This window comes from Furipterus horrens, unplaced genomic scaffold (genome assembly GCF_987537825.1).
Source record: "Furipterus horrens unplaced genomic scaffold, mFurHor1.1.pri manual_scaffold_5, whole genome shotgun sequence".
Classification (NCBI taxonomy): Eukaryota; Metazoa; Chordata; class Mammalia; order Chiroptera; family Furipteridae; genus Furipterus; species Furipterus horrens.
Genome location: NW_028327175.1, coordinates 34409749 through 34520386, shown reverse-complemented (window position 1 = coordinate 34520386; position 110638 = coordinate 34409749). Strand labels below are relative to the sequence as shown.

The window sequence follows — 110638 nt, the reverse complement described above, 5'->3', positions numbered from 1 at the left end:
GCCCTCCTGTGTTATTCATTCTGAAGTTCAAAGGGGTGGTTTTGGGGAGCAACTGTTCCTCAGCGTGCTTGCCGCGTGTGTGATGGTGAGTTCTGCTTCACCATGCTGAGTACAGCTCCTAACGGAAGGGTGGCCACAAGGGAGGTGCCAAGTGCTCCTCAGTGGCCCATAAATGAGGGAAGTGAGGCCACAAGAGCAAAGGGAAGGCACAGGCGGGTTGGTATTGGCACCAGCATCTTAAGTGGACACAGACGTGGACAGCAGGGCCCGGGGAGGTGGCAGTTTCCATCTGAAACGCATGCACAGGCCGCTGCCGAGGAGGTAGGATGTGTGTTCTCTGGGCTTACACAGAAACCATCATAGTGCTCATGACACAGTTGCCGTGGCATCCACCTACAGAAGTGGCTTGATCCCTTTAGGAGGGCCAGGAAAAGGGGCAGTGATGGTGCCTGCAGGTCGTGGGACCTTGGCTGGCAGCATTCCCCATGGCAGGACACTGCTGCTCCTTCCTGCATCCCAGATGAGCAAGTGGACTTTCTGGCAGCTTGGGAGCTTGTGCAGGTGATTTTGCATTCACCTTCATGGAACTATTTTTAAGAATCAAGCAAATTGGTGGTTGCCTTGTAATTGAGTCCCCCCACCCTCACCCCAGGCATAATAAAAATATGTGCATTTTGTAGTATGTCATACTGTTTTAAAATGATTTTTTAAAGTTTTTTAAAATATTTATTTTTAGAGAGGGGAGGAAGGGAGAGAAACATCAATGTGATCTATTACCTCCGCATGCCCCCAGTTGGGGACCTGGCCCGCAACCTAGGCATGTGCCCTACCCAGGAATTGAACCAGCAACCTTCTGGTTCACAGGCTGGCGCTCAAGACTCTGGGCCACAGCAGCCAGGGCTAAAATTAGCTTTTTATTTATTTATTTTAAGTATATTTTATTGATTATGTTGTTACAGTAGTTCCAATTTTTTCCCCCTTTGCTCCTCTCTGCCCAGTACCCCCTACCGTCCAGCAATCCCACCCCTCTTAGTTCATGTCTGTGGGTCATGTATATACATTCTTTGGCTTCACCCTTTTCTATATTATTTTTTTAATGTATTTTATTGATCATATTGTTACAATAATTCCAACCTTCTTTCCCTTTACTCCCCTCCACCCAGTATCTCCCTCCCTAAAATTAGCTTTTTAAATAGCTATGGTTGATTCACCTGTACCAACCTGTGGACGCTCGTGCTGTATGGAAAATGTGTCTGTTTATACAGACGAATGAAAATTAATCCATAACTCCAGACTTGTGGGTAATGTTTTTCCCCCACTTGACGGCTGCAAGAAACAAAAACAGAAAAACCCCAAACCGAAGCCCCAAATTGGGTTTATAATAATGGGACACTTCAGGCTGCTGTCTGGGGCTACACGCACCAAGGTTTTCATGGAGACACTGGGTCTCCATGATGAGACTGGAGGAGCCCATGTGTCATTTGCAATGGTGTCTCCTCTCTTGCCATCATGTCCCTGTCTGTGGCTGTTGTAAATCCCCTCCAGACTTCTGAGAAACTGGTGTCTGTGAGCGGAGGCCACAGGTAAGGGAGAACGAGGGGTTCTCAGGGCCTTCTGAGGCAGGAGCACTTGCATGTCAGTGTCCCAGATATTTCATATCCTCACACCCCGGCTGGTGCCTTGCTACCCCACACACTTGCATCCTGCACAGTGACACCCACGCGGCTGGCATTGGGGTTTTTACAGACACACCTGTCATCCCGACCTCAGTGCACAGAGCTCTTGCACCTGGTCCCACATTTGGGAACCTTATTTAATTAATCCCAGCAGACCCCTGCTGCCCTGCCATAGCCCTCAGGTAGGTGCTCTGCAGACTGGTGGCAGGGAGGTGGGATGGGGCCTCTGACCCCAAACACTGGTTTTAAAAACAATTTGTAAGTGCAGTGAAACACCAGCAAACACACCGGAAACTGAATGTGTCTGCCGCTTGTGAGTCCATGAAGCAGAGAAACTTCTCATTGTCCAGATGGAAATGACTACCACCTGGCCCCGCCTGTGCATCTCACCAGCTCCCACGGGCAGTGGCGACCTCTGGTGGGCAGGGTCCCACGCCTCGCCTCCTCACAATTGTGGGTGCTCTTTGTGACCTCCACAATGAGCACATGAAAACAGCACCTGGCACTTGAGTAAAACTCATGCAGATGTTCCCACACAGTAACCGTTGATCCCTGCCTGGACAGATAACAGAGATGAGACTTCCAAGCAGAGTTCACAGATAACTGTGCCGGAATCCAGTGAGTGGTGTCTGGTTGGCCCACTTCTCCGCAGCAGTCATGCTTATGGGGGCAGGTGTGAGCACTGTCCCAAGACCTCCAGGTTCCCCATCTCCTACACCTTCATCTGCCTCTCACTAGGGGGACGAGGCCACTGCAGAAGCCACGAAACAGACAAGCCAGAGCTGCTCTCTTGACTCCTGAGCGCTTGACAAAGTCCCAGTGAAAACAAGATTTTGGAAAGTTGTACCCAAGAGGCCCCAGCAATGCCAGACCGGGGAGACCCGGAGACAGAGTGGACATGCTGTGCTAGCCGGACCCCAGGGGTCTGCATGTGGGAGCAGAGGGGGGTGGGTGGCACTGAGTAGGGCTGAGCGGGGCCCAGGGACCAACCACACCCAGGGTCCACAGCCCCGGCAGGGCTGCCTTGGGGAAAGCAGCCCCCAGGGTGGAGGGGCCCCCTCGGAAGGTGACCGACATAGGTGGCAACACCCAGTTGGGCAGCCCACCCAGCAAGGAGGAGGTGCTTGCCTGCTGGGGGTGAGTGCAGTGGGAGCCTCAGGGGGTGCTGAGTGCCCCTTCCAGGGCACTCAAGGGTGCTGTGAGCTGTGGCTGACACACATCAGCAATTCTGTCATATCTCGGCAGTCGGGGTTTGCCTTTCACACCTACTTGGGGCTCTGCTGTCTCATGCATCTGCACCCCTTTCCAGGGCTGTCCAGTGGCAAAGGTGCCACATTGAGTCAGGCCCAGAGGGCTCTGTGCTGCACTGAACCTGCTGTGTTCAGTGTTCTGTGCCCATGGGTGTATGTGTGTGGTCAAGACCCTGGGACCCTACCAAATCTTCCCTCAAGTCTGCCAACCCCCCTGTGGAGCCTGGTCCTTCCACACCCCTGTGACACCCTCACTGCTGGGCCCCTGTACTCCAGGCCATGGGTGTGAACACTCCTAGTGGGGACTGAAGGACAGCTCCACTCCCCAGGTTACTCTCCCACAGTCCCATGTCCAACTGCACCAAGGTCTCCAGGAGGCATGGCGGACAGCTTCACACACCTCAGTGCATCCAGTGTTCCTGCACATTCAGACTGCCAGCTTCACCACAGAACTTCAGAATATCTTCACCCCAAAAGGAACGCTGTGCCCACTCACTCTCCCCATTAACACAATCCACTTGGCCTGGATTCCATCATTTGGCTCAGTTCATGTTAAGTAGACTCATACGTGACCTTTGGCTGGTTTCTTTCATGCAGCTCACCCATGTGGTCGCAGGTTAGAACGTCATTCCTTTTAACAACTGAGTTATATTCCAGTGAATGTTTACATTTTTAGTCACTTATTAATGGGTGCGTATTTGGGCTGTTCCCACATTTTGGATGGTGTAACTAGTGCTGCTATGAACAGATGCGTACAAGTTTATGTAGACATACATTTCTCTAGGCTCAACAACCAGGAGTGGCATTGCTGGGTCCATAGTGAGTGTGCCTAAGAATTTTAGGAGCTTTCTGAGGCGCTTCAGGTTTCCACAGCAAGCACACCTTCACACCTTCGCACATCATAGGAGTCATCCCGTCCGCTTGGTCCACCTCCATCCTACTGGGTGTGATCTCACTGTAAACCTGTGTGTAATAAGGCGTCTCTTCCAATCACAGGGTTTATTTTACTGATTTCATCCTGATAGAAATTAAACACTGAGTCATTTCAGTACACTCCTCCAAAAGGGAGGCCGGGGGACATTTTCTGCAATTGTCTTAATTTTTATGCTGAATGAGACACATGAGATTCTTTAACACAGATTTCATTCAATTTTATTCTACTAACAAAAATCATACAAAGACAAGAAACCTGTAAAAGGAAAACAAAATCCACTTGAACTGACTGCTGTTACAATTGTTATACAAAGCTCTGTGGAGAGGCTACGTGGTGCTCAGAGACTGCAGATAGGCAGGTGGGGCAGACACACGGACCCTGCCACGCATCCGTGAGTGAGGTGGGTTTCGCTTAACTCAGTGCTGAATCAGGATGGGCAAAAGTCTGGACCCCCCCTCTCCCAGCCCAGCTGCGGCTATTTGGCACATGCTCTGGCCAGTGATCACTCTGATGGCAATGCAGACCCTCTAGGCTGCCCAATGGCTCCTCAGAAACGTCTGGAAATGCATGCTTAGCCTTTGCCCTGACATGGAAATTTCCGGCCCAGGCCAATTCCCCTGGGAACTCATGCAGGCGTGAGAAAGCCAAGGGCCTGTTCCTTTGGGCCTCCTTCATAGACACAATCTCTGTGGACAACGTAATTAGCATTAAAACACCCAGGTGTTTAAACAAATAAATAAAGCCACACAGAAAGTGAAGCACAAATTACTGCAGCATCTACAGTAAACGTGATCATGACCATGAGCAGAAAGACCACAAGGTAAAGTGCAAAGTCTACATACAGATGGCTGAAAGGTACTGCATCAGTGCCCTAAGCACAGCTGTCACCATCCCCTCCATGTGGTGGAGGGACATGGGCTTCAGCTGGACAGCTCAGTGCATGTGTCCGTCCCACCCCAGAACTCCCATGGCTGCAGCCTGGTTCCGCTCCCCGGAGCGTGAAGTGTGAACATGGCGGTTAAAGAAGTGTGCATGAGAAGCTGAACTGTGGTGTGCTTGCAGTTCTGAACGTGTAAACTCTTGGCATTTACCATTTCCACGTCTCAGAGATGAGGTGCCTCCGGGCTGGGCCCACCAGTGCTTGTGAAAGTCTGGAGTTCCCAGACACACCTGGGCTCAGAGGGCCCCTCGACTGGGGGTCCTTTCCCTCTGGACCTTCCTGCAGCATAAACCCAGCTGAGGGACCCACTCCGTGTTCCCCAGCAAATAGATTCCCTTACCAGACGTCCCCAACAAGGCGGGTCCCTGACCAAGGCCAACCAGCTGAGCCCAGGGATGTGGCCATAGGCGGCTGGCTCCCTTGAGTTTATGGAAACACAAACAAGGATATTCAAAGGAACAGAGAGATCAGGGGGCTGATGAGGAACCTGAACTTAGCTCTTAGTCATAGGCTGACCTTTCATTGCCATAAACGGACCCTACTGGCTCAAGGGCCAAGTTCAGTCCAAGTGTGGCTTCTGGTGAAGGTCCTGAATGGGAAAGAACTGAAATATGACTGCCAGGTGGGTGCAGCCAAGGAGAATTAATTCCAGAATCCAGAGGCTGAGTACGTGGCCCTGTGAGAGGGACAGCTGTGTCCCAGGCACTCTGAGCCTCCCACAGGAGCACACGGAGCACCAAGGGCATCTCATCTCCCAGACTCGAGGAAACCTTTTAGTCGTGCGCTGGCTCTTAGCCTGGACAGGAGAGCCCAGTGGTATACTAGAAACTTCTGTAGGAAGCGCTGGCAGGTCAGGCCACTGGTCTGTGCGTGCGGCACCATCCCTGTGCCTGCCCAGTGCGCTCCTGGAGTGGCCAAGTGTTAGGAGTAGATGGTGATCACCTCCCGACCACCACCCCTGACCAGGAGGACCCTGTTTAGCCCCTCGGTCAGGACCTCGAGGAACTCCATATCTGGGGGTGGGCGAGTTAAGGACACAGCTGATCCCATGGTAAATGTAGCCTAAAACCTGAGGAGAGTGATTTACTCAGGGTCCTGTGCCATTAGGACTCGGTTTGAGAAAGAAGGTAACGGCTCAGTCAGGGAAAGACAGATCCCAGATCCCTGGTGTAGGGGTGAGAAAAAGGCCCAGGGCAGGGCAGGAGTCCCAGGAGTACAACCAGAGGCGCTGACCCCACCCAACTAGAGGCCTCATTCAACTCAGGTGTCCTGACTGAGAACCTAGAGGAGACCCCTGCCCTCACCCAGGGCTCTGGGTGCAGACCTACCAGGAGGAATGTGACTAACAGACATGTCCACTGTCTACCAAGACACCCAAACAGGCCGGGATGTCCCAGTACCAAGACATGAATTCCTAACCAGTGGTCAGCTGGAGGCTTAAATAGAAGAGCCAAGCTGCTGACCTCCTCCTGCTTATCTGCCCCACTCCTCCAGGGGACTGGAGGGGCTGAACCCCAGTGGATAGTCCCTGTGCCACACACCTCTAGGCAGCCTGTAGCCTGTGTGAGGACCTGTCCCCTCCATCACGTGGCATCTGTTACACATTTAGGGGCTGACAGCCCAGTCTGAGATAGGGCTGATCTGTGACCTTTGAGGTCACAGCCTCCTACTCTTTGGCTGGCACACCCCAAGCAACCAAGGGGTGCTGGAGGGCCCACGTGGGGACATGGGGCTCGATGGGCAGAAAGGTGTTTAAGGGTCAGCGAGGTGCCAAGAGGGCTTAGAATTGAGCCTTGGCAGAGGCCTGTGGACCCGTCCCCCAGGCTTGGTCCATCCTAGAGATGGAGCCACACACAGGTACCCCATCAAACAGCCAGGGGGCGCTCAGAGTCTAGCGCCCACATCACCTGCCCCCTGCCCCAAGGGCTTTGTGCCCAGGAAAGGATACAGTTCTCATCCCCCTGCCGGCTTTTGGGGGGCCCTGGCATGTTCAGCAGGACCAGCTGAGCATCCTGGGACTTATTCAGGACGACACCGTTGAGCTTTACAGCCGTGTGCATCCTCCTGACGTTGGACTGGTTCCTGCAAAAGGGAGACAGTTACTCTGAACCCCGACCTGCCCTACTTCACTCTGGTTAGAAAGGGCCGAGTAGAAATAAACCGATTCAAATGGAATCAGTCCCGAAGGCTCCACGGGAGGTGTTTCCACAGGAGAATCGTGCTGGGAATTAGAGGGCATGGGAGGGGGTATTCAACAACCAGAGTGCTCTGGCCTCCAAATGCTTTGGACTGAGAATCACTACAGCTGCTGAGCTTCTAGTTTACAAGCGGTTGTCCACACAGGCAGAAACGAATGCTTTGGGGGCGAGCTTGCTGTCTGGGCACAAAAAGGCACTCGCACATCCAGGGGCTCTGAATGGTTTCCCATCGGAATCCTTGCAGTTGTGGCCAAACCTTGCTTTAATGCTTTAAACACTGCCCTGTGGTGAGTCTGCTAAACCAGTGCACACAGCAACCTCTCACTTATCTGACACAGGCTGGGGTCCATGAAGCCCAGAGGTGGCAGGGAAGGAACAGGCCCCTGCACCGGGCTTCCATCCCCACTGCAGTCTTAAGTCCCATAACAGAGCCTTAAGTCCTGGCCGAGGATGTGGCTACCGTGAAGGTCCAACCAGCTCTCGGCTCTCCTGGGTGCTGTTGCTCTTGGCTACCATTGACGGACAAGAGTTTCCAATGCTCAGTGACCCAGACCCTGTGCCTAAAGTCCTCACTAACTACCCAGTTCTCTATACTCCAAGTAGACAGAGGGTACACGTGCTTTGACATTTCCCATGTCTAGCAGTGGCCCCCAAGGGAGGGTCCCCAGCCAAGTAAGCCTAGGGAGACTTCAGACCCACACCCACCGCATGCCCAGGCACTCAGGCAACCCTATGGGACCCCTCTGGTTCCCTCTCTAGGGAACTGCACTTCAGGAAGCACTCAGGAGCTGTCCTAGGAGCTCTGCCCGCCTCAAAGCATTTGCATCTTCCTATGCTGGATGATTCTGGGGTCACACACAGGGAATCCATGGCCAGCCTCAGAAATGCAGCCTGCGCAGGCCGACTGCAGCCCTTCTACAGGGTCACAGTGCCTCAGACACGAGAGGGATGGGTGACAGACAGCGGCCACACACGTGGGGTCAGGAAAAGGCCTCCAGGACGAATGCCCAGCCCACACCCTTTGATCAACTCAACCCTTAAACCAAATAAATGTGATTATAACCACCAATTATTACCAGGAGGAAAACAGGGACACAGACCCTTTATTTTCTCCTCCAATTCCAATTGATAAAATTAGAGATTGGGTTCTCTGTCCATGGCACAACCGGGATCTCTCGTCACAACAACCATGAATTAGGTGCCCGGAGACCAAAATTACCAGTGTGTTTGGGGATGGCAACAATTCTAGAAATGCATGTGTGAGATATTAAAGGGTCTCTTAGAGTCTGATAACACACATTAATTGTACAGTCAGAGGTTTGGGTCTGCAAGGGCCCGTGGCTCCAGGACAACGTGCAGGGGGGTCAATCAGAGGCATGTTCAGGGACAGCGTGGCCCTCACGTCCTCGTCCCAATAGCCTGCCCTGGAGTCCACAAAGCAGGGAATGCGTCAGAAATACACTGACTCTGCCAGAGGGACAGGAGCTTTTGAAACAAGGTTTCTGAGGCTGGGAATCAAAAGCATCTGGGGAGGGGGTACAGGATCAGGGGCAGTGAACCAAATGGAGATTCTGGTTCCTGGTGGCGACATGGTGAGGAGGACTGAGGAAACACAGAAAAAAAGACATGCACAACACCCCCCACACCCCCGGGCCAGGAAACCACCCCAAAGCGCATGTGCCCTAGCGATACCAGAGTAAAGCATGCACATGTCAGGTATGGGCTGATCTCCCACTTCCAGAAGCTCCTCCAGCCTAATGCTGAGGAGGGCCCAGAGGAACGTCCACCTCTCCCTGGTTCACTTTCTTCTGAGTCCCCAGGCCTGCGAGGGTCTACTCTGACCCTGCTCATTGCAAGGGGTGGGGGTTTGGGCGCCCCAAGTGTGCCACGTAGGCACAGGAACCTCCATAGGCCCGTGGTTCAACTGTGGTTTAGGGAGAAACCCTATCCTGTGTGTACATGCTTTTGTTTTTTTAATATATAGACTTTTTTGGGAGGAATTTTAAATTTACAGAAAAACAGAGCACAAAGTACAGTCCTATGTAGCCCACTGAGCACAGTCTCCCTGCTACATCTACATGTTTGCTCCCTCAGTGGACCAACACTGTCATGTAATTAACTCAGGTTTAGGGGCCAAAAAAGGAAGTACAACCACCTAGTCTCCAGTGTTCCGCTGTAGACACTGCCTCAGGCTCTGCCACCGCAGAAGAAAATAGCCCAAAGTTCTTGGGGCAGCAGAGGGGTTGGGGGTGGGGGTGGGGGGAATGACCAACAGAGAAAGAGGGACGGACAGATGGACCAACAGCAGCCACATGGGGGGCACCCTCCCACCCAGCCAGCCTGGCCTTGGACCCCTGGTCATGGAACTAAGCCCTGGTCTGACCATGCAGGAAATTCATCCACATCCACATCACACGGATGTTAAAGGTTAGCAGCTTCCTATGGGGTGCAGAGGCATCTGATGTGGGGAACACAGCAAATTCGGTCCCCACAGAACTGAGGTTTTATATCTGATATACCTTGATCCAGGGATGTGGATGAATCAACTATCAGCTACTGAGACACACACTTCTGCTTGCTCAAAGCTGGCTCAGGACAGACCTGCCCAGATGGCAGTTCTTCCATGGTATTTAGAGAATGAATCTCAGGAATGTGCCATGAGCCACTCTGAACAGACAGAAGCGAATCCGACAGGAAATTACTGAAAGCTATAGCAGCGTTGAGTAAGCTCTGCCTGCACATAGACACGCACGCACACACGGGCACACGCGGCCAAACACACACAGTTTACGAGGGGCGCATGGGCCAGGCATGCGAGGCACGCAGGCTAACAGGTGTCCTAAACCAAGCGAGTGACTTACAGGTTTCCCCATTCTCTACATGGAAGAGAAAACACAGAGAACATGTTACTTCAGCAGTGATCACGATGCACACTTTTAAACAACTGGGGGTTCACCCCAGGCTGCCTTTTCCTGGCCTATCTTGGTCTTTCTCTGCAAAGGGTTCTCAAGCCCATGAGCACCAGAAAGCCTCCAGGCCCTTCCTGAGAACCCAGGCTTTAGGGTCTAGCCCACCACTAAAGAACCCAAGGAGATGCTGCCTTGATCTCCCATTCTGGAACCCAGGGGCTGTGTATCTATGACTCAACCCAGACCCCTCCCTGGGACCCCGCCACACGTGCCCTCCATGGGCACCCCTGACAGCCCTGGGGGTTCCCAGCATAATGCCATGGGTGGGAGCCAAGGCAAGGAGACAGGTCCCTGGCCCTGATAGGCAGCCTGCATCATCAGCAGGATCCAAGCTAGGAGTCCTAATCCACCTAGAAGCCCAAATTTCTAGCTGCTATAAGACCCACCAAGAACGCAGACAAGCCCACTGCCTGTGGTTCCCTGCCCTCCAGGCCTGCCAGCGTGCAGCTGTGTACTTGCTGCCCTGTCACAGGCAGCGAAGGGAGTTGGGACCTGCCATGCCGGCCACCAGCTTGACACTCACGGCTTCAGGCTAAAGAGGTCTTTGAACCCGGACATGCTGTTATCTTTGTTCTTGTACTTCTCGGCGATCAGCTTCTCCTTTGTCCAGGTCATCTGCACCTTGTCCGGTGTGGAAGGGGCTTGGGACCTGGCGGTCACTGCAGAATGGGATGCAGTGTTCCTGTCGTGAATTAGCTGAGCCTGGCGGAGGGCAGGGGCAGCATTATGACTGGCTGCAGCAGGTCTCCAAACCTCCCCGGGAAGAGGCAAGCACGGGAGGGAGAAGCTGCTGGACCATGGAACCAAGAGTAGTTTGTGATCAACAGAACCCAGGGACCCCCGGACAGCCTCCTTCTTGGGGTACCAGCATTGCCCCAACTCCCACCAGAGGCTCCTCTTCCTGGGCTTCCAGACCAAATTCATCACTTCCTTCTCCAGCTCCTCTGGCCCTATCTCTGAAAGCCACCGAGAAAGAACCCAGGAATCCATATTGACACAAGGGGATGTCCACATCCGAAAGTCTCTGCTCCACATACTGCCTCCATTTCCCAATCACTCATCCATTCATTCGCTCACTAATTAATCTTATCACCTCATTTATCTATTGATTCATCCCCTCATCCATCCATTCCTCCTTCTTCATTCATCCCCTCCCCTCATTCACCCACTCACCCATTTATCTGTCCATCCATCCATCAACAGCATAGGGGCTTTGGAGTGGGTAATAAGTGACATGGAGTTTGGGGTTGGGCGGGGTGTGGGAGGTGGCAGCTAAGGGTATTACACAAAGTACCCCAGGAAGCCTGCATGCTAATGGTGCTAATGGATGGCCAGAAGGAAACGGGGGAGGCCTGTGGGAATGAAGTGGGCTCAGGGCATGGGCTAGCATCACTGAACCACTGGAGGGGCCATGTGAGGCCAGGCATGGAGCCTGGAGGAGGGGTTAAGGCAGCTCTTAAGGATGCTCTTTGGTTGCTGATTTGAGGATGAAAGGGCCTGAAGGGTGACCAACTATGGTGGTTCGAGCAAGAGATGATAGAAGAGAGGAAGGGGCTGTACATGGCTGTTTAGTTCTGGGTAGACTGTGTGCGGGAGACCAGGGGCGACGCAGCCCCTAACCCAGCCTGGGCGTGGCCCACAGAGGCCAGTGAGGCTCTGAGGCCTTGATCCGTGTGGGGAGAGGAGGTGGAGGTAGAAGTCAGGCCACCTGACCATTCACAAAACCAAGGACGGAGAAGACCGGCTCAAAATGACCACAAAAGACCTTGTCCTAACAGCTCTGTGGGGCCTGCAGGGGCACAGGGTCCTGCACCATCACCCACGTGAGGACACCTCTCACTGAGGGGTGTCCGGCGCCTGCACACACCTCCCTCTCCCGCTCCGTCTTGGACAGCTGCATCTGCTTCAGCATCTGGCTCCTCTGCTCCATGACCAGCGTCTTCTCGTAGGTGAATGCGGAGATGTCGTTCTCAACCTAGAACGTCCCAGGACACAGAAGTAACTCAACGGGTATAGAACATGATGTTTCACCACAGATCACCTGCTCCACTCAGTTTCTGAGCAGGTGCTGAAACACACTGCCTAGCCCTTCACTCGTGGTCTCACCCTCTGCAGGTTAAATGTGTAACTTGCCCACTGACCACAGAGCTTGGTCCTTTCCTGGGGATGATACTGGGTCATCCCTGTTCCTGGGGGTACACCGCCCCCTCAGCCCTCTTGGCTCTGGGGAGAGCTGCCCATGGGACCTCTGTGGAGCTTTGTGCTCCCATCCACAGCGCTCTCTGAGCTGGCTGTCATTCCCTGACACTTTCTCGTGAGTTACTGTGTTGAGAAATTAATTTTTATGCATTATTTCTGTATCAATCCATTCTACTAAATTCTTACTGAATAAAATGTTTATTTTCTTAGTTTTTCCAGGTATTTAAATCATATCCTCTACAGAATAAAAAGTGCCACATATCTGGTACTTAAGGCTGCCCGCATCAGCATCCAGGAAGCAAGATCCCTGTGGACAGATGGCTAGCTGACCTGACTGCCGGATGCACTAACCCTTGGCACTCACAGCAAGCTGGTTTTGGCTTGGGTGCTCTTTGAGTCCATTAGCTAAATGTCCATGATGCTCTTCCCTGATGCTCTTAATAAAATCTACTCACTTTAAGAAAAGTCTTAACAAAACCCCTAACCTCTTTTGTGCTGACACTTCACGGTTCACAGTCCTGACTCTGGCCTTTCTGAACCTCTCTGGCTGGAAAAACCTCCTTCCTGGTTAGTGGCCCTGATTCCTAATTGTTAAATTTTAGCCTCTGACCACTGGCCTCCCCTCCTCATTCACTCTCACACTCCCCTCAAGTCCACGGCCCTCAGACACCCCATGGGCCCACTGCCTCCTGAGGACCCTAGAGCCGCAGGCATGGCCCACCCAGGCCCTCAGCCTCTGTGAACAAGGCTCCCAAGGCACGTAACTCCATGTGAGAGAAACATCTTGGACCACCTCTGTCCTGCAATGCCCTGGAGGGAGAGGCTGACCTGAAGAAGATGCCAGAAGCAGAAGGGAAAGGAGAGACTGAGCGAACTGGACACCAGCCACGGCCTCTTCCTCCCACAGGAGTGCTCTCCGCGGCTGTCAACCCGCAGGACCCACCCCTCCAACAGGCAGGTAGCAGGATGGTCCCGGGCAGGAGCAAAGGAAATGCAATTCTGTCCCTAAACAATAGACACTGTCTACTTAAACCTAATTAGCAGTCATGGCTAAAATCAAGCAGGACTGTAGATTTTAACAATATTATTATTAAGTGAATGGCACCAACCAACCCACTTGGAAAGCTGAATAGGACCAGCAGCTTTGAAATATGGTAATAACCATGGTTACTCAAAATTGTGACCCTGACAACATGCCTCAGTCCCCTCCTCAAATGGGAGTTGGGTCACTTGCATCTTCATTCTGTTTGGCTTCAGGTGATTTAAAATGTGTGAGGTTGCTGATGGATGGTTACAAAAGAATGGGGGACAGTGGCAAAGGGACGCAGGAGCCACACAGAAGATGTCCCAGCAGCCCAAGCTGGACAACGTGACCAACAGAATGAACAGTGTGGTGAGCAACCCAAAGTGCCGAGTAGTGTGAGATCTAGACACAGAAGCACTTGACACATGCAGAAGGTCCTGACAGCTGAGCCCCCCTCCTGTACCCCAAGGACCTGGGGACACACTCCAGAGCAAAGTCTGGACTTCTCAAAGAGGGCCCCTGCGGATGCACCTGGACCCCAGGTCCTCACTATTTGTGATGGGTTGAATGTCACATTCCCCTTACAGGCCACACTGGGGAGGCCACACCACCTCTGGGGTATTTCTCCCATAAACAAAAGCCAGTCCGGTCATGAGAAAAACATCAGGCAATTCTAACCTGGGAGACATTCTACAAAATACCTGAGCCCCTCTAAACTTCTAAGGTTATAAATAAAAAACAGACACTGTCACAGCCCAGAGGAGGGGGTGTGGCACGGGGTCCTGAAATAGAGGAGGACACCGAGGAATAATGGCAGACCTTGACAGCCTGGAGCACAGAGGCAGCAGGCACAGGGCGCACCCTCAGCTGTGACCACCACAGTGAGTGCAGAGCCAGCAGCAGGTCCACAGGAACTCTGTTTCACCCCCACATGCCCACAAAGCCAGAGCTATGCCAAACTTGAACAGAAGAGCTCAGAGAACAGCCCGGTCCACCTGCCCTTACCATCTCCACCACCTCCACCTCCGCACTGATCCTGAGGTGGTACAGAAACGTCTGCAGGTCCTTCTTCATCTGGATGCTGTTGTCGTCCACCTGGGCCACTGTGAAGATGCGCATCCGGCACTTCTTCCACACCTGGGGGTGGGGGAGAGGAGACATCTGTGCTTGGGGTAGTTTCTGACACCGCTGGACCCCACTGCCCACCTCAGGGGACACAGGCCCCCCAGAGCCTCCCAACTCGGGTGATAACCCCAGCATCATCCCATGGTGTGATGAACTCCAATGGCCCATGACTTCCCACCCGTGATGCATGACTCCCCATTTGTGACCCCCCCATGTGACCACTCCCCCCACCTTGTGCTGCCGCAGCAGGAAAGGCAGCAGCATCAGCAGGCCCCCATCATGCACAATCCACCACACGTCGATATTGCCGTCACTGAAGCGTTCCTGGTTTTGTGGAAACAGGTCCACATTTTTGGCCACCAGCAGGGCCTGCTGTGCTGCTGTGGTGTCGCGGACAGTGTCTGTGGAGAGGCAGCACGTGCGTCAGCAGGACCTCGACAGAACTACACACCCCACAAACTCACTGGGCACCAGCCAGCGGAGGAAGTGGCCGGAGGTTCCCCACAAAACCCCCACCCAGGGCAGGCTCCGAAGGCAGTCCTCACTCAACCAGCAACTCCACAGCCAGCACAGGGACATGCGTGACCAAGCCCGGTGCCTCCCCAGGGAAGGCCAAACTGGGGGGCATCGTCAGGTGAAAGGGGGAGGGCAGCGCAAGGCTTTCAGATGGCCGTTTACTTTCCAAGTGTTTTCAAGTGAAACAGCACAGCTTGGAGTCCCAACAGACTTCCAGGGAGCACCTTTCAAGCCAGTGACCCTGACACCCACAGCCTACGGGAGCCGTTACCCACCAACAAAGTTCTTCCAGGAGAAGGGGTTGTCATCTTCCTTCCAGGACTCAGGCCAGGCCATGAGCACTGTGTTGTGCTTCATGCCCCCCAGGCCAGCTGACTGGATCAGGTGGGACATGCCATCCCGCAGGTTGGAGGACACCACCAGCTGACAGAAGCCTTTGGTCTTTTCGGCAGTCATCAGGGACCGGATGTTCTGGGGTGAGGTCAGAGGTGAGTGCTGGAGCACACCAGAAGCAGCATGCGCCAGCCCCAGCACGTGCCAGCCCCACCAATTCACCACAAGGGACCAGGGCAGCGCTGGGCAGACCCCACACCAACATCACTGCCACAAGGTAAAGCCAGAGGCTCCACGTGGGTGGTGCCTGTCATTCCTGAATTCATGGCTCGGCGGATGCTTCAGGGGACCACCCGTGTGTGTAGGCGTGGCCACATGTATGATGGAGTGGGGTGACGGTCAGTGCTGTGCACACAACTGGGGTGGTTTTTTCAACATGATCTATGTTGTCGTGAAACTGCCCACTAATTCACCAGTTTGTTGAAAACTTCACTAGAATGTATCAAATCTGACAACTCTTCTAAGAAAAACCGTGGTGCTTCATGGGTTCAGGGATGAAATACCAGGTGCATGCTATGTGCCCCACTGTGTGCAGATTCTGCCCGCTTGGTCACATGCCAGGCATCTGACCAGGCAGCTCAATTTCAGAAGACCCAACACGTAGTGATCAACATGTCTTCCATTAAAGCAATGCTACATGTGGATGCTGGTCTTCTTCTCAGCCATGCTGACCAGCCCAAAGAGGCCAGGATTGGGGCATCCTTTTAGCAGAGACAAGAGCCAGAGAGTACCATTCCTGGGTTCTGAGATGAAATGGGACCACCGAATGGATTTCAAGTTCCTTGGATGTTTGCCTCCTAGAATGGGAATGTCTCCCAGGCCTGCCCCAAGTCGCACCTGGAATACAGATCACCTATTTTCTTAAGTCCTACGGGTCTGTGGACGGAGGAATTTTGCCCTAGAATTGACTATTCCCAGAGTCTCACCAATAACGAATTTAAATGCTACAGAAGGTGAGATCTGGGCTATTTGAGCTGCTGAGAGCTAGATGGGATTCTGGATTGAGAACTGATAATGAACTTAGACTGGGAAGGATGTTGGGGTGAAAAATATATTCTGCACATAAAGCAGATGAGCATTGTGGGGGTCAGAGGACAGAAAATAGCAGGTTGATGGTAGCCCCCAGAAGATATGCTCACATCCTAATCCTGATAACCTGTGAATGTGGCTTTATTTGGAAAAAGGGTCTTTGCAGATGTGATTAAGAATCCTAAAATGAAGAGATCATCGGAATCATCCAGGTGGCCTTGAATCCAGTGACAAGTGTCCTTAGACAGAAGAGGAAACACAGAGACATGGAGAAGAAGTCATATAAAGGTAGGGGCAGAAATAGGACAGATGCGGCCATAAGCCCAGGGACACCTGGGGCCCCCAGTGGCTGAAGAAGGCAGGAAAGGTCCTCCCCGCAGAGGCTAGGGCGGGGGTGTGACCCTCCAACACCTTGAGTTTGGACATCTGCCCCCCAAAGAGGAGAAACCTGTGTTGTTGTCAGCCCCCCCCGCCCCCCCCCCGGTGTGTGGTCATTAGTTACATCCACTGCAGGACACTCCTACAGTCACTCCCCTCTGCCCTTGCCCCAGCCGCAGAGCCTCTGAGCAGGCAAACCCAGCAGCACAGGAAGGAACTGGAATGGAGCTGGGCCGTCACAAGGACTCCAGGGGAGCCTGTCCGTCAGGAAAACTTCCCCAAGGTTTGAGCTAAACCGCCCTCAGCACGGAGTTTGCAACATTCCTGAGTGAGACCAGCACTGATCTCGGGAGTATGGCATGTTGGGGGGCATTTCTTAAGCAGGTTTCAGTCCTACATGTTTCAAACTCAAAGACCACTATCTTTTTTGATGAGTGACAGCACAACACACAACACTATGCCTGGGGCATCGGAGATGGAAGACCTTCATGTGCAGCCCAGGCAGACCTGCTGGCCCCCACCCAATCCACTCCTTCACAGGCCACCCTGGTCCCATCTCCATTTTCCAGTCCCAGCCTGCACCAACCCACCTCCTCAGCCTGCTGGGCCTCCGTGTGCTTGTCCAGATAGGTCCCCTCCAGCACAGAGCCCACGATGGTCAGGCCCTTGCCAGCCTTGAGCTGTGTGGTGAAGGACAGCAGGCGGGGGTGCTTCACACACTGCTCAGAGTCCAGGTTCAACATCACCAGCACTTGGGGCCTATGCAGGGACAGCAGTTACCATGGCAACTCATCACACACTCACAGGTGGCCAGGTGAGACAGTGGGTCAAATGAAACCGGTGAACAGGTGGGACAGGTGAGACAAATGAAATAGGTGAACAGGTGGGACAGGTAAGACAAGTAAACAAGTGGGAAAGGTGAACCAGTGAGACAAGTGAATAGGCAGACACCTCCTGGGATCCCCACCCCCATCCCCACCCCGAACCTGAGGCTCCCTGCTTTAAAAAACCCCAGCGGGCACCTCCTGTCCCTGCCTGTTAACACCTTCAGGTAAGTGCAGGACAGAGAGACCAAGTGCTTGCAGTGCAGATTATATTCTGTTCTGTAGGGGCAACCCTTGCCTCACTCCCCTTCCGGAAGCAAGAACAGGGAGCAGCCCAGCTGTTAAGATCCTGAAGTGCTTGATCTGCAGGAGCCCCACTAGGAAAGCTCACCCGTTCCCCACCCACCACACAGCCAGGCCCAGATTAGAGACCAGCTAGCACTGTCCTCGGATGTCCGGTCACACACAAGCTGATCACACCTGGGCTAACCTACCCTGCTGAGGGAAGGCACTAGAAGAAGCTTCTGAGACACTGTTTCCTAACAAAAGGAGGAACGGTTTCTCTTTGAAAGTCTGACTTTAGAGACAAGCGTTCTGTGGGATCAAAGGGCGGGGACAGGGTTTGGGGTGGGCTGCAGGCACTCACCTCCAGTTCTTGGTGTGGGGAGGGCCATGTTCTACACGCAGCAGGGCGTAGCGGGCAGCATTCAGCGACAGCCCCCTGATGCCATCCCCCCATTCCTTCTCAGCCCTGCAGAGGAAGGGGCAGCAGTGAGGCCCAGCCCGCAGCACACTCAGCAAGGGGCCCGCAGGGCAGCAGCCCCAGTAGGCTGACTTAGGATCTCTTGGCACTTCCGTGATGATGGCGGCAGATTCAAGGCCAGCTAAGAGTGGGGAGGGACAGGACATGGGGCGGGGACATCCTGGCTGGAATTGATAGGGAAGAGGTGGCTCTGACACCCTGTATGGGACCTCAGAGTTGGGGCCAACTGGGGGAAATGAAGGAGAAGCTGTGGCGGGGACACTCTAATGAGCAGGCAGAGAGGGGTCCAAGACTGGGCTTCACCAGCACAAGCAGTCACAGCGCCCATCTCACTCCACACCACCCCGAGGGCTGGGATGGAACTTTAGGCAGCCCACCCACCCCACCACCTGGCCAGAGAGGCCCCACCTCCCTTCCCTCCCTGCTACCAGGGACTGGGGGGGCTGGGGAAATGCCCCAGTGAGGAACTACAGGCCCTGAGATGCAGTTAGCCTGAGGTACTACTACTGCCCATGGCTGTATTTTTTTGACAATGTGGTTTCTAGAAATTTTGAAATCCATCATGTATCAGTGCTGCCATTGGGTGGATTTTAGTTTAAAAATAAAAACACACTAAAAAGTTATGGCTTTCATATATAGACATAGCTTAACCTAATGCTGTGTCGTAACATGAAATCAATTAAGAAAAGCATATGCGCCCTGACTGGTGTGGCTCAGTGGACTGGGAATCGTCCTGTCAACCAAAAGGTCGCAGGTACGATTTCTGGTCAAGGCACATGCCTGGGTTGCAGGCTAGGCCCCTGGTTGGGGGGGTGTAACAGGCAACCATCAATATTTCTCTCCTCTCCCCTGCTTTTTAAAAATAGATAAATAAAACCTAAAAAAAAAAAAAAAAGAGAGAGAGAGAACAGTAGATGTGGTGGCTCTCCACCTGTTAACAACGATGGCTGCAGCAAAGATCCCATCCAACTCCCTGTAAACCTGTCCCCAGGAGAGCGGCCCTAGCCCCACTGGTCCAAGGGGGGGCCGGCACAGGACTTGGCTACAAACCCCACCCCGAGAGCACGCCCAGATTGGCAGGGACCCCATGCCCACAGTGGCCGGGTGGCCCCCAGAGCTCACCCGCGATACTCGATGTACTTGTAGATGCAGCCAGCGATGAGCATGGCGAACAGGGCGTAGTACCAGGAGCAGATGAACATCAGGGCCAGGCACAGGCTCATGCCCAGGAAGGACAGCGTCCTGGGGAAGCATGTGGTCATCCAGTGTCCACACCCCAGCCCACACCCTGACCCCAACACCTCATATGCCCCCAGCTCCGTGCCCCAACCTAGCACCTGAGCAGCTGCCTCAAAAATATTCCTGGTCCCTTAGCGAAAATCTTTCTTTTAGTTACTCCCAGAAAATGGTGGAATGCCTAGCAAACAGGCTTCTCTATCCTGAGCTGGTTCCAAGGGCTGAAACAATTCCCGGACACCTGCTGGAGCTTAGGATCTTTGACTACGCTGAATGCCCACTGTTCCCCATGGCACTCAGCAATGCCCTAGGCACAAAACTCAGTACCTAATGCCCGGGGAACATGAGATGGAGCAGCCCAGGGGCCCATGCTGATAACAAGGGCTACCACATTGTGGGTATCCCAGGTAACAAAGGAAGGCACACCACCCTCACCAGCCTGGCTGGGCTCTTCTACAAAGGGCCCCCATGGTCTTTGGGCCCCCGCAGCAACTGGCCTTATAGATGGACGGTGCCTCCTCTCCAAGTAGTAGACTTACCAGTGGTAGTATCTGAAGCGTGGGCGCCAGTTGGGGGTGCGCAGCAGGGTCTGCACAGCACAAGCCAGGTTCACAAACATGTAGCACATGAGGAAGAACCTAGGGACCCGAGGAGCAGTGTGAGAGGGGCCTGGCCAGGTCCCATGGTGGTCTGCTCCATCCTGTGGAAGGCCCCCTTGTCCACGTCACTGTTCTTCCTGTGGGGCTCTCCCTGTCCCCCTGTCCACATCGCTGTCCCTCCTGTGGGGTCTCCTTGCCCCACCGTCCCTATCAATGTCCTCCTAGGGGTCTCCATGCCCCCTCTCATCCAAATACTGTCCACCACCGTAACCACCTGGGCCCCTGGGACCATCTCTGTCCGCTATCCCCTGAGCAGAAGGCCTGCCCTGAGAACAGGACCTCATGTCCCCCTGGCAGTCACAGCAGTAACCATGTCCCCATGCCTCGTCCCCACATGTCCTTGCCGTGCCCATGCTCACATGGAGAGAATGGGGGCCACACTGTCCAGGGAAGCGATGAGGATGCCAGTCTCACAGATGAGGGTTGTCAGCAGTAGGGCCCACGTGGGCTCCCCATTGGCCTTCCCATGGCCGAATACCTGCAGGGAGAAGGGCACGTGGGCTAGAGGCCAGGGCCAGGAGACCACCGGAACAATGCCCTGAGCTGGTTGGTACAACCCACAGGATCTCAGCAATTCAACATATGCAGAAGTGGACTTTCACAACGCGTCCTACACCCTACCCAGACATGACACCCAGAACTTGTGGGGCAGACGACAGGTACCATCAGACCCAGGGTCCTGGCAGAGCGGCGACCAGGGTGAGGGTAACACCCAGTGTGTTGGACTGGGGTCTCCTGGGTCTTAAACCCAGCCTCCAGGGGCAAGAATTCTGCCACGAGCTCACCGCAAGGCCCCTTGGCCTTCACCCACAGCCATGTGGGATGGCAGAACCTTCCGGAAGATCTGTCCCATGCTCAGAAACACAGGCTTGAAAAGCCCTTCCCACCCACTCCCTGCTGCCCAGAGGTTCTGTTAAAGAGACACACAGAAAAGAAACACAAAATGCAGACCCGGTGAAGGGGCCACACCAGCCAAGCCTCAGGGGAAGTCAAGGGGGCTCCAGGATACTAGCACCACCCCCGCATGCCAGCTTCCCAAATAGATGGCCTAGCCTCCTGCCCACCACACACGGTCTAGCATGGTCCCTGTGCCGTCAGTGCACCCTCCATGACCTCGTGTCCCGAGCGAAATCGTGAAAGGTGAAGAAACCAGAGTCTGCTGGGATTGGTTTCAGGAAACTACAGTGAGAACAGCAGATGCTGGGGCCACAGTGACACTGAGGTCCCTGGGGTGAACCCTGATCCAATCTGACTGGGGCCCTTATAAGAAGAGAGAACAGACACACACAGGGATGGCCACGTGAGGACCGGGGGAGAAGAGGGCTGTCCACGTCCCGAGGAGTGGCCTCAGGAGGACCCAGCCCTGCGACACCCTGACCTCAGACCTGCAGCCTCCAGAACCGAGGATCAGCTCATGTGGTTTAAGCCAATCTGTCTGTGGCCTTTGTCATAGTGGCGCCAGGACACTCACACAACGGCCTCAAGTTCCTTTTGAAAGCTTCAGCCCCAAGTGGAGGTAGCAGGGGCCCCAGATACCATGACCCTCGTCGTCATCACAGTGGGACAGTCCTGGGGCACAGCATCCCACAGGGCACTGACAGGACAGATGCCAACCCCACAGGAGGTGGGGGCTCCCGCAGTCGCTCCCGTGAACGGCTCTGCCAGCCCAGGTTGTAAGGGGCGGCCTCTGTTGTACCCTGTGCCCTCAGCCTAGTGACCACCCGGGGTGGGGGGCTGCCAGGATGGAGGTGGGGACACAGGTCCTACCATATTTAAGACTGTGCTCCTGGGACAGAATCTCGGGGACCCTCCAAACATGTTCCTTCCCAAGGGAGCCATCGATGCAGCCCCGAGGCTGTGGGCAGCCGCCACTCACCTGGAGGAAGGGGATGATGCCGTCTCGGGCGATGGCCTGCAGCAGGCGCGGGGCCCCTGTCAGGCTCTGCAGGCCGGCGCCGCAGGTGGAGAAGAAGGAGCCAATGACAATAACCCAGGGGGACGGCCAGGCCAGCATGCCGATGACCAGGTTCCCCTGCAGGGCCTCCCCGAACCTGCAGGAGGGGCAGGTGGGGTGGACTTTTAAAACAGGAGCTAAAGACTAAACATTTTCCCAGAATCTGAGTGGGCACATGGCTCCTACCCCAAGTAAACACGTGGGTCCTGCTCCCCAAGGGTCCTCTTAGGAGCAACGAAGCCACGGCCCAGCCCAGGGTCTGTGAGGCCACCGGCACTCCCACAAAAGCGATGGGCAGTGGCAGTGGCCTCACTGTCAGGGACCTGCAGGAGCCCTCACGCCCCGAGAAGCTGATAAACGCGTAACCACTAGAAAGCAGGGCTGGCAGTGACAGCCTGGGGCCAGGCCACTCCTCCACTGAGTGGTGGGGCCAGTGGGGCACCCCATGGCCTCGCCCAGGAATCCCTGCACCCCCAGCTCTGTCAGGCCTGAGGTGACTCTAGGGTCCCCCAGCTCCACGCTGGAGCAGGGGAGGATGGATGCATCAGACCAAACAGAACCTCAACTAAGGGGACCATGGGAGCTCACTGCTCCACACAGTGTGACACCCTCAGTGACCTCAATTGCAAAGTTAAAGTTATTCAAGAAAACGGACTCTGGCCCCAGAAATTTCTAGAGGTTGCAGATAAAAACCAACATACTTATCTCGTAAGATCACACCTTCAATGCAGGCCCCAAAAAGCACGATGCAGGAGAGGTCTGTGGCTTGTGTCAAGGATGCAGTGGGCACCATGTGCTGGCAGCAGTGCCCTGGCTGCAGACAGGCCTGGAGCCACCCTGTGCCCCCCACCATGTCCCAGTGACCTCGGGGCCTTCCTCAGTGCTCCTCAGTAAGGACATGCTGGGCCTGCAGTGTGACCACCGCAGGAGACACTTGCTCGCTTAGAAGGCACAAACCTCAGTGAGAGAAGACTCCACGGGCACCTCAAGGCCAGTGATGCAGCGAGGTAAAACTGACTAGTGCACATGTGTGACTATTACATGATACACCAGCAGTCACGTGTTACTAATGTATGAGGTGCATGTGGTAACATGGTTACTGCATGTAGTTTATGCACGATCTCACATTCTATAACCGACTGTGGAGGTGGTGCCCAGGTGCTGTGTTTTATTTTCTCACCTCAGGGTGGCACCAACCCAGGTCCCTCTCTAAGGGACAGATGTGGTCAGAACTCACCTGAACCCGAGCTCACCCAAAGCTGCTGATGGCACAGTGGGGAGTCATGTAAGGCTTCAGGGCAGGAGCCCTCACGCCCTGACGGGCTGATGGACAGTCCCTGTACCTGAGCTTCCCATGCCTTGACCCCTTTCAAGGATACAAATAAAAGATGTGGTCACAATAGCCAGGATAGTCCCCGTGGGGATCGACTTCTGTGCATCCTTGAGGTCCCCAGACCGGTTCGAGCCTGCCATGATGCCTACAGAAACAAGACAGGCAAAGCTGACCTGTTACTGAGAGAACCTAGAAAACTCCATCCCCACTGGCTAAGGCCTATCTGAGGCTGAGTTAGGACCAACACAGCCCGGGACCTCAACTACACCCTGCTGGAAAGATGCGAGCTAAGGAAGACCACATCTGTGTGAGCCAATGTCCCCAATCCAGGCCTCAAAGAGCACAGGCCAGATGTGCAGCTGTGTGACAGCCACTGCAGGGCACATAGGAAAAGGCCCCAAATGTCCCCTATCCTCTCCACAGGGACAGCTAACCCCACCATGAACTAAGTCACACTCAAGACCAGAGTAAGGCTCAGTTGAGACCCTTGCCATTGATACCAAAACCAGCGTCAGCCTCCAGGTGCACCCGGTTCTGACCTCACTTCCCTCTAAGATTTGTTATTCCATGTGGCTGGGGGCCATGAAGCCAGGTCTGGACCAAGCATTGTAAGAACATGACCCTAAAGTAACTCGAGGCCTCTACACATGAACTCTGCACTGGGTTTGATCTTCCTCCTCCTGCACATGGATGCGTCACTGCCCACACCCTCAAGACTCACTTGATTTGGTACCTAAACTAAAAGGAGGCCCTGGCCAAGCAGCTCAGTTGGTTAGAGCATCATCCAGATATACCAACGTTGTGGGCTCTATCCCCGATCAGGACACATACAAGAATCAATCAAGAAATGCATAAATAAGTGGAACAAATCGATATGTCTCTTCTTTCTCTTACTCTCTCTCTAAAATCAATAAATAAAAGAAAATAAAGTAAAATGATTTCAGCTGGGCTCAAAGAAACGGCAACTGATGGCAGGTGTGTTCAGCGCCTCATGCATGTATGTAATATGTATGTGTGACCTAATGTGCCAACGTGCTCCGAAACGCAGCGGTGCTCGGTGGGTGGGTGCACTGGCACAGAGTGGGCGCCACCGGGCGCTGGGACCACCTGCATCCACGAAGGATGTTTCCACACTCTCCACCCACCAGGCCCACTCTCACCCAGAACATGTTCCACACTGAGAGATGGGGGATACAGGACAGAGACCCCCAGGGGCCAGATCCACACCCCCACGCTTGTCAAAGTGAGTCCGTGACCCCACCTCCCAGTCTTCCAGGGGAAACTCAAAACAGCACTTGCCAGCACCTCCCCCACCCCCACCTCTGAACGCCACAGCTTTAGGAAGAGCTGAGATGAATTAAGTACAGAGAGGTGGGTGGGTGGCCCCCCGCAGGCCAGCCTCCCAGAGTGCAGACAGGCTTGAAGTGGGGGCCAGGAGCTGACCTGGACAGGGACCAGAAGGACAGATACACTGACATCTACAAGCTGCTCACTCAGCCAGGTCAGGAGGGGCTGGGGGCTCTTGCTTTGCAGTGGGGAGGCTGAAGGGTGTCCCAGTGGGAGGTGGTCTCCAAGAGCAGTGCGTGTGTGCATGTGAAGCTATGTGTGTGCACACATGTGCACGTGTACATGTCTATGTTGGGAGGATGGGGGACTTGCTTGCACTAAGGGCCCTCCTATGTGTGCCCACATGTGTGTGTGTATGTGGTAGGCAGGGGGTTGGGGGAGACAGGAGACAGGACTTCTGTACACTAAGGGCCATCCCAGAAGGTCAGCTGACTCTTGTAAGGACAAGGACAGCTGCAGTGCCTGGCTACTGACAGTCGTCCCCGTCCACTCCTGGTGCCATCCAGTAGTGCACCAGGCGTCCTCAGCGGACTGTGGTGCAGACCACAGTCACAGTTCCTTCTAACAACATGGGCCTCTCAGGAGAGCATGGAACCAAGCTCCCTTAAATCACACGACTTCCTGTGCTCCCCATGCAGAACAGACGGGGAGCAGACCGTGCCCATTTCTTGAGTAAAGAAAATTGAGGGACGGGGAGGTGGAGGGGACGGAGACAGGGTTGACTATGTCAGAGCTGAGGAAGCGAGGAGATGGCTGCGGCCCGCCTGGAATGCCCGAGGCCTCACCGGTCACAGAGGGAAAGTAGATGCCAACCAGCATGGTGAAGTAGGTCATGATGTCGGTGAGGACGTAGGGCAGCTTGCTGGACCTGCTGTCCTCCAACACAGGCACCGAGGGCATGCCCTTCTTCTCCACAAACACCCCTTTGTCTGCGTACGCACTCCACAGGTTATCTGTGGGGGAAAAGGGAAGGTAACAGGACTCCAGAACCTACCATCGGGGCTCCTGCCATCAGGGAGGCCCAGCAGATGCACCTGGCATGCTCCGATGTCACACAAGGTCAAGGACATCAAACTCAAAAACTGACCTCTGAGGAACCTGTTCACCTCATCACTGAGTGAAAGATTTTAGTCCTAAAGTCAAATTTGAAGGAAAGACTTCACTTGAAAAAGCGTGTTCCTGACAAGCTGCCTTAGGGCTCTGAGGAAAGGTCTCCATGGCGGGATGCAGTCAGCGAGCGCTTCACACAGGCCCCTTCCTTGACAGAGGACCCCCACACACCTGGGCCTGCCTCCTACCTATGCAAATGCACCCCTGGGCAGATCCCAGCCTGGCCAGGCTACAGCCTGTAGGCCCCCTCCCCATAAAGACCCTCCTTTCCCCTAAGACTCCCCCCAGGGTCCCTGCTGCAGAGCCCAACTCCTCAGGGCCCTCCCCACGACACGGACTCTTTCCTCTCATTGGAGCTCCCATAGGGATCCCCAGGCCCTGCATGTCATCTCCATGCCTCACTCCTGCCCACCTATTCCTGTTCCCTCAAAGCAGGACACCCTGTCTCCACCTCACCTGTCCTGTGTGACCTGTAAACAGCTGCCCCCTCCAGGTCTTGCTCTGCCAAAACCCAGAAGTAGGGGCTGGGCTCACTAGCCAGAGGCCTCTGGACATCAGGATCCCCAAGCTGAGGGATGTGTGGACATGTGCAGTCCTGACCCATCTCAACTAAGCACAGCCCCACCTTCCCCCAACACCCACTGTCCTCACAGCCTCAGAGGGACACGTGACACCCACATCCGCCATGGGGCAGGCAGCTAGGGACCCAGTGATCACAGCCTCAGGATTATTCCACTTCCTTTTCCATAACAGGTGAGGTCTCTCTCCTGGTGTAGTGGGAAGCCAGCCCAATTTCTCCAGAAGAACTGAGAGACAGGAAAAGCCAGTTCCCACCAGCTAATCACTTCCCTTATTAACAGAGATGCTATGAAGTCCTAAAGAAAAAGGATCAACGTGAAGCCCCTGATCCGCCGACCTCCACAGCACAGCTGCATCTACCACCCTGGGGAAAACCGGCCAGAGCAGGGACGATGGCAGGTCAGCATTGAGGGAGGGGTGGCACAACCAGGGACGGGGCAGCAGGACGGGTTCCCAGGGACTGGGCTCTGGACCACTCAGTCCCACCGAGACCCACCAGGCACTCACCCAGGAAGACGCCACTGGCCACGCCGGGGATGCCCTGAATCTCTGTGAGGTTGTTCTGGGCAAAGTACTCGTCGCAGGTGGCGCTGGGTGAGGAGTTGTTGCAGAAGAGGCCCCAGAGCGCGGTGGTCGTCGTACCATTGTGGGTGGTGTGGAATTTGGCACAGATGTCAAAGCTGCGTCTTGATAACGTGCGGTTCCCGAGCAAACAGACCCTGGAGCAGGAGCGGGGCATGAGGAGGTGCATGACTCCCATATGAAATTGCTTCCACCCCTTTCTTCAGTACTAGGTGGAGGTTTGAGGGGCCCCCCTGTCTGTAGCTTCTGACACTCTCTGTTTAGCATGATGACATTTGCATGAGCTGCTGGAAACCAGTATATAAGCAAGAGTCCAGCTCTCATGCAGCGTGGGGCTAAGGGAGAGTCTGGAGTATAGGACACAGGAATAAATGGGACTATTCCCACCCAAGTGGCTCACTCCACATGGAGGCAGCAAAGCACAGGAGCCAGCAGGGGGCTGGGTGCCAGCTGCCTCCCAGCCTGCTCCACCCCACCCAGGCCACTGGGCAATCTGATGCCTGAATGTCAGCCATATCATTGGCCCGCTCACTTGCTCTGTGACCTAGGGCCACTTCCTTGTGACTCAGTGTCCTCATTCAAAAGAAGGACAAGAGAAGAACCCACTTGGGGGTTTTTGTGAGGACTAGGGGAACAGGCAACCCCCAGGATAGCTCAGTGCTGCCTGATTGTCCTCAGGTCCGCCGGCCAACCTATACACCCCCGGACCGTCACCAAACCTCCTGTCCTGTCCTTGCAGATGGCTGGCTGCAAGAGCATCCTGACTGCTCATCCAGATGCCAGTGAGAGAAGGTTAAGACTGCCAGACACCCGGCGCCACCACCCAGGCCCCACCGTCATGGCCACAGAGGAAACCTGAATTACAAACTAGGAAACAATGTATCCTTACAGACCTGACCCAAGCAGCGGGCCCGGGGACAAGAGGGCCCTGACAGAGGGCTGGAACTCACGGGATGTCTGGCGGGTCGAAGGCAGACTTGATGACGCCAGCGTAGATGGCAAGGATGGACAGCACCACGCAGGCCAGAAACACCAAGGCCAACTTGTTGACATACTTGACACCCACGAAGACCACCATGGCCATGAGGACCAGGGTGCACGTCCCATACACGCGCATGTTGTGCAGCATGGCCACGGCCTCACCGCCCGCCGAGGTGGCATGGATGATGGCTGCGCCAGGGGAGATGTAGGTCTGTGGGGACAAAGCAGGTCAAGAAAGGCAGCCTATCCATCCCTGCCTGCAAGATGACCACATAGGGAAAGAGAGGGGGCCAGACGCAACCTTCTGAAGGAGCCATTCTCCTGGGGGGTGCTTAGCACTGGATTCCCTTCTTCCCCAAGAGCCCCTGAACCACCAGAATGCATCTACAGGGGACCCCTGGGTACACAAAGCAGGGGCAGCAAAAAGTGATGGCCAGGACACAATTTTGAGTTGAAGCTCAGGATCCTTCACAGTGAGGCAGCATCAGAACATGAGGATACCCCAATTCTTTAATTTGAAAGAAAAGCAATGTTTTTCCGCTAACAGGGATCTAATGCCAGGTTGGAGATGAGTGCCAGCCCAGTACAGTCCTCCCAGAACCATGCTGGGCTGGCACTGAGTGTGCGCTTGGTGCATACTGCTGGAATAATGGACCAAGGGACTGAGGGACCAGTGACTAAGCTCTAAGAAGTGGGTGGGATCAGGTACAGGACATGACAAATAAGGGCTCAGGGAGCAGGTCACCCCATGGCCCACCATCAGGAATCCCAGTGCTTCTGGCAGCCATGCCCTCGGCACTGGAGCAGGAAGAAGGGACAAAAGGGTGGGGGACCCCAAAGAGCTCAACCTCTAAGGGATCTAACAGACCAGGAGAGCTTAAAAGACTGAGTGTAAGTACTTCAATGTCAAGTTTTAGGGGGAAAACCTTCAGTAGAGGGACCCAGAATGTTTGCCAGATGACAAGGAACAACAGCTGAGCAGAAAGGCCTGATGGGAAACATTGACCTTGGGGTTGGTGTCCAGGCAAGGGAAACCAGTCCAAAACAAAGCACTTACCAGAAAAATCTCAATGGTCCCCAAAATATACATGGCCCCTGCGAAGGTCGTGCCCAGATAGAAGCAGAGGCCCACGGCCCCTCCAAACTCCGGCCCCAGAGACCGTGATATCATGTAATATGAGCCGCCAGCTGCAAAACACGCCAAACAGGAAAGAGTAGGTTAGGGACCCACCGTGTACTATGAATGCAGATGTCACAGAACAGACAACCAGCTTTGGAAGCTAAGACCAGACATGGTCATGGTGAACAACAGCCACAAGCAGCAGGCAGAGCCCATTAGTCTGCGCATTTTGACGTATGACCAACACTTCTACCCCCAAAGGCCTGAGAACCCAGGGCTGCTTAAGTATCGCTTCTGTATCACTCCCACAGTGCAGTTGAAAACTACACCCCCACGGGTCTGTCCCTGGCTGTTCTTCTGGACAGCTGAGTCCATGCTCAAACACTGACCGGGGGACTACGGCGTGACTCTGGAATCCTGAAGAGCTTCTCAGAGAGTGCCCCTCTTTCTGAAAAGCAAACCTAAAGGCCAATCCCCCACTAGAATCTTATATCCATGTGAGCGTTTTGCACCCCCCTTCTTGAGCACTGAGCCTCCTGGCTGGGCATCCTCATCGTCGGCAGCCGTCCGTCTCGAGAGACGATGGTGTAGCTTCTTAAGAGTCTATCTGCACCGCCGAGAATGGTTGTGCAGTCCGACTCGGGAGTGACACGGTATCTGTCTCCTCCCGTGTTGAATCGACATCTTGCGATGACGTTGGAGTGTCCTCTCCAGTGAAGCTGAAGCTACAGAGCCTCGAGAGACGATGGTGTAGCTTCTTAAGAGTCTATCTGCACCGCCGAGAATGGCTGTGCAGTCCAAGTCGGGAGTGACACGGTATCTGTCTCCTCCCGTGTTGAATCGACATCTTGCGATGACGCTGGAGTGTCCTCTCCAGTGAAGCTGAAGCTACAGAGCCTGGGCAGGGTGATATGGAGGGTCTGCTGTTGCCCATGCAGCAGACCCCCCCTCTCTTCGCAGCTGAAGGGTCCAAGGGAAAGACGGAGTCAATACAGCTTGGCTTCAGGTGCGCCGCAGGAGTTGCCGGTATTGACTACAACGTCAAACCGCCTTAGGGACTCCGGCTCCGGATTTTCTGTCGGGGTTTACTCCCTTAGTCTTTCCCCTGAAGAGGTATGCCGCAAGGCAGCGGAGGTTTCTTGGAGTCAGATAGCCAGCGAGAGGACAGTCTCTATACCATTGCTGCTCCTTGTGAGGCTTGGGAAGTTCTGGGGAAGGGGCAACTATTCAAGGACTTGGGGTGCAAACAAGCTGGTCCTCACATACACACACAGGCTGCACAAGCCACAAGGTGGCGTCACTTCAGTTCCTTGAATCCAGGTGGCAAATAAACTACAGGGGCATTTTGCCTGCACATTTGCTCAAGAGAGATAACACAGCCTAAGGAACAAACTGAGTGCAGTCGGCCTGCCCGCCTGCCCGCCTTCCCTCTTCTGCTGAGCTCACCACCCAGCAGGCATTGCCCTCTCAGCACCAGGAAGCAACACTGCAAAACGGGGGAAAACAAACAGTGGTAATTTCAGGACTCTAAGGTCAAAGTGACCCTGCAGGGAAGAGACCAGGGCCCCACCCCCACCACCCAGGCAGCCCCTCTGCATTCCTACCCTTATGTCAGACAGTACCAGGGGCAATGAATTAAATTAGGCCTGTGATGCTCCAGTTTTGTCACTTTAAAAAGAGAATAATGGTTTGTGGGAAATTAAACTTCCGAACCAAAGGGACACATCTGGTCATAAAATGCCAGCCTCTTGTCTAGAAACCAAAGGCTTAAGTTTGACAAGAAAAAACTTTGGGGGTGTTCATGCGGGTGCCCCTTCCGAGGAGAATCCCAACAACACAGCAACCTCGGAACACTTGGGTAGGCACGGGGAGACAGGCTGCAAAACAGGTCCCATGCCCTTGGGGGAGACATGGGAAGAAGCCCCAGAACACCAGGGGCACTAGCCCTCGAGAGTCAAAGTGCAGCTGAGAGCCAAGAGCTGCATGAACATCACTGCCCAAAGGCAGGGTCACTACTGACAGAGCTTCCGGAAGGGCCTGGCCAGGCTGAGGACGTCCCTCAGCCCAACGCCTCTAGAGAACCCTGGAGATCTCTGTACTCAGACATGAATGACAGCAGCAACCTCCAGGTGGGTAAAGGCAGGTCCACACTGGGCCTTTTGGGGCAGGGCCCCACTGCTGCCTCACCTGTGGCCACCTTGGGTCAAGGGCTAATAATGTCAAGGTCATCGTCAAAATGAAAGTGGAGTATGCACTGACTCCATGGCAGGGCTCAGCTCAGTTACTACGCACAAAGTGAAGGCTTCATTTCAGGAGACCCCGTCTCTAGCAGCCCCTTACCTGGGACCACGCCATTGGTGGCAATTGCACTCATCGAGATGGCAGTCAGCATAGTCTGCAAAAAGACAGGTTGAAGAGCACTTCTGAGGGCTGCCCCGGTGATGAGAGCACGGCACCAGGCCTGGGGCAGAGCCCACTACCTGCTCCTTGGCTCCTGATCACAAAAGGGCTGCTGAGTAACCAGCAGGCAACACTTCAACACTCAGGACTGCAGCTCCCCACCCCACATTCTCTCCCACTTAATTCCCAAAGTCAAGATCCTACACGTTGCCCAGACAACAACCGACTCAGGATCCCGACCAGCACTAAAGGGCTGGCTTCTGCCTGGGTGCCCAGTCCCCATGGAGTATAAAGGGGATTCTGCCTGGGTTCCCAGCCCCCATGGGGTATAAAATGCCCACCTGCTCAGGAAGCAGCCACACCCATGGGTTGGGGAGTAACTATTTTACAACCCAAGGACCAGAAGGAACAGCCTAGGAAGCAAAGGTCCCAGTGACCGCTGTGACCTTGTTCCTGCTGGGCCATGTCTGCTGCCTGAAGAAGGCCCCACCACATTATCCTGGTTTCTATGCATTTTTGTGTGTGTCTGGCACTACTCCAAGGCTGTTTTGGTGACCACACCACAGTTCCGGGAAGGCTGGGGCACCGGGAAGCCTAGGGCTGTAGGGGAAGTGGCCTGACAGGGAACCAGTGGAGTCCCACTCATCTGCATTGTTTGAATTCTTTAGACAGCCGTCTCCAGGTGACTCATGGTGACAGAATAGCTCAATCACCTTCTTAACAATAAAGGAAGAAGGAAAAATCATGGCCACAGAGAGGTACTGAGGAGCATCCAGAGGGTAAACAAAACGCACCAAAACAGTGGAAAGAAGAGATTATGTGTTGTTGATGGACAGGGATGCAGGCAGAGTCCAAGTGGCAGGTCTGGCGTGTGGGGATCTGGGGCTCGACAAGTCACCGACATGTGTGTCTTACTATAAATGGGGCCCCTAAAAGTGTCCAGATGGGTCCAATTGGAAGGGGACCTAAGCAGAGTGCAGGACCTCTGCGAGTGGTGCCAATGACCAGTGAAAACCCTCGGCTGCTGGGCTGCCCCTGTACTTCCTCGTATGTAGCTAAAGAAGACTCTCTGCAGCCACCACACAGCTTGGTCATAGCCCCAGGCCACAACTATTTTCCCCACGGTCACACAAGCACTGGTGAGGGAGGCCGCTATGGGACAGGGTCCACGTGGGCAACCTCAGATCAAAGGGCAGCAGATTCTGGAGAGCCCACAGTTGTCCACATGGTCGGGGCCCTGAAGTCCAGCTGCCACTGCCCCAAAGGCAAAAACACCACAGCCCAGGATAGCCCTGGTCACTCACGCAGGTGCAGCACATGAACACAATGAGGAAGGACTCCAGGACGCCAGCTGCACCCACAATCCACGTCAGGCGTAGGAAGAGGATCACGCCGAGAATGTTCTGCAGGCAGGGCAGGTAGACGCCGATGAAGGTGCCCATACCCGGGCTCTGAGAGACAGAACATAGACAGGTCATGCCTGCACCTGGCAGGGCCCAGACCTCAGCCCCTCGCCTCAGGGACCCCTGGTTATACCCTCAGGCCCCAGGAAGAGGTCCCATGGACAGGAGGACAAGGAAAGGAACAGGCAAGGGTGGAAAGTTTCCGCTGCCTGGACCCAGAAAAATGGTTAAAGGGGGACTAACCCCAGAATGAAAGGAGGCTCCAAGAGATTCCAGAGCAGGATTCTGGCTATGTAGGAGCCCAGTGGCCTTCTGAGAAGGACCCAAACCACAGGGAGCAGAGAGGGGAGCACTTGGGCGGGCCTTGCTTTTCTTCAAGGGGAACAGCAGGAAGGAGGGAAAGTTTGGGGAAAGATGGGAGCAAGAGGCTCTGGGCTCTGTGTCACGCAATGGCAGGTGTGGTGTTAGACCTTCAGAGATCGCAATCTGAGAAGAAGTGAGGGTCATGGAGGATGAGACCGTTGTGCTCCCTAAAAGCACAGAAGGCACAGCGACACCAACTCCAGGCAGGAGTTAGCAGCGCTCAACCCATACCATTGAGAGCTCAGAGCTGGTCACTTGGGTGCATAGAGCACTCCTTCAAGTCCACAACTGCAGACACAGAAACATGGCGGGGTGCCGCCAGACATGGGATCACTGCAGGACGGGACAGTGCCAGGATGGCGCCGGATGGAACTATCCGCTGTGATCCTGGAAAGACTATGGAAGGAGCAGACTGGCTCGGAGGAAAGGGTGGCAACATGGCCAAAAGCCTACTGGGCAGCCCCACCCACCACAGGGACCCAGCCCTCCCTGTCTGTGACCTGGAATGGCAGCTAGTGTGACCACATTCAGGCAGCGCACCTGGAATTTAGGGACATCTGGCTGCAAAGACAAGTTGATGTTTCATGGGGAAAATGTCTTAAATTTAGGTGAACTGAAAAAAAAAAAAAAAAAGCCCTGGAGGGGTAGCTCACCATACACCAAGGTTGTGGGTTCGATCCCCGGTCAGGGTACATGCAAGAACCAACCAATGACTTCATGAATGGGTAGAACAACAAATTGGTGTTTCTCTCTCTCACTTTCTCCCTCTAAAATCAATCAATTTATTTAAAAGAAACCTGGGAAGCTTCCTGAATGACAAGGCTGACTGAAAACAAGGACCTGGTGTGGCGGCTCAGAGAGCAGCTACAGCCCTGGGGTTCAAGAGGACACAAGCCAGCACCAGGGGGGTGGCCAGAAGGTAAATGACCAAAGGAGAACAGGCTGAATCCGCATTAAAAAAAGTAGATAGACTTCTCAGGTGAAAACAGAGCAGTAAACAGGGAGGAGGAACACCTGCCACTGAGGCAGAGAAGGCCATGGAACTCCCATAAATTCTAGGACCCTGGGGAGAATGACCTAAGAGAGATGCCTGGGGAGTGGGGAGCAGAGTCAGAGAGCCTACACAGACTCAGATCCTGAGTCCTGAACTCCTGGCAGCTCCTTTAATGCCTGGCCCTCGCCCCAGCTCCAGCTCCTGGCCAGGGCACCCCTCCCGCCAAGCCCCACCCACCCATGGGATACCTATGCTTTTGTGTAAGTAAAAGTGGTTATGGGTCTTACACACAGGGTGGGCATATTTCAATTATATAAAAATGAGAAGAAATATGCAAAGCAACAGCAATGCTGGGCAACCTGCTGACTTCAATTTTATAATCTTCGTCAACATATGAAGAGATCAATAAACTGCCATTGGAGGCCAATGCAAATCCTCCAGTCAGAACAGCCGGGACTCCAGGCCTCACGTGGGCCCCACCCACCCAACCGGAGCCAGTTCTGTGCCCAACGGCTGACATGGTCCTGAGTCACCCTGGAAGGGCACAGCGGCCTTCAGTTCTCTCATAAAAAGCAGCTTTGAAGACCCCAACTGGCTCTGAAGTGCTGGAGGCTCCAGGCCCTAGAGCCTGGAGGGGAACGAACACCCTATCTCTGGGGGCAAGCTCCTATGTCTGGTTGGTCAGAGAGACAATAACGGGCAGCCCCCACCACCTGTCTCATGGGATCTACACTCAGTCCTAAGGGGGTGACCAGATTCATCCCAACTGAAATCTGCCCATCTGGCTACATACAATCCTGCCTAGGGTCACAGGGTAGCCATCCTTCCTATGACTAAAACCCAGTCCTATTCTAGGTCCTGATCTGGCAGGGAGTCCACACCACATGCCTTGTTCAGGTTCACCAGGCTGAACACCTAGGTTACATGTCAGCAGGAACTTCGACGAGGGGTCTTGGCAGGAACTTCGACGAGGGGTCTTGGCTGCTTTTTTGTCTGTGCTGAAGGACCTCTGTGACCCACTGGGCTGTACCACATGGGCTGCAAGGAGCCAGAGCCCGTGAAACCACAGGGAGTGCCCAGGGCACACATCCGAAGCTGTAACCTCCCACATGGCATCACCTGGGGTCAACATCTCCTGTCCCTTGCCTGGCGGGGGAAGGGGCAGTAGATCCATGAACAGCCAGGGTGGCCACAGGCTCTGGAGGAGCCACGAAAATCATGGCAGGGGGACCAGGAAAGGTGCAGTCCAGATACACTGCTGCAGCAGAGGCCACTGCCCTCTGCCTAGGACGGAGGCCACGTCCCATGTGCCCTGTCTCTACTACTTCCATCGCAAATAAGCGGCTCTTCTTGAACACAAGGAGCCAACACCCTCAAGGGTCAGGAAACAAGTGTTAATTCTTCTGGGTTTACAGTCACAGGAAGGAAAGAAGTAAGAATCCCTTGGCTTGGAGCCCAAAGGGGCCAAGGTCAAGCCAGACACAGGCACAAAGGAAGCATGCAGAGGAAGAGCAAGCAAGGCTGTCTCGACGCAGGGATCCCGGCACCTCGGCCCAGCACTGAAAATAGTTCTACTCTTCTGTTCACCTTTTCTGCAAATGGCTTGCTCAAGGATTGCAGAAGGAGGCAGGAAGAGAGACTGCCCCATCAGGACCTCTGGAAGCTGCATCCTGCACTGGAGGGATTCCTTTGGTGGTTAAATTTTGTTCTTTAATTTTTAGTTTATATCTTTTTAAGATTATATTTATTTTTTTAGGGACATGGGAAGAGAGAGAGAAAGAGAGGGAAGGAAACATTGATGCGAGAGAGAAACATTGACGGGCTGTGCCCCAACCAGGGACCAAACCGGCAACCCAAGCATGTGCCCTGACCAGGAATAGAACTTGCAACCTTTTGCTTACAGTACAACGCCCAACCCACTGAACCACAATGGTCAGGGAAGTTTGTATCTTTCATTGTAAAGTAATACATACTTATTGTGAGAAAATTTTAAAAGGGAAGTAAGGAGAAATAACCACCCATCATTCTCCCATAGAAAAGACACTCAACACAACCGTGTTCATAGCAGCTTCATCTGCATCCGTATGAACATTGTCATGAACACTGTCCTAAATCGTGAAAACTGCTCAGCTGGTCTGTCCTGGAGCCGGACACAACCCTCCAGCCCCCTCAGGGGCATCTGGGTGGTTTCCAAGTTTTGGCTCCTCCAATTCTCCCAAAGAACTTTCTAATACATGAATCCTCAAAGCAGCTCTGCTTATTTTTTAGGATAGATTCCAAGACACATCCCTAAGAAATAAAAATTCCTAGGAAAATGGTCCTATCATTGAAAAACAAAGGGAAGAAGAGGAGACCCTGTGGGGGCCCCAGAGGTCTGCCATGGCGGGGAAGGGGAGCGGTGGGGCTGGTGGCGTACCTTGACCTCCCGCCTCCGGCTGTCTTCAGCCTCCTCATGCTCCACCACGCCCTGGCTCAGGTTGGTGTAGTTGGCCAGCTTGTTGAGGAGTGAGGACACCATGGGGTTACTGTCCATTTCCTCCTGTTTGGGACCAAGACATGGAATAAGTCACCCAGATCCCAAACAGAAACACCCCAAATCCAACCAGGTCAACCGCCCAGCAGAGCCCCTGCCATGTGGATGCTTCAGACAGCCCATTCCCAGGGCCATCTGGAACCTAGTTCTGCCCCTGGTCCTGATGCCCTAAGATCTGAAATGGGCCGGCCAGCCCCAGTCACAGCAAGTCTGAAGTCAGGGATCTGGGGCTAGAGGTCAGGCTCCAGGCTGGCCACCCACCCAAAGAGCAGGACCATGGTCTCCGAGATGGCTCAGGATTCAACCTCTTTAAGCCCCTCACGGATGGGTGTAAGCCATGAGGGCATACGATATAAGGGCCATGGAACACAGACAGCTGCCAGCTCCCTGCCCGCGTGGTATCTCAGGCCACCCAGCCCCTCGATCCATCCTTAGACTGGGGATCTTAAGACCACAGCCTCTTCACTTGTCCAAATTACACCTACTACACTGACCTCTGCTTTTTGCAGGAGGAAGTATAACTCACCTCAAAAAGTGCCATGTTCTTTCCTTCAAAGAAACTTTCTCTCTCCATGTCACCATTGTTAATGATGGGGCTGTTCTCTCTTGACTGTCCATCTCCTGCTGGGAAATGAATTCGAGTCCATTTTAGGAGCTAAAAGGAAGTGGAGGCTACAAGGAACCAGGGGAACAGCAGGCCCGGCCCGGGGCGGGGCAGGGGTGGGATCCCAGTGACAGATGGGAGTCCATAGCTGAGTCAAGTGCAAGGCACTGGGGACAGAGTGGCATTGATGAGGGTGTGGGGCTCTGAGAGCCTCATGTGGCCAGTCTTCCTTCTCTAGGAACACAGACATGCAGGTGACCTGCCCACATCACAATCTGCCCGAGACCCCAAACCAGCAAGGCCCACAAGGGTTCCATCTTCCCATCCTGGATGCTGAGAAGTGGGAAATCAAGATGGGCAGTGGCCACTGTACTCAGAATGCTGCCACGCCAGGCATCCTGTGTCTCCCACCCCAGTGCAGGTCCCAACGTGGACAGTTTAGAGCCCGGGTAACCTTTTGCCAATACAATATGACGAGCCATAGAGCCACTCGGCAGCCGCAAATTGCCCTCAGTAAGCAAAGAGAGGAGCAAAACCTACCCAAAACCTAGGCAGGAAAGGCAGTACTGGTGAACTGGACCCATGACCCCCTCACATTGGTCTCCATGTGGAGAAATCACATCACCCTGGGCAGCTCGGGAAGCCAGGCCAGGTCTGGGCTGGGTGGAGCCCCTACAGTGCCCCCACCCATTAGGCAGGAATCCTACCACCGGATAACATTTCCTCAGCCACCAAGCTGAGCACTACCCCTGCTCCCAGATACTTAGTAAAACATGAGCTGGGTGCCTTGCGGGATGCAGACATGGCTACAGGACCCCCTGCAGAACAGCTCCCCCCATCAGTCTGACCGCAAGGGGACAGACAGTCCATGTGTCCAGGAGGAGCGGCAGTTCGGGGCCCCAGGCACTGGGCCAGGACGCCTCAGTCCAGTCTGCCGAGAGGACAGAGCAGTCGGAAACCTAGACATGCAGGCTGGCGGGAGGGCGTCCCAGGGCAAGATGAACCCAGAGTGTCTGCAGAGGGAGCAGTGCTGACGCGAAGGTGACCCCATACCCTCCATACAGGGTGGCCTCCTTGCCCTGAAGCCAAAAACAACTCAAGAGATAAGAAACACTGCTTGTTGCTTCAGAAGAAAAGAAAAAAGGGCCAGGACACAGAAAACCTCACCCACAGTGAGGGGCAAACAGGCTGAATCACAACGTAGAAGAAGCCAACGTCATGGCTGCACTGCCTGTGCCCTGCCTGCAGGCGTAGTGCCAACTCTGGACCCCGCATCCCCCACATTCCCCACAAAGACCAGAACCCCCCGCCAAGAGCCTGGACACAGTAGAGGTCCCAGGCCCTCAGGCCCATGGCTACTACTTCTCACCTACTTTTCTGAGGACAACAGGCGGCTTTAGGAGAACCCAACACATGGAAGCTGTCAGCCTCAGAGGAAAGAGTCCAGAGCAAAGAAACACCAACCCAGCCTCCCTCTACCGTGCACGCCAGGGAACAGGATGGGCGGCAGGAGGCAGACGCCTGTCCTGGGGTGCAGCTGCCAGGAAGGGAGGGGACCCACAGTAGGCACAGGCTTCTGGCAGACACCCCGTCTGCGGCCCCTCCCCAAAATTAAGCAGACACTTTCAGACCAAACATACAGCTCTTTTTAGAAGGATAAACCTGCTCAACAACCAAATGGGCCATTAGTGGGAATTTGGTTTTAAATATGGTTCACTACATAATAAAATTCTGCACTTATTTTAAAAGGCACAGGGCTGTATTTACCAGGAATAACGCCCATGGTGTGTCAGATGAAAAGCAGGTAACAGCCATCACACACAATAGGGTTGCAGCCTCTGAAAGCACAGCTCAAGGTCAGGTGGTGCTCGCTGCTGGGGTTGGGATTATAGACAAGAACTTCTTTGTGTTGTTTGGACGTTTTAAAGCTCCCTACTGGGGCAGGGGGGCTCAGGTAGAAAGAACTCCAAGTACAGCCTTCTGTTCAGGAACTTCAAGTTCCAATCCATCCCTTTCAGGTACCACAAACCCTATGCTTCACCGGAACTGCTGGGGACAAACATCTTAAAAGTAACCCCACTGACCACTGGCCTGTAACTTCCAGGAATGTGAAAAGGCCCGCGTAGACACTCCGAATCCTGACAGGTCATGGCGGCCGCACCTGCAGTGCCCCAGCCGTTCAGAGCGGATCCCACCATGCGCGTCACGGAACCAAAATGTAAGACACAGCCCACAGGGGACCAGCTCGGACCCCCACCTCCATAGTTATTCTGCCAGGACAGCCTGTACCACGTCCCCAGGTCACCACAGCCAGGCCACAGATGAGCCCACAAGGCTCAGCCTGGATTCAACGTGTGTTCACTCCCAGATTCCAAAACAGGTGGCCTGAATATCTGCCCTGAATTCAAAACAGAGAGAAAACCCACAGCGGTATCACTGATAGAAATCGTCAAGTGATATGGAGCCCTGACCACTCCAGCATCCTCAATACATTCCACCAGGGACACCGATGCCACCCCAGAAGCCACTGGCCGGGACACCGAAGGCAAGGAAAGGGGCCTAAAGGCTGGGACTACCGGCCCCTCTTGTACCTCCCAATCTGTATCCCATGCAAGTCTCCCAACAGGGCACCCATCTGAGTCACCACCACCAGTGGGTCGCCACCAGCACACTTTTTCTGGGAATACTGATTGGACTTATCTAGTGATGATGATCGATGGCCGACACAGAGCCCAGTTCCTGACAGTGTTTCTGTGTGAATACATGATGCAGAGGGCTCTGTCTAGACCAGCCTCTGCCTAAAGGACACTCGGGCCAGGCCCTGACATGGTCACCCAGCACCCCATGAGGCTGACTGCCCCGGAAGAGAGGGAGGGAGGGAGGAGTGATGCACGGGGTTTTAGGTTCTCCTTCTAATGAGCCAGCCTGGCCACTTGTCCTTGGACAAAGTCAGGCTCCTGGGTCTCATGTTTCTTGTCGCTGGGGAAAGACAGCCGACATGGGAAGGGCCTTGCTGCATAGTTCATAGCTCAGGCTGGCAGCTCCCCAAGTGACCCTGGGCATCCGCAAGGTCCACTCTCAGCTCACTGCCAGCCACAACCCATGCTGTGTGTTGGGAAAGCACAGGCTAGAAGCCATGGCTCTCCTGACTTGTTTGCAGGTGAACGCTAACCACCTGAACCCTCTGCCAGCCGTGCAGCCAGCGCCTGAGGGCCCTGATATGTCTTTCTCAGGTATCCGACACTCATAGGGACCAGGTGGCTCATAGACATGCCATCAAACAGGTGCTAAACATACCCCACCTGTCTGCTGTGATAAGGAACACCTAAGACAAGGCATCCTGACAGAGGACTTGAAGGGACTAGACAGGTAAGAAGTAGTGCCAGTGCTCCCCATTGGAGCAGAAAAGAACACCAGGGACGACTTATCCAGCTAAGTGGCCATTTAGTGACTTCTGGACATTGTAGATGAGCCTGATGACAGACGGAAACCTAGTGAAGTAAATGCCCGTACCCTCCTCCCCACAACTGAAGAAAGACCAGGATAGTGGGAATCTAATGGAATGAAGGATGTGTGAGCCACCAGGGTGCTGTGCGCCACTGGCCGGGGAAAAGCTGCAGACCCCAGTATCTGGTTTCCCCTTCTGTGGGTCACCAAAGTGACACGTGCAATAAGAGCCAAAAAAGAAGAAACACACCCAACAAAAGCAGCAGCAGACGCACCCTCAGCATTTGGGTGAATCCCTCCAATCTGGAGACGGCTCCCCCTTTCATGATCAATCATGCTTTCTCTTGTTATTCAAGTCATTTTAGTCATTAGTCCTTCAAAGAGAATGTTTCCCTTGATTTCTGAGAAGTCTCCACTTAGTCAACCTCCAGGGGTGCACCAAAAATCCTTATGTGTCTCACAGAACAGATGACCCATTGGGAGATGAGGTGTGTCTCTGCATGGTGAATACCGAGGCTGGAGTGCAACCCACACCAGCAGGCCAGGAGACTCGGACAGGGCCTGTGTTCAGAGGCACCTGACAGCATCCGGGGACACGTGGCCTCCACTGCCTGCAGCTACCCCGGGCGCAGGGCAGCAGCTCCTCCCAGCAGAGAGTGCCTGCGTGACTACTTCTCAACTCTGCTGCAGTCAAGACACACCCATAAAAATCAAATGCTTTGATGCAAGGGACTCATACTGTATCTCCACAATATGGAAACACGCTTAACCCACAGCCTGGATGGTTCTTATGATTCCCCTGACAACTGGCACCTCTAAGTACATTCAAACTTCATTTTATATTTTTTAAGGAAGAATAAGCTACAATTAAAGTTTGAACAAAGGAAACTGGGTCCTAAAGACCCCCAGGTGGGAAGCAGAATAGGCTCCAAACCCCCTCTTACTCCCCAGACACAACCCTGCCAAGCCCGCTGAAGCTCTGGAGGGCAGGGGTCTTCCTCTGACTGAGACGCACCTGAGTTTTGGGAGGCCACTCACCTTGGCTGGTGCCCTCTTCATCACTGCATTCATTCAGGATGACAAGAACTAAGGACAAGCTTGAGCAGAGGAAACCCTGAAGTGCAGGTGCTTGGAGGGATAGGCCAGACTCACCAGGCCCCACAGCATCCTCCTGGGCAGGCCCCTGGGTGGTGCCCCCTGAGGCATGCAGCCCCCAGGCTCCAGGTGCCCATGCTGCCTGGCGGTGGCCTCTGGTGGGCCAGGAGGAAGTGGAAGGCCGTTTGATGAGGGAGGGCCCCAAGGCAGGACCAGGTGTCCTCGGCCAAGTTTCAGGCCCCAAGCAGGAGAGCTAAGGGGAGATGACCCAGCCATAGTTAATCTGCTCTAATGGAAGAGCCAGTGTCTGCCTGTCAGATGTTTAATCACAGTTATGGCCCGGAGGTCATGAGATTCACCCGAAGCCCTACCCCAACAACACTCCCTCTTCCTGACTCACCTCCACTTCTGAGGACTGAAAATAATTTTAAAATATGTTGATTTTACAATCTAGATGTAACTATCTGTTGTTTACTGAACAGAAAAATAACACACTAACGTGGAAGGTCACAGCTCACGCGAACCCGTGACATATCCCCCCAAAGCCAAGATACAAGGAGATGTTATAGATGTTCCCTGACTTGGCACCGAGAGCAGGCAGGATTCCATTTCCTTAAGGTGACACGGTGGGGTGGCAGGGTGAGGCGGGGAGGTTATGGACACAAAGCCCATCCAAGGAAGACTCCCCAAAACCACCTCCCCTCCCTCCATGGCTTGGTACTGATTCCTCTCGTTACTGAGAAAACAGACAAGTTAGGTTTTAAAATACTGTAGACCCTTCAGCCAATCGAGCCTGCAGCAGAGCCACTGAGTGTGAATTTTACCTCACTTCCCCCCCATTGGCCTCACCCAGAAACACCACGAGCAGGGCTGGGGTGGCACTGGGGGTGTCTGGGTGGCCTTCCATTTGCCGGAGCTGCCCCCAAGGGATGGCTGAGCTGTGGATATTCACATGGGAAAGAAAGAAGGCACCAGTGACTCTTGAACAGAAGGGTATTTTCCTAAAAATGAAGTGAAATGCGAAGACTTTGTGGAAACATCATGAAAACACGGCAGCAGCGGGGGCGGTGGCGCTGTGTGCTCGGCATGATACCGTGACAGTGGCCCTGCAGCAACTGGTACAGGCGGTAGATCCCGCGGAGACCACCATCAGAGTTCAAAACCCACCAGGACTCTGGTGAGCACTACATGGCCATGAGCCACTAGCATCTGGTTCACAATGGCCTGGACTTCTGCCACTCAGTTAGCTCTGAACTCTCAATGTGCTCGGGCCAGACATTTGATTTTCTGTGACACAGCAGCCACTTCCTGCAATTAGTCTTTTTATGGACTTTGAAATGTGTGGTCCCACAGCAGAGGGCAGCGTCTGCCCAGGTCCCCAGGAGCATTTGGAGGTTGTGGGCCAAGGACACCAACATCAATCACCTAATTAAAAGTAGGGGTGCCGCATACGCAGCCCACCACCAATTCCACAACAGAGTGGCTGTTCCAAATACGGGGAGATCCGGGCATCGAGATAGTGACAACTGGCTATAAGACGGAATAAAACAAAATCATAAAGCCATCTTGGCACTCATTTAAAAAAAATTAAAAGGCTGGGAGGTGGGCTTAATGACACATTTATAATTAGTGAAGTACAGAAAGAGGAAAAGAGCGATGTTATGGCAAAACATGACAAACACACCTCAAGGTTCCCTCAGCCACATGAGCCACGGGTGATGGTGGGCTTCCTCCCAAAACCCACAACCCTGGTCTGGTCACAAGGACAACATGAGAAATACTCCAGCTGAGTGTATCCTCCAGCCCACACGCCCACCTCAGACCTGTGCAGCCAGTGAAAACAAGAACAGTCTGCGAACCCGTTGCAGCCAACAGGACACAAGGCTTTTTATGCTGAGTGCAGTGTGGGACCTGGCGACAGAGAAGGACACTGGGGATGAGGTGAGACGCTAAGGGTCTGGCGTGCAGTGGGCAATGGGGCACAGGACCAGCTCTCAGCTGTGACCACAACGAGTATGGAGTGGACAACAGGGCTTGCGGGAACCCTCTCCACCTCCATGTGCCCCCCAAATCCAGAATTATGCCAAATGTCAAGTTCACTAAATAAAGAAATAATTCTCATCTCGGTGGGACCAAAAAGACAGAATATAAAAATAAAGGCCTGGAAAACACAGACCGGTGCAGCTCATGAACATCAGTGCTTGAGAGAGATCATCATTTGTAGCCACTATGTTATGTGATTGGGCAAGAATCTGAGAGACACCCTGAAACTGGGTGAAAGGCAGTGTGGGCAGGTCCTCATATTTTGATTACAAAGGTCAAGGGTCCAGTACTGGGGACATCCGAGCTCACATAGGTGGTGGGAGTTAACCCCAATATTTAAGTACCTCAGGACATCCCATGGCATTCTGGCTTCAAAGTGTTTCTCCTGAAACAGCTCCAACGTAACAGGCATACAGAAGTTCTGTGGCATTCTACAAGTATCTGACCCAGATATCTTTGACGAGTCGATGTCAGGAAAGACAGCAAGGTGGGGAACATTCTAGACCATACACTAACAAGCTGTGTCTGTAAAGGGCCACACTGTCCCCTCACAACCACTCATGGCCACTGAAGACAATGTCTAAAAAAAATAGTAGGGCCATGTTCCGACAGAACTTTATTGACAAAAGCAAGCAGCTTGCTGGGTCATAAGTTGCAGAGCCTGGCAGCCAGCTCTCAATACACAGCTCACGTGACTCTCTCACCAGCCCAGGAGGTTGACCAGAAGGTTCTTCCTCCAGCCTAGCCTAAGGTCTTCTGGATTCAGGACCTGGCCCCACCTATGCCCCATCTTGCAGCAGGCAGAAAAAGCCCACTTCCTGGAGAAGCTCCCTCCTCATGCCCCTGGCTCTGTAGCTCAGGGAAGTCCAAGAAAGCCAGCATTTCATGGGTCACACCTCAACATGGCACAACCAGGCCTCAGTGACCACATAAACCTGCTGGTCCCCTCAGGATTTTGGGGAAGTTCCAGTAACATATCCTCTCACAGAACCTTCAGCATCTTTTCAACACAACGGATTATCCATCCCCAGAGGTTCTGACTCTGGACAGATGACCAATGGTGACTGGTCAGCCGGTCTGGTCCAGGACCCAGAGCCACAGCCCACCAAGACCACAGGAACGGACTGGATGGCTAACACCTGTCAGTGGAGAACCCAGGGATTTGGGAAGCAGGGCAAGCAGTCCTGACCTGCGCCCTCTTCCTTTTCCCCATGAAGGCAGTGAGTGTCAGGTGTGTCCCAGATGAAGCCACTCATCTTATGTCTTCACCTTGTCATTTCAGCCCCAAAATATCTCAACACCTGGCAAAGCTGACAAAGGTTTTGTGGAACCCCGCAGCCCTCACCAGCGCTGGCCACACCCTAAGCATGAACCCTACCCATCCAGCTGAGGCCAGGGGCATCCCCAAGCACACAGCAGCCGCCAACACCCTATGAAAAAGACCCTGTAAGACACAGAACACCCACTAGCCCAGAAAGCTCCCCCTCACCCCCACAGGCAATCTCTGGTCTCTCTCTCTTTTTTTTTGTCCTCGATATTTTTGCTGCATCAGTTTTGATAACCATGTTTCTGACTACCTGAAATGCAAACTTAATCCCAACATCAGTCAACATTAGATGGAGACCAGGGATGGGGCCAGCCTGGCAGAGAGCAGATTTCTTCCTCAGATGCCGCCTGAACTCAGTCACTCTGGAGACTGCACAGAAGCTATGGGGCACCTAGGCTTCGTGTCCCTGAGAGAAGTGTATACGTCCTTGTTGTTACTGAGCAAACATCATTGAGCTGTCTACAGGATTGGAGGAGACAGCCAACAGCCCAGAGAAGCAGGTAGGGCAATGGAACTCAGCCAAGGCTGCCCAGACTTGAGGACAAAGAGGAGTCTGGCAGACCCACTTTCCTGCTGTGTCCTGGGAGCCCAGACCCAAGTGATGTGCTGTGGATACTCAGTCACAGCCCGTGTCCAGCCGTGGCTTGGGAGCCCAGACCATGGTGGTCTGTGTGGACACTGGATCAGAGGCCAAGTTCTGCCAAGGGCAGCATTCCCAAGCGGGCCCCAAGTGCACTGTGTCCTTCTCCACTCTCCAATTACAGCCTCCACCAGCCCCCCCATCCCCAGACACAGCCTCCCCTCCCCGAGTGAGCCAGCACATTCCTCCCCTACGTCTTCTACTTCAGCTTGAATGTGGGATTTCACCACCACCTCTCCCAGAACGGCTCCCCATAGAGGAGCAGAATGGCCTCTGAGGCTCAGAGCCAGACACGTTCCTGGGGGTCAGCTGGCTAGGCTGGACCAACATCGGCAGCCATTACACACACCTTCCCACCACCAAACACGGGGCAGTCTGCCCAGCACTGGACACTGTGCAGGCCACATGGGGGCCTGCACCAAGGTGCAAGTGATGGGAGAACACAGGGGCTTTTCACAGTGACCTCACAGTCCGTCCAACTGGATGGACCCCAGAGCATCCCACAACCACTACCCCAGTGGCCAGGTCCTCTCTGAAGTAGTTAAGTACTGACATAAAAAGGTTTTAGTTTCCAAAATCCTACTGGCTAACTAATAACTGCTGGCCCTTGCCCTTTACCCTCCACACTTTGCAGCTAGGATCAATGCCAAGACCTGAAATCTAGCAGCCTGGCAATCAAGGCCAGCAGGGTGCCCATGGGGCTCTGCATTCAGGCCAAGAAAACATGAAAACTTGAGGCTGAGTCTTCACATTTTTATCTGTAAGTTTCTGGTTGAAACAGAAACACTTGCGTTGAAAACAAAGGAAATGTTGTAAAGGTAAGAACCACCACCCACAATCCACCAGCCACTACCGCCACTGTGTCCTGAGGGGTTTTCCCTCTGGCACTGTCTTCTAGAAGGACTGATGAGCCTTCTCCTTTCCCATCAAAGCTTCCAGGAAAAGTAAAAGCACCCTCAGAACAAACCTACCTGAGCCTGAGAAGAAGGGATATGGGGCATGCTCCCCATACACAGACCTGCGGGACCACCACTGCCTCTCACGCGGAGGACCTGCTGCTTCAAGTGAGCAAATTAAACCTCTCTCCTTTGAGCTCAACACCTGTGCTCTCCCCACCTGGCTTCTTCTCACAGAGAGGCAGGTGGTCCTGCTTACACCCCTAGAGGCTTTTCCACTGGGACACAGCCTTCACTTCTTGAAGCCTCGAAAGCATCCTGTCCCCAGTGGCCCTGTGACACCAGGTGTGAGCAGCCTTGTGGGTCGCAGGGACTGGAGGCCCCCAGCTTGCAGTGCAGCCTCAGGTTAAAGCCCACCTGGGCGCAGGTGTGTTCTCCCTTCCCCATCAACCAGACATATCCCACAGGGCTCATGCCATTGTCACCCCAAGGGCTGGCAGGAGGTTCTCAGGGGAAACACCAAGGAGATCTGGGGAATCCTGTGGGAGCCAGGAGGGCTTCAGACACTGAAGGGAAGGAAGCACCACCTTTAATCCAGGGCCAGGCCCCTGCTCCAGCCTCCACTCACTCATCACTCCATTCAGAGCCCTCAGTCCCCACTGTCTGGACAAGACCCCACCTCTGGCATGTTCTTAAATATGACCCTTGCACAGTCTAGAAAGTAAAGACAGTATCAGGTGCTCAGCTACCAAGAGAGACAGACACAGAGAAACAGCAGACCAGGAGCGGCTATAACGTTCCAGCAAAGTAGTCAGCCACACGCACGCATGCACACACAAAACACAGCCACACAGATGCATGTGAGTACACACACACACACACACAGGACACACATATAGCACGCATGTGCAGGCACACCTACATACAAAACACATGTGCTTGCAACACACTCAAATTAACATACTTATACAGGCATACACACTCACACTTGTGCATGTACAGATACACACCCATGCACACATGTTCACACATACACGCTCACACACATGCACACACATAAGCACACAGGCATCGCTGGGGACCACAGCTCTGAGAGCCTCTCAAGAGACGAGTCTGTTCCAGGACTATCATCTTAAGGATGCACCAGCCCCCTCGTGGGAAATAACGGGCCCCTGGGGAACCCCACTCCCTGACACTCAGTCACATGGCTGCTTGCTGCTCTTGGACCAACCTCTCCCACCTTGGGGATTGGCGTTGGCAATCTGAGGGGGCATTGGCAAGAGCCTCAACCAGGCCCCTGGGGCAGCTCCCATTACCGACTCCGGCTCCTGTCTGGCTGTGGTCAAGACCCTTGGTCGGAGGGAAGAGGAAACCTAAGAACAACCTGGCGCTTCTCTCCTCTGATTTCAGCTCCACTCGATCCCTCCCCAGTGACCATAGTCTAAGCTTCTGAGAACCCAGGCCCAACCCGCAGGCACCATGAACAGACGGAGCCCAGGAGGAGAGGTCATGGCCATCTCTGGGACAGGCTGGTCCCTGGAGAGGGAAACAGGCATAAGGAAAACTCAGGGATAGCCCTGGAGTCCCCTAGGGCCTCACACCACCCTGAGGTGGATGTGCTGCTTGAGCAGAGGGTGACACAGACGTGGACGCATGGTGCACCCCCATCTCTCAGACGAAGCCAGGCCACAGCCACTGTGCTGGCCAGAGGCACGCATGTGTGTGAACACCCAGACAGGCTCGGCGTCAGGGCAGCATCACATCACACAGCCGAATCGAAAGCGGTTCTGACACTCAGTGGTGAACACAGGCCCCAGGCGCCACTGGCTCTCCTCCCAACAGCCAGAAACCCCAGGCCTGTGAGTCACACAGGACCCAGCAAGTGGAGACTGTGCTGCAGAATGACCCAGAATGCAGGAAACTAAACTGCCGCCTGGAACGGAGCTCCCACCCCCAGCCACACAAAACAAAAATGCACTTCAACTCCTCCCCCAGCTGTTTTCTCAGAAAGAAACCGCCCAGGGAATGAGAGAGGAAGTGAGCCAGGAACCCTCGAGGAGGTACGAGGGCCTTGCTCAGGGCCCTGCTGGAGACACAGGCAGTTGGGGCCCATGCAGACACCCCCCCAACCCAGACAAGAGCCCAACACCAACAGTTCACAGCCTTCCTGGCCAGGGACCCAGGAACACAGCCCCACCAGCCACAGAGACCACCTGGATGGCACCTGCTCACAGGGGCTCCTGGCAGGAAGTTCAAAGACCCACACAGCGCACCAGCAGCCACAGATGCAGTAGCCGGGGGCACCGCATTCTCGGCTGGTCCTGCTGAAGCTCCGGGGGCTTATCTGCACAGAGCAGATCTCTACTCTTAAAAAGGGAGCTGCCGTCTTTTTCACAAAAGAAAGGTATTAACCCTTTGTGCTCTGCTCTCTCTGCTGGACACCACTGCCCCAGCGTCCTCCAGAATGGAGCCCAGGCCCCCCTTGAGCCAGTCCTCACTGGGTGCCCACGGCCAGCCACCTGCCAGGGTCTGGATGGCCCTTTCACCCATCTACAGTATTCCAGACCCACCTGCAAAGTAGGAACCTTACATTTATTCTACACTCATAAACCTATATAACTTTAACAATATACGTATAGAGTACCGCAAAACCCTGCGATATATGAAAAATCCGCGATAAATAATTAAATGTAATATTTTTAAAAATCCCACAATACAGTGAGGCCGCGATAAGTGAACCGTGATATAGCAAGGGACTACTGTATTTTTCATGCCGTCCATGCCACTGTTACCTGGCCTCAGCTAACACGGGGCCCCTCATGATGGCAGGCATGCCCAGAGAGGTGGGTCTTCCCTCCTGAGGCCTGAGGCCCCCAGTGGACCTCCCATAGCCAGAGCTGCTTACAAACGTCTGCACACACTCCCTGGTACAGCTGTTGATACACAATGACTACAGGACAGCTCCACAAACATGCTGAAATGGAAAGCACCTGGCCATGTGAACAGCAGTTAAAAGCTAACACTAAAATCACACTTTGCCCTCCAGTCTCATATCTGCAGAGGGCGACACTTATAAAATTCATACCCACAGAGGTGACAACCTGGGTGGTTGGCAACACAAAGCCATCAACCAGACACCAGCAGACACAGCCCCAAACCTGAGCACCATCTCATCTGCTACACCCTCAGCTGTAATGGCGCAGAAATTCCATTCTTTAACATGACCTTTTCTCCTTTCTGTCTGTCAACTTTCTTCCTTAATCATTAAGCCCTTAGGACAACAGATTCTGATCAGCATCAAACTGTCATAAGAAGAAAGCCTCCTCCTGTCTGCTGACCTCTGAATTTCCTTTGGGTCAAGCGAAAGAAGCTAAAGAAGCTGAAGATAACATCTTGACTTCAGTTGCGTTTCAGCCCCAGGCCCAAGAAAGCAGGCAAGTGGAACACCCTAGGGACCACACCTGGATGTAAATAGGATGTAAATAGAACAATGCCACAACTGACATCAGGAACCGACACAGTGATCAACTATGTCGGACCCTGGCTCTAGCCAATCAGTAAAGCCCATGGCCCTAACTCCCTTAGCCACCAGGATTAATGATTTTTTTCCCCCTATATAATCAGGGAGCCAGGTCTTTGAGCTCTAGCTTACCTGTGACTCCAAACTTGGCACCATTTACTTAAAATAAATCTTTACTTTCTTGGCTGCAAACGCCTGTTTCCATATTATTGGGCTTTGATGTGAGTAGGCAAATGGACCTTTTCAGACTGGCAGCACAGCTGTTCAGCAGTGAGAGGCCACATACAGCAGCCTCCAGAGGATGGCCACCCTGGAAGGTGTCCTCATCCAAGGTCACCCATCCCCCAAAGCAAGAGCCCAGGCCTGGGGGTATCTGATCAGGTCTCTGGACCGTGGCCATAGGTCCACTGGGCAGAGCCCCAGGCAGTGGCTCCCCATCATAGCCGGGTCCTTCAGCAGGCAGGGAGGCAAAGACAGCCCACCACTCACCCACTGGTCTGACCTGGACAGATACCTCTGGCCCACTCCTGCTGCCCCAGTATGGTCTGTGAGCCTGAGCTGCAGCACATGACCATGAGCCAGCCACCTCCCAAGCTCCAGTGTGGCCTTGGCTCTGAGCAGCTCCAAGACCACTAGGTACCTCACCCTTGCAGCACACTCTTTCCAGTGGCCCCATGAGAACGTCATCCCAAACCCCAGTGGTAGAGTAAGTTTGCCACACACCTCTAAGTAGAGGACATTTGGGGTAAATTACTTGAAAAATGAGAAAAAGGGTCCCCACTCTCCAACAGCACATGACACACCACCAATGCACAGGCCATATCCAGGGGCTGGGCACACTCGGCCCTACAGAGCTGCCTGGCACAGAGAGGTAGGTGGCATGTATAGCACAGCGGTGCCTCCACATTCAAGCCCTGCTGGACTGCACAGTGCGCTTCTTCCCTGCTAGTAATGATGAGGCCCTGCTGAGCACACAGGCCCTCTCTGCCAGGGGCCCCAAGAACCCACACACCAGGAGCTCCTCCAGCCACTGATCCTGTTCCCTGTATCTCGGCAGTAGCCTCACCAGCTCTAAGCTGTCCCTTGTGGAATTCCCCTGAGCCAGTCCACTGCCCCTGGCTTCATACTCTGACTCAGTGCCCAGGGGCTTCTGTCCAGGGCCAGGGTCACCCACAGGCCACAGCATTTCATTCAACCTGGAGGCTATATCCAGCGACTGCATTTCTGGAGGACGGCATTTCAGGGAACTGGCTACTCATCCCTTGTCACTAGACAGTCTGACTCCAGCTGGTCAGTTGGGCCCAGCACACAGTACAGTGACAGTCACAGGCCCAAGGGCCCATGTCACCAAAGGGGGCAGCAAAAACAGAGAGCCTGTCTGCACAGTCAGCTGCTCCCTGCTCACAGCCACAGCCCACCTCATGAACAGTGACAGGTAGGTGGTGGGTTCACGTGGATGGAGTAATTCCAGCCTTTATGACTCCAGGTGGCAGGGACACTCTGGATGGTCACACAGCCAGGGTATCAGAAGCAGGACAGGCCTCAAAGCTTGTAATATTCAGGTGGGCAGGGCCAGTGTTCACATCTGAAGGGCCACTCTGCCTTCTCACCACTCTCCCTGCCACTGCCACTGTCCCCAACCCCTAAGTCCTGCACAAATGTCCCCTCCTGAGAGGCCACACTGACACCCACCTCATGATGCTCTATTTTCCCCATTGCACCACAAATCACTGCTAGATCCTACACCCACCATCCCCCAAGAGGAGGGCTGAAACCCTTCTGTTCACTGATGCACCGAGGACCATGATGGCCAGAGTGGTGGACACTCCACAACCTTCACAGGACAGACGACAGCTGCCACAACTAGCACTCAGGGGTCCCGGAGCTGCCTGGCCCTTTGGGGCTGCCGTTAGAGGCATCCCTCAAGCCTAGTTCCACAGCAGCCACCCCCCTGAGCAGCAGCAGCCACCATCACTGCTGTCCACAGGTCAGATGCCCACTCCATCAAAGCATCAAGATTAGGTCTGGGGAACTTTCCAGAAGAAAAGACCATAGAACTGGACCTAAGAGGCAATGGGCTCCTGCACTGTTTACAGGGCATGAAGCTGGGAACATAATTCGGACCAGAGCACAGATGTGCCACCACTGCCTGCACAGCCTGAGATGGGGATGGCACCCCCAGCCACACGACTGGACGGGGTTCACTGCAGGGCTGGAGGAAAGAACAGATGCCCTCACACCATGTGACCCAATGCCAGTCTCCAAACTCCTCTCTGCCAACTTGTTTGTTCAGTTACACACACACACATGCCCACATGCATGTGCATGCCCACACATTCATACATGTGCACATGCAGGCAGATACATGCCCACAACACACATCCCACACACACATACACGCATGGGCGTGGCAGGACTTAACCATGTCCTCACTTGATTTTTAAGAAAAGGGCCTGTCACTTAAAGATGTCTGGGAACCCCCATGAGCACACAGAAAATGCATGGACACAGGCCACGTTCCCAGCACTTGGAGCCACGCTCCATTCAGTAAGTATCCAACTACTTTCTGTTCCTTTGCCTTTACAAATGGAAATTGGTGCCAAATACATGTTTGGTAACTTCTACTGTCCATCTAATATGAAAGCCCCCTAAAGAACATCCATGAGCCAAGCCACCTACAGCAAATCCCAATGAGACAGGCCGACTGTGGGGTCTGCCCCATGGAACAACTGTGCCTGTCCTTCCTGTGTCAGTGTGTCGTATCCTTTCCTTCCTGAAACCCAGTGACGGATATTGCTCCATGTCCTTGCCCAGCAGGACAGAACCTGAAAGCTTTGTCCCATCCTGCTTTTCAACTACACTGCTCCCTGAACCCCTACATATGCCCCCCAGAGAGTTGTGCTCTCAGCATCCTGGTGGTGGTAGCAGCCCCACACTTGGCAGGAAACTTGCTCAAAACCTGGGGTCATGGCCTCAGAGGGTCCACGACCCCTGAACTGGCCCAGCTGATGGCCTCACAGAATGCTACCAGCTACCCACTGTCCACTTCTAATGGCCAGCCTGCCATGTGCCACGACAGGACAAAGGACTGCACTGGGGTGCTCAGATCCCCTTTACAGAGGGCAAAGGAGGGACCCCTAGGTCACCAACAGGAGCTCAGCAGCAGAGTGAAATCACAGAAAGGAATCCAAAAAGCAGAACAACAACCTAAAGAAGAGGAAACAGAGTCAGAGCCACGGGATTTGCCACATGAGGAACAGCCTCAGTCGGAGGCAGGAGACATGGGGGTTGCAGGCTCTATGCACCCTCCAAGGGCGGGATCATCCCCCTTAGCCACAGAAACTGGGGGGTGGGACTTTCTTTGGGGGCCAGAGCCAGTGGCCATGCTTCACTAGAGGCCTGCATGCCCGTCCATGCCATGGTCCCACACAGGCTACCTATGGCCTCCAGGGGGTGTCACCAAGAGAGGGGATCAGGCTGGGCTCCCCCGTGGCAGTTAAAAATCTACCGTATCAAAAGTCAGGAAAAAAACACTCTCCTCCTCCTCCACCTTCCCTGGGTAAGATATTTCTACCAAAAAACAAAGTATCAAGGACACAGGGATACATAAAAACCCGTCCTTTCCACTTCCAGACCAGTCTCTCATCACAATAAAATGCAAAATAAATGTTCCACCACACAGGGGGATGAGGATATGGCGCCCATCCTTGGGGAGGGGACCAACACCCAGGAAAAATGAACCCCAGTCATACCAGAACACCAGGTCCCACCTGGAAGGGAACGGGGAGGGCCCTCAAAATGTTCCTCAGCAGAAGCTAACACTGACCTTGGCCTCTGCTTCCCATGCCAGCCTCCCCTCCTCCCAGTGAATTTTTTCTCTTGGAGGAGTGTCTCCTCCGAGAGGGCCCAGGCTTCCATGAAGCAACACTGGGGTGCAGGGCCACTGTCCTTCTGGCTCTAGAGAACCAGGCACAGGCCTGCCAACCAAAAGAGCTGAGGTCAAGGCAACAGGACTAATTCAAGGTCAACACTCAACAACTACCACCCACCACACTGCCACTAGCCTGAGTGCCCCAGGGACTCCTAATGGCCAGAAAATGGGCTACTCAGAGACATAGCTCCCTGGGAGGCCCCAACCTGGAGCACAGAGCAGGCCCAGGTATCTGTGGGATCCTTCCTGCTAGGTGTCACAGGTTTAAGAGGCCCTGGTGCCTCCAGGCCAGACCAGAGTCTGGTCTCATGAACCCCTGGGATGTGGTGAAAATAAGAGGCATGGGACCCCAAGGCGAGGGGTGAGAATGGTGCATCCTATTTCCACAACAGCCCAAGGATTTCCAAGGACAGGGTCTCCCCAAGCTTGCTCCACCACCACCAAGAAGCCCACCCAGAAAGCCAGGTGCTTTCCTGAGGGGTTTGAGGGTCACCCAGAGTCAGGAGGGAACTTCAATAGCACCAGCAATCCTGTGATGGGGCAGGCCTGGCTGTTCCTGGCTCCTACAGGACCTTCCCCAACAAGAAGGCCATGGGGTGGTTTCCCCAGGCTCCCTCTTCACCATGCTGGTGACATGGGGCCCTTCCCTCAGCATCTCTGAGCAATGACTGTGGTCTGATAGCTCACATTAAAACTCAGAGCCAAGCCAGAGACCCCGAAAGATACTGTAGGGAAAACCTCCTCTGCCATCTCTTTCGGAGGAAACATGAAGTGCACAGAACACAAATGTCGCAGTCCCATTCAGCTCTGTGCCCAGCTTAGCCAAGTGTCACAAGTTCAGCTCGAATCATAAAGGGTCTGTTCACAAGTGAGCACAAATCCCACATTTGGCACTCCTGTGTCTGAGATCACCCAGGCAGATTCAATTTCTGTCCAGCCCCCGCAGAAACTGGGGGGATCAAGGTTAAGAAAGCAAAAGCACTCCGGGAGGCGGGACTGGGGGCCCAAGACCAGCTGGGCGATTCGCTTGCCCATCGGCTTGAAGACCCAGGGCACCACAGGAGAGCTCCTGAGAGCAGAAGGGATAAGCAGGAAGAAAATTATCCCCAGCTTCCAAACAAGCCACAAAGTCTGCAGAGAAAGTGAATGTGGTCCCAAGACAGGGCCAGCAGGCAAGGAGCCGGACACCCAGTAGGGTGGCTGAGGGTTCCTCTAGGAACACAATGGCTCCTGGTGGCCTGACGAGCTCATCCTTGGTGCTCAGAACCAGACCCACTGGGCAGTGGTCAGAGAAAAGTTGAGCTTACAGACTCTGCCTGGTCTCAAGCCCCTGTGCCAGGAAGCAGCCCTGACCAGTCCCACACCCAGCAGAGCAAAGGTGGGCAGCTGCCTCACCCTGAGGGAAGGGACACCTGAGGGAGGGGCAGGACCCTAATGAAGGATGATGCAACAGCCCATCTGGGCAAGCCTTCCAGCAGGCTCCTAATGGTGCCCCCAGGAGAGCCTGGCCTTTCATGCCAAGGTTCTGGGCACTCAGGACCTGTGGCCTCTGCTGACCTGTTTGTTCTCTAAAGTGCCTGGAGCTGGGAGCCTCCTCCCAAGACTGCAATGGGGGGTGGGGCACAGGCAGGGGGAGCCTCAGCTGTGGGTACTAGACTGGTCCTCTCACTTGCCCCAATTTCTAGAGGGGAGCTGAGAGCAAAGATGAAGCCGATCACTGGGGGGAACTCCTCCAGCAGCTGCAAGAACCTGGGCCTGGGGCCTGGAAACGGGATGAGGAGGCACAGGCCTGAGGGAGCCCCCACAAGAGAAAGTGAAAGTGCTGGGACTCCGGAACAAAGAGGGCCGGGGGTACCCTCAGCCTGAGCACAGTTGGGGGACCTCCCCCAGCCCGGCCAGGGGCCTGCTGTCCCTCCTGCTGATGACCCACAAAGTGGGCGCACACAAATGGGACCTAAGCAGGGACTAATCTTACCGGTGGCCCTCAGCCCGGCTGCGTGGGCAGCAAAGGCCTGAGAAGCAGGAAGGCGCTCCTGAGAGCCAACCACCCCCTATGGCTTCCGCACCCCACCGGGCACAGCCAGGCAGGGGTTCTCACGAGAGGCCCCTCCCCTTTCCCATAGTTACCCTGGGGCGTCTCCCACCTCCCACACCTCCCCACTGCCCCACCCCGAGTTCTAGAAAGAAGGTGCTTCCTGGGCCGCGGGGGGTGGGTCACTGGGGGAGCAGCAGGGGAGGCCCACAACCCTAGGAGCGCTGGGCACGGCATGGATCCTTCGCCCTGAGTCCCGAGACTAAGCTTAGTGGGGGGCGGTGGGGGTCTCTGCAGGCAGAGGCTGGACGGGGATAGGGGTGAGAGAACCTCACTCAGGAGGAGGCAGAGTGAGAGGAACTGCGAGGGAGTCTGGGAACGGGGATACAAGGGAGGAAAGCAGCCCCGCACCCTTTCCTCCGGTCCCCCATCCCACCCCGAACCGCCCCCAGGCCGGCGAAGCCCGGCTCCGCCTTTGTCCGGCGGACAGGTGCGGCCGCGCTCACCCGGGCTCGAGCTGTCGGGCTCGTGGCCCTCGGGAGCGCCTGGCGCCTCGGTTAGCTCTGCCGCCTCGTCCTGGTCGCCGTCCGCCCGCGCCTCCACGGGCACCACGGTGAAGTTGGTGGGCATGGTACTCCGGCCACTGCGCGCTTAAGGCCACACCACGCGTTCCAGCCACGCTCCGCTCCGCCCGCTCTAGCCGACGCGCCGCGGGACTTGGGCGCAGGGGCGGTGTCCATGCGGCCCGCCCCCGACCCGCCTCCCAGCCCTGTCCTCGCCCCGCCCAGTCAGCCACGTGACTTCACCTGCGGTCCCCGAGGTCCCTGGAAAAGTTTACTCTAGACGGGGCGGAGCGCCTTCCGCAGATGTCCCTCCCCTGCACGCACCCCCCGTTCTCCCCGTATCACCCTCCTCCAGCGGGCGACTCGGCCTCCTGGCTGCAGGCGCTGACACTGCCCCAACCCTGGCCAGCAGACCTCTGCGAGTAGTCCCCACCACCCCATGGAGTAGTTAGTTCTCCGACAAAGTCTGGCTCCATCGCGAGACAGAAATGCCCCCCCCCAACCCCCGCCCACTAGACTGATTTGGAATCTGGTCCCTCCTCCCCCTCCTTGCCTGGCTGGAGCTCACCCAGCACGTGGGAAGGGGTTTCTTTCAGAGAGAAGCTGATTGGTGAGCAGGGCTGCTCTAGGGGCTCGGTCCACAAGGAACTTCGACAAGACCCCCAAGCCCATCCCTAACTGCTCAAAGCAGCCCGCCCTTCCCCTACCCCACTGGTCTGGTCTGGGGAAGCCACGAAGAAGGGAAAGGAAGCTTGCAGCAGAGTACAGGGAAGGCGAGGCCAGATGACGCTGCAGGCACAGCCCAGATGGCCTTGTTCTTACAGCCTCGGATCACTTTCTTAACCCACGAGGACACATGGAAAGGCACCAACAAAGGGAAATTAGTTGGAAAAGTTATGGCATCTAGGTTCAGTGAGTCATCCCAAACAATTTTACACCCATAAGAAATACAGGTGGTACTGGCAAAGGCAGTCACAACACATTGAAACAGAATAGTCAGAATGGTCTGATCGTGTTTGAAGAGTGTGTGTGTTTCTGCAGGGCTGAAAGGCAATGGAGACTAGGTTCTCTCTGGGCTGTGGAAGCTATCCTTTTCCCCGACATTGTATTCCTGTAACTACTAAATGTAAAGACAAATTCAGAAAAGCCATTTCAAGTGAAAGACAAAGGAGAGAAGGTGGGATGGCCCAGGTTTCCACCCTCTGTCCCAGGCTTCTGGCCGAAGCTGGAGGCCTGATGTCTTGGGGAAGTGCCCAGGGTCCAGGAGGCCCAAGAACACTCTTGATAGGAATTCCACCTGCCTGCACTTAGCGTGGAAGGGCCCTGCCCAACCAGGTGTGAGCTCTGGGGGCCTAGCGCCATCCCTGGGGCATGAACCTAACCACCAGGAAGAAGGGAAGATCCCACCAGCTACTATTCCCTCTACCAGGAGAGCAGTGGAGGGGAGGGGCAGAAATGAGGGGGAGGAGGAAAGAAAGGAAAGGGCAAGAGGCAGGAGGCCCATTACCTCAAGCTAAAATTATATTTTTAATTTTTAAAATATTTTTATTTAATTTCAGAGAGAGGGGAAGGGGGAGAGTAAGAGAGGGAGAGAAACATTGATGTGTGAGAGATACATCGATCATTTGCTTCTTGCACAGCTCCAACTGGGGACCTGGCCAGCAACCCAGGCATGTGCCCAGACTGGGAATCAAACAGGCGACCTTTCGGTTTGCAGGCCAATGCTCAATCCGCTGAGCCACACCAGCCAGGGCTAAAATTATGTTTTTTAGAACAAAAAGTATGGTGAGCCCTTCCTGGCAGGGTGAAGGTATAAGGACCACAGGGACAAAAGCCCGGAGTGGAGGGGACATGTCTGGAGCCTTTGGCTGCCCTGTGGAACCAGGAATCTCCTGGTTGTCACAGTAGGAAGAATTCTCTGAGAGGACTCTCCAGGGCCAGGGTGGTTCCCAAAGACCCCAGGTCTGTCGCACCTGCACTGGCTCAGAAAGGGGTTGTTACAGTCAGGGACAGCAGATGTCCCCTGCTCCACCCTAAAGGACAGAGGGGGCTCCAAGAGTGGGCCTCTCCACCTTGAGCTCCACCACTGTGATCTGGCTTCCGTGCCCCTCCTCCAGCTCGGAAGAAGCCCTATGTTGTCCTTGGGGACAGACACATCTCCCTCACTAGGGGTGGAGGGGTGGGGGAAGGGAGTGGCAGGCCACCCGCCCTGAGGACCTAACTGGTTCTGGGATTCAGTAAAACAGTGTCCTGGATCCTGAAACACGTCATCGTTACCTGAGAATACACAAACAAAAAACACAGACTCACCAGATGAAAGGGACTAAGACGACCCACGAGATAGGGAAGGGAGGGGCAGCTGGGAACGGCTGTGTGGAGCTGCCAGCTTGTGAGTGCCCGCACACTATTCTTGGACTTTTCTGGTGATTTGAAATTCTTGAAAATAAAATCATTTCATAAGTCTCCGTGAAAGCTCCTTGTTTCAAAGTTGACAGACCACTATATTGAAAACACTAGTGGCCACAACCTTTGATGCCCATAGTGAGTTATCCTGATGTCTTGCTGCCAGCTGCCCTTGCTCTGCTCCTCTGTGCCCAGCTCAGGACATCCCAGGCTGGATGTCTCAAGCTGCCTGCACTACCCTTTGCATGAAGGACTGAGGTACAAGGAGGTGCAGGGAGCAGTCCCTTCAAGATGGAAAGTGGGGTCCCCACCAATAGAGCTCTTGGAGACCTTGCTGGGGCTTTATTTTGTATCTGAGGAGAGTAAGGAGTGTTAAAAGAACACAACACTCTGGGCAGGTGCCTCAGTTGATTGGAGTGTAGTCCCATGCACCAAAAGGTTGCGGGTTCAATCCCCAGTCAGGGTGCATATCTAGGTTGTGAGTTCGATCCCTGGTAGGTCAGGGCACGTATGGGGGCGCAAACTGATGGATGTTTCTGTCTCTCATCGATGTCTCTCTCTCTCCCCCTTCCTCTCTCTCCAAGATCAATAAATATATCCTCAGGTAAGGGTTAAAAAAAAAGAAAGAAGAACACATAACTTAGGACTTGAGTGCTTCAAGGGGTTTTAGATCTTTTAATGGGCAGAGTTCTAGCCTAAGGTCACACCTCTCCAGGAGGCCCCCAGTGGATGGATCTCCAGGTTTGGGGACTTTGGTAAGATATGCACAGATTTCCATCCCTCTCCGGTTACTCTTCTGATGCTTTGGAAATCCTGCACACACTTGGTGGCTTCGCTGTGAGCACTTACAAATTACAGGACAAATTGCAGGCTTGCAGTGGGGCTGGTGCAGAGATGGCAGCCTGCCATCTTGAGCACATTGTAAAGTGTGAAACAGCCCCAGCACCCTTTTGCCCTCCAGCCCTTGTTCTGGTTTTACTAGTGACTCCAAGTAAATCTTGGGCAAATGTTTGCTGTCAGCTCCAGGAAAAGCCCTTCCCAGAGTCCAGGCTTCAGAGTCAGAGGGTGAACCTAGGACTGATGCAGGGTCCCTGGGGCTGGCACAGTCCCCACTGAGGTACAGGTAGCCTTGGCCAGAGTAGGAAGAGAGAGCAGATGAGATCTAGCCAAATTCTTGAATCCTCCGTGGCAGCAATGCATCCTGAACCAACTGCAGTTAACTTCCTGGATATATTCAAAGACAGTCACTGTGAGCCCAAACAGCTGGCCCTGATAAATTCAAACATGAAGCCAAATCTAGCTATTCTTGGGCATGAAAGATCTCGGGGGTCATCCCACCAGAATATTGCACTGAGTCCACAAGGGAGGAAGACCCTGGTCTGGATTCTGGCCAGAAAGGACTTGGTCAGGTCACCTGTGTGGTCTTGAAAATGGGGAAAACCCAAGATCTGCCCTCATAATAAACTGAGCTAAACCCTGAGGACATGGCAGTTTGGGGGGATTTCGTCCAAGAAGGGGAGGCAGTGGGATGAGTCTTTGGCCTGGCTGAGTAGAAAGGCTGAGTTAGTGGATCTGGCTCAGCTCCCATTGGGGCCCTCACGATCCGCAGGGCAGAGAGAGGGGGACCCAGCACCATGCCCACAGACTGAGAGCCTCACCTCTCTGTGGCCCACAGCGCCTGGGGATCACAAGCACGGATTGTTTTAATTTAAAAGAAAGTGAGTTGCCTGCACAGCTGTCAGTTATAAACACACCAGGCATTCTCCTCTGTTGGAATGTCCCGAGGACTGCAGGGAGGGAGTGGGGGTTAGCAGCATTTTATAACTGGTCTTGAAAGGAGGGTCTGTCTCATTTCTGTGAAAGGAAAGCCTGATCTGTGAAAATGCAGTCTGTACATACAGTAAAATACAAATTGCTCTCCCCAACATGAGACAATACGTAGAGCAGGTTAAGGGCATTTCCGGGAAACTCTAAGAATGTGAGTACGTTCTCTAATCAGCATGTCATTTTACCTTTCTCTAGTAAAAGTGAGAGAAACACCATTGGAACACCCCGGCAATGTTTTTAAAGCCTACACTGGGAATCTGGGGCAGAGGCCAGACACATGAGTGATCTGCCTTTTCCCCAAACCCCCTTCTGGGGTCACAGCCAGAGAGAGCATGGACTCCCAAGAGCCCTTGCCCATCAGCCAGCATTGGGCACAAGTGGGGAACCCTGCTGTCTCCTCCCACCCTCACTGTATGCCCCAGATCCCCAGAGGGCCATCAGCTCCAAGGAAAGTCTGGGAGGAAGCACACATCTCTGCCCTAGCTGTCGTATGACCCTCTGTCCATTCCCATCCAGGTATACAGGTATCACACTGTCATCTCACCCACGGCAAGAGCCCAGGGCCAGGTGGGCCAGTGACCTCTGGCCTCATCCCTCCTGAAGCTGCATGGTCTCAGGGCAGGTGGTAAGGACCAGCAATAACTGTCAAGGTGACAGGGCTTTGTGGCACTAATCTGGCCCACATGACCATCCGTCTGCCATCTCTGTGCCAGCCCTCTCCCCCAGGCTCCCACCTACACACCTTAACCCAGGACAGAGATGGCATGGGCAGGGCAGGCCCCACCCTTTTCCAGAAGGCTGTGTTTCAGGGTGCAGGCCAGGAACACACCCTATTTCTCTGGACTTTTCCCTAGAGTTCCAGGAAATGAGCCAGTCCCAGGCTGTCCTGTGCCAGTGGTGGGGACAGGAACATCCAGCTTTGGGCTCTGGTACCTCTGACTTCCCTTCAGGCCCAATTGCTCCTCTTTGCAGCTCCATCTCTCTCCAAAACCCAATCCACACCAGCCCAATAGACACATTGTTGCCAGCCATTCAGTCCCTCTGAGGATATCAGACATGACTTTCTCTGACTCCATTGCACGTTACTGGTGTCAATTCGGATCTTTCAGCTGACAGGGTGCTGGCCAGGTCTCCTGTTTCACCCCTCAGAGTGTCATGGATCCCTCCTGGGGCTGAGGTAAGTCTGGCCCACCCAGTAGGCTCAGAGAACACCATGAGGCCAAGCCCCTGGTCGGGGCCTGGGTGTAAGGCAAAGCCATTGGGGGGCCTCCAACCTTGCAGGAGCACAGCCTGTAGTAGGGGCTGCAGAACATAGATTTACACTACAAGTGATGGCTGTGGAATTCCTTTGTGGTCTCCAAGGCATTCTTCATGAATGAAACACTGAACCAAGTAGTTGCCCTTAACATCAGCTACTTCTATTCCTCAAAAGACACCATTTGGAGTGGAAAAGCAGTTCCCAGTGTGCCAAGATAGCTGCCGTCCGTGCATCCAACCCAGGCCTGTACCTGGATTCTACAGACAGCTTACAGAGAGCAAACAAAAACCTAGAACGAAAGGTGAAGACGTGAACAGATGCTCCACAGAGGAGGAGGAGCCAGCAGTCACGTGTGAGGGACGTGGAAACCCACAACCAGGAATAGCACCGAGAGCAGGCATCCATGGGCCCCCCACACCCTGGGGCGCCCTGGGCACACCTGGCTGTGTAAAATGTGCAGCCACCTTGGAAACTGTTTGGCAACAACCTGGGAAACTACACATACAACTCTTTCGTGACCCAGCAGTTCCACTCCCAACAGAAATGTCCAGGCACAGGAGACACACACAAGGATGGTCACAGCAGCAACTTCATGTCAGCCAGGCTGGGAACAGCTCACATGCCCCTCAGTATTGCTGGGCAGAAAGACGGCAATGTGTGTCCAGTGGAATTGCACACGGCAGTGTGAGGGACAAGCCACGGCCACACTCCATCACACAGCCCTGTGGCGGGAGGTTGTGTGAGCCTATCTACCTCAAGCTCAAAGGCAGGCAGACAGCAGGATGGCGGCTCCCTGGAGGTGAGGTGGTGGGGGGTGTGGTGGGGGGCAAATCTGGGGCACCTCAGGCTCTGCTTTGACCTGGTTGGGGCCTGCATGGCACAGCACTGGTGTGCTCCACAGGTAGCTGGCCACTCCTCACAGAGAAAGGGATGGTTACGAGCCTCTGAGATGTGGGATGTGTGCAGAGTGATCTCACAGCACGTTATGCCTGAGCCTAAGCCCTCACATGTGTGCACCTCCACTGGTCCCTGAATTGCCTCCTAGGTCCCAAAACTCTCATTTTCCTGACAGCAAGAGACCTGGTCCTGCTTCTATCACATCCTGTGTCAACAAGGAAAGGACAAGCCAGCAAATATTTCTTAAATTACAAAGCTGTCTACACAGAAAAGAACTCTGTCAAGCCTACAGACCCCAGTAAAGGCACCTGGGGCAGAGGCCTGGAGTGCGCACATGGAATTCCACTGTCGTCCCCAGACAACGGTCTGTTCAACACAAGGTATGTGGCTATGTCAGGGGCCTGTACCGGGGCTGCAGAGGAGCCAGAGCACCTCCACGTGTCCTCGCCAGCAGCTCACAGTCTCAATGAGCTGCGTGGAGCCGTCGTCCAGAGCCATGTGCTGATGTCCCCATTCCAGACTCCAAGCCCTCTCAGGAGAGCTGTCACTAATAGTCACCATGGCAGGCACTACTCTGTATCGTTATGTGCAGGACCTCAACTGTCTTGGCATAATAATGATGCCCATCTGTGGGTCCAGACAGGCTAAATAATTTGCCAGACATCACACAGCCAGTGAGTGGTGAGGCTGGGACCAGGGAAGGAGATCCAGGCCCTGGGTGTTCCCAGGCCCTTGGGTAGTGAGTGGAGAGGCCAGAATGGAGCTGTGCCTTTCCTAGAAGGTGAACCCACTGCCTATCCAAACCTTACCCAGGGCCCGTGGGGTTAGCACTGGACAAACATCCACAGGTCGTCCTCAGGAGTTGATGCAGGCTCTCCTAGGAAAGGGTAGCCGTGTGCACATGCAGCCTGGGAAGGGACATTAGTCCTGTCATCCATTCTGTGGCCAGGCAGGGGTGGTGTTCCCGCCAAGCATCATAATCTCAGCCCACGTGGTCAGTGGAGATGAAAGCACCTTCTTGGGGGCGGTGGATGGGCAGACTGTGTCTCAGCCATCCAGGGCCACGCACTGCTGTCACCATGTGTGAGACATGGCCCTGGGGTCTCTGCTGCTGCAGGTCCTCATGCCATGTGGTCCCCCTGTTTTCCTTAACACCAACCTCAGGACCTTGTCAAAAACTGTTCATTAGTTTTGACTTTTCATTCCCTCTTAAAAAAAAAAATTTTGTTTGTGATAAAATTACATAAAATATGACATAAAATTAGCTGTGTAACCACATTTCACTGCACAGCCTGGTACAGGAAGTACACTCAACCTGTGTTACAGTAATTAAACAAAGAGATTGCCAGGTGTGGGCAAAGTAAGAACATCAGCCAAAGTCAGAACCCTGGATCTGAGAAAACAGAACATCAGAGTGATGGGGGACTCAAATGTTGGAAAATTTTAGTTTCAGGTAACAGCTAATAAGCTTAGTAACCAATGTATGTAAAAAGCTATTGTTTCAGGGATTGGAGGTATTAGCCACTTGGACTCCAGGAGACCATAAGCAGTTCCACCTTTGTGCTTCAGGAGGACTGCAAGCAATCAAGACAGTACCTGAGCCATTGTACTCCACTGTGAGTTGGCCACTGCCCAGGACACAAGGACCACCTCCCAGGACAAAGATGAAAGAATGCTGCAGCTTTTATCCGATTAACATTTTCCCTGAATTCCAAACCCCTTACCTACACTTTTCTTCTTATAAAAAGGGTCTGCTTATAATGGAATTTAAGACAGTCTGTTAGGGTACAAACTCTCTGTCTTCTCAGATCACTGACCATCTGAATAAAGTGCCCATAAAGGTTCACTCCCTGTCTCTGCTTATTGGGTCTGGTGGGGACAGGCAGCACGAACACCAGCTTTTCCGGTTTTCAAGAGCAGCCACCATGGACACCAAGGCTGTCCCAAAGAAGCCAACCTCTTCAGCTGAGTCCAACCAACCAGTTTCCTTGCTTTGTCTCTGTACCTTCTGTAGAAAACCCTCTCCTTGCTCCTGCGGGGGGAGAACTCCCAATCACTTCCACCCCAGTGGGATGGGTATTTACTCAGGTAGACTCATAAAAACTTTAATGTGGCCCTGGCTGGGTAGCTCAGCTGGTTAGTGCATTGTCCCAATTTGCGGGTTTGATCCCCAATCAGGGCATATACAGGAATCAACCACTGAATGCACAGATAAATGCAACAACAAATTGATAGTTCTCTCTCTCTCAAATCAATAAATAAAATTAAAAACAAAGACATTAATGTACCTTTTACATGTCATTGTGCAATCACTACCACCTCCGCCTCCAGAATCCCTGCAAAACTGGAACCGTGTCCCCATTAAACAGTAGCTCCCTGTCCCATGGCCATTGACAAACACTCTTCTATTTTTTGTTTTTATGAATGTGACTCCTATAGGGACCTCATGTAAGCGGAATCCTATATTGTCCTTTGTGACCGGCTGATGTCACTGAGCATAATATCTTCAAGGTTCATGTGTGCTGTAGTGATGGAGGACTCAAATGTTGGACAACTTCAGTTTCAGGTGACAGCTAATAAGCTTAGTAACCAATGTATGTAAAAAAGCTATTGTTTCAGGAACTGGAGGTATGACCCACCTTGACTTCAGGAAACCATAAGCAGTTCCACCTTTGTGCTCCAGGACTGCAAGCAATCAAGACGGTATCTGAGCCATTGTACTCCAGGGTGAGATGACCACCACCCAGGGCACAAGAACCAATACCCAGGACACAGATGAAAGAATGCTGCAGCTTTTATCCGATTAACTTTTTCCCTGAATTCTAAATCCCTTACTTACACTTTTCTTCTCCTTATAAAAGGGGCCTATTTATATTGGAATTTAAGATGGCCTGTTAGGGCACGAACTCGCCATCCTCTCAGATCATTGATGACTTTTCTGGTTTCAGTAGCATGTGTCAGAATTTCCTTCCATTTTAAGGCTGAATCATATTCCATTGTATGGAGAGACCATGTTTTGTTTATCCGTTCATTTATCAATGGACACTTGGGTTGCTTCCAGCTTTTGGCCATTGTTAATAAGTTTTGCTTTAATAAATGTTTTTCCCCTGTAAAGAGGGATGTGGAACAATCTGTCACTAGTTTTGTAAAGAAACACACACACACAGGCACAGAGAGACATCTCAGCAGGGACTTGGGGTGGGCAGAGGGAAAGGCACACTCCTCTGTACCTTCTACATTTCCTGGCCTGTGCCAGCATTGCTGAGACAAAAATACTTTACAATCATTTAAATTAAGCAGCTGCTGAGCCCCGAGATAAGCAGGTCACACGCTGGCGCCCTGAGGGCGGTCGTTTCTGTCCTATTATTACCCACAGCCCAGATAAAGTGACCAACAACCTGTCCCAAGGTCACATTAGTGGGTTCTGACAAACCACCAAAAACGAGGTCCAAGGAGAGGACGTGGCCATGATGGGTTTGGGGCCGAGCTCCGCTTTCGGCTGAGCCTCCCCTGTGAGTGTCTGAGAGACAGGTTGTCTGCTGGCCATGATGCGGATTTAACGGTGGGTGCACTGGGCGCGTGCCCTGGGCCCCAACTTCTGAAGGGCCCCAACTTCTGAAGGGCTCCACAAGTTTACAACTTGTACATAATTAAAATTGCACATATGAAACCAAACTTGGTGTCGTTAGAAAAAAGTGTAAAGTTGGGGTTTTGCGGGGCCCTTCAGAAGTTGGGGCCCAGGGTGCATGCCCGGTGCGCCCGCCGTTAAATCCGCCTCTGTAACCTGGAGTCATGCGGGGGCCCAGGGTCACAGACTTGGCTAGAGTTGATTGTGCCAAACATTTTTCAAACTGGCTGAGCCATCACCTTAAGTTTTGAACTTGAGATTCTGTTATGGAGTGAGAGGGGATTCTTCACATGGCGCCTTGGTGTAAAACCCAACAACTGGTGTTGAGGAAAACAGGTCTTTATTTACAATATTCCAAGCTGGGGAGGGCAGTGAGCACTTCAGCTCTGAGCCCTGTTTTCCCACGGGACCCAGCACTTCCCTTGCTCCACAAAAGGCTAGAAGCCAAAAACATGCCCAAAAGTTCCCCATCCCTTATCTGTCAGCTGTCTCCTTCAGGATATGGGGTATGATGTCATCAGCCTCCATATAATAGTCCAGGAAAACATGTGCCGTGTTGCACTAGATTGCACATGGTTGTCTCTCTGCCCTTTCAAAGCTGCATAGATCTCTTCTCTCCCCTCCTTGCAACCCACACCGAGTTCCCTCTCCACTCCTTCTACCTCCTTGCAAACCCCATGGTTCTTCCAAAATGGCTGCTGCCTTATTTTTAAATCCCTGACCGTGGCCTGTGATGCAGTGCTGGTTCTGACCATTCACAGAACCTTGAGCAGGCCCTGTAGGCTGTTTCCTCACCATTCCATAGTCAAAATCCCTCCTGTCTCCTTGGGGCCTTGGAAAATCCAAAGTCATTTGCATAACTAAGACACTAGCTACCAGCTATAGGTATGCAAAGATATCTTGAAAGCTGCCCCCTTCCTCCCATCCCCCAACCAGCAGGCTCTGGGGATTTTGGGGGACCCTGCTCTGTAACAATTCTGCTTGGTAAACTGAACCAAAAGCAACCTCTTTTTTCTTGACTTTCTTTTTTTCTATTAAGAGGAGAGGGAAAGGAAAGTTTGATTTCACAGTTTCTGAGTTAGATAACTACTTTTTGGTTTAATTACCTCATTCAAAACTTAAACCTTTGGCTCAATTCACATGAGAGCAGACAGACCAATGTGTTATTGAGATGTACTGATATTGCCCTGGCTGGTGTGGCTCAGTTGGATTAAGCCCTGGCCTCCAAACCAAAGGGTTGTCAGTTCGATTCCCAGTCAGGGCATACGTCTGGGTTGCAAGCCAGGTCCCCAGCTGGGGGCACGCAAGAGGCAACCACACATCGATGTTTCTCTCCCTCTCTTTCTCTCTCCCTTCCCGTCTCTCTAAAAATAAATAAATAAAACCTAAAAAAAAAAGACCTTTGATTACAACAGCAGTCTACCAAGGTTACACAGGCCTCACAACTCTGTCAAAGTAAGAAACGTCCAAACCTTAGAGAATTTTTCTAAGAGTATATTTGAGCCAGACTGAGGACATATGCCAGAGAGCAAGATCTCAGATGTTCCAGAGAATAACAGTTTGTAACAGTTCACAGCTTCTTTTACAAATGTGAAATGAAGGAGGGAATGTAAGGAAGATTACACGAAGGTATGAGAAAGCAAGGTGGGGATGGGATTACGGAGAGTTAACAAGATGATATGCTCTCCTGAGGGTGAGTATTTCAAAAGTGTGTTAACCTAGATGCATAGAAACAAAGGACAGGGCTTACTTAAGGCAAAGATAAACCTTTTACTAAACCGTTCTATGCCTGGGTTGTGACAAACACCATGACCTGACCACTTAGGAATTTATGATCAGATCACCCTGTGAGGTTACTTTCCATAGAACCCTTTCTTTTTTCATCCACAACTCAAAATCCAGTGCAACAGGCAGATCCGTCAGAGACAGCATCACAGGCCAAAAGCATGTAATGCACAGGTGCTGATAAGTACAGAGAAAATGAAACAGAAACAGGGTCAGCTGAGATTGTCTGGTTGCTACACTGCTTTTGAGGAGAAAAGCGATGCACATTAAAAACCCAAAACAGAAAGATATGCAACTTTGGGGTGGGGCCAGGACAGTGCCTGAGTTGGGCAGTCACAGAAAAGACAGTGGAAGATCTCTTCAAAGTGCACAAGGAAAATGAGGGCCAGTCTGAATTTCCACACCAGCAAATCAGTCATTAAACATGAAGACAGAATAAAGACATTTTCAGACAAACAAAACCTGACAGAATTCTTCCCGAACCAAAGGCAAGTGACCCCTAATTGAAGCACAGAAATGCAGAACAACCGCAAGGAAAATTATGCAGGTAAACGGGCAAGAGCACTGACTGGACAGGATAACCATGGTGATACATATGGGCCTTAAGTGTATAGAGCGTGATATGCATGTGTAGAATGAAACACACAGCAACAGTGGCCCAGGAGGTGGGGTGAGGTTGTAGATTCTTGTGCCATGTGGGACATGGTAACTATGCTTTTTATACAGACCCCTCAAGCAAAACAACATGACAAGAATAGTAACATGTGTAACTACCAAGCTAATGGAGGGAGAAAACAAAATAACAACAACAACAATAACAACATGTTTAATACTGAAGAACAGAAGATCCATGCTCACGACTGAATGGACACCCTAGAAGATTAGCACATCCAGTTCCTGTGCTCTTGGCATGACCCCGAACAGCAGAGCCTAACGGAACTAGAAGAACAGGCACTTCCATACCAGTAGTTAAAAATGTCAATACACCTCTCTCAGTAATTGATGTACAGTAAAAAATAAAAATGAAAATCAGCAAAGGTAAAGAAAATTTGAACCACCTGTGTAACAAGATTGATGTAATTCACAGCTACTCAGACATGCACCCAACAATTGCACAACTTGTGTTCTCTCCCAAGGCACACAACACATTAACACATTTAGCAAAACAGACCATATTCTGGGCCCCAAAGCCAATCGCTTTCAAAGAATGGAATAACAGTAGGATCTCTCACCACAAAGGAATAAAGCAGAAAATTAACCACAGAGAGATAACTGGAAAATCCCCAACACATTCCAAGAAACCAATGAGCTAAAGAAAAAACCACAATTGAAAGCAGGTAATATTTTGAACTAACTGAAAATGAAATTACAACCTATCAACACTTGTAAAATGCAGCTGAAACTTGTGCAGAGAAAAAACTTGTCACCACAGGAGATCCTGCAAGAATTATAAAGATAGTGTGGTGGGTTGAACTATGGCCCCCCAAGAGATAATGTTGAAGTCCTGGCCTCTCACAGCTGTGAGTTGTGGCCTTATTTGGACATAAGATCATTGCAGATGTGACTGTCTTAAGATGAGGTCACACAGGAATGGGGTAGGGGGGGAGGGTGGTGCTGATCTAATATGACTGGTACCTTTAAAAGGAGAGATATGAGAACACCAGAGGCAAGATGTAGGGGAGGAGGTCATATGACAATAGAAGCAGAGGCTGGAGTGATGTGTCCACAAGCCATGGGATGCCTGGAGTCCCCACAAGCCAGAAAAGGCAGGAATGATCCTACCCTGGAGCCTCTGAAGGGAGCATGGCCCTTCCACACCTGGCCTCAGAACCTAGAGAAAATACATTACTGTTGTTTTAAGCTACCAGACTGCAACTTTGTTATGGCAGCCCTAAGAAATTAATACAAATAGTAAGAATATACTGTGAATAACTTTGTGATAATAATTTTGAAATAGTAGATGAAATAGATGAATTCTCTTGGAAACACTGCCCATCAAGATTTAAATAAGAAGAAACAGAAACTCTGAATAGCACTATATAAACCTTCACTCACACACACACACACACACACACTCAGGCCCAAATGGCTTTACTGGTAAAATTTTCCAAACATGGAAGAAATAATACCAAATATACTAAATTCTTCCAGAGAATTTAAAAAAAGAAGTAATGTTTCCCAACTCATTTTATCAAATCAGCCTTTGTCATCAAAGAACTGAAAGATACAGCCATGGTGGGTTATCCTACACACCATGAAAATATCTAATATGCTACTAATTGGTTTGGCTGTAACATTCTGTTTTTTACCTGGTGGTGACAACAGAAAAATTCTGCAATGTCCTAAAATGAATTACAGAAGCCTTGAGGTTGGGAGGATGAGAGAGACCTGGAGTTGGTTGGTTAACAGCCGAAATAGAAGCCAGGGAAAGACTACTCACATTCCTGACCATGTTGAAACTTTGAATTGACTTCCGGGTGGCTGTTTCAGCTCTTACCCAGAGAGTTAGGTGACTACCAGACGGCATCCTGTTTATGCGTGAACCTTCTGTGGCCCACAACCAGAGCAAAATCAGCAAACACGGCTTTCTCACAGATTACTCACCTGTCCCAGAACTACCCCCACTTTACCTTCTCCCTCCCCCGTATGTAGCCAGTGTAAATTCTTTCAAAGCAACTTACACCTTTCTTTTCATACCCAATGTAATAAAAAGGCTCTATCAGCCCCAGGAGAGCAGACCTGTTTGCCTCCTCCATTCAGCTCTGTCACTGGGGTTCAGGCTGATGCCCCGGGACCTGGTCCTTTTTATGGGTAGCACGTGGCTCAGTAAACCCTTTCTTTCAGAAACGCTTCCAGCTGTGAAGGTTTCTTTTTAACAGGACTGGTTACATGCAAGCAGTAAACATTGAATTTATGTTTGCCTGACTGTTTGTGTCACACATTGGTGCCAGTTTATGTAAAAATAGACATGTCCATTGGGAAAGACCAGAGTGGACAGTTGTTGGAGGGCAGCAACTGCAACTCCCAGCTGCAAGCACAGTCACCACAGAACCAAGTGTGGTTAGAGAGCTACCCATGCCACTCGGTCTCAACTGGGCAGGAATTCAGCATTAACTCAGAGCCCGGTGAAATCAAGGCCACTTGTCTCCTGACTCCCATCAACCCAGCAGTGGAGTGTGTGTGTGTGTGTGTGTGTGTACATGTGTGAGTGTGTGAGCATGAGTGTGTCTATGTGAGTGTGTGAGAGTATTAGTCTCTGTTGGTGTATGAACATGAGCATGTCTTGAGTGTGTGCCCTTTGCTTGTGCTGGTATGCATGCTGTAAGTGTGGGTTAGCTTAGGGGTGTGTGCTCACATCTGCATACTGTTCCTTAAGTTGCCTGGAGCAGCCCAGGATCAGTCACCACACAGGCTATGCATGCCTGGACTCTGAGGCACCCTGCTCATGTAGACACCAATCTGGACCCATTCTCACACAGGGGCTCAACCACCTCCCTCTATCAACCCACAAAGGCTGGAAGTTCATTCATCCTGGGCTCTGTTCCCTCACCTTAACCATACTTTCCTTTTCTACTTTATTCTTTCTCCAAATTGCCCACTTGCACCCTGTTGCCCTCTGCAGGGCAGGGGAGGGTCCCCTTAAGATCCAAGTCTGGACTCCTGGCCAAGATAGAGGCATGCTGCGTCTCCCTCCACAACTAAGAAGGAATACAACTACCTCAAAACTAGAAACAACCAGAAGTTCCAGAAAATCAAGCTGCATGGAAGTCCAGCAAACAAAGATATAAAGAAGAAATACTCACCCAGACAGGAGTGACAGCTCTACCTCGGACGCAGAGGCAAACAAACACAGGAGCCTGTCAGAATGAGGAGACAGAGAAATATGGCCCAAAAGAGGAAACAGATCAAGTTTCCAGTGGGTGAACTAAGCAATGAGGAGATAGCCAACCTAACAGATGAGGAGATAGATAACCTAACAGACACAGAATTCAAAACACTCATGATAAAGATGCTCACAGGCTTGACAGATATGCTTGAGTATGGCAAATGCATAAGAGAAGAAGTGAAAGCTATGCTAAATGAAACAAATGAAAATCCACACAAAACCAATGGTGAAGGGAAGGAAACTAGGATTCAAATCAATGATTTGGAATATAAGGAAGAAAAAAACAGTCAACCAGTGCAGAATAAGGAAACGAGAATTGAAAAAAATGAGGAAAACTTCCCAAATTTTGTGAAGGAGATGGACATATAGGTCTGAGAAGCACGGAGAGTCCCAGGTGAGCTGGACCCGGAAGGGACCACACCAGGACACATCATGATTGAGATGCCAAAGGTAAAAGATGAAGACCGAGTCCTGGGGGCAGCAAGGGAGAGGCAGAGAGTTGCCTACAGGGGGTTGCCTATGGGACTATCAGCTGATTTCTCAGAGGACACTTTGCAGGCAGGAAAGGACTGGCAAGCAGTATTCAATGGGATGAAAGGCAACCTGCACCCAGGATTACTCTATCCAGCAAAGCTATCATTTGGAATGGAAGGGCAGATGAAGTGCTTCCCAGACAAGGTAAGGCTAAAGGAGTTCATCATCACCAAGCCATTATTGTATGAAATGTCAAAGGGACTTACTTAAGAAAAAGAAGATCAAAACTATGAACACTAAAATGATAACAAATTCACAACTATCAACAACTGAATCTAAAAAATAAAAACAAAATCCAACTAAGCAAACCAGGATAGGAACAGAATCATAGGTATGGGGATCATTTGGAGGGTGATCAGCTGGGAGGGTGGAGGGGGAGAAATGGGGAAATGGTGCAGGGACTAAGAAGCATAACTGGTTGGTGTAAAATAGACAGGGGGATGTTAAGAATAATACAGGAAAGGGTGAAGTCAAAGACCTTACATGCACGACCCATGGGCATGAACTAGGGAAGGTGGGATTGCTGGAAGGAAGGGGGGGTACTGGGCAGAGGGGAGCAAAGGGGAAAAAATTTGGAACTACAGTAACAACATAATCAATAAAATATACTTTATAAAAAAGATCCCAGGTCTGATAGACTCACGCAGTTCTTCTCTATCTGCTCACACCCCACTGACCCTTGGTCAAATTCTCACCCAAGGTTCTGTCCTTTCTGGGGTATGGCCATGTGTCCTGAACATCAAGGGCACCTCCCCAGAGGCGACATGCAAGGAACCACAGATATGACCAGGCCACTCCTTCTAGCCCTTCTGCCCATTCCAAAGGAATGGGACACAGGGTAGACATGTCCAGCCGGGGCCCCTCTCTGCTACAGAGAAAGCTATGCCTCTTGCCTCTGAAAAGGCAGAGACCCTGAGTTCAGCTGAAACATCCCAAGAGTGCCTGGGTGGCACCAGGCAGGTCTGGAAGTGTTTGGAGAGTAAACACTCCCACCTGGGCAAATACAGCTGCAGCCAGGCTCTGAGGCCACACACTACACCAACTGACAGGCAGAGTGGGGGCCCACTCTCGGAGCCCCAAGTTTTTCGGAGGCACAGGAAGCTGAAACCCACTTCTCAGGCCCAGAGTCAGAGGACTCTAACATGCACAGAAAAATGTCACACTGGGGACCTTCACTCAGGGAGATGTGAGGCCACTGGATGAGACCACTGGTGAGTATTGGCCATTGATCACCAATGAGCATCAGGAATGTTCTGTGCATCCTGGGAAGCAGCCCCTGCCTTTGGGGGAGGACTCGTTAGCTGTGAAGGGACTGTGGAAATGCAGGTGCCACCTACCAGGCAAGCAGGACAGTGTCTGCTAAAGGTATCAGGGATGTTTCCAGAGGGTCAAAGGGAAGGGAAGGTGAGAAAATAAAATGGAGTCACTATAGTCAAGCTGGTAGATTAGTAAAACCACTTAGGTTGAGGTGTAAGGAAACAATTCTTGTTTAACTAGCCTGGGAACTTAACCTTCCCAGTCCTGTATCAATGCCCAGATATATATCAAACCTCCAGATAACCCTCTGATTACCCCCTGAGGGACTAAGGAAAGAATGTTCATGTGTCCAGATTACCTAACAACCAACATCTAGACCCATCCTGACTGTCTGACATCCATTATCAATATCACCAGTCATCCAGAACAGCAGTCCCCAACCTTATTGGCACCAAGGACTGGTTTAGTGGAAGACAATTTTTCCACGAATGGGGGTGGGGGGGTCAGCGCTAGGGGGAGGGAGACAGGAGGTGGAGCTCAGGTGGTAATGCAGTGAAGCTTCCCTCCATCCCCCTTGCCGCTCACCTCCTGCTGGCCCAGTTCCTGACAGGCCACTGATAGGTACCAGACCACAGCCCGGGGATTGAGGACCCCTGATCTAGAAGACTTACCTCAGACTGGTTTAGAGACTAAGAATGCAGGACTGATTCTTCTCAAGAGTATACTTTTTACTATAAAGAACCCTCAGCTTGCCCTGGCCAGTGTGGCTCAGTTGGTTGGAATGTCCTCCAATACACAAAAAGGTTGGGGGTTTGATTCTGGGTCAGGGCACATACCTAGGTTGTGGGTTCAATCCCTGGCTGGGGCATGTATGGGAGGCAACTGATCGATGTTTCTCTCTTTCTCTCTGTTCCTCCTTGTCTAAAATCAATAAACATATTTTAAAAAGAAGAAGAAGAAGAAGAAACCTTAGCTTTTCCTTGTTTTTTGGAACACACTGGGTATTGCCTAGTTGCACTTCTGATCTGCAAATCTTAAGACCCTTGAACAAATCTTTAACATTTATTTCTAGCTAACCTGATTCATTTATACTCCATTGGTGGACAAGGGCAACCAAGGGAAGGAAAGGAGCAGCAGGAGGAACAGGCCTGCTGATGTCTGCGAGGTCTGCGAGGTCTGCGAGATCTACGGCAAGAATGGAGACAGGCCCACCAGGGCTGTAGCTCACTGGGAAAACCCATCGGTACAGACAAGGAAAGAGCCCACAAAAATCTCTTCATCCTGCCCCCCATGACCCAGGCTCACCCGAGGCTCTGAGGCCTGGAGATTGGAAGCAGGTCAGGAAGTTAGTGTTTCATGGGCACAGAGCTCCAGCTGGGAAAGACAAAAAGTTCTAGAGATGAATGGTGGTGATGGTTGCACAGTGCTGTGAATGTTCTTAATGCCATTTAAAAATGAGTAAGATGGTAAATTTTGTGTTTTGTATATTTTACCATGATTGAAAAATGAATTTGAAAGGCCGGTGCACTTCCAAGCAAGGTGAGTGTGGAGGGGGCCACTGGTTTGTGCTGCGACTCTTGTTCCCAATATGTGAAAGCTGGAGGGGGTGACACCCACCACCTCTCCTCCCCAAAGGAGAGGTCTCGTGGAGCACCCTCCCAGGTACGGGATGGTAAGAGTGCCACCAGGATTGTCCCTGGGGGCCATGTGGCAGTCTGCCTGAGAACCCGGGACTCGGGAGGCAGGAGGAATTTCCAGGCCTTCTGGCGTGAGGTGCGGAACCAGGTTGCCCACACCTTGCCCTTCAGTCCTCTGTCGGGCTGTGTGCTGAGGCCCAGACAAGGAGAAGGCACAGAGCCCCAGGGACCCGGGCATGAGGGAGGGGCCAGGCAGAGCCTCTACAGCTGCCCCTTGAATGAGCATGAGAACACCCAGGAGTCACGGACAGGCAACATCATCTCGGGAGGAAAATTACAGCCTCAACTGTGGGTACAACTGACATGATTAAACAGGAAGAACATAAAAGATCTCAGATGGGGTTACATTCACAAATACACGGAGCTGCTTCCAAGGCACGGCATTATTTCTCCGTCCAAAACCTGGTGACTCAAAAGGAAAGTGCCTCACTGTCGTCAGAGGGTGAAAACCTGATCCCGGGCCTGGAGGCTGAGGGCCTGGGGTCAGACAGCAAGGGAGGGACGTCCCTGCCAGGGCAGCCCAGGGCGCATGTCTTCATTTTCCCCTGAAAAAGAAAGTTAAAAAACTAAAGAAACTTCTGATATTACCTCCATGATTGTATTTCTGGGTGTGGTTCAGAAAAAATGCTGAAAATTACCTAAAATTACTCTTGTTTGGTGACAGGGAGCTTAGCTGCGGTGGTGACAGCTCTGCCGCCCCACTCTCCCATCAAGGTAGCCAAGTTTGGCAGCTCCAGAACCATCCAGAAACTTCCAGAAGCCCCAGCACTTGCTTTGGCTGTGTATCAGGCGGCTCCCCAAGTGAGGATGGCTGCAAGGAGGTGTCCTCATGCCCAGTGTCCTGGGCAGGGCGCACCTACCTCATCTGAGCAGCCTTTGAGACATTAGAGAGAACCCCATGGGGGTAAGCCTGGGCCCCAACATGTGGCAGAGGGCTTTTGACATGTGGGCAGGGGAGTAGAAGGGCAGTCTTTGGCCCTCTTGGGCCTAAAGTGAGGGAGAGAAAGTTTCCACCCCCCACCCTCTCACTTGCCAGGATCAGACACAGAGTGGTGGGGGCAGGAGGGCAAAGCTGCCCCAACCTCCTGCTTCATTTCCCCCCTTAGTTGGGCTGGTGGGGGGGGGGGGCGGTGCAAGGAGAAGCTTCCATCTTTCCTTCTGACACACTAGATGGATGCAAGGACAGACAACTGCCAGGCCTTTCAGGGAAATCAGGAAGGAAGTAGAGGAGGAACACCGTCCAGAGATAGGAGGTGGGAAAAGGGGGAACAAGGCCCAGAGGGCAGAAGGAGAGGCAGAGCTCAGAAGGACCCACGCTGTCTCCTTGGGTTTAAAGCAGCAGCCAGTCCAGTCAGAGGTGGGCAGCCCAGGGAGCTAGGTGGTAGGAGCTGGGGTACTGAGGAGCAATGGGGAACAGCCGAGGCCCCAGGCAGAAATCTGACGGGAAGGGTGGTTTGGGGGCCTGTGCAGGCCTAGGGTCCTGGGGTAGGGGAAAGATACCCCAGAGCCAAGCAAGCTGCTGTTGGGAGGGGAGTAGCGGCAGCATGGGGAGAGGGTCTGAGGGTCTCTGAGCAAGGGCTGTGAGGTTGGGTGGAAGCTTTCTGGAACCCCTCCCCGGGCCGTGGCCTCCTGGCAGGGTCTAGATTGGTAGACGAGGCCCTGGAGTTGGCCAAAGGACCAGGTGCCCTCACAGAGCAGGCTGGCAGCAGAGCTTGGGCACCAGACACAGGTTTGACTTTTCAAGCCGGCAGGAGGCTCCATTGTACATTTGTGTCACAGTCCTCCCCTGCCCCCTACTGGTCATCCTGTTACTCACCCAAAGGCCAGCTGGAGACCGGAAGCTGCCAGCGGGAGTTGGGTAGAACGCCACAACCCTTATGCTTTCCCTGCAGTGCCTCACAGTGTCTCCACAGTTCCCCAAACAGTCCCCCACAGTGCCCACCACAGAGCTCCATAGAACCCAACCTTATCACACCATGCTCCCCACCGTGCTCCACAGTGCCCTCCAGTGTCACACCATGCCCCCCACAGAGCATGGCCTACAGCTTCTCACTCCTCACTTGGAGGCCACTATCTCCCTCCTCCCACCCCAGCTCACGGTGTCTGCACTGCAAGAGTGGTCCACCTCCTTCACGTGTGGAGCCACATAGCTTCACTCCTCAAACCTGAAAGCAAACAAAACTGAACAACCTGGATCCGCTCCCCAGGTAGCCCCATCATTGGTGCCCTGAGACACCACGTAAACAGCGGCTAGCGGCCAGACCACAGATGACACAGAACCCTGCCCCACGACCTCTGCCACCAGCAGCCCAATAGCCCGACCACAGCCTTAGCAGCAATAAGTCCAGATGGTCAGGACTTGGTGAGTGACCGCCCCACTTCCACTCAGGACCAGCCACAGCAAACATATGCTCCCCAACCACCCACACAGGGTGCCCCCTTCTAGTTCCCACCTCCCACCTCCCTAGGTTCACGGCCCCCTTTTCTCCACCGTGACACTCTCACACTTGTCTGCCTGCCCAGCAGTCTCTGGCAAACATAGTGATGGGCTGACCCTGCCATAGCCAGCTCTGCCCGTTCACACTGGGAGGTCCTTGTTCACAGCCCTGTCCGGACATCAGCACTTCCTGAGGGCTTTGCATGGCTGTCCTTGGGCTGGACATGCGGGCAGCTGAGGGCATGTCTTTCTGGGAGTGGCCTTGAGCATCGAGGCCCTTCCTGCTCACCCCAGCAGAGCATCACCACCCACAGTCAGGACTGACGGGGAGCAGTACCACACTGAGAGCTGAGCTGTGCTGGCACACGTAGGCGGCCTACACGTTTCTGAGATGATGACGTGGGCTCTGCCAGGACATTTTCTCATTCCCATTGTCATTAGTTCAAGAGGTTTGTGCTCGGGGCGTTACCTAGGGTGAGAGTTCGTCCACAGCCAGCCCCACAGGCCCAACAGGAAGGTAAAAGTGCCCAGCCACCAGGAGCACCAACGCTCAGCTCAGAAAATAATGCCTTGGAATAAAACAAACAGGGTTCTTTGTCTTCAAATACAAGTGCAGGAGAACAAACACTCTGCCCTCCAGGAAAATGGCCACAGCTGCTTGTAAACCAGTTCCACTGATCAGCCACTGGCCCACAGGCCCACTTGCCCCTACTCTGCATGCACATGTTTACATCCTCCATTCCCACACGGTGACTCCATGCCCTGGCCTCACCAACAGCACCGTCAACATCAACCCTCTGCTGGGTTTTAAACTCACAACCTGGCTTCCAAGTAAAGCCTGTTACCAAATGTGAGCAAAGTACAAAGGGCTCAGGGGACAAAGTGCAGGTGGGGCCAGGGCCCTGCGAGGCTTCCCGTTCTGGACTCCAGGGGATGCCTTGGCTTTTGTGAGTCACTGACACACACACACACCTCCCCGCGTGCATGCGCTGCACTCCTGGCCCTGTGCTCTGGCACTTTGTGTGGACCCTGGCCTTGGCTCTGGGCAGAAAACCCAGAAGTAGTCTGAGCAGGTGGGGTCTCTCCTTTGGGGCTGCTTCTTAGGCCCTGGAGGGTGGAGAATGGCACTGCCCCGCACCTTTCTTCCTGGGAGAGCAGCATTCAGGTGACTCAGCTGCTGCCAGAGCTGCACTTTGGAGCCATGTCTGCTCTGAGCACTGCTTTTGGCTCGGGTCCCAGCCTCCTTGGCTCCTTCAATCACCCCTCGGTCCCACTCTGTCCACCATCCACAGGCACAGTGGTCAGCTCCCTGCTGGGGTCCAGTCTCCTCCTGGGACTGCCCCAGGAGGCCCTGGGCTCCTGGCTGTAGGGTGTGTGCCTCACAATGGGCTGGGGTCTAGGTTCCCTCAGGCTCCCCCTTTGTCTCTGTAGACACAGACAGTGGTGATGCTGCCCTATGGGGTCAACCCAGGTGCCCAGAGCAGCAGCACATGCTAGAGTACCTCATGGCAGTCATGATGCCATGTGATGGGGAGGCTGACGGCTGAGGCTGGAGCAGGAGGTGTGTCCATTCTCCTGCCACCCCCAAACCCGCCCCCAGGGCTCCCAGCATTCCAGCAAGACCTCTCAGGCAAGCCCACCCAGCCTCTGCAGGCACCACTCAGAGAGCTGCTGCACCCAGAGCCACATATGGAGCTTAAGACAGAAACATGTGCTCTCACAGCTCTGGGGCTACGTGGCCCAGGGCCATGTTCCCTTTGGAGGCTCCAGGGGAGGGTCCTGCCCACATCTTCCAGCTCCTGGGGCTCCAGGCATCCCTGGGCTTGTGTGCATCACTCCAGTCTCTGCCTCTGTCTTCAGATGGCCTTGCCCTGTGTGTCTGTTCCCCTCCTTTTCTCTTACAAGGCCATTTGTCACTGGGCCACCCAGATAATCCATTATGATCTCTTCATGCTCGGATCCCTAACTTTATCACATTTGCAAAGAGGCTTTTTCCCAAACAAGGTCCCATTCACAGGAATTAGGGGTTAAGGTGTGGGCATAAAGACAAATCTCAAAACTAAAACAGAATTCAGGGCCAAACTTGGAAGAATGTGGGCCCCAGGAAGGAGTGCCAAGGAGTCACTCCCACTGTTACCAAACAGGGGACCGGCCCTGAGTGAGTCTGCCTGGGACCAGCTATATAGTGTGCGGGTTCTTGACTTCCTGTAGGCAAGATTTCACAACATGAGTCCAAGTGACTATGAGGATACATTTATTAAAGCTGGGGACAATGAAACAAGGAAGGGCTTAGGACAGACAGAAAAAGCTACAGGAGCACCTAGGCTGGGCTACCTTAGCTCACTGGGAAGTCAGAGAAAAGGCGGCTTTGGAGATGGGTTCAGGGGATAAGCCTGCAACGAGCTACCAGTTGCCCACTGCCTTAGAGTTTAGGAGACACGTGCCTGTGGGGAAAGAAGTGTGGGGAGAAGAAGGGAAAGGAAATGGTGAGCAGCTCCCCAGAGGGAGAGCACTGGCTGGGTCCTTTGTCTTGAGGCTTTTATCCCTTTCTTGCAGGTGGGAATCTTAGGGGAGTCTCAGGGGAGAGTTTCAATAGTACATCCATCAGTTCTCCAGGTGTGCCCTTTTAGGGTCATAGTCTCCACTGACTGGTCAGTGGCAGGGCAGGGGGTCATCAGTCATTGGCTTGCTCTGAGAGAGAGAGAGTCCCTGCGGGAGAGGGGGTGATGCTGGAGAAATGGAACTTGGGGAACCCCAATACCTCTCAGCATGTGTCCACTCAACTTTCCATCCCACAACACCCAGAGTGGCCTGTTTTTTTCCCTTGAGCAACCACATCCCACTTCTATGATCCCATCCCCTTTCATTAGCAGGGCTGGTTCTCTTGGGGACAAAAGTTGTTTTAACATCAGCTCCCCTCCCCGTCATCATGGAGTGCGTCACACCCCAGTGCTCTGGAAACCGGGCAGACTGTGAAGTGTCCAGAGCATTTTGCCCCATCTGTTTTAGATGCATGTGCTTCAGGCCACCAGTCCCAGGGAATACTCAGCTAAGAAGACCTCACGGGTGCTGGAATGTGCCTGCCTGCACCTCCGCCTCCTGGAATGACGCGGCCACAAGCCCTCTCAGTGCCGCTATGGCACAGCTAAGGATGAGCCAGCTGAACTGTTTTAGGCCAGAATGCTCTAGGGTGAGTTGGCTGTGGGGCTCACTACATCTCTTCAATGATCAGCACTCCTGGATGAACCTCCCTTGAAGGACCCTTGGGAAGACGCTTGCAATCTCAGGCTGCCACGAGGGCCTTGGTCCTGTGTCTGTATCTAGGTATTTCTTTGTGGTTACACAGTCCAGGCTGGACTCCCAGGAAGATAGAAACCCTGCAGAGAGTCCTGTGGGTGGGGGCCCAGATGCTCCCTTCCTGTGCGCCAACACAAGGAGCCTGGTTCATGAAAGAGAGGGTCTCTCACTTTGTGCAATGACTGGGGGAGATCCAGGTCTTACCTTCTGCCTTCACTCCCCACTCCCCAAAGCCCCCCAGGGAGGTGTCCTTCTGTAAATGGGGTGGAGGCTCAGTGACAGCACCAGAGTGGTTCACCTTCCCTTTGCTCAGGATCTCAGGGCCTCCTACTCTATATGCCATATAGTCCAGGGGGACAGGAGTGCTGGGGTTTCCTGGCAACGAGATGCAACAAGGAGCCCAGGCCTTGAGGGAGAACTCGGGTGGCCAGGGAGAGGGAGGGCATGGATCCCGATGGAGTGGCTGCCAGGGAGAGATCCTCGGTCTAGATAAGGCAGTCCACAAGCCTCTGGCTGGAGAAGGCACTGGGCTCTGCTGTGACAGCTCAGAATGACCTCATGGAGGACCACATGGGAGAGGCTGCTCATAGGGAGTCAACTGGGGGCTCAGGACAGAGCAGAACCATGGTGCAGGACACCAAGGAAGCTGAGCTGAGATAGACCCAGCTGAGGGCAGCAGGGGTGCCTACGGGCTGTGAAGGTTGAACAGTTTATCTCAGTCAGCTCTCGCAGAACAGACACCACAGACGGGGAGGCTTAAACAACAGATATTTATGGCCTCAGTCCTGGAGGTTGGAAGTCTGCCCAAATTTTGGGTTAAACATTTTTCTGGTGCTTCTGTACAGATGTTTTTGGATGACATAAACATTTAAATTGGTGAACTTTAAAGAAAGCAGAGACTTCTGGCCAAGATGGAGGCCTAGACAGACACACTGGGTCTCCCTCCACAATTAAGAAGGAATACAACTACCTCAAAATTAGAGACAACCAGAAGTTCCAGAAAATCAAGATGCATGGAAGTCCAGCAAACAAAGATATAAAGAAGAAATACTCACCCAGACAGGTAGGAGAGGCAGAGCCCAAGGGGAGAAGATGTGGTGTGGTAGCAGCGGTGGCAGTGGCAGGCCAGTGGAAAGCGCAATCACATGTTTTAAAAAGTAGCGGGGGACACCTGGGGAGCATTCCCAGCTTCTGACCAGACCACGCAGCTCATGGTCCCAGGACCAGGGAAAATCAAGCCTCATGGCTTCTGACTGTGCAAACCACTGAGGGTTAGGGCAGAGGAAGAAACTGCCAGTCTCTTGGCAGAGTCCGCTTCTTTAAAGGGTCCCCATAGTCCTAGAATGTCCGTAGACCCACCCATTCTGGGAACGATGGTCAGGGCAACAGCTAGAGGGGCACCAGTCCCATACAGAAGTGGGAGAAGTACCTGGAAAAGGGGCGAGTGCTGAATAGGCAGCATTGTTCCCTCTCTGACCTCTCCCCCACCACAGCACCACAACATGGTGAAACGAGTCACTCTGTACTGACGAATACCTAAGGCTCTGCCCCTTAAATATAACAGGAGCGACAGCTCTACCTAAGACACAGAAGCAAACAAACACAGGAGCCTGTCAAGATGAGAAGACAGAGAAGTATGGCCCAAAAGATGGAACAGATCAAGGTTTCAGTTCGAGAACTAAGTGACGAGGAGATAGCCAACCTAACAGATGCAGAATTCAAAACACTGGTGATAAAAATGTTCACAGGCTTGACAGATATGCTTGAGTATGCCAAACACATAAGAGAAGAAGTGAAGGCTATGCTAAGTGAAACAAAGGAAAAGCCACACAAAACCAATGGTGAAGGGAAGGAAACCAAGGTTCAAATTAATGATTTGAAATATAAGGAAGAAAAATACAGTCAACCAGTACAGAATGAGGAAACAAGAATTTTTAAAAATGAGGAAAGGCTTTGGAACCTCTGGGACAACTTTAAACGTGCCAACATCCGAATCATAGGGGTGCCAGAAGAAGATGAAGAGCAAGAAATTGAAAGCTTATGTGGAAAAATAATGAAGGAAAACTTCCCAAATTTGGTGAAGGAAATAGACATACAAGTCCAGGAAGCAAAGAGAGTCCCAAACAAGCAAGAACCAAGGAGGACCATACCAAGACACATCATAATTAAATGCCAAAGGTGAAGATAAAGAGAGAATATTAAAAGCAGCAAGAGAAAAGCAGAGAGTTACCTACAAATGGGTGCCTGTGACACTGTCAGCTGATTTCTCAAAAGAAACTTTGCAGGCAAGAGGGGACTGGCAAAGAGTATTCAATTTGATGAAAAGCAAGGACTTACAGCCAAGACTACTCTACTCAACAAAGCTATCATTTAGTATGTAAGGGCAGATAAAGTGCTTCCCAGACAAGGTAAAGCTAAAGGAGTTTATCATCACTAAGCCATATATTATATGAGATGTTAAAAGGACTTATTTAAGAAAAAGAAGATCAAAACTATGAACACTAAAATGACAACAAACTCACAACTATCAACAACAGAATCTAAATATAAAAACAAAATCCAACTAAGCAAACCAGAGTAGGAACAGAAGCATAGGTATAGGAATCATTTGGAGCATTAGCAGCTGGGAGGGGGAAGGGAGAGAAATGGGGAAATGGTGCAGGGATTATGAAGCATAACTGGTTGGTACAAATAAACAGGGGGAAGTTAAGAATAGTATAGGAGAGGGAGAATCCGACTCATGGACATGAACTAAGGGGGGGGTGGGATTGCTGGGGGAAGGGGGATACTGGGCAGAGGGGAGCAAAGGGGAAAAAATTGGGACTACTGTAACAACATAATCAATAAAATACATTAAAAAAAAAATAAAGAAAGAAAGCAGAAGTGCCTTCCCTAACACAGGTGCGTTTCATGCAATCAGTTGAAAGCTGACCTCATGAAGCAGAAGGAATCCTGCCAGCAGACAGCTGTGGTCTAAACTGCCACTCTTCCCCAGGTCTCCGGCCCTCTAGCTGCCCTATAGATTTGGACTCAACAAGCCATAGTCTCGTGAGTCAATTAATCTCCGTGTGTACACACACATCCTATTAGGTCTGCTTCTCTGGGGCCCCAACAATTGTACTTCCCACATTTTCTCAAGTGTCTGCAGTGAGCATCACCACTCTGACATGGCTTTGAGGGAACTTTACAGAGTGCTGGAAGGTGACCAGTCCACCCAGGCCCTCCATGGGGGTGACTTCATGACCAAGGCTGCTACCAGAGGGGCTCTCACACCCAGTGAGAGCTGGGGGCTGGGTCTGCCCAGCTCTTGATGGGCTGCACACCTTGTCCCTTGCTTACTGGGCAGTCACAGACACTAAAAAGGTAATGATGTGGCATTGCTTTGCAAACTGCCCAAAGTGAGGATGAGGTGATGGCAGCTCTACTAAGGTGGAGGAAACATCACATGCATGTGTGTACACACATGCATACTCCCTTTCCTGCAACCAGGACACAACATGTCCACCAAGGGGACCATCATGACTACTCTTGCCTTAATGCAGTGCACAGGCCCCTCCTGGGGCACAAAGCTGGGATCTCAGACCCTCCAAGGACAACTCTGAGCAGTCCCAGGCAAAAAGCCAACATGTGCTGCCTCCTGAGGGAGGAAGTATAGGTAGCAGCTACCTTCCCATTTCTGGGGACAGGCCACTGGTGCTAAGAAAAGAGCTAACACCAGCAGACAGAACAAGGAAAGACCCGGAAGGCTGGTGAGGCTGGTGAGGCTGATGAGGCCTCCCAAGAGTGCCCAGCCCAGCTACTCCTTCAGACAGGAGAGCTTGTCCCCACTCCGGGGTGTCCAAGAAAGGACAGTAGCGGCTAAGGTGAGGCAGGGGCTGCAGGCCCAGCAGCCAGAATGTTCGGCCTGTGCATTCTGCTGAGGCTGGCTCTGGGCACTAAGACAGTTAGTGCATGTCCAGGGAGGAGAGGGACTGAATGGGTAGGAGGACTGAGGGCCACCTCACCCCCCAAGCCTGGCTGAGTGGTTGAGGCTGCCACTCCATCTTTGTCCAGGGAGGAGCAGTTCCTTGAGGGAAGCAGTGTGAGGAGAAGCTGTGCCAGACCTGCAGCCCCCTTCCCAGAATCTGCACGCAGGAAGCCAGCCAGAGCCCCCCTTCCCCTCCAGGACCAGCCCGGAATGGGTCACTCAGGGTGTTATTTGAAACAGAAGGTCCCTGGACAAAAATAACTCCTGTAAGAGGCCTGAACATGCACCTTACAGAGAGCAATTTAGATTTAAAAGGACCTACTCCTGGGAGAGCCCCGCGTGGCGAGAATTGATTTAATCAAATTGGCCTCTTCCCGGAAAACCAGAGGCCAGGGGTTCTCTGGCAGAAACAGGCAGGAGGGGAGGGATTTAGTTCCTTCTTGGACCTTCTCTGTAGTTTGCTTCTTTTTCTTTTCTTCTCTCTCCTTCTCTTTTTCTTTGTGTGTATTTTTTGTATTGTGATAAAATATATATAACCTAAAAATCAGTATTTAAACCATTTTAAGTGTATAGTTAGGTGGCATTAAGAGCATTCACACTATTGTGCAACCATCACCTCCACCATCTCCAGAATTTGTTCAACTTCACTTACTGAACCTCCGCCCCATTAAGCACTAACTCCTCGCCGCCCCACCCCCCCAACCCTTGGCACCCACCCTTCTACTTTTTGTCACTATGAACCTGACTTCTCTAGAGATCTTATATGAGTGGAATCCTTCAGTATTTACCTTTTCATGACAGGCTTATTTCACTCAGCATAATATCATCAAGGATCCTTTACCCCGCAGTTTATGTTAGAATGTCCTTCCTTTTTAAGTCTGAATAATATTCCATCGTATGGATGGATCATATCTTCTCTTTTCCAAATATATTTTATTGACTATGCTATTACAGTTGTCCCAATTCTTCCCCTTTCGCCCCCTCTGTCTGGCACTCCACTCCCTCTAGTAATCCCGTCTAAGGGTTGTGCGTATAAGTTCTTCGGCTTCTCCATTTCCTATATTATTCTTAACATCCCCCTTGTCTATTTTGTACCAACCAATTATGCTTCTTAATCCCTGCACCTTTCCCCATTCTCCCCCCTTCCCTCTCCCAGCTGATAACTTTCCAAATGATCCCCTTATCTATGATTCTGTTCCTGTTCTGGTGATTTGCTTAGTTTTTTTTTTTTTTTTTTTGATTAAGTTGTTGATAGTTGTGAGTTTGTTGTCATTTTAGTGTTCATAGTTTTGATCTTCTTTTTCTTAGGTAAGTCCCTTTGATATTGCATATAATAATGGCTTGGTGATGATGAACTCTTTTAGCTTTACCTTGTCTGGGAAGCACTTCATCTGCCCTTTCATTCTAAGTGATAGCTTTGCTGGATAAAGTAGTCTTGGTTGCAGGTCCTTGCTTTTCATCAAATTGAATACTCCTCACCAGTCCCTTCTTGCCTGCAAAGTTTCTTTTGAGAAATCAGCTGATAGTCTTAATGGCACTACTTTGTAGGTAACTCTCTGCTTTTCTCTTGCTGCTTTTAAGATTCTCTCTTTATCTTCACCTTTGGCATTTTAATTATGATGTCTTGGTGTGGTCCTCTTTGGACTCTCTGCTTCCTGGACTTGAATATCTGTTTCCTTCACCAAATTAGGGAAATTTTCTTTCACTATTTTTTCAAGTAAGTTTTCAATTTCTTGCTCTTTCTCTTCTCTTTCTGACATCCTTATGTTTCAGATGTTGGCACTTTTGGAGATGTCCTAGAGGCTCCTTATTCTATCCTCATTTTTTTGAATTCTTGTTTCTTCATTCTGTTCTGGTTGACAGTTTATTTCTTCCTTATATTCCAAATCATTGATTTGAACCTCAGCTTCCTTTCCTTCACTGTTGGTTCCCTGTGGATTTTCCTTTATTTCACTTGGTGTAAACTTCATTTCTTCACTTATGCTTTTGCCATACTCAATGAGTTCTCTGAGCATCCTTATCAGCAGTGTTTTGAACTCTGCATCTGAAAGGTTGGCTATCTCCCTTTCGTTTTGTTCTTTTTCTGGGGTTTTATTCTGTTCTTTCATTTGGGCCACATTTTTTTTTTTGTCTCAATTCAGCAGCCTCTCTGTGTTTGTTTTGTATTTATTAGGTAGAGCTGCTTTGACTCCCTATCTTAGTAGTGTGGCCTATTGTAGAAAAGGCATTATAAATTGTTTGGGGCAGAGCCTTAGGTAATTGCCAGGGTGGGGCAACCTGCTTCACCACTTTGTGAGTCTGTGTCGGTGGAGGGTTTGGAGAGGGGACAATGATGCTGCCTGGCTTCTGGAGGATTGCCTGGCACTTGCCCTGTGTGACTGGCACCCTTCCAGCTGTCATCCTGGTGCTGAATCCCAGAGTGGGTGGGTCTGCATACATTTTAAGTCCCAACAGTTCCTTCAAACAGAGTCTCCTGAAAATCTGGCAGTTTCTTCTACCACCCCAACCCCCACTGGTTTTTACAGCCAGAAGTTACGGGGATTTATCTTCCTGGTGCTGAAACCCTGGGCTCTGTGGTCTGGCCTGGGTCTGAGATCACTTGCACCCAAGGTATCCCTCCTGATCATTATCCACCACATGTAAATGTGGGATTGCCCATTCTGCCCTCACAACCTCTCTGAGCCACACTGCGTCTCCTCGCCTCTCCACCCATCTCCGTGTCTCCACCCCTCCTACCTGTCTGGATGAATGTGGCTTCTTTAAATCCTTGGTTGTCAAACTTTCATACAGCTTGATTTTCTCATGGTTCTGAGTGTTATTTGTTTTGAGGTCTAGTTGTAATTCTCTCTGTGGTTGCACAAGGAGGCAAAGCACATTTACCTACACTTCTATCTTGACCAGAAGTCCTGGACCACATCTTCTTTATCCATTCTTCTGTTGATATACCTTTGGGTTGTTTCCACTTTTTTGGCTATTGTAAACAATGTGTGCACAAATAATCTCCTCATAACCCTGATTTCAATTTCTTTGGGTAAATACCCAGGAATGGAACTTCCAGTCAAGACAGAGGCCTAGAAAGGCATGCTGCACTTACTCCACAACTAACAAGGAATACAACTACCTTAAAACTAGGGACAACCAGAAGTGTCAGAAAATACAGCTGCATGGAAATCCAACAAAGATATAAAGAAGAAATACTCATCCAGACAGGTAAGAGGGGCAGAGCTGGGGTGGAGAGGATGCAGTGTGGCAGCAGCAGCAGGCCACTGGAAAGCACAAACATTTTAAAAAGTCAAGAAGGACACCTGGAGAGTGCTCCCAGCAGCAGACCAGACTGCACAGCTCATGGTTCCAGCACCGGAGAAAATAAAGCCCCATTGCTTCTGACTGTGAAAACCAGTGGGGGTTGGGGTGGAGGAACAAACTGCCAGTCTCTCGGTAAAGTCCATTTGTTTAAAGGGCCCCCACAGTCCTAGAATGGCTACAAAACCACCCACTCTAGAAATGACAGCCAGAGCAACAGCTAGAGAGGCACCAGTCCCACACAGAAGTGGGAGAAGTGCCTGGAAAAAGGGCGAGTGCTGAGCAAGTGGAATTGTTCCCTCTCAGACCCCGCCCCTCCCCACAGAGCCACAACGAGGGGAAACAGGTTTCCCATACTGAGAATACCTAAGGCTCCACCCCTTACAATGTAGCAGCTGTGACAGCTCTACCTAAGACACAGAGGCAAACAAACACAGGAGCCTATCAAGATGAGGAGACACAGATGTATTACGCAAAAGAGGGAATGAATCAAGGTTCCAGCATGAGGACTAAGTGACAAGGAGATAGTCAACCTAAAAAACGAGGAGATAGCAAACCTAACAGACACAGAGTTCAAAACACTGGTGATAAAGATGCTCACAGACTTGCAGATATGCTTAAGTATGGAAAATGCATAAGGGAAGAAGTGAAGTCTATGCTAAATGAAACAAAGGAAAATCCACACAAAACCAATGGTGAAGGGAAGGAAACTGGGGTTCAAATCAATGATTTGGAACATAAAGAAGAAAAAAACAGTCAATCACTACAGAATGAAGAAACAAGAGTTTTAAAAAGTGAGGAACCTCTGGGACAACTTTAAACATGCCAACATCTGAATCATAGGTGTGCCGGAAGAAGAGGAAGAGCAAGAAATAGAAAGCTTATGTGAAAAAATAATGAAGGAAAACTTCCCAAATTTGGTGAAGGAAACATACATACAAGTTCAGGAAACAAAGAGTCCCAAAGAAGCTAGACTCAAAGAGGACCACACCCAGACATATCATAATTAAAATGCAAAAGGTTCAAGATAGAGAATATTAAAAGCGGCAAGAGAAAAGCAGAGAGTTACCTACAAAAGGTTGCCTATAAGACTATCAGCTGATTTCTCAAAAGAAACTTTGCAGGCAAGAAGGGACTGGCAAGAAATATTCAATGTGATGAAAAGCAAGGACCTGCAACCAAGACTACTCTACCCAGCAAAGCTATCATTTAGAATGGAAGGGCAGATGACGTGCTTCCCAGACAAGGTAAAGCTAAAGGAGTTTGTCATCATCAAGCCTTTATTATATGAAATGTTAAAGAGACTTATTTAAGAAAAAGAAGAGCAATACTATAAACATTAAAATGACAACAAACTCATAACTATCAACAACTGAATCTAAAAAGTAGAAACAAAAACAAACTAAGCAAACAACCAGAACAGGAACAGAATAATAGGTATGGGGGTCATTTGGAGGGTTATCAGCTGGGAGCAGGAAGAGGGAGAAATGGGGGAATGATTCAGGGACTAAGAAGCATAATTGGTTCGTACTAAATAGTCAAGGGGAAGTTAAGAATAGTATAGGAGAGGATGAATCCAAAGAACTTATATGCACGACTCATGGACATGAACTAAGGGGGGAGTGGGATTGCTGGAGGGAAACGGGTACTGGAAAGAGGGGAGCAAAGGGAAAAGAAATTGGGACCACTATAACAACATAATCAATAAAATATACTTAAAAAAATAAAAGAACTCATGGTAAAGAAAAATAAAACCAGAAAAACAAAAAACAAACAAACAAACAAACAAAAAGCACCTAGGAATGGAATTGCTGAGCCATATGGCAAATCTATGTTTAAATCTTTAGGAACCTCCTGACTGATTTCCATAGCAGCTAGACCATTTTAAATTTCTACCAGCAGTGTACAAGGGTTCTAATTTTTCCATATCCTTGCCAACATTTGTTATCTTCTATTTTTTTTATGATAGTCATTCATATGGGGATAAAGCACTAACTCAGTGATGCTGCGCATCTTTCCACATGCTTATTGTCTATCTGTATGTCTTCTTTGGGAAAATGTCTATTTGAGAGCAACCCTATGACCTAGTAATCCCCCTTCTGGTTATCTACCCCCAAAACTTGAAAACATTTATTTGTAAAGATATATGTACCCCTATGTTCATTACAGCATTGTTCAGGGTAGCCAAGGCATGGAAACAACCAAAGTGTCCTTTGACTGACAACTGGATAAAGAAAATGTGGTCCATATATACAATGGAATACTACTCAGTCCTAAGAAAAGATGAAATACTGCCATCTGCATCAACATGGATGGATCTTAAGAGTATCATTCTATGTGAAATAAGTCAGATGGAAAAGGACAAGAACCAAATGATTTCACTCATATGTAGGATATAAAACAGAAAGCAACAAATGAACAAACAAACAGACTCAGACACAGACAACAGTGTGAAAGTTACCAGAGGGGAATGGGGTGGGGGAAGGATGAAGAAGGTAAAGAGGGTCAAATATATGGTGACGAAAGAGACTATACTTTGTGTGCTGAACAGGCAATGGAATATATGATGATGTAGCATAGATTTGTACACCTGAAACTTATGTAGTCTTGTTAACTACAGTCACCTCATTTAAAAATTTAATTTTTAAAAATGTCTATCGAAGTCCTTTGTCCATTGATAATTGGTTTGATTTGTTGTTGATTTGTTGTTGTTGAATTGTTATAGGAGCTGTTATATATTCTGGATATTAATCTCTTATCAGGTATGATTTGCAAGTATTTTCTCCCATTCCGTGAGTTGTTTTTTCATAGCCTCCATTGGTGCATGTTTGCATTTTTTAAACCTTGTGCTTGTAGTTACCCTTTTACTGCCTCTGACCCCACACATTCGTGTAGTGGCCAACATCCATGGACACAGATCCAGAACCCCAGCCTAAGCCCATGGGGACAGAGGCACAGATGGAGGTTGTGAGGGTGGGACAGCCAGGGTCCCAGGCAGGTGCCACCCACAGGGCAGCAGGAGGGCTGTTCCAGGCGTCTCCCCTGGGGTCCTGGGCCTGCCATCGCAGCCTCCCAGTGGGTTAAGGATGTTTGTGTGGCTGCCTGAACCAGACATTCTCATATTTGTTACCTGTGTGAACTGACTACTGCAGGGATGAGCAGCAAGGACCAGAGACCCCAGGAGCCCCTGTGTGTGGGGGGCAGGGGCGGGGCTCTGCACTGAGGTCAGAGAGGCCAGCCTCACTGTGTGGACCTTGACTCACACTCTTTGAGACCAAGCAGTGATTCTCTCTTTGGATGGTAAAGCCTTTATTCAAAGGAAATCTTGGTATAAAGGAAGTTCATGCCTCAAAACCTATGACACCTCTCATGGAAAAGGAAGCCAAACTGAACATTAAGAAGCAAAGAAGAGAAACAATGGCTGTGCCTTTGAGTGTTTTCTTTTTAAGTCAAGTTAGAAATCACCAAGGCAAGAATTCTTCAGGGTTAGAGTGACCAGACCCTTGCGCGTTCTGGACAGAAGCACTGCTCCCCGAGACCCAGAGGTGGCTTACAGATTAACATGCACCATGCTCCATAAAATATTTAGGGGAAAGGAAACAGAGTCTGCCCAGCATGCTGGAGGTGGGGGGTCAACACCACAGCCATTGGCTTCCTCCACACTGGATGTCAGTCAGCCAAGTGAAAAAGGGCAGCAGCCTGGGTCCTGACAAAAAGTACCACATTCAGCCAGGGAAATGGGGCTTTTCCCTAAAATTATTTTTTAATCTTTACTTATTGATTTGAGAGAGAGAGAGAGAGAGAGAGAGAGAGAGAGAGAGAGATCAATTTGTTGTACCACTTATGCATGTATTCATTGGTTGATTCTTGTATTTGCCCTGATGGAGGTTTGAACCTGCAACCTTGGCGTATTGGGACGACACTCTAACCAACTGAGCTACCTGGCCAGGGATCTCTGAAACTTTCTTCATGCAGAAACCTATGACCAACACCATGAATTATGGATGCACAAAACTGTGTAAAAAGCACAGATGCACTGTCTGGGTAGGGGTGGGGGGTAGGCTGTTGGGAGGGCCTGTCACACAGGGAGACCTGGAAAGCCAGCCTGCCCTCTGGCCCCTCTCTCTATCCCATCTGTGCGTCTGCTCCACACCCTCTTTCCTCCCATGAGCAGCTGTGGGTACCAAGGGTGGTGCCTGACCAGACCAGGCCCCTTGGCTCCTGCTTCTGCTGCCCAGATGGACAGGCTGCCCCATCCTCGATTCTTGTGTTCCAATGCTGATGGCCTCTTGCTACCTCTCTCAGCTCAGGAGGATGTTTCCCTCCCAGACAGCTCCTATGCAAAAGTGACAGGCCACTCCACTACCCTTCAGTCTGCTTCAGGTGCAGCCTGTCCCAGGTGGCCTAGGGGAGTCTGGCCTCCGGGGAACAGAGCTGCCCTCTGATGTGTGGCCTGGGAGTGGAGGTCGGGGGACAAAAGGGGGTGGTGGGCATGTATTCCTTGGACTGCCTCCTCCCACAGGGCTTGGGGCTGGCTTTGACACTCCCCGAATGTCATTGCCCTCAAGGTGGTCTCCTGCACATGCTCTCTTTCCAGGATAGATCCTCTCCCTTTCCTCTGCCCTCAGGCTGAGGAGGGAACATGTCCATATCATGTGGGGGTTCCCACCAGCACCCCCTTACTGAGAACAAAAGGAGAATGATGGTTCAGCCTTACTTGCCTAGAACCTTCCACACCACCTGTGACATTGCCTGCCCCATGACAGCACAGCCAGACCTTTCCTGTGAGAAAAGGCTCTATGGTCCCCTTACACGTCACATCTCCCTTTCTGCAGCCCTATGGAGGGGGGGCAGGCAGTCACATCTGGAGCAGCATCTCTCACTTCCTACAGGTGAAGATGCGCAGTCTGCTCCTGTCCCAGTACAAGATCACGCTGCCCTTAATGAGCTAACTAAAAGTGGCTCAGTGGCACACTGTTGTGACCAGTGTGTGCTGTGGGCTTAAGGGGGAGCCCTTGGAAATGCTGGCTGAGCCAGAGAGACACTGAGGTGAGGACACAGAGCTGGGCTTACGTCCTGTCCCAGAGAAGGGAGACCCCACCATATGCTCTCTCTGCACACAGGCTCTCAACAGGAGCTGGTCTGAGAGCAAAGCTGAATGATTAGACCCTGAGATTCCCACTCCAGGCTGGATGCTGAAGGAGGGACCAGAGAGACACTGGCATGGCATTAGGAGCCTGTGAGTGGTGAGGCTGGGTGCCCCCAAGGATTAGAAACTCCCCTCCATCACCCCCCACATACTTGGAAGTGAAAGGACAATTCTGGATGAGTGCCTACCATGCTCCACTTACTTGCTTGGACCAAGGAGGGTCAATAAAGCCTATTTCCTTTTTTAAACTTAGTTTATACTGTTTAAATGGAGCACCAAACAATAGAGCTTTTGTTCTCAGATAGTGGGCACAACACAAAACCATTTCATTTACCACTGGCTAGAACTCCCACACCATGGAGCCCAAGGTCTGTGGGCAAACATTGGCGAGCGAAGTGGCGGAGCAGGCAGTGGCTGCAGGCTGAGCAGTTGCCACACCTGAGGACTGAAGTGGCAGAGTGGCAGGGGTAGCCTGTTCTTTAGTCCTGAAGGGTGGTGGTGGGGAGGGGGGAAAGGGGCCTGCTCCCTGGACAGCAGCCCACAAGAAGTGAAAGTGGAGGGGGGAATTCTAGGGTTAAGTGGGGTCTTCTGGCCCCAACAGCCTCATTTTTGAGTGCCACATTGAGGACTCTGGTGCAATGCCCTTCTTCCATGTCAGCCATTTCCCTCAGGACAGGCTGGAAGCCTGCACGACTCCCAAGAAATCATTAGTTTCTCTGACTTTTTCTAATTAACGACCGCAGAATTACCTGCTCACAGAGGAAAACAAAAGGGCCGTGTCACTGGGTAAGCAGGAGCAGGAGAAACCTCAGCCCCCACTTAGAGAGCACCTCTGCCTGGGCCACAGCTGGTTTGAGGGGTGCAGTGGAGAGAGTTCCCCTGCTCTGGGGTTGATACCACAGGTGCACAGCAGGTGCCACACATACCTCTCCTGAAGCCCAAGGGTCAGAGGATGACAGAGAGGGAGCATGACCTGAGAACCAGCTACTACCAAGGTGACAAGTGTTCTGTCCACATATCCACACCTGATCTAGAACTCAAGAGCAGAATTGGATCAACACACACATCCCGCGTCTGTGCCAAAAGTGCTGTCTAGAGAGCGGGTGTCTGCACACATACACACACATGCATATGGGCATGCATACTTCATGCACACCTGTGCCAAGAAACACCAACTACTCACATGGGGAGGCACCACTAAGATGTCACCACGATGCTAAAGAACTTCCCAGTAACTCAATGAAAGGTCTTGTTGAAAAAGCATCTAAAACCTCTGCTCTTCTCAGCCCTCACACTTAGAGCTGCCCTCCCTCATTGAGTGCACATACATGACACTGCATGCACTAAGTTTCTACCTGAAGGCCTGCCTCCCGAAGCTGACCTGCTGGGGCTACTGGGCATGGCAGAAGCTGCAGGTCACTCAGACCAACATCAGTCCTGCAGTGGCCGAAGTCCTGTAGGCAAGCGAGAGCCCAAGGGCAGTCTGCCACAGGAGACGATGAGGGTGAGGTCAAGACCCAGAGTGGGCCTCCCTTCCCAGGGGTTAAACACCCACAAATGGAGAGGGCTCTAGCAGCCTCTGAGGTTCAGTCAAACCCTGCTTCTGCTCCCAGCTGGCAGGAAGCCAGGCTTCGCTTGTCCTCCCTTGTTGCCACCCTCCCAACCCAGGGCTTTGGGCTTCCACCTGTGTGAGCAGTGAATGGCCAGAAGAGACACTGTCTGTACACTCACCTCCCCCCCCCCCCCACATATAGGGACAAGACGGGGTCACCGCTGTGGCTGCCAACACTTCTCAATGCCTTCAAATCAGAGTTCTCAAGACTGAAAGTACACGAAGGTAGACGTTAGATAATTAAAGTGATGAAAGGCGGGTGGAGTCACTGGGGAAAAGGACACAAACCAAGCAACTGATTAGACGGCTGTACGTGTTATAAAGGCACAGCCCCGAGGAGAGGCCTCACTGACCCTTGAGCGCGTCACCCAGACAGAAGGAGCCCAGCGGACGGAACATTCCTTGGTGGTCTGCAGGCCCCACCCCCATACGTATCCGGAATGTGATCTGGATGGACGCTCTGCATTCCAGGAGCAAGGATGTCAGAGGGCCCAGAAGCTGTCATCGGCCAATCCCCAAAGACAATGCCCTAGCATCTCCCTCCAGGCCCCACGACAGGAGACACCGCCGGCGCCGGCGGGGATCGATCGGGCTGCTGTCAAAGTCTCCGAGCAGAGCGCTGTGGACGCAGCCGCACTGGCTCAACCCAGCACTGACCACTGAGCGGTACGCGGTTGTCCCCAAGGCCAGCACTTTGGCAGCCCTCCACCCCAGCCACCCGCCACCCACTGCGACGCTCAGGTCGCCCGAATCTCTCCGGACGCCCGCGCACCCCCGAGGGGACGTCCGCGCCTGGTGGTACATACTGTAGCGGCTCGGCTCACGACCGTAGTGTAGAATGGGCAGCGCGTCCACCTGGGGCGGCTCTGGGGCAGCCTTAGGGTCTGGATTCCCCACCCCGCTCTCCGAGGGCGTCACCACGAAACGCTGGGACATGGTGGCCTCTGGTCCCCGGGCGCCGCGAAGGCTTCGGGAAGGGAGCCCAGCTCGTACGCGGGAGGGCTGGGGGGCAGGGCGGGGCGGAGGCGGAGCAGAGGTGGGGGCAGGGCGGGGCAGGGAGGACGTGGGGGCGGGGCGGGGCACGGTCTGCCCGGAGCAGGCGGTCGCATGGACTTTGCGGGATCAGGGTGCCCGGAGTTGCCAGGAGCGTCACCGGGAGGTGGGCACCATGGAGCAGACGTCTGGTGGCTAGGGCGGATTTGGTCGCCGACCGTCGTCAAGGTCCGTTGCCCATCGTTGCACACAAAATCCTTGATCTTGGAGCCAGTCCTGTCCCTTCCGAATAGCACAACCTCGGGGGTCGCGCTGCAAGAACGTGGAGACCCCATCCCATCTCAGGCAAGCCAGGGCCTGGTCCAGGAGAGGGACAGGCCATGGGAGCCCGGAGATCTCTGGTCCCCGGCCGTCTCACCTCCAGCGCTGGGAGGCTGGCTGGGGATCACTGACCGCGCCCACTGAGGGCAGGTACCAAGGATCCCAGAGTGAAAGAGTGGGGAGGCACCCGGTCCCTGGAGTCTAGGGGATGGATACCCAGAAGAGTGGAGGGCAGGAAGGGGAGAGCTGAGACTGGGTGTCAGGAGGTATGCAAACCAATGCACAAGACCTTTCCTGGATGAGAATCAGTCACTATTTATGGATTCCTACAACACATGCACCAGGTTACCATACAATTGTTACCACTTTACACTTACCTACATAGCACTTTACAATCTGAAACGTGGCTAGCACATTCATTCATTCATCAAATATTGATTAGTGCCTAGCTATGCCAGGCCCTGTGGATGACACAAGGAGGCAGAAGACCCTGCCTCTTTGAAGCATACATTCTATAGTGGAGGCAGAGCTAAGAGCTCTGATTAAGAAGCAAACAAGAAGGGTTCTGGGAAGGGTAAAATTGTAAATGGGGTGTCCAAGAGGGACCCAGGAGAAGATGACATCTGAGCAATGACTTAAAGAAGGTCAGTGGTCAACTGTGTACGGCTACAATTCACTCAACTCCTGGTCCACGATGGCTGCTCCTGGTCCAGCCAACACATTTGTATTCCAATAGTGGAGAGAGAAAACAGAGAAAGGGCAATGAGCTCTTTTCCTAAGAGCCCAGCTCAGAAGTCACACATAACATCTTCGTTTGAACCATTAGCCAGAACTTAGTCATATGACCATACCTGCCTCTCACAATGGCTGGGAAATGTGCCCACTAATGTTTGGGGGCTCTGTTAATGAGGAAGAATGAGAAGTTAGGTATTAAGAGCACAAGAAACACAGGAGAAAAGATCCAGGATTCTGGAGGATGAGGACTCCGTTCTTGCATCCACCCTCTCATTATGTGGTCCCATATCCATTCATTGGGAGAGAAGAGGACCAGGGTCCAAGTTCTCACACCTGCAGGAACACTTAGCCACACACATTTCCTTCTTGCACAACCTTTTGGACTCTGCTGGGTGCTCAGGAGCTCCTCTTGCCCCTTCACAGTGTGACAAATGGGAATGGCAGCACTGCCCCTCGGCTACCCATTCTTCAGTATTTCCGAGGCCATTCTTGAGCACTGATTCTCCCCCCACCCCCACCCCCACCCAAGATAAATATTTGAATCATTCTGAAAAGTTTTCCCCCAAATACATGTATGTTTTGATTTAAGTGGCATCCAATCTGTATAAATAAATTTGTTGAGAACTGACATCTTTATGGTGTGGGATCTTTCACCCAGGTCCTGCAGGTCTTTTTCATTAAGTTAACCCACATGTATTCACATTTTTTGTTACTACTGTAATGAATCTTGCAACTATGCTGATAGGTAAGAACAAAAACATAAAACATTACTGGCTTTTGTGTATTTCCTTTGTAACCTGCTACCTCACTGAATTCTAAATTGTGTTATTCAATTAATGGCCTTTTCAAGTTTAATTTCTTAGGTTTTGCAAGCGAATCATTTTACCTATAAAGAATGATAGATTTGTCTTTCTTTGTTGTTTTTACCTCCCCCCCCCCTTTTTTGTTTCTGTTTTGGAATTTTCTAGAAATTCCAGGGCAATATGAAATACCATGCTCCTTGTATGGTCTGAACTGGAATGGGACCAGTCCTGGTGTCTTCTCATGAAGAGTCATGCTGGCCTGGGATGGGTGTTCCTGCACTACTGCCCTCCCCTTGCTGGCCCTGGTGCCATCATCAGCTAGCCACTCTTAAGACCTGGAGGCAGCTGTGGACAGAATTGACCTGGGAGGCCTGAAATGGACATGCTGAGGGCAGTTCCCACACTCCACTCTCTTTCTTGAGCCTTCTCTTCCCTCTGTTTAGGGCCTGTCAGAGGACACCCTGAGAGTCCAGCTTTCCCTTTAAAATGCCCAAACCTAGTTGGTCCAGCCACACCCTCAATGGGACAGGTGCTCTGCCCACCCCATCCCTCAGCACATGGCTGCCCTAGAAATCCAAAGATGTTGGAGCCACAAAGAAACTCCTGGCCACTCAATCTCAGCCTGGATGTATGGCTGCAGGTGGGCTGTGGTTGCATCACCTGGCCTGGGAGGTCCTTGGTGAATGCCCCTGGGTGCCTCAGACCTCTCTGCCTGTCCTGGTGGGGGTACACAGGACCTGACCCAGGAGAACCTAAGTGGCCTCCGATCATTGCTATCCATCTTCAATTGAGATCGATGTAAATGTCTAGTTACTTCTTTAAAATGTTCAAACCAGAAAAATGCAGCCTGATCCATGTCAGCTCTCACTGTGCGGGCCAAAGGGAGATAAGAGAATGAAGGGCTGTGAATACAAAATAACAATAACACAGCCTTCTCCCAGAGGAAGAATCTCAGGGAGGCAGGAACGCTCACAGAGGGACATGAGACAGTCATGGGGGGTTGGGGGGGGTGTAGGGAATGCATTGGTGAGCAGACCTGCTTTCCCTTTTTCTCCCATTCATTAAATTCTGCTTTTGTCTTCACTGTTTCTGCCTTTTCAGTCTTTCTTTCTACTATCTTGATCTGAATAATCAGTTTGAAAAGCCAGTCTTCATTATGTCTCGGTAGGGGAAAACACTGAAGATTACCCATTTTCTCTGACAATAGCTTTGGCCTCCTCTCTCAGGCTGATTTTCTGAGTAGTCTCTCAATGTCATTATTTCCAAATAGCCTATTATTGTAATTGTTAAAAAATAATTTCTTTCTTTCTTTCTTTATTTTTAGAGAGAGGGGAAAGGAGAAAGAGAAGTAGAGAAACATCACTGTGTGGTTGCCTCTCACTCACACCCCCAACTGGGGGCCTGACGTGCAACCTAGTCAGGTGCCCTGACTGGAAATCGAACCAGTGACACTTGGTTCACAGGCCGATGCTCAATCCACTGAGCCACAGCAGCCAGGGCTTCTGTTATTATAATTTTAATCCCTTCCACTGGAAACCTTTTATAGCCTCCACTTTTTAAATTATATATGTATCCATCATTTATTTGCTGATTTGTTGTTAACTGAGGTCTAATGTATAAACAGGTACAGTCACCATTTCTTGATGGAGTTCCACAGGTTCTGGCAAATTCAAGCAGCAGAACACAGCTCCATCACCACCTCTGTTCTCCAGCCCCTGGAAGCCCCGGTCAGTTTCTCTCCCTACCTTCTTTTCCAGCGTGTCCCTTAAGTGGCAGCCATCATACAGCATCTAGCCTTTTGAGTCTTAGCCTGGAAAAATTTAAAGCCGATGTGAAAAGTGCCTGCCCTGGCTATAAAAGGCACTCATACAAAGTCTAACTTTCAGAGAAAACACTGGCCAGGCTCTTCAGATGCACCCTAGAAGTCAGAGTCTCAGAGTCATTTAGATGCTAGAAGAGGGCCAGCAGAGGACCCGTGTGTGTGCTTGTGTATGTGCATGTGTGTGCATTGGGGTGGAGGCTCTGGGTGTCCATGAGGGGTCAGCATGCAATCAGCATGCTGTGAATGGGTACAAGCAGGTGGGAACGGGCTGTCCTCTGTGTTATCTTACCAGGCATGCACAGGAGTCCCCGCTGTCCTCAATGCAGACCTGACCACCCAGCCATCTGATCTAATGCCCATCCTGCCTGTGGCTTAGCCCCACCAACCTTCCCCATCTATCCCGACCTGTATTATTGTGAACAAAACCCCAGCCATCAGAGTTTCACCTGTAAATTTTCAGGCTCCCTTTTATTTAATAAAACCCAGTCTTCCCCCCGTCACCCATTAACAACAATCCTTGACCTTCTTGGGGGCTCAGATCCCACTTGGGTTTCAAGTGTCACCTCTGTGAGAAATTCAAGGTGCTGTTGTGAGAGCAGGAGAGGCCACACCTTTATCTCAGTGAAGGACCAGAGGGGAAGGAGGTCTGGGCAGTTCTGTAGCAGTCTCACACCAGGGTCCCTTCAAAATGAAAGTCCCCTCATCCTGACTGGTCGGGCTCAGTGGGGTGGGCATCTACTGGTAAACCAAAAGGTCACCAGTTCAATTCCCAGTCAGGCGAGGTCCCCATTTGGGGGCATGGGAGAGGCAGCCAACTGATCAATGTTTCTTTCCCTCTTTCTCCCTCCCTTCCCCTCTCTCTAAAAATAAGTAAATAAAATCTTTAAGGAAAAAAAAAAAGTCCCCTCTGTTCTTAGTTGTCTTTTTTAATGTTGCCAGTGGCTGTGTTCTGGGGATGGTGACAGCGGTGCTGAGCGTAGGGTCCTGGCTTGGATCTCACTCCCTCTGAGCCAGGGAACACTCATACCCTTCACGGTTCCACATAGGAAGGAGACAGGCTTTGAGGCGTGATGCCCACCTTGTGTGCAAAAGCTGCTTCACCCAGACTCTCACTGCTCCATGACTTGATGGAAGATCTGCCCCTACCCCCCCCCCCCCAAAAAAAAGGACAGGCTCAGGGCTGTGTGTGTTGTGGTAACCTGCTTCCTTTAGGAAGAGGGCAGCCTCTCCTGGCCACAGGACACGAAGCCCCTGCTGAGGGGTGTTGGTATCCCCAGCCCAGGGCAGGGGCATCTGCTAATCAGCCTCTTCCTGCCTCAGCACTTTCCTCCCCTCAACCAGTGGGGTGGGGAGACCTGCAGCAAGCCCTCAGCGGCCACCCCATCGCCAGCCCCAGCCCTGGAGTTCTGGATGCTCTTCTGGGCCATGGAGAGCAGGGCCTGCTCAGACCTCTGTTGCTGGCCATCAGGAGCCCGAGGGAGGGGTTCAGTGAGAAGGGGTTGGGACAAGGCTGGGAATAGGGATGTGATGGAAGGTACTGGACATGTGCTGTGCTACTAGACATCTCCAAGTGAGAGAATAGTGAGAAGCCAGGGAAATTCCTTGGCAAGCAGAATAGGGAAAATGCGACAGACAGCTGAACACAATGGCTGAGCAACTTACAGCCAGGTGCAGATGGTCACCAGGGCGGAAGGCCCTGGCAGGGGTCAAAATGGGAAAACAAAGACCTCACCCCCATGGCAACCTCTCCTCCCCTGGCCTTTCCTCCCTGGAGATAACATCTAGAAGATAACATGTAGGCCTCAGCTGTATTTCAGCTCCAGGCCCAGAAAAGCAGCAACACCAGGTGGGTGAGGCCAGAACCAACTGCAATGACTGAAGACCTCCTGTCCTGTCACTGACCAATCAGTGGAGACTATGACCCTAAAAGGGCACACCTGGGGAACTGATGAATGTTCTATTGAAACTCTCCCCTAGACTCCCCTAAGATTCCCACCTGCGAGAAAGAGATAAAAGCCTCAAGACAAAGGACCCAGCCAGTGCTCTCCCTCTGGGGAGCTGCTCACCATTTTCTTTCCCTCCTTCTCTGTCCACTTCTTTCCCCACAGGCACGTGTCTCCTAAACTCCAGGGCAATGAGCAGCTGGCAGCGTGTCCCAGGTTTATCCAATGAACCTGTCCCCAAATCCCCCTTTCTCTGACTTCCCAGTGAGCTAAGGTAGCCCAGCCTAGGCTCTCCTGTTGCTTCTTCTATGCTAAGTTCTTCCTTGTTTTACTGTCCCCAGCTTTAGTAAATGTATCCTCATAGCCATCTGGACTTGTGAAATCTTTCCTACAGAAAGTCAAGAACCCACACACTATATAGCCAGCCCTAGGCAGACTCACTCAGGGCCAGACCCCTGTCAATAACACAAGGGGTGATTCACACTGAAGATGGACAATGATTATCCCCATTCGCACATGGCTGGGTCTTCTGGGGGTAGCAGGGGAGAGTCAGGAGGGATAAGAAACCCCCTCTAAAGGATTCATCCAAGATGGAGGGTCCTCACCCTGTCCACGAAGGGGCTCCCAGTCTTCTGGGCATGGTGAGTGGATGGATGGATGGGTTGTGGATAAATGATAAATGAATGGGTAATGCATAGCTGGATAAATGCCTGGAACTCTCCTTATAGTATAGTCAGCTCTCAGTAAATGTTATTTCTCCTTTTCTTCTAGAAAGTGTTGGAATAGCCGCTGTTTGCCCTGGATCCTGAAGGTAACCAAAGTTTTCCCACGCTGAGCAGCCTTTTTGGGATATTGATTTTAAGCTATTTATTAAGAAACAAAAAACTTACCAAAATTGATGAATTTTTGTGCATCCATTTTAATATTGAAGATGGAAGAAAATAAACAACATTTTTGGCATATCATGCTTTATTATTTAAAGAAAGGTAAAAATGCAACTGAAATGCAAAAAAAAAAAAAAACAAAAAAATAAAAAACAAAAAGATTTATGCAGTATATGGAGAATATGCTATGACTGATTGAACATGTCCAAAGTGTTTTCCAAAGTTTTGTGCTGGAGATTTCTCACTGGATGATGCTTCACAGTCAGGTAGACCAGTTGAAGTTCATAGTGATCAAATCAAGACATTAATTGAGTACAATCTGCGTTATACCACAAGGGAGTTAGCCTACATACTCAAACTATCCAAATCAATAAAGTTATTGGTGAAAATGAAAAATGGTTCTCTTATTTTACTGAAAAAACTAAATGGACTTTTTGGCCAGTCCAATAATACCCCAAGCACCCCTTTCTTCTTTGTCCAAGATGTGTTATATAGCCAGGGTTGCTTCATCTTTGGGCTTTTCATACTCATGCGAGTTCCCCATGCACATGTTTTAAAACTTTGATTTTCCCCTGTTAATCTGTCTGTTAATTTGATTTTCAGCCCAGCCAGAAGAACTTAGAAGGTGGGAGGAAAAGTACTAACATTTTTAAAGCCCCTCTCATAGCTGTTGGCCTTCAGTTCTGCATCTCTACTTTGAGCTGTGTGCTGAGATAGAACAGGAGAACCCCCCCCCCCCACGGAGTTTAGAGAATGAGGGGGAGAAAGAGAAAGGTCAGGAGTCCGGCACATGGGAAGGTGGAACGTGGAAGGTTTGTTGGGAAAGATGTCAGGACTGGTCCCAGTGGTGGGCTGACTGGGATCAGGGGTCCTGCGTGAACACTAAAGCAAGGGGCTGAGGGAGACCACACAGGACCACAGGGGGCAGGTTGTGGCCCGGTGGAGGGTAGTCCCTTTGCCTTTTACCTCCCTGACCATCCCCTCCTTTCATTCTGTTCTGCTGGTGAAGCCCAGGTTTGTTCACGTGCCCACCATGCTCAGAAAGGACTCCAGCAGGTGTGGACATTTTACAGCCATCTCTGTAGCCCTTTTTCTTCCTTTTGCTGGGTTTATGTGTGGGCAGGTGATAATGGTCAATGAGCTGTGGGGGTAGATGTGGGGAAAGAGGGTTGGGGGAGAGGGAAGCATTATTGAGAATAATTTCTGCAGAGCCAGGTGAGGAGGTCCCAGTCACAGTGGCAGTTGTTCCCTCAGACCTGTGGCAGGGGTGTAGGGACCCCTATATCTGGGCATGAGGTCCATCTGCTACACCCTGTGGCCAGTGCAGTGGGCAGTGGCCCTGGTCCTTATCTGGGCTCATTTAGCAATGGTGTCTGATGCTGTGGGGATCTAGTTAGCCTCAGACAAGACTGTCCTGGTTCTGAGATCAATCTCAGGGGATCACAGGGTCAGGATGCTTAGAAACCCCCGTGGTAGACACATTTGCCTCCCCTGACTGGAGGCCCCAGTCCCAACCCTGGCTGTGTTGCTCCCATGTCACTGGGTCAGCCCTTGGCCATGGACCCCTCCCTGCAGTGAGACCTGCTCCACTTTGAACGTGTAAACATGGAAACTTGGGCCACCCGACCCGCTGCCTTACTCATCACAGTGACATGATCCCTTGGGCTCCTCCATCCCCTTGCTCCCCTGGGAGATCAAGTTTCTAGGGCTGGGCATCTCAGCCTGCTCTAGCAAGGGGTGCCTGAGGTGATCCTGGCCCTGAGCCTCCTCAAGATGCCTCCCATGGGTTGGGGGCACATAGTGGATCGAATCCCATGGCCCTCCAGCTTCTAGGAGCTGCAAACCCCATGAGCTCTGCCTCTCACACTGGGTGGCTTAGATACTGCCCATAGGTGCACAGTCTGAATCTCAAAGGTTTCTTACATAGCAGACAGCCTGCTCTTTGCAAAGGTCTAAGACAGAATACATTCAGTATATGCAATCTACTTCTGTCACTTATCCATTAACCCATCCACCACCACCCGTACCCATCCATCTGTCATCCCTACAACATCCATCCATCCATCCATCCATCATCTATTCAAGGTATAGGGACATGCAGAGAATGACATGCTACACATGGGTGGGGACACAAAACAGGAGCCCTCTGTGGTGGCTCTCCTGAGGTGCCTATTATCAGACGGAAGGTGAGAGGAGCCAAGGGCATGTGGCAGGAGCCCAGAGAAAGGCAAAGTCATGTGCTTGGCGGTAGAGAGGGGACCAGTGGAGGGAGCATAGGGCCCACAGTGGGGCCCACCCTACCATCAGGCCAAAGATGAGGGTTCAGAACAGTCAAGAAGAAGAAGCAGAGGGTATTGATGCAGAGAGGCCAAGGCTGCAGGCAGTAGGGAGTAAATGACACAGGGTGCACAGCCACAGTCATTCCTGCTTCCGTCTTCCTGGCCATACTCTGCTTATTGGGCTCCTAAGCCAAAATAGTCTCCTTCTAAACTGAGCACATTTTTTCATTGGTTTTAGAGAGTGAAGGGGAGAGAGAGAGAGAGAGAGAGAGAGAGTGGGGGAGAGAGAGAGAGAGAGAGAGAGAGAGAGAGAGAGAGAGAGAGAGAGAGAGAGAGAGAGAGGTCAGTTGGTTGCCTTCTTGTACGTGCCCGGACTAGGGATGGAACCCCCGACCTGGGTATGTGCCCTGACTGGGAATCAAACCTGCAATGTTTCGGTTTAGGGGACGACACTCCAATCAACTGAGCCACATTGAACAAGGTTGTTGTTAAGATTTTCTCTACTAAGGCTGCCTTCCACCTAAAATATTCAGTGGCTTCCTATTACCAACTCAACCTGTGTGGCTTTCAGGGCTCCTCATGGTTCCTGCTCACTCACCACACACCCTTAGGCTTATCCTCCCTCACTGAATGCCCCATTGGAGCTTACTGGCCTTGTTCCCAAGGTGGCCCTAAGAGCCAATTAATGCCTCAGGGTTGGAATTCCCAATCCCCTCTCTCCCTCCTCCCCTCCTCTGGGCCATTTCCTGTTGCTCCCACAGCCCTGCATTGTCTGTGGGTTCTCCTGCCTGTCTGGGCATGTCTCCACCTATTTTCCCAACCTTCTGTCCCTACCTCCTGCTCCAACTCTGACATGCCAGGAGATGTCTTTACTTGCGTAGACCCCACTCAGAGCTGAGCAAAGGCTCATAGCTGAGGACAGACATACCTGGATACTCTGAAGAAGGGCAGGTATGGCCAGGGTGTAATTTAAAGCAAGAACAGAGCTTTCTGTCAGAAATGTCTGTCCTTGCCCTGACTGGTGTGGCTCAGTGGATTGGGTGTCATTCTGCAAACCAAAAAGTTGCTAGTTCCATTCCCGGGCAGGGCACGTGCCTGGGTTGCAGACCAGGTCCCCAGCTGGGGCATGTGATAAGCAACCAATCGATGTTTTTCTTGCACATAGACATTTCTCTCCCTTTTTCTCCCCAACTCCCCCTCTCTCTAAAAATAAATAAATAAAATATTTTTAAAAAAGAAAAGAAAAGAAATGTCTGTCCTTCTTGGCTTCCCACACAAACCCTAGCAACACGAGTTGTGTTTGCCTTCCTGGGGAATGCTCTCCAAGTGGCTGCTGGGAGAGGCCGCAGCCAGGCTCAGAGGCTAGAGGTCTGGGAGCCCTTGAACTCTTTTTTACATAGATTTTACATGTCACAAAGTACACATATCAGAGTTTAGAGAACAGTGTGTACCTGTGCAACCACCACCCAGAACAAGATACAGACATGCCAATTGCCCAGGAACTTCTCTCCTGGACCTCCTTGTCGGCCCCTCCCCATGAGGACCCACTGCCGGATCTATGTGCCTGTTCTGGAACTCAGAGTAGATAAGATCTTGCAGTCTGTGCTCTTGGCTGTCACTTGTTGGTTCATTCTGTGGCTGAGCAACATTGCTGTATAGACGAACCACAGTTGGCTTATCCATCTCTCCTGTTGACAGATACTGCTTTTTTCTGGTGGAGCTGTTAGGAATAAAGCTGCTGTGGACCTTTGTGTATAAGCATCCATGTGCACACATGTTCACTTCTCTTGAACACCCGGGAGTAGAAAGACCAGCCCAAGGAGTAGAATTATATTTAATATATTATTTTTAGAAAGTGCCAACATTTTCCCAAAGTGGTGGTACCATCTTACGTGATGGTCAATCTTGGGGCCGTCCTGGGTAGGGGTTGCCAAAACAACCGTGGGGAGAGGACTATCAGCAGCACTACTGGTGGCTCCACCTATAGGCTCCTTGTGTGGGCCAGCTAAGCTCACCTCCTTTAACAGGCCATTTAGTGCCCGTCTCCTGGATGTGCCCCCACCCACGGCAGGAGACTTGGTGAACATGCTGCTGCACCCCTGGTGCCTGACCCTGCCCAGTCTCCTCGGTAGGTGTCTGGGCCAATCCTACCCATCCTAGCCCCCTCTCCACAGGTGGGCTTCTCATTGAACCTACACACACTCCATCTTCTTACCTTTGAAGTAGGATCTCCCATCTCTCTCCCTCCATGTGTGTGGTATGTGTGTCTCTATTTCTCTCTTGATCTCTGTATCTCTGTCTCTGGCTCTCTTCTGTTGATTGAAGGATGAATGTTATGCTCAGGTGCTAAGTACATATAGGCTTTGCCTGTGTTGGTGGTGGTGGTGGGATCCCCGCGACCAAGTTCCTGCAAGAAAACCTGCAGCCCCTTCACACTCCACCCAATGACAGCTCATCCTGTTGCTGGAGGTAGGCAGTAGGGGGGCCTCCTGCAGGCCACTGTGAGCTGGGAGCAGGTCTGCAGAGGGAGTCTGTCACCCTAAACTCCACAATGACCACTACCACCTCCATGACACGGGGACCGGGGTCCCAGAAGCTGGTGGGAAAGGGCACAGTCGGAGTGCGGCTAAGGTCCCACTCCGGCTCCCCTTGGAGGAAAGGGGGTGAGGACACGGGTTTCCCAGCAGGAGGCCTGCCCAGTGAGGTCCCGCGGGCTCCGGGTCAGATGGACCGGTGCGGTCCCCGGCCGGCAACCCTGGTAGTGAGTGGTCAGTACTCACAGCCCTCACCTTGGCATTGCTCATGCCCCGCTTACCTGTGTGCCCACCTCCCCTCTCCTCCGGGGTCCCCATGTTCAGCAGGTACAAGTCCCTTTTGGGCTCAGTGCTCTGCTCACCCCTAAAAATCACGGAGCACCTGCACACCACCCGCGGCAATGCATCCCGCCCGTCTTGCTGACATCCCTTAGTTAGGGCCCAGTTCACGCTCAGCTGACCCCGGGAGGAAACTGAGGCACAGAGAGAGGGAGGGTCCTGCCTAGGGTTCCCTGGAGGCGGTGAACCGGGCTGTGCCAAGGTGCTGAGCCGCCCCGCTTCCACGCTGTCTCCAGGAGACGCTCGCTGCCTGCCGCGTGCCAGCGCTGACAGCGGCCGGAGCCTGGGGCCCGGAGGATCCTGAGCAGGCCACTGCCTTGCCCGAGCGTGTTCCCGGTCTCGGGGCGCCCCCTACCGGTCGCCTCTCACACAGCCACACAAGGCCGGGGCGGCGGAGCGTGCTTAGCGGCAGGAGGGACCTTCATTGGTCCCCAGGAGGAGCATGGGTCTCATCGGCCACTTCGGCTCCCAGTGAGGTCCTCCTGTGCTGCGGCTCCATCACCCACAGCAGTGGTGGCGGGCTGGAGTCAGGGAGCACTCCTGCTGTATTGCGCATGCACTGCGGTGTGCACCTCCACAGGTAAGTTGCACACCTGTCAGTCCTGACACCTACCACCATCCATGGGAAGTGGGGGGTAGGGACATTGTGGGCAATATTTTTTTCTCCCTCCACTGCTTATGAAATGGTGGTGGGGCCTATGGTCCACGTGATCTTTGGTGTATGGAGTGGGCACTGAGATGATCCTCTTTAATGCTGAGGAGGGACGCGGGGCCTGCAGGCTCTCCCTCCATCCTAACCACTCCTGGGAGTGGGCAAGGAGGGCTGTGGGAGGCTGACCCTCCAGACCCATACCCCAGGATGGAAAGGGAGCCCACTGAATGGCCTGTGCAGCACTACTTTCAAAGGTCCGTGCAGAGGAGCTGGTTCTGGTCTGCCTTTAGGGCAGGCTTGATTCAGCACCTGAGTCCTGGGCTTGCAGACCCTTGGCATTCCCAGGAGCTGGCAGGGAGGTCACACAGGGCCAAAGGCAGTGGGCAGAAGTGATGGAAGGGAGGAGACCTTCCTTCTGCCCTAATGACAACCCAGCACAAATGAGGTAATTCTCTGGGTCTCGACCATTTCATCGAGGGAAAAAGACCACCCCTCCAGTGATATACAAGGCTGTTATCTGTGCACACTGCAGCTCTACTCACCCACCCCCATCCCTACCTCGAAGAGGGAGAAGCTGGTCCACAGGGCTGGTATGACCAGGTAATTGCAACCAGGATGTGGCTGCCTCTCCCCTATGGGAGTCCAGCTCCTGCATCCCTGCCTGAGAGTGTGAGTGCTTGGTGAGTGGGGGTCGGGAGAGTTTGTCCCAGATACAGTGTGGAAGAGGTGGTGACTGCAGAAGCTCAGGCAGGGAGCCCCAGCTGGGACCCTCGCTTTGTTGTCTGCTGCAGTGGGGGCAGTTGCTTCTTACACCACAAGCATCAGGAGCCTTAAAAAGAGCTCCATCTCTTGGCCCTCCATCCAGAGACCACGAACTGTGAGTACACACAGCATTATTTATAGAACAAAACCTGGCACCAAACGTGTGTCCCATGGGAGAGGAAGGATCAGGTAAATGAAGGAACATTGGACACCAGCTGCACGTGACCCTTAAACACCAGATACATGAGGAGTGTTCACTGCCATGGGAAAATGTTCATTATATGAGTTCAAGTGGGGAAAAAGCAGAGTGGAAAGCCAGCATCCAGCACTAAACAAAGCACTTCACCTGGCATAGGGCAGGTGACAGGAATGCAGGCTGCTGCCTTGCTGCTCAGGGTCCCAGGCTGAGCATGCCCACCCTCCCAATAGGTCCTGCAGGGCGTGGGGAAGCAGGGGAGGCAGAGTATGTGCTGATGGCCTAACACAGACCCTCTGCCAAAAGTGTGGGGTTGAGGTGATTGTCCCAAGATGGGGTTCTAAGATGCCGGTGGCAGTCAGAAGCTCACAGGGACCAGAGTGATTCAACCCACCCATGACCAGCTCACATTGGTGTGCACAGCCTCCTCTATGTGTCTGTCTCTGTTTCTCTGTGCCGCTGATGCCAGCCTGGCCCCTGCATGACTGCCAGGTGACCTGCAAGGTGATTTCCCCTCACGGGATTGGC

At 52.2% G+C, this 110638-nt stretch overlaps 1 protein-coding gene and 1 long non-coding RNA gene across 6 annotated transcripts; one reads left to right on the top strand and one right to left on the bottom strand.

Annotated features, from left to right (window-relative positions):
* Window positions 1-4052: 4052 nt before the first annotated feature.
* Window positions 4053-96815, bottom strand: SLC12A7 (solute carrier family 12 member 7). 5 transcript variants are annotated; one of them, XM_090276255.1, is made up of 25 exons: window positions 96654-96815; window positions 37339-37436; window positions 36696-36818; window positions 32824-32970; window positions 31460-31514; window positions 29057-29187; window positions 27969-28210; window positions 26944-27155; window positions 25533-25700; window positions 23447-23545; window positions 22769-22826; window positions 21990-22164; window positions 20473-20591; window positions 19994-20092; window positions 19341-19460; window positions 18102-18206; window positions 17222-17390; window positions 15107-15302; window positions 14547-14716; window positions 14196-14327; window positions 11835-11942; window positions 10491-10669; window positions 9860-9874; window positions 6749-6882; window positions 4053-5813 (listed from the first exon to the last, which is right to left on the bottom strand). In XM_090276255.1, the coding sequence occupies exons 1-25, from the start codon at window positions 96781-96783 to the stop codon at window positions 5722-5724; spliced, it is 3276 nt and encodes a 1091-aa protein (XP_090132381.1). In that variant the 5' UTR covers window positions 96784-96815; the 3' UTR covers window positions 4053-5721. The 5 variants fall into 5 exon arrangements, with proteins under 5 accessions (XP_090132381.1, XP_090132382.1, XP_090132383.1 ...); XM_090276256.1 differs by having other exon boundaries at window positions 37339-37433; XM_090276257.1 differs by lacking the exon at window positions 9860-9874.
* LOC150008360 (uncharacterized) lies at window positions 62775-65175 on the top strand. Its single transcript, XR_016511299.1, has 3 exons — window positions 62775-63197; window positions 63444-63675; window positions 64865-65175. It is a non-coding gene; the product is annotated as an uncharacterized LOC150008360 (long non-coding RNA).
* Window positions 96816-110638: the final 13823 nt, after the last annotated feature.

Bases quoted from the DNA above. Each gene is read 5' to 3' on its own strand.
- SLC12A7 (XM_090276255.1), bottom strand. From the start codon at position 96,783: ATGTCCCAGCGTTTCGTGGTGACGCCCTCGGAGAGCGGGGTGGGGAAT. The intron at 22,165-22,768 runs GTATGTTGGTTT...CCCCTCCTGCAG, and splicing joins GGTGTGATCTTACGAGATAA to GTTCGGGGAGGCCCTGCAGG. The intron at 10,670-11,834 runs GTGTGTGCAGGC...GCCCTCCGCCAG, and splicing joins AGACGGAGCGGGAGAGGGAG to GCTCAGCTAATTCACGACAG.